The 121,896-nt window shown below is 46.0% G+C and overlaps 1 protein-coding gene across 1 annotated transcript; it reads left to right on the top strand.

Annotated features, from left to right (window-relative positions):
- Positions 1–729: 729 nt before the first annotated feature.
- On the top strand, positions 730–93,383 carry HEBP1 (heme binding protein 1). Its single transcript, XM_073644139.1, has 4 exons — positions 730–1,076; positions 57,817–57,955; positions 88,208–88,388; positions 92,585–93,383. The coding sequence occupies exons 1-4, from the start codon at positions 999–1,001 to the stop codon at positions 92,757–92,759; spliced, it is 573 nt and encodes a 190-aa protein (XP_073500240.1). The 5' UTR covers positions 730–998; the 3' UTR covers positions 92,760–93,383.
- The last annotated feature ends 28,513 nt before the right edge of the window (positions 93,384–121,896 follow it).

Raw genomic sequence — 121,896 nt, 5'->3', positions numbered from 1 at the left:
CGCTACTTCGGTGTCTGCAGCGCGTCTCATCAGCTCCACTGAAGTGATGTCATCTCGCCGCTTCATCAGACACAGAGGGGGCATGATGGGAGAGGGAGTGTCACATGACACTCCCTTCTCCATCATTGCCTTCAACTGTATAGGCTTCTGTCGATATAGTTGAATGCGGGTCGGGGCGGTGCTGGCTGTGCGAGGGGTGATGAGTGCTCAACTTGGGAGGGGGCCCGATGCGCGCACTGACATCGGTCACCCCCCGGCTCACGGGCCCCATAGCAGTCTTGTGGCCTGCCGTCATTGGTGGTACGCCACAGTCTGCAGTCACATAGAGTGACCGCAGACTTTCATGCCAAGCCCCTTTAAGATTATAAATGAAGTATGTCTACTGCCCAGAAAACTGATATGAACACATTTGCAACATTCATTACAACATTGACTTCCTTTTGAAAAAGCTACCGCGAAACGAGCGTTAGGGTTTGTGCCCGGTCCTGAGCAATGCTCAACATGGGTAAGCATCTTAACTAAACTCATTTTCACTACTTTTGGAGTTAGTACATTCTAAACTAATTAGGAGCTACAATTTTGACATATCTCCTAACGAAGAATAATGGAAAAAAGTCCCCTGATTTATGGATTGTTGAGGAATTTCTGGACTGTTGCCACATGTGCTGGATCCTGGGTATGCACAGCTCATTCCTGCCTGCTAGTCTACAGCTATAGCCAGAAGCAAGGGACAACACAAAATACTGCTGAGCTCATGGCCAGAGTGACATTAGGCAATGCCTGGCCTCTGTCTCCTCCCAATAATACACAGGAAGACAAACAACCCTGCTTTCTCCACTTCCCATTCAACTCCATATCAGCAGCCAGGAAGATAGAAAGAAGGGAAAGTAGCATTAGAGAGGGGTGAAGCAACAGGGGACTAATACATAAGGGATATACAGAAGAGCAATTCTGGGAATTGTCAGTCAGAAGCCAGATCTGTACCAACATAGTCAGCAATGTTTGGTATGATAAAGAACTCACTTTTTGGAGGCGTAGAAGTGAATGATGGGACACTGATCCAAAAACAAGATAAGGTAAGAAACGACATGAAATCCACTGGCTATCCTTACTGTGCATTGTCTATTTCTATGCTTTTATTCTATTTACCTAGTCATAGATGCCCTAGACACTGCTGAATGAGAGTGTTACTGTGCACACTTATGCTAAGGGGCTCTTGCAGACGACTGTATCTTCAGACCAAGTACGATCCGACAAAACATCGTATCGCACTCCGACAAATGTTGTTCTATGGGGCCTTGCACATGTCCGATTTTTTTTTCTCGAGCTGAGTCGGTCTGAGGAAAAAAACGTACAGCATTCTCAAGTTTGCATCAATAAATCGGATCACACTCAGCCATGCAAGTCAATAAGTCCTTGGAAAAAAAAATCGGACAGCACTCGGATGGCATCTGAGTGGAGTCTGATTTCTGCGCACTGACAGCATGGAGACATTTTTTTTCTATCTTCTCATCTGAGAATATCGGATCACAGTATGATCACACTCCAATCAGAGTCCGATCAGAGTGTGATTCGCAGAGTTGGACAGATTTTCTTGGATGAGAGAAAATACTGTCGTGTGACCCTAGCCTAAACTTGACCCCTAAATCGAGGACTAGTTTAGGACTGCTACACCCCCCACTGCATCTCCGCCTCATCTGCATAATGCTGGCACATGTAGTCCACTTTTCTTAAAGATGAATTTTTAATAAAAATTTCTTCTATTGGAAACTGTTTTTTTTATAACTATTTCTAAAATTGTATGAAACTGTCCTTATAGTGTGAATATCATTTGTTCAACAAATTATGGTCTTGGCTTTTTGTAAAAAATTTTTTTTTCTTTTTCTAACCCTCTCCTTCTAAGAGCCATACCTTTTAATATTTTCTATTGACATAGCCTTGTATTTTGCATGTGAGTTGTATTTTTAAATGCCACCATTTCTTTTACCATTTAATGTAATGAAAAAAAGAAGCAATTCTTTAGTCAATTGGGAAACAGTTCAGCAATTTTTTCAATAGTTTTTAAGTTTTCCTTTTTTATTTTACTCACACTTCAAAACATAATGGTACATCATGGAGAGTCAGGGGTTAATGGTGCTATATAAGTGTCAGTAACCTTGGTGTGGGCTCAGAAACAGAGTGGCTGTACACAGGGCAGGTGCTAGCTGTAGTATATGACGCGCCCCTGGGCCTTCTGTGTCGTGCGGCATCGCGCGCACGGGGGCTTACCCGGAGCCGGATCAGATGGGGGTAGTAGTCTCGTGGCGGTGACCCGGTCCGTGCCCAGGGAGTCAAACTAAGTGGCAGTCTATGGCAGTAGATGTTAACTTGGATGTCGACTACGCCACCCGTTGAGTGCGGCTTTGCAGCCGCCGCTGCAGAACAGTCCGCTGAGGCCGGTGGTATGGGTGCAGCGATGATGTTATAACCCCCAACGGGAGGGGTATGGCCTCAGGGCAGCAGGTGAAGATGATGGGGGTTGTGATGGTACAGTAAGAAGAGTCAGAGTCAGGAGATGCAGTTTCAGGGTTTTTACTCACGGGTGTTCTCTCAGTCACTCTGGCCTTGAGTGACCACCCGAGCCGTGCTGCGTCCACCAGGTCCTGGACTCGGCTAACCCCCAGGCAGTTCCGGAGCGTGGTCCTGAGCTCCCTTCTCTCTCTCTGTCTCTGGCCGTTCCCACCAGGGATCCACCTTTGGCCGGCTCCCTCGGGTCTCTTGGTGGTCAAACCTCCTCTGGGTTCCCTGACCCTATACTTGGTGTGCCTTTCTGGTGGATTTGGTGAGGGTCGTGGCAAATCTTGACCACGACCTCCGGTTCCTGGCTGAGGATAAGTGGCCTCCACCAGTTCGGGTTCCGGTACCCGTGTCCGCCAACCCTTCACCCTTTTTGGTCTGATTCTGGGTTCTTAGGGTTCCCTCTGGTCTTCCACTCTGGGCCTTTCTTTCTCCTCTCTCCTCTGCAGGCTTGGCTCTGGAGCTGGGCCCAACTGGAGCCACAGCTCCCAGTCAGCCCTCCTGGCTGAGCTCCTCTGCTCTGCTCCTCCTCAGGCTGAACTCGACCCTCTTCTAAGATGGTGCCCACCTTATATACTCCCTCTATGTGTGAGCCCAGGTGACTAGCACCCAATGAGTTCCTAGCTTTACCCAGAGTACTCCCCCTATCTGCCCCTACACTACTGGGATGTTCCACCCCCCTCCCACTCCAGCCAGGGACAGACGCTGTCGTACCTGCACATATACTTGGTGGGAGTACCGTAGTTCTGTCCCCCGGAAATGGGATGTATGTAGTGCATGCAGCCTACTGAGCTCAGTCCCACACTCCATCCTTACCCGGGAGTGGAATACCACACCCCTGGGTCGAGGTGCAATACCCCTGTAGCAGCCGAGTCCTCAGGGTGCTACATATACAGCAGACATCTGCCTCTAACAGCTGTGATGAGCCACAGACCACTGCTTTCCATCTCTTTAATGCCATTGTCAATCACTGACAGCAGCATTTAAGAGATGCGATCTGGCATGGACGTTAGTTCGGGGTCCAATGATTGCAGGGAGCGGATGGGTTTCTGTGAAGGCCCCCAAGCCTGTCATGCAGGGTCAGACTGGGGTGTCTGGGGCCCACAGGGGGATTTTATTTATTTATATAGCACCATTAATTCCACAACACTTTATGGGCCCATTGGGGCTCACAATCTAGATTCCCAATCAGTATGTCTTTTGGAATGTGGGAGGAAACCAGCTTCTTGCAGATGTAGTCCTCACTGGGATTTGAACCCAGGACCCCAGTGCTGCAAGGCTGCAGTGCTAATGTGGCACCCCAGGGGTCTGGTTTCCACAGTAACGGCAATGTTATGTCTGAGAGCAGGTGGGAGGTCTCTTGGTCAGGGATCCTGTGCATGCCACACCTCCTGCCCAGTCCTGGGAGGGGAAGAACTTCCCCTATATAAACCTAGGGCTGAGGCAGGGTTAGTGAGTAGAGAAGAAGTAGAGACAGAGAAGCAGATATAGGAAAAGAACATCAGGAGCTCTGTGGGAGCAGTGCTACAAGGAGTCAGGGGCTGGCAGCTGCAGAGCTCGCCCTGACTGAGAAGTTATCACCGGACCCGGAGTCCGAGGCTGTGGGGACTAACTCCTATCCAGCAGCAGAAACCGACCGGCAGGGGATTGCAGGTCCTCTGGCCCAGAAACCCGAAGGCACGGTCACACGCGTGGGACCAGCACCGCCGTCGTGGAGCGGAAGCTACTAGAAGGCCCCGAGTCACCGGCCATACGGGTGAGCACCACACGGTACACTCAGGGACGTGGGCTACTTATACCCGCCTCTAGCAAGGTAGCCGGAAGAGTATCGTTAGTTTGGGAGGCCTACAACTCCGCCTGGCCAGGGGAGATCCCATCTGCTCAAGGACTGACCAGGCCCCAATCGCTAACCAGTACTCCGGGAGGGTCTATCTTTGTCACAGTAAAGACCCTGAACTACACCGTACCGTCTCCGAGTGGTTCCTGCTACCCCCATCATCCACGTCGGCTGCCCTGAGGCCATACCCCTCCCGTTGGGGGTTATACTATCACGCTGCACAATCCTACCACCGGCCTCAGCGGTCTGCCCTGCAGCAGCAGCTCCTTAGCTGTACTCAACGGGTGGCGTAGTCGTCCAACATCTACCGCTAATACAGCGCCACTTAGTCTGACTCCCTGGGCACGGACCGGATCACCGCCACGAGACTACAACCCTCAAGAGATCCGGCTCCGGGTAAGCTCCCGCGTGCGCAACGCAGCGCGACACAGGCCCAGGGGCGCGTCACTAACCACTGAGCCACCTTGGGGAATTGACTCTAGGGGTCCACCCTACAGCTATATGCAAATACCTGTTCAACATTATCCCTGTTATAGTGGAGCGGCAGGTGGGATGTCTGACTGCAGAAACATTCATTCTCTTTGGGGTTCCAGAAAAAAACAAGAGCAGAACTCGCAGCCACTGAGGGAAAGAATGGATCAGTGGTTAAGTCTAACATGCCGCTACAGTCTAATGGGGATAAAAGCTCCACATTCTGCCGATTGGGTCCCAGAAGTCGGACCCCCTCCAATCCATACGTTATCACTTATCCAGTGGCGAGGTGATTACTTTTTTTTCACCGGAGAACCCCTATAAGTGCATCTCTGCCGCTGTGTTCCAAGTATTTAATATCTAATGGAAGCAAAGAATCTTCTCTAATTAATATCAGAGAGAACAAATGACCGCCATACACAACACAATCCACTATACCAACACCAATAGTACCACATACAAGAGAGAAATACTGCCACACCATGACCAGACCACATATTACCAGCATATAGCGACCAAATAATACCACATACAAGGGACAAATACCGCCACACCATAACCAGATCACATATTACCATCATATAGTGACCGAATAATGCCACATACAAGAAACACCATGACCAGACCACATAGTGACCGAATAATATCACAAAGGACAAATACTGCCACACCATGACCACCCCAAAGTGACTGACTACTACAATACTGATCATGAATACAAACCACAATACCAACACTTATTACCACCAGTGACATTATACACATGAGCTCTGTATATAGTGTCAGTGTACAGGTTATACAGGAATCAAGAGTGACATTATACAAAGGAGCTCTGTATGTAGTGTCAGTGTACAGGTAATACAGGGATCACCAGTGACGTCATACACAGGAGCTCTGTATATAGTGTATAGTGTGCATGCACATGTAATACACTGACTCACCAGTGACATCTCTAGATGAAGTCCTTCATCTTCGCTTTTCTTCTTCATCTGGCACAGACAGCCATCACGTCTTCCAGCTTGGACTCGTCTCTGCAGAAAATAGCACACAGTTATCAGTAACTGATGATTCCCCACTTTTTCCCCATCTTCTACAACACCCCAGATGAATAAAAAAAAGTGACATAGTGCCGCACTGCACAGTAACAGGACCCCCCTTTTTGTTCGCCCCCATGAAAAACAGTTTCCTAAAAAGTAAATTATATTACAGTAGTAATAATGTCCCTAATTGGACTCTAAACAGTAATTAAGTCCCTCCTCCTGGCCCCCTTTATTTATTAATGTGCCCCAGCCTGGCCCCCTATGTCTCTTGTCTAACCTGGCCCCCAGATATCCATCCTGGCCCACATATGTCCATCCTGGCCTCCATATGTCCCTTGTCCAGCCTGGTCCCCATGTCCCTTGTCCTGCCTTGCTCCCAAGTGTCCCTTTTCCTGGCTCCCCCCTATATCCATCCTGGCCCCCATGTGTCCCTTGTCCAGGCTTCCTCATATAGCCATCCTGCCCCCCATATGTCCCTTGTCCAGCCCCCCATATATCCATGCAGGCCCATTTACGCCTTGTCCTGCCCCCATATATCCATGCTGGGCCCCCCATATATCCAAGCTGACCCCATATCCCTTGCCCGTTCCCCCATATCTCCATGCTGGCCATCCCCCGCATATCTCCATGCTGCCGTTCCCCCACATATCTCCATGCCCCCCCCCCCCCGCATATCTCCATGCTGGCCCCCCCCCGCTTATCTCCATGCCGGTTCCTCCATATATCCATGCAGGTTCCTTCATAACTCTTGTCCTGCCCTAATATATCCAATGCAGGCCCCCCATATTTCCATGCAGGTTCCCCCATATCCCTTGTCCTGCCACCATTTCACCATGCAGGCCCACCATATCTCCATGTAGGTTCCCCCATATCCCTTGTCCTGCCCCCATATAGCCATGCAGGCCCCCCATATATCCATGCTCGTTCCCTCATATCCCTTGTCCTGCCCCCATAAATCCATGCAGGCCCCCCATATATCCATGCTCGTACCCTCATATCCCTTGTCCTGCCCCCATATCTCCATGCTGGCCCCCATATAGCCATGCTGGTTCCCCAATATCCCTTGTCCTGCCCCCATGTAGCCATGCAGGCCCCCCATATATCCATGCTGGCCCCCCATATCTCCATGCAGGTTCCCCCATATCCCTTGTCCTTCCCCCATATATCCATGCAGGTTTCCCCATATATCCATGCTCGTTCCCTCATAAGCCTTGTCCTGCCCCCATAAATCCATGCAGGCCCCCCATATATCCATGCAGGTTCCCCCATATCCCTTGTCCTGCCCCCATATATCCATGCAGGTTCCCCCATATATCCATACAAATTCCCCCATATCCTTTGTCCTGCCCCCATATATCCATGCAGGTTCCCCCATATATCCATGCATGTTCATCCATATCCCTTGTCCTGCCCCCATATATCCATACTTGCCCCCCTCATATCTCCATGCTTGCCCCCCCTCATATCTCCATGCTGGCCCCTTGTCCTCGCCCCCACATCATGCCACATCCACAGAAGAGGGGAAAAAAAACATCTTTTCTCTTACCTTCCTGGGCTCCCGGCGCCATGCGGTGTCCTCCACTTCAGATCTGGAGCACTTATGGCCGCCAACCTAGCAGAGGCCGACAGCTAACGTGAGGACGCCTGTCGCAGCCGGCACATGACGGTGACGTCATACACCGGCGACGCCAGATTATCAGTGTTCATCTGGACGTGTGACTCGGCGATTCAGGTATTGAATGCCGCATGCCCGCGTCCCTGCTCATACTCTGCCTGCGCTCTTAAAGGGCCCGTGCCCCTTAAAACAGAAGGCTTTTTTTTCTTAAACTTCTTTTTCTCAACCCTTCTCCTCTGCAGCAAGGGACCATCGGGGCCGCCAGGCCAGTCCGACCCTGCTGTCATGTGATCTCTCGATCCTGTGACATCCGATCGCACGCACAAGTCCTCCAAGGGGACTAACAAATAAAGTAGAAAAAAGTAAAAAAAGAGATAAAAATAAAGATGAGAATCACCACCATTTTCTTTCGTTAACAATAAACAAATGTAAATTTTTTTAAAAATACATATGTGCTATTGCTGCATTCAGAAACGTCTGATCTTTCAAAATATCAATCTGTAAATTCTGTAGTGAGAAAAAAAACAAAACACGAGAATTGCTTTTTTTTTTGTTGTTACCACACTAACGCTAAAAGGTGCAATAAAAAGCGATCAAATCATAGCATGCACCCCAAAATAATAGCAATAAAAACACCGTGCTCGCCACGCAAAAAACAAGCTCCCACACGGCTCCATGGACAGTAATGGGAAAAATGCTGATACAAACCAATTATTTTTACATTTTTTAACAAAATTACAATGTACAGTTGCATTGGTAAATTAGGAGATTGAGTGGGAGACCATAAGTAAGGGCTCATGCAGACGTCCATGTATCTCAGCGCAATGACAGATTGCAATGCACGGACTGGCCGTGGGTCTCCAGACCACAACTTGACTATATTTCTATGAGGCTGTCATGCCACCGACGTCTGCACTGAGGTCTAAAATGTACAATCCGCATGCGTTTTTTTCTGCCAGGGAGATGCAGAAACGCTCAGGAAAATATCCGGAGCATTTCTGCATCATGGGCACATAGCCTAAGCCTGTGTGCCCACGCAGAACTTTTGATGAGTTTGACGCAGCATATTTTCACTGGGTCAAAAACGCAGCATCTTACAGGTCAAGCAAAGTGGATTTTAAAATGTCATCCAGACATTACAGAAATATTTCACAAATTGGCTTCTGCGGATTTCAAAATCTGCAGCATGTCAATTCTTAGGCTGCGTGTCCACTATGCGTTTTTGCTTGGTAATACGTGCCCCGTGGTCCCCAATGATAATCCGCATGTGCTGTGCACATGCTGCGGAAATTTCTGCTGCAGATTATTATTGTGGAAAAATACGCAGCATGTCCATTAATTTTGCGGACACGCAGCGTAATTGCCGCTATTGACTTGCATTGAAACGCTCAATATCCATGTCAGTACATTTGCACATACGGATAATATGCGTTTCTATGTGCGGATGGTACCCAGGCCTGGAGAAGAGGAGACTCTCCTCCAGACCCGGGTACCATAGTACCTGTTAAAAAAAAGAATTTAAAATAAAAAATAAAGATTATACTTACCTTCCGATGGCCGCCGGTCTCCTCAGCGATGCGTCCGGTCTATTGTATGGGTCGCGGTGGTGTGAGGACCTGCTATGATGTCATTGAGTCATGTGACAGGTCACGCGACCGCCGACGTCAGCGGTCGCGTGACCTGTCACATGATTCAGTGACGTCATCGCAGGTCCTTCATACCACCGCGAGACACCGGGGAGACCAGACGGAGCGGAGAAAATACCGGGGGCCATCGGAAGGTAAGTATAATCTTTATTTTTTTATTTTTTACCATTCTTATTCTTTTTTTTTAACTATTAACTTGGTCACACTATATAAATCCATGCTGGTTGCATGGATTTATATAGTGTGACCAAGTTGTCAAGCACTTTCCAAGTGATGCTAAAATCACTTGGAAAAGTGCTTGTCAACCCGCATGCGAAAATGCAAGTGAAGAACGCTTGACAAATGCTTCTACCTGGAGGAAAAACACATGTAAAAACCGCATGCGCTTTTGCTGCCAGGGAGAAGCTGAAAAAATATGCAGCATTTCTGCATCGTGGGCACATAGCCTTAGTGTAAAATTCATTGTGGAATTCACCCTTTGCAATTCACTGGGTGAATTAAATCGGTGATAAAATCTGCATGTGGGTTTTAATGAGGAATCATTGCAGATATGCAGAAAATCCGCATTAAATCTGCAGCATGTGCATTTACCCTAAATTTGTGGGAATTTTTACAGACTACAGAAAGTATGCTTTGCAGAGATCATTAGTCAATCAGTCACAGGTCTGGGTCACACGATCATATGTTCTCTCATGCGAGAGAATCGGGCTAATTTTGTTATTGACACTCGGTAGAAACTGTCAGCGTTTTAGCCGAGTGTCATCTTACTATGATCCGATTCTCTCACATGAGATAATTGCAGCACAGGTGCGGAGAAGATAAAGAAGCTAATTTTTCCATTTTCTCTATTGTCGCTCTGTCCTCAGATGTTGGATTGCACTCGGATGACATTCGAGTGCAGTCCAATGTTTCACACACACCCATAGTCTTTTATGGGTGTGCATGATCTGATCATTGGATGCACCCTCAACATGCTGCGATTGTTTTCTCAAACTGAATCGGCTTGAGGTAAAAAAAAAATCGCAGATCATCACTGCCTTATAACAGAACATTGTGCTGAATGCTATCCGATAAAAGATCGGCTAGCACTCGGCCATGTTATATGCATGTGTGAGCGAGCCCAAAGAGACAGTCTTCTATGCAGAATTAGAAAAGTTTGTTTGGTTATCTTAACTTACAAAATGTTGTGGTAATAGGAAAAGTGCTAGTGGCAAATCACCAACACACATTTCCACCACTTCTGTAAACTTCATCGAAGTTGTTCTACAAATTTCATAGAGATCCAGCTTGGTTACGCCTGGAGGTTGGGCTTGTTATCAGGAGTTGACTGGCAAGCTGTGGCTTGCAGATATTTTTTTCCTAGAGTTTGTCTTTTACTCCTTAAAGGGAACCTGTCATGTCCTATCTACTATCTACACTGCCCCCATATCGTTGTTAGTGATGCAATGTGCATCACTAACAAGCTTTTTTTATTAAAATTGGTGGTGATATAATGAGAATATAGAATTTTAAATACTTATACCCTTCCTGCTTGTTTTAATCATAGGGGTGTTATCCTGGTAATCAGTCAGGGGCGGCCCATGTATTTGAATTTTGCTCCCGGCTAGCGCTGATTTAAATGGGGTGCTTGCACAGTTTTACATCGCCAGCCTTGGCTCCCTGCGCCTGCGCAGTGAGGCTATTTTGTAATTCTCAGCTTCACTGCGCATGCGCTGTGGCGAGCGGCTCCGGCCGCACACAGTGAAGCTGGGAACTACACTGTGCATGCACGGGGAGCCGCTCGTCACAGCGCATGCGCAGTGAAGCTGGGAAGTACACAATAGCATCACTGCGCAGGCGCAGGGAGCCGAGGCTGGCGATGTAAAACTGTGCAAGCACCCCATTTAAATCAGCGCTAGCCGGGAGCAAAATTCAAATACATGGGCGGCGCCAGCCCTGACTGAATGCTGCGCCGCCCCTGACTGATTATCAGGATCACACCCCTATGATTAAAACAAGCAGGTAGGATATAAGTATTTAAAATGCTATATTCTCATTATATCACCACCAATTTTAATGAAAAAAGCTTGTTAGTGATGCACATTGCATCCTTAACAACGTTATGGGGGCAGTGTAGATAGAAGATAGGACATGACAGGTTCCCTTTAAGGACCAAAGCTATTTTGGCTTTAGTGCCACATTTCTTTTTCATAGTCACATTCCAAGAGCCATCATTTTTTTTATTTTCCCCTTGAAATAGCTGTATGAGGGCTTGTTTTTGCTGTATGCGTTGTATTTATTAGTGGTACCATTTGTGAGTACATATAAATTATTAAAGGAAACCTGTCACCAGAAATGACGCCATTAACCTGCAGATACGCGGTTAATCTGCAGGTGAACAGCATTATTATGCTGCCCGTCGCTTGCATGCAGCCAAATGCAGCTGGGAGAAAATTAACTTTATTCTCCCCACCAGCATTCGGTTTCAGTCATGGGAGCGCCGCGAGTTCAATCATGGCTCTGAGAATGTAAGCCCCCCCCGTATGCCACAGTAAAAGGGGTGTCTCATGATAATATGAACCCTTCTTTTAATTGTGGTATTCTATCCCTCATCCCCCTTTTTTTCTTCAGGTTATTTAAGAGTTAACTGTTTTTTGAATTTGTCAGCTGTGGGAGCCACGAGCAGGTTATTCTGGTTTGATCTGGTTTTTGGGGGTCAATTTTCCTCTATTCTGATTGGATATTGGAAAAAGTGCGGGAAAAATATTGGATATAAAAGGCAGCTGTTCGCCAGCTGTGCGGCATTCCAGCTGTGAGAAGATAAGAAGATCCTGCCCTCCCTTCCCTTTTTTATAAAACAATTTGTTATTTCTGTCGTGATTGTTGATTTGTGGGAAAATCGCCCAGTGAATGCTGGGTGGATTGGAATTATTTATTGGTATATTAATTATTTATTTGTTGGCTATTAATATTATATTTATTAATAAAGTTACCCAAAATAAACTTCACGGCCATTTTTTATCCACACCTGTGTTATTGTGTTTTTTATTACAAGAAATGGGTTTTGTATTATCATGAAGAGCGGCCGCTGTAACCGCGTCCCCAGTCACAGCTGGCATCTAGCCCTGGGGTTAGTAATGGAGAGGTGTCTATCAGACACCCTCATTACTAACCCGCTGATAAAAAATAAACCGAACACTACCCCTCATTCACCAATTTATTTACAAAAAAAATCCATTGCCGGTCCGCCACAATCCAACGAATCCGAAGTAGTCAAGAAATGGATACCTAAATAAACACAAGAGACACTCGCTCGTTCACCAATTTCTTACCCAAAATTTTGCCCCGCAGGTCCGATGTAGTCCACGTTCCTTGAATCTGTGTGAATAACAGTAAAGTTCCTGCTATTCACAGGCACCGGGTAGTGACGACAACATCGTCACCAGGTCTCGCTGAACGCAGCGGGACTCGGCGGCTCAGATAAGCGTTGTAGTCACTACTCAGTGCCTGTGAATAGCAGGAACTTTACTGCTATTCACACACGCCGGGGACAGATTCGAGGAACGTGGACTACATCGGACCTGCGTGGCAAAATTTTCCATAATAAATTGGTGAATGAGTGAGTGTCTCTTGTCTATATTTCTGTCCTTTTATGTCAGAAAAATAGGTGAACACACATAAAATAGACTTTAAAAAAGGCACAAATTAAAATTAAGTGAAAATGAAAAACAGGCTAAAAACACCAATAACTAGACAAAAAAATTGAAACAGGACTATTTGTCAGTAAACGTCAATTAATAAATAAATACATTCATAAATAAAATTAAATACAATGCTACAAGCTTAAAAAAAAAACATTAGGTACTTGGTTAACATTTGATAAAAAAGCGTATAAGCCATCCAACCACACCAAGGTGACCTCAGTATGGATGGACTCTAAGACTATGTTCGCATGCAGAATTTTTAGTACAGGGTACATGAGTAAATTGTCTGCAGTGCACGTTTAATAAAGTCAGCTTTATTCACCAAAAATGCAGCAAAAAACTGCAATACGCAGAAAAACCTGATTGCTGCGTTTTTTGCAACAATTTTGCCCTTTCTCATTACATTCTATGGGTGAAAAATACTGCAAAAATGCTGAAAGAATTGACATGCCGCAGATTTCAAAAACACTGTAGTACTCAAATTCAGTCAGGGGAAAAAAACAAGTGTGTGCATGAGATTTCTAAAATCTCATAGCTTTTGCTGGTACTTTATAACGCAGCTTATAACTCTAGTGACGCACCTCTCAATGTGCCTAACCAGCCCTCAAATAAACAGGGGAATAATGAGGACCCAGGCTTAGCGCTAATTAAAACCTGACTTGGAAAGCTGTGTGGATAAGGTTACATGGCCCATAAAGGGGTCACAACCCTCAATGCACAATACTAAAAAAACATAAAACCAATCCAGCACTATTATAATTTTACATTCATGTACAGCTGTGCATATGTGGGAAATATATGAACATGTATACACATGCACTATGTGTCACCACAATGTCATTAATGCACACATGAATTGCACAATTGGTATAAAAGACACAAGGTATTTTTACCTAAAAATTGTGAAAGTCAACCACCGATGACAGAGATACCTCAGTGATCGGAGTTCTGGACTTGTTTTACACTTTATAACCATACTGACCAGTGGAACAAAGTCACTTTTACCATAAAGTGAACGTCTTAAAAACAAAACCCAAAATAGATTTTTTTTTCCCAATTCCACACAACATAGACTTTTTTTCATTGTTTTTCAGTATATATATATATATATATATATATTAATATATATATATATATATATATATATATATATATATATATATGTTACTGTAAAAGTCAGAAGGCCGGTAAAACCTAGGATTTACCGGTCAATCTGGACATTTACCGAGGCCGTCGGTAAAAGCTCAAAATGAAAAGTAAAATTGGACTTTTACCGGTGAAGTCTTGGTAAATCTTAACATTTCTCAACAGCGTTGGTAAAAGTCAGATGTATTCCATATAAATGAACGATTTTGGACTTTTACCTGGGCGAATTGGTAAATCTTTACATTTACCAGCATGTGTTGGTAAAAGTAACTTTGAGTCACAGAATTCTGACTCTTACCAGCAGATGATGGTGGTAAAAGTTAACTAAACGCAATTTCCGACTCTGATGAAGGCCTTAATCGTTAGAAATATTTTTATTCTTCAAAATGCAAATGCAAATGAACAAATACAAATAGGAAAATGCAAATAGAAAACATTTATGTAGGAAAATACTTCTCAAAAATGTCAAATTACCGCAAATACAAGAATAACGCAACTTCAAAACTATGTAATTCTGAATTCAAATAGGAAACATTTATGTAGGAAAATACTTCTCAAAAATGTCAAATTAACGCAAATACAAGAATAACGCAACTTCAAAACTATGTAATTCTGTAATTGTGACTAGGGATAAGCAGATAGATGCGTCCAGACCCGTTATCCGAGCGGATAACGGGCTGTACGGATACGGATAATCCCGATATCTGTCGGATATATCCATGCCTTCCGATAATGCATGTTTCATGCATCATCGGAAGGCATGGATGGTGCGAGTGTGCAGGGCAGACAGGTATAAAGCTAAATTGCTACTTACCGGAGGTTTCCCAGGTCTCGTCGTCCGGCTTCTCCTTACGGGTCACATGACTGCATACGTCACCACGCAAATGACGCATGCGTAAGTCATGTGACACAACTTGTGTCACATGACTTATGCACCTGTCACTTTCGTGGTGACGTATGCAGTCATGTGACCCGGAAGAAGGAGGATGCGGCCGGCCGACGAGACCTGGGAAGCCTCTGGTAGCCTCCGGTAAGTAGTGATCTTTAAGTGGTGGAGAAGGGGGGGTCCGGCCAGAGGGCGGGATGACCCTAGTGGGCGGGGAGTTCCTACTGCATTTAGGATCCCAGCTGTAGTCCCCACTTGGTAGAAGTCATCTTTTTTTATAATAATCGCAATGATCGACTTAGGGTCCATTTTTGAACGGTCAACGTCTGGAATTCTGATTCTGATGTTCTGTCCAATGTTAGGTTCAGGTAATTTTTGACTGGAACATTTCAACATTTTCTTGGCCTGTGTTTCAAGTCCTTCTCTTGCAGCTTTTCGAACTCTTCTGACCGCACCAATTCTTCTATCGATTGTATGCGAAATCAAAACGTCAGGTTGCTGGTCATCATGAAGTTCTCCATCTTTCTTAGAAGGCTTTGACTCGACACTTTTTTCTTTTAGGTCTTCATTATTCTTGGATGGCAAAATTGGTGGAGTTTCATATGCTGTTAAGGTGTGCGGACAGTTGGATAAGTTCAAAGCTTCTCCTTCCGTTGTGAACAGCTGATGACAGTTGGATTCATCCGAAGCTTCTGCTGCTGTCGGTGCTGACGTGTGATGAAAGTTAGATTCATCTGACCCTTCGGCTTCTGTTGGTGATGTCGGATCACTAGGTTCCTCTTGCAAACCAACAAACATTTTTTCAAGATCTTCTTCTGAAGAGAGATTTCTGATCCCATCACTAGGAATTTTGGAGGTAGCTAGACCCATCTGCATTGGTACTCCGAACATAGCTTCATAGGGTGAGCATTTTATTCCCTCATGGTGTGCTCTATTTTTCATTGCTTGTACAAAGCGAAGGCCCTCAGACTACTTGGGTGTCATATTTGGTTCCATCCACGTTGACAACATGTTTTCAATGTCTTGATTTGCTCTTTCCACGGAGCCTTGGGACTGGCTGTGTCTTGGTTTACCATACACTATTTCCATATCAGGCCACATCGCGCACAAACTCTGTATGACCTTGTTACAAAATTCCCTCCCATTATCAGAATGCAGAATACACGGGGCACCAAAAGTGGAAAAAATGTCAAGGAGATGGTACGCAACCTCTTCTGCTCTTTTAGTGCATAAAGCACGTAGAAGAACAAATTTAGTGACGTGGTCTTGATAGACGAATATGAACTTGAAATCATTATCACAATTGGATTACATGTCAATGAGATCGACTTGAGCACGAGAATTCATTTCACTGTGTAGGATGGGTTTCACAACAAGGCCTTTTTTGGTAATCTTCTGTTTTTTTCCGGCATGGCTGGCAGAGTCGCAGATAAATAACTATTGACTCCGTTGTGACATTTTTGAACTTACGGTTCACCTCCTTTAGGATCCTGGTCCGCCCTCCGTGGCCGGTACTGATGTGCGCATTATGAATGACACTAAAGAGTTCTGCACACCGAACTTAATGCAACACGTTGTCTTTTTCACACGAGATTGGTGCAATTAACTTTTTATCACTTCCGACGGTCATGATGTCGTACCTCTTCAAACGCCTGTAGTGAATACTCTGTTTAGGTACCGCCACCTTAGCCTCCTTCACTTCTTTCAATATATTCTCGTATTTATCGTCCGTGAAATAAAAATTATTATCTCGCTTTTTCTCCACCACTTCATTCAAGAGCTCCGAAAAACGATCTTTCATTTCCTCACTCATGATCTGACAATCAGCTAGTGCCTGTGCAGCTTTGACAGGCAGTCGGCTATGCAGCTTTGAGCAGTATGTGCAGCTTGCAAAACACTCAGGCAGTCGTCCAGCATGAGGACACAAACAGGAAGTACGCCCATTTATCCACACTGCTTGGCAAGAATCCCATGTTCTTTTGTAATAGGGTTACTCAGCATTGTGTGAAAGACTGTACAACAGCACCATCTACTGGTCTAACACTGCCATTGATGAGTTAGTGATTTTCTTCAGGCAGTGATTGGGCAGCAATCTAAGAAGAGAACCCTAGGAAACTAGGACTTGAGGCAGGAGCTATTTTAGGGAGAGTGAGAGGACTGGTGCTGTGCTGACTAGACTGAGCCCAGACAGGGCTGTTGCGCTGTTTCCTTCCAGCCTTTTCTCGGAATGCGCTGTCTTCTGATTCCCCTGATCAGAGACTACGGTGCTCGGGTGGAACAGACTGTTCATGGCACCCAGCAACTCCGGCTCAGAGCTTATCTGCATATCTTCTGGTTCTACCACATTGGCGCAGCAACGGTAAATCGTGTGAGCGGTGTTAGCGTCCACCTTGCAAAGGGCCCTTGGAAAGACTTTGGACTCTGCGCTCTACAGGAAGCTAAGTACAGGACAATTTATACACTACTACACTGGCAGCGTGTGTACTTCTTGTAACTTTTGTGAGAGGGTGCTGTGGAACACTGATACCCTAAGATTCATAGGACGTTCTCTTTTGCATATTTTAGTGTGGGGTTAGTGGTTGTATGTTAGCGGAAAGTGGACACTTTTTGTATGATCGGAACAATAATCATAGGATAGTCAGGATTGACATCTGTATATATAGAACGTACATACGTTAAGGATAGTCAGGATTGACATCTGTATATATAGAACGTACATACGTTACAGGGTAGCAGATACCTTACAGGGTAGCAGATACCTTACAGGGTAGCAGATTTTGTTCATTGTTATTACCATATTTTCCCCATTTACTCTTATTACATTTATAAAAACTTTGAACACTGTGTCCTCCATTTCCTCGCCGTATCTGCCTAATCAGACACCTTTCCCACTGTGTCCTCTATTTCCTCGCCGTATCTGCCTAATCAGACACCTTTCCCACTATGTCCTCCATTTCCTCGCCGTATCTACCTAATCAGACACCTTTCCCGCTTTGGCTTACACTGTTTATTACACCCTTCTCAGCTACATTTACCAAGATGCCGTGGTAAATGTGCACATTTACCAACTGCGCTTACACCCTTCGCAGCTACATTTTAATGTGCACATTTACCAACTGCGCTTACACCCTTCTCAGCTACATTTACCGAAAATCCGTGGTAAATGTGCACATTTACCAACTGCGCTTGGTTAAAGTCAGATGTTCCATCTTCACACCTGATATTTCTGACTTTTACCACGCTCGACGGTAAATGTTAACATTTACCAAGACTTCACAGGTAAAAGGCCAATTTTACTTTTCATTTTGAGCTTTTACCGACGGCCTCGGTAAATGTCCAGATTGACCGGTAAATCCTAGGTTTTACCGGCCTTCTGACTTTTACAGTAACATAAATATATATATATATATACAGCACAGGCCAAAAGTTTGGACACACCTTCTCATTTAAAGATTTTTCTGTATTTTCATGACTATGAAAATTGTACATTCACACTGAAGGCATCAAAACTATGAATTAACACATGTGAAATTATATACTTAACAAAAAAGTGTGAAACAACTGAAAATATGTCTTATATTCTAGGTTCTTCAAAGTAGCCACCTTTTGCTTTGATGACTGCTTTGCACACTCTTGGCACTCTCTTGATGAGCTTCAAGAGGTAGTCACCGGAAATGGTTTTCACTTCACAGGTGTGCCCTGTCAGGTTTAATAAGTGGGATTTATTGCCTTATAAATGGGGTTGGGACCATCAGTTGTGTTGTGCAGAAGTCTGGTGGATACACAGCTGATAGTCCTACTGAATAGACTGTTAGAATTTGTATTATGGCAAGAAAAAAGCAGCTAAGTAAAGAAAAACGAGTGGCCATCATTACTTTAAGAAATGAAGGTCAGTCAGTCCGAAAAATTGGGAAAACTTTGAAAGTGTCCCCAAGTGCAGTTGCAAAAACCATCAAGCGCTTCAAAGAAACTGGCTCACATGAGGACCGCCCCAGGAAAGGAAGACCAAGAGTCACCTCTGCTTCTGAGGATAAGTTTATCCGAGTCACCAGCCTCAGAAATCGCAGGTTAACAGCAGCTCAGATTAGAGACCAGGTCAATGCCACACAGAGTTCTAGCAGCAGACACATCTCTTCAACATCTGTTAAGGGGAGACTTTGTGCAGCAGGCCTTTATGGTAAAATAGCTGCTAGGAAACCACTGCTAAGGACAGGCAACAAGCAGAAGAGACTTGTTTGGGCTAAAGAACACAAGGAATGGACATTAGACCAGTGGAAATCTGTGCTTTGGTCTGATGAGTCCAAATTTGAGATCTTTGGTTCCAACCACCGTGTCTTTGTGCGACACAGAAAAGGTGAACGGATGGACTCTACATGCCTGGTTCCCACCGTGAAGCATGGAGGAGGAGGTGTGATGGTGTGGGTGCTTTGCTGGTGACACTGTTGGGGATTTCTTCAAAATTGAAGGCATACTGAACCAGCATGGCTACCACAGCATCTTGCAGCGGCATGCTATTCCATCCGGTTTGCGTTTAGTTGGACCATCATTTATTTTTCAATAGGACAATGACCCCAAACACACCTCCAGGCTGTGTAAGGGCTATTTGCCCAAGAAGGAGAGTGATGGGGTGCTACGCCAGATGACCTGGCCTCCACAGTCACCAGACCTGAACCCAATCGAGATGGTTTGGGGTGAGCTGGACCGCAGAGTGAAGGCAAAAGGGCCAACAAGTGCTAAGCATCTCTGGGAACTCCTTCAAGATTGTTGGAAGACCATTTCCGATGACTACCTCTTGAAGCTCATCAAGAGAATGCCAAGAGTGTGCAAAGCAGTTCTCAGTCCAGAGCCTCTCGCCTAGCCAAATCAGTTCTCATACTTTGCACTGACGAGGGCCAACTGCCCGAAACACCGTGTCTGCAAATTGAGATTCTGATTTGGCTTTTATCCTAGGTCATATTGCACGACTCATTAAAGGGTTGATTGTGACTTGTAGGATTGCTGCTTTCAATAGGTGGCGCTATAGAGTACAAGTCCTCTTTTTCTCTGAAGAGGCAATTTGCATATTAAATTTCCCAGAGAAGCATTGCATGGCGAATAAGCCTCCTTACCTTGACGTGCCAGAGCTGGTGTGTCACTCTCCATAAGGAGAAATGTTACCCCTTAGACCTCAGTCCAGAGCCTCTCACCTAGCCAAATCAGTTCTCATACTTTGCACTGATGAGGGCCAACAGCCCGAAACACCGTGTCTGCAAATTGAGATTCTGATTTGGCTTTTATCCTAAATCATATTGCATGACTCGTTAAAGGGTTGTGACTTGTAGGATTGCTGCTTCCAATAGGTGGCGCTATGGAGTACAAGTCCTCTTTTTCTCTGAAGAGGCAATTTGCAAAGCAGTCATCAAAGCAAAAGGTGGCTACTTTGAAGAACCTAGAATATAAGACATATTTTCAGTTGTTTCACACTTTTTTGTTAAGTATATAATTCCACATGTGTTAATTCATAGTTTTGATGCCTTCAGTGTAAATGTACAATTTTCATAGTCATGAAAATACAGAAAAATCTTTAAATGAGAAGGTGTGTCCAAACTTTTGGTCTGTACTGTATATATATATATATATATATATATATATATATATATATATATATATATATATATGTGGTGTGGAGGAAAAATCTAAAACTGGAAAATGAATATTGGCTGCATCTTCAAAGAGTTAATAAATCTAGTTAGTAGACAGCTCTCTAGCATGTGATATTTTGTGTTAGCCATTATTTGCACAGTCGTTTGTTTTCAATTACACAACTCTCTGCCACATTCCAAATAGATGATCTAATCAGTAAAACGATGGCATTTTTGGTGACTGTATAACACTTTCAGTTCCCAGTACACCTCTTAAACAATGAAGTGAACCCATACCGCTCTCGCAATCTACAGAAACACCAATAGAAATCAAATTGAAATGATAAATTCTGTGCAATTGGAGTTTTTTCGCTCAAAGGCCATGTACTAGTTGGATCTATAATATCTGCTACATTTACTCAAAGGCCACATCCCCATTATCAGTATTTGGTCAGTATTTGTTCTCAGGAGTGGGAGCCAAAACCAGGAGTGGGTGATAAATGCAGAATTGGTGACTTGTTTCTATTATACCTTTTATCTGATTGTTACTCACCTGGTTTTGGCTCCCACTTCTGAGAAAAAATACTGACCAAATACTGATAGTGGGGCCTTGGCCAAAGGGAAACTATCATCAGTGACTTCATAGTAGTTGTCCAGTACTTAGATATTTCTAAGAATAGGCCATCATTATCAGATTGGTGGGGCTAAAACCACTGGCATCCCATTGATCATTAATTTGCCGCTCCAGTGGCAGGTACACAGTATACGGAGCAGGAACAGCACACCTGTGGATACTGTAGGTTTTGGTACTCACTCAGCCGTGTTAGAGGTAGGCACTGGAAATGGTTTCTTTAAAAACATCCAAGGCAGGTTTATTATACCTTCATAAACCGCACTTTGAGAAGTAAACAAAAGACAGCCTTCTCCGGCACAGAGTAACAAAAACAGAAAATAAACAGTCCATAGAATATGGCGGGTTCACCCGCTCACGGTCAGTGTCCTTTAGCACAAACACTCTAGAGGTCTCCACACCTCCAGCCACAGACACTGAATGAGACACTCGGTCTCCATTTTATTTACAAGACACACGCCCTGGGGTGGGGATATGTGAGTAGCTAATCCCTCCCATCTCTTATGACTGCTCATAAAAACCGGCCCTGATATGCTCTATTAACCCTCTCAGCACTACGTGTGCTGGAGCATGCTTTTCCCGGGCTTTACATCACCAAAGCTACCAACCTCTGTGATACATATCTCCCCTCAAGGGCCTGTCCGGCGGCCATCTTACATACCACCCACTCTGCCCAAAGCCGGGGGGCTTGGCACCTTCCGCTAACAAACAGTGGACCCTCAACAATGCGTTAGCTTTGCCATGCCGTTTCCCAGGCCTATGCTCTACATGGAAGCTAAAATCCTGAAGAGCTAGGATCCACTTGGTCACTTGGGCATTGTTCCCTTTCTTCTTGCTCATCCACTTTAATGGGGCGTGATCTGATAGCAGCCTGAACTTCCTGCCTAAGAGGTAGAATATCCAACTCCCACTTGATGGCCAAACATTCCTTCTCCACTATGCAATAATTTTTCTCACAAGATGTCAACTTCCAGCTTAAATACATTATGGGGTGCTTTTCCCTGTTCATCTCTTGTGATAGAACAGAACCCAACACGGTATCTGATGCATCCGTTTGGACCACAAACTCTTTAGAGAAATCTGGTGCCACCAACACTGGCTGTTTACACAGGGCGTGCTTTAGTTCCTGGATGGCCGTCTCAGCTTCTGGAGACCACTTAGCCATAGCCGATTTTGTTCCTTCAAGGAGGTCTGTCAAAGGGGCGGCTATCATGGTGAAGTTAGGGATGACCGGCGGTAGTAGCCTATGATGCCCAGGAATGCTCTTACCTGTTTTTTTGAGAGATGTTGTGGCCAACCCTGGATTGCTTCAACTTTATTTGTTTGGGGCATTATCTTGCCTCTGCCTAAATATTTAGTTTCCTCCATGCCCATGGCACATTTCTTCAGGTTGATGGAAAACCCCGACTTCCGTAGAGCATCGAATATCGCCTGTACTTTACTCAGATGGCTTCCCCAATCCTGGCTGTAGATCACGACATCATCCAAGTAGGCTGCAACGTACTTCCTGAGGGGGGCTACGATCCGGTCCATGGCCCTCTGGAAGGTAGGAGGGGCTCCTTGTAACCCAAACAGCATCTTTGTGTATTGGAAACATCCGTCTGGCGTTGAGAAGGCCGTCTTCTCCTTGGCATTTTGGGACCTAGGTATTGGCCAATATCATTTTCTAAGGTCAAGTGTGGTAATGTACCTAGCCGGCCCTAGTCTTTCAATTAGTTCATCTACCTTCGGCATTGGGTTAGAATCAAACTTAGAGACCTCATTCAGTTTCCTATAGTCATTGCAAAACTGCTATTCTCCATCTGGTTTTGGCACTAAGACTATGGGACTAGACCAGCCACTCTTGGAGTCTTCAATGACTCCTATACTCAACATGCGTTTCACCTCTTTCGAGATTACCTCTCGGCGGGCTTCAGCAATCCGGTATGGCTTCATGTTTACTCAGACATGAGGCTCCATAAGCACCTCATGCTCTATGATCTGAGTAGACCCTGGTAGATCAGAGAACAGGTCCCTGTTCCGCTGTATCTACTCATGGCACTGTTGCTTTTAGGCACGTGACAGCAACTCTGCCACCTTGACCTCTCCCATGTCGGCTTCTGTCTTTGGCACCAAACACGGACCTTCCACGGGCTCCCTATCTCGCTATGGCTTTATCAGGTTGACGTGGTACACCTGGTAGGGCTTCTTTCTTCCTGGTTGGTGGACTTTATAGTTGACATCGCCAACCTTTTCCACTACTTCATAGGGGCCCTGCCACTTAGCCAGGAATTTTCTCTCCAACGTAGGTACCAGCACCAGTACCCAATCTCCTGGGTTGAAGTGTCTCACGCTCGCCGACCTATTGTACACCCTCGACTGTGCTTCTTGTGCTTTCAGAAAATGTTCTTTCATGATGGGCATTATCTCTGCAATCCTCTCTTGCATCTGGGCCACATGTTCTATTACACTCCTGTAGGGTGTAGACTCCACCTCCCAGGTCTCCTTTGCTACGTCCAGGAGTCCAGGGGGGTGTCTGCCATATAACAGCACAAAAGAGGAGAATCCAGTAGAGGCCTGTGGAACTTCTCTATTGGAAAACAGAAGGTACGGCAGTAGACAGTCCCAGTCCTGGCTGTCTTTCTCTATGACCTTCCTTAACATGGCCTTCAAGGTTTTATTAAACCTCTCCACTATGCCATCTGTCTAGGGGTGGTAGACTGAGGTCCTGACTTGTGTGATTTGCAGGGTTTTACACAACTTTTTTACACAACTCCCTCATCACCCTTGACATAAACAGAGTCCCTTGGTCCGTTAGGATCTGCTTAGGCAACCCTGTTCTAGAGAAGATGTGGACCAACTATACAGCTATACATTTTCCAGAGGAGTTACATATTGGTACGGCCTCCGGATACCATGTAGCATAGTCCAGTACCACCAGAATATAATGCTGATGTCCTCTGGAGGACTTGACCAGGGGGCCCACTAGATCCATGGCTATGCAATCAACTGGCACCTCAATGATCGGCAATAGCATTAAGGGGCTACGGAAGTGAGCCACCGGGAAGGTCAGCTGGCAGGTGGGACATGACCTACAATAATTTACAATTTCTTGTTGACAATCAGGCCAATAGAACCTCTGGAGGGTCCTTTCCTGGGTTTTCTCTACCCCCACATGACCACCCAACACATGTGTATGGGCCATATCTAACACCCTGCGTCTGTACGGCCCTGGCACTAGTAACTGCTCGATAACCTCTCCTCTGAGCTTAATGATCCGATATATAGTAACTCCACATTTATGACAAAGTACGGATATTGGGTGTCAACCCCTGACTCTTGAGCAAACACCATTAAGAACAGTTACATTATCAAACGCCCCTTTTAGAGTTAAGTCCCTGAGCCTAGGCGGTTCCAAAGTTTCCCCCGGACACCTCCAGTTCAGGGATGTTGGCCTCCGGGAATGGTGCCTCATCCTCATCCCCAACCAGCACACAAAAGTGAAACTCGTCGGCTGCGGCCTGCAATGAAGTTTCTTTAGGAGCGACCTGGTTGTTGTCCAGACAACCCGGCTTCCTCCCATTCTCCCACAAGTCCCAAAACAAGACAAATTCCCACCATAGTATAACAGGGTGCAACAGGTCCTTGACTACGCCCACCTCATGGGACTCGGCGCCACAGTTTGTGTCTATGACCACTCGGGCCACAGGGTAGTCCTTAGCGTCCCCATGGATACAGCGGACGCCCACCTTTTTCCCTGGGATCAACCGTTGAGGAATTGTGGCCCTCACTAGGGTTACCAAATTCCTTGAGTCCAACAGACCAGTCATTTGCACTCCATTCACTGATGCGGGGCATGCTTGCGGTCCCTCGCCTGGTTGAGGAACAGCACTGCAGGCGGGATATGCAAAATACGAGCAGCGCTATCCTGCGCTGCAGTCCATTGGCTCGTTGGTCATGGGGCAACGGGCGGCTATGTGCCTGGGGCATGACACCTCCAACAAATTACGTTATCAGATTGGGCCTTTGGCAGCAACTCAGTCCCCTCCTGGACTCTAGGACGTGCCCTCCCGATGTGGCTCTAGTTCCCCTCTTTTGGGTGTCTGTCGCCCTTTGGGAACCCCAGTATGGAGATGCTATGACCCCTTGTTTCCCCAAGGAACTCTCTACCGCCTGTTACCTTTCCACCAGGTCATCGGCATTATGGGGATCTCCCTGGGCAACCCAGGATTGCATCAACCTCGGAAGGGAGTGTATGAACCTGTCCATGACAACTTTCTTCACCATCTGTGCTGGGGAGGAAGATTTGGGTTGCAACCACTTTTGGACCAGGTATAGGAGGTCAAACATCTGGGACTGGGGAGGTTTGTCACTGCAATAGGCCCAGTGGTGCACCAGTAGCACCCCGACAGCCAGTCACTCCCAAGTCCGCTAAGATCTCAATTTTTAATTTGTCGTACTCCTTTACATCCTGCAAGGCCAAGTCATAAAAGGCCTTCTGAGGCTCGCCTGTTAAATATGGTGCCAGAGGCAAATTCTCCCGTTCCGACACCCTTTCAAATACAGTCAGGAACGCCTCTACATCATCCCCGGGGTCATTTTTTGTAATGCTGTTCTTACCGTCTTACTGACGTGTGAGTAATCACCTGGACTTGAGGGTGGGAGCTCCATCTACTGCTTGTGCTGCTGCTGTTGCCACTACTGCTGCTGCTGTTGATCTTGCTTAGTATTTGGTGAGTTTTTTTTATCTCAGTATTTATAATCAAAACCATGAGTGGAACAGTCAGAGGAAAAGTGTGGCTAGCCTATCAGAGCACAGGACGCATCCAGACACAAGGGCTTCTGCAATTGGCTGCTGAAATGACATGTCTTCTCTATACAAAAAAGCGGCCATGTTCCCTCAGCGTCATTTCATGCATGTCACTGCTGCAGACCGACGCTGCTGAATGTGCGTCTGTGTACTGAGAGATATTAGCTAGATAGATGGGCACTTGTGTGGAAGTCAGATAGTGTAGATAAGTCCTGTGCTGTGTACCTGTTCAATCAACCTTGCAGCACATTTTTTTTTCTTGTGCAATTACTGAGATTCTGATGGAAAGAGCAGGGCCCATGGCAAGCGCTGCTTCAGGTGGCCTCTCCTCTTCTTCCTCCACCTCAACATCACACACAGTACAGTCCACAGAGGTGGCACCCCAATTACCCTTGCTTCCCCCTGCATCACAACTGTCCAACTGCCCAACTGACTGTAGCGAACCACAGATGGGTGAGTCTGTAGAACTGTTCACCCATTCTGTACCATGGGCATCAGAAGTGTACTCCAAACATTCACATAGTCAAGAAGAGGAGGAAAGCATCTGCACCGATGCCCAAAATCTTTTAGGTTGCATTCAGGGCAGGATGGAGTAGGGTCCGAACAGGTTCCTGACCCTCGTCACCAGACGTTAACCACTGAGGAGAGCGGTGATCTTGATGAGACTCAGATACCTGAGGCTCATGCAGTCTGTACTGTGCTGTCAGGGCAACAAGAGGAGAAGGGTGACTCTAAGGGCGAGGAATGGGATAACACATTGAATGATCATGAGGTTGTACATCCAACTTGGTGTGAACCCAGAGGCATGCAGCCAAGTAGTTCATCTGAGGAGGTGGAGGAAGAGGAAGACTAGGAGGTTACATTGTGTCCCATGGCGCAAACACAGAGTGATGCAAGCACGAGGGGCACTGCATCCGTAGCCACAACTGTGGCAGTGACCAGCAGCGGTTGCGGGTCTGCAGCTCGCAGGGGCGGCAAGGGTTGCCTAGCCTGGGCCTTTTTTGTCACCGCAAAGGATGAGCCAGCTCACGTTATCTGCAAACTTTGAGATAAACTCAGTAGAGGGAAAAAGTGCAATAATTTAACTACTACATGCATGAACCTTCACATGCGCAATCAACATGCGTTACTCTGGCAATCTCACTGCGATAAAATGCGGACCTCAGCAACCATCAGCCGCCCCATCAACCGCATCTGCTGCTTCTTCCTACTCCTCTGTTACCATGCCGAGTTTTGTCACGCAGGTCTCCCACCGCAGAACCTCTGCTTCTCTACCCTCTCCAGTCAGGCTGAGTGAAAGCCCGTCAGCTGTAACAGAAGCGGACATGCCTGCTGTGTTTGTTTCACCGAGCACACCACATCTTTCTCAATCCACCGTAACATCTCCCCCTGCGCCTCACTCACGGTCCAGCAGTTTGTCCGTTTCACCGTACTTCCCCCTCTCTCAGCACTGTAGCCAGCTCTCGGTCCCACAGTTGTGGTCATGTAAAAGATTGTTTCCTCCCACACATGACAAAGCTAAGAGGTGGAACTCCACCATCTCCAATCTGTTGGCCACGGAAATGGTGGTGTAAGGCCCTAATTTTTTAAACTGTAAACACTCCTGTATGGCTGCTTTGTTACTTAGGAGGTAACCGGAGAACCTGGGGGAAACCCCCCGCAAATACGGGGAGAACATACAAACTACTTGCAGATGTTGTCCTCTATCATCATAAAGAAGTTAGCTCGTTGTCTAGGAGACCGACCACCGCTGCTTTCTACCTTGTGAACATTGTGTTGAAGATTGCAAGGTGTCACGGGTTTACCGTGACAGAGAGGAGCCAGAAGATCGCAGCGTCTGATTGCTCCAACTCCTGCAGTCATTACAAACCTTTCGCCTTCATATTAATCGGTTCAGGGGTTAATCTGATCAGTTGTGAGTTCCTGGAAGCTTACTGTGATTTAGGCTCTCAGCAGATTTGTCCCGTGCATCTCACCTACTGTGATAACGCTCCCCAACACATCAGACTGTCGCCTACCGTGGAAACCTTGAAAAGGAAGCTGAAGACCCAGTTCTTATGACAAGCGTACAATCTGCAGTAAGCCTCGCTCCAGCATACCGCTGCATGACTGGCTATACCCTTACCTACTGTATGCTCACCCATCCCTTGCAGATTGTTTGTGCTCCCTGGTAGGCAGGGTCCTCTCTCCTCTTGCACCAGTCGGTGACCCCTTTTCACATGTAACGCACCACGGAATAAATGTCGCTGTAATAGTAATAATAATTATAGTACTTGTACTCTGGGTCAATTGATGGCACTTTCTTGGTGTCTATCCTTAATTTGATGTGTTTTGGCAGCTTTTGGGCCCATTTGAAGGTGTTGTATATGCATTTTTTTGTCCCCCAATTGAATCCTATGGCTTTCGGTAATGTTCGACAAATAAATTTGGCGAATGTCTAAATATTCGGCGAACATTTCTGAACCGAACATTGAAATGTTCGCTCATCTCTACTTACAAAGGTAAAAAATTCACCAAATTCTCAACGTGTGCAAAAGACATAGAGAGTAATCCATAAAATATTGGACAATAATACAGGCAATGTGTGTTGTACAACTGTAACGGTGAAGAAAATGAGTGTAATAGTCTGTAAATAATACAGAAATTCAGTTTATAGTTCGAGAAAGTGAAGTAGAGCCGTCAGCAGCTGATTGTGATTTTGTATAGTTGGCAGCTGTCCTATTGCATTTCAATTACAGATTTTTTTTTATTCTTTATGCACAAGCATGCAGCAAGCCATCACAACATTTCTTAAAGAAAAGAAATCTAAACTCATTGACTGTCAGAGAAACCGTGCTTGTCAAAAGTGACTGTACTGAGTTTTTGCATTTCTTGTTTAATCCTTTTTGGGAGGAAGGAAATAATTGTGTTCAAAAATACAAAAGAAAATTAGCAAAAAGCCAAACATTTAACTGAGACAGTCTGCCTCACAAAGTGTGCATGTCAAACTACTCTTTTTTTGCACACCTGTTTTAGTAGTCAGATTTGAAGTCCATACACGCATGCGCATGACTTACTTCCCCCTTGGGCATGCGCAGTGCGCAAATGAAGAAGGGAAGTGTATACCCAGCTTCATTGCAAAATACGAGGAAGGCAGAATACCGTGTACATGTGTGCAAGTTGCAAAGAGCAGACAATGAATTTGCTCTTGCAAATTGCAGACAAAGTGGCGTGCTTAAAAAATATCAGAATCTAAATTTTTGTAAAATTTGAGAAGAATTAAATTCTACTTGATCAAATTTGCTCATCTCTCATAAGGATGTGCATGTTGTTTCCCTGGACTTTTGAAAGGCATTCTATACAGTGTCACATAAAAGGTTAGTAAATAAAATGAGTACAATGGGTTTTGGTGAAAATGTATATAATTGGGTTAAGAACTGGCTTAGTGATAGAAAACAGAGGGTGGTTATTAATGCAACACACTCCGATTGAGTCACATTTAATAGTAGAGTACCACATGGGTTAATATTGGGCACTCTTCTTAATAATATATTTATTAATGATCTGGTTGAAGACATACAGAGTAGAATTTTAATATTTGCAGATCATAATAAGCTATGAAAAGTAATCAACACAGAGGAGGATGACTTATTATAACAGATGGATTTGGAGAAGTTGAATTATTGGGCTGAAAATTGGCAATTGAGGATTAATGTAGATAAAAATCTATGGTGAGGCATTAGGGTCCAGGACATAAATTGGATAAATCCAAGGTCAGATATTTGGTCCAAGGAAACAAAATGTTCCTATGCAGTGAATGTTAAAACATTGGGTCTCACTGTTAAAAGCCTTTTATTGGTGGTCAGCAAACTAAACTTTAGTGACCAGTGCCAGGAAGTTGCTGGCAAGTCAAATCACATCATTGGATGCTCATGACAAGAACATGCTTGGGGTTATTCAATTTGGAAAAAAGAAGGCTTAGATCTTATTACTATATACAAATATATGAAGGACGTTACGGAGATCGTTCTAATGATCTTTTTACACGTAGGATTCCACTGATGACAAGGGGGCATCCTCTACATCTAGAGGAACACACAGAGGGCCAAAATGTAAAACTTGGACAAAGTCACGGGCCAACCAGTATACAGTATAATGGGCCCCACTTAGTCCTCCATTCACAATAATGGGCCCCACATAGTCCTCCATTCACAATAATGGGTCCCACATAGTCCTCCATTCACAATAATGGGTCCCACATAGTCCTCCATTCACAATACTGGGTCCCACATAGTCCTCCATACAGAATAATAGGCCCCAAATAGGGGTGACGGTCCTGGTGTCGTGGGCCAAATATAATCACCCTGCGGACCAGAGTTTGACATGTATGATCTATAGGAAAGAAGGTTTAATCATAATCACAGATGCAGATTCTTTACTGTAGGATCAGTGAGAATATGATTATATGGACCTTACTACCAAAACATGTTGTAATGGTTGATTTATTAAAAAAGTTCAAGTAGGGCCTGGATGCCTTTATTAAAAAATACATTACAGGTCATCAATACTGAATTTTGGAGATGAGCAGTTGATCCGTCTATATGTAGCCTGATTGCTATATATAGAAATAGAAGGGAATTTTCCCCCTAATACTGTTTTTTTTTTGTTTTCCTCAGAATCAACATGTTAGGTTTTAGGTTAAACTCGATAAAATTGTAACTTTTTTTGACCATAAAGTTATGAAACTGCTAGGCCCCATTGGCCACATCAGGGAGATAATTACCTTTGTTGAGCAGCTGGACCATACTATTCCTGGCTGGGTGGCACCATAAGCCATAGACACACCAGTATTCTTAGCTGGACAGTGCCTGTTGTAACGGGTCTGGGAGGCGGAACCTCTGAGCTACTATACAAGGGGGCTGTCCTTGTAAGGGAGCGGGTGGCGACCAGGGAAGACGGGCAGGGAGTCACAGCAGGTGACCGGGACAGTCTCTGAGTGAACGGGCTGGAGGTCACGGCAAGTGACCGGGGCAGTCTCTGGATGAACGGGCAGATGGTCACGGCAAGTGACCGGGGCAGTCTCTGAATGAACGGGCAGATGGTCACGGCAAGTGACCGGGGCAGTCTCTGAATGAACGGGCAGATGGTCACGGCAAGTGACCGGGGCAGTCTCTGGATGAACGGGCAGATGGTCACGGCAAGTGACCGGGGCAGTCTCTGGGTAAAGGGTTGGTACGACCTGTGGCGGCTGATGATAGACGTGAGCTCCCAGGTGAGCAGGCGAGAGTCTCTGGATGAACGGGTGGTCACAGCATGTGACGGCGGAGCCTCCAGGAAGACCAACAGACAGGCGGCAGATGAGCGCTCCCAGGTGAGCGGGCAGAAGTCTCTGGACAGGCGGGTGGTCTCAGCACGTGACGGCAGAGCCTCCAGGTAGGCTAGCAGACAGGCAGCAGATGAGCGCTCCCAGGTGAGCGGGCAGGAGTCACTGGACAGGCAGGTGGTCACAGCACGTGACGGTGGAGCCTCCAGGTAGGCTAGCAGGCAGGTAGCAGATGCGTGCTCCCAGGTGAGCAGGCAAGCTGGTCCATAGACAGACTGACAGGAGTTGGAAGGCAGACCGTCGGACCTCAGGCAAGCAGGCAGGTGGCTGAAGTGCGCTCCCAGGTGAGCGGACAGGCTGGTCCTTAGACAGACTGACAGGAGTAGTAAGGCAGACCGTCGGACCTCAGACTAGCAGGCAGGTAGCAGATAATCAGGCAGGAATAAGACAGCAAGCTGGCAGGAATCTGGCAGGTATCTGGCAGGTAACTGGCAACGGGACCTGAGGGCTGAAGCAGAGTAGTGAACAGTGCAACAACATTGCTCGGGCACCTCCATTTTGGAGGAGGTGCCTTATATATGGTGAAGTCCTCCGGCCATTGGCCGGGGACTCCTTAGGATGGCGCGCGCGGCCCCTTTAAGAGGAAGGGAGAGCGCGCGCGCGCGCCCTAAGCACAGTGGCCGGGAAGGAGCGCGCGCTGCCAGCAGAGCGGGAGGAGGACGCCGGGCACGGAGCAGAGCGGTGAGGGGAACAGCGTCCCTGCCTAGCAGAGGGCAGGGACGCCGGCGCTACAGTACCCCCCCTTTAAGCCCCCCCTTTTTTAGGCCAGACAGAAATTTAGCTAGGATAAGAGGGGCATGGATGTTCTCCCGGGGCTCCCACGTTCTCTCCTCAGGACCAAACCCCTTCCAATCTACTAGAAAAAAGGTCTTTCCTCTTACCCTTTTGGTGGCAAGAATGTTCTCTACCTCAAACTCGTCCTCAGCAGAAACCGGAGCAGGAGGCGTACCTGTAGACTTGGAAAAAGAGTTAAGTACCACAGGTTTGAGGAGAGATACATGGAAGGAGTTAGGGATCCGTAAGTTGGCCGGGAGTTTCAATTTATAGGCCACCGGGTTGATCTGACTGATGACCTCCAGAGGACCGATGAACCGAGGCCCTAACTTGTAAGAAGGTATCTTGAGTCGGACATATTTAGATGAGAGCCAGACTTTATCTCCAGGACGAAATTGTGGAGGATCCAGGCGTTTTTTGTCAGCGTGTCTTTTCATCCGTTCGGACGACTGAAGGAGTGCGGATCGGGTACTCTCCCAAATGGAGGAAAATTTGCTAACGAGAGATTCCGCAGCCGGGTTGTCCACAGAGGTGGAGACAGGAAAAGGAATCCGAGGATGCTGACCGAAGACTACAAAAAACGGGGATTTGGAGGAGGATTCGCTCTCGTGATTGTTATAAGAGAACTCGGCCCATGGTAGGAGATCCACCCAGTCAGAATGATGGGCATTAACGAAGTGCCGGAGGTAACTGGTCAGGTTCTGATTGATCCGCTCCACTTGACCATTGGACTGTGGGTGGTAAGCGGAAGAGAAGTCCAGGGTGACGTCTAGCAGTTTACAAGTGGCTCTCCAGAAACGTGAGGTGAACTGTACCCCACGATCCGACACGATGTGGAGGGGCAGGCCATGAAGACGGAAGATGTGGCGGATAAAGTCTTTAGCCAGCTCGGGTGCAGACGGGAGGGCTGGCAGGGGAATAAAGTGAGCCATCTTGGAAAAGCGATCCGCGACCACCCAAATGACCGTACAACCGGCGGAGACGGGGAGATCAGTTATGAAGTCCATAGCAATATGCTGCCAGGGGGCAGCAGGCACAGGAAGCGGAAGGAGGCGACCGGCTGGCAGGTGTCTCGGGACTTTGTTGCGGGCGCAGGACACACAGGCAGAAACAAAGTCTATTACGTCCTTGTGCAGGGTAGGCCACCAGTAGTGCCGGGCAATAAGCTGGAGGGTCTTTTTCTGACCGGCGTGGCCAGCTAGTTTAGACGAATGGCCCCAGTGTAGGATCTTCTTCCGATCAGGTACTGAAACAAACGTCTTACCGGGAGGGAGACGATTTAGACTCACGGGAGCCACCTGCATTACTCTGGCGGGATCGATGATATGTTTAGGTTCTTCCTCGAGATCGGACACCAGAAAGGATCGGGACAAGGCGTCTGCTTTGACGTTTTTGTCAGCCAGGCGAAAATGAAGAACAAAATCAAAGCGAGCAAAAAACAAGGACCACCGGGCTTGGCACGGGTTAAGTCTCTGGGCATGCTGGAGGTAAGCCAAGTTCTTGTGGTCAGTGTAAATTATTACCGGGTGAAGAGCCCCCTCGAGTAGGTAACGCCACTCCTCCAACGCCAGCTTGATGGCCAATAACTCTCGGTCTCCTATGGAATAGTTGCGCTCAGAAGAGGAGAAGAGTTTGGAGAAGAAGCCACAAGTTACCATTCTCCCGGAAGATGATTTTTGAGTAAGTACCGCTCCGGCTCCAGAGGAGGAGGCGTCAACTTCCAGGAAGAACTGCTTGTTGCCGTCCGGGCGGTGCAGCACCGGGGCGGAAGAGAAGGCCTGTTTTAGGGAAAGAAAGGCCTCCTCTGCTTCGGGCGGCCACTCTTTGGGATTAGTGCCCTTACGGGTGAGCGCGGAAATTGGGGCAGTCCGGGAAGAGAAGTGTGGTATGAAGAGGCGGTAGTAGTTAGCGAAGCCCAGGAATCGCTGAATGGCCTTCAACCCCTCCGGTCAAGGCCATTTCTCGATGGCAGACAGTTTCTCTGGATCCATTCGTAGACCGGTCTGAGAAATAATGTAGCCCAAAAACGGAAGCGAGGTCTGCTCAAAGAGGCACTTCTCGTATTTAGCGAAGAGGTGATTCTGCCTGAGCCTGAGCAGGACCTGACGAACGTCCCTCCGGTGAGTCTGGAGATCCGGAGAGAAGACCAAGATGTCGTCCAGGTACACCACTACGCAGGAGTAGAGAAGGTCCCGGAAGATGTCATTGACCAACTCTTGAAAGACGGCAGGAGCGTTACAGAGACCAAAGGGCATTACCAGATATTCATAGTGGCCGTCCCGGGTGTTGAATGCCGTCTTCCATTCATCCCCCTGACGGATACGAACCAGGTTGTACGCCCCATGGAGGTCCAGTTTGGTGAAGATTCTAGCCCCCCTCAGACGATCAAATAACTACGGAATGAGCGGAAGGGGGTACTTATTCTTCACCGTGATCTGGTTAAGGCCTCTATAGTCTATACAGGGACGGAGAGAGCCGTCCTTCTTTTTGACGAAAAAGAAGCCTGCTCCCGCCGGGGAGGTAGATTTCCGGATGAATCCCCTGGCCAGATTCTCCTCAATATATTAGGACATCGACCGGGTCTCAGCAGCGGATAATGGATAAATACGCCCACGGGGAGGAGTAGTACCAGGTAACAGGTCGATAGGGCAGTCGTATGGTCTATGAGGGGGTAGTGTCTCTGCTTCCTTTTTATTAAAGACATCAGCATAAGACCAATAAGGAATCGGAAGTCCAGGTAGATTAGCTGGGGTAGGAGAAGGACGGGCGGGATGAACAGGAACCAAACAAGTCTTATGACAGTCCTGTCCCCAGCGAAGGACTTCTCCGGTCTGCCAGTCAAGCACGGGTGCATGTCTCTGGAGCCAAGGTAGACCTAGTAAGAGGGCGTGAGAGAGTCCAGGCAGAACATGAAAAGAGATACTCTCAGAATGCAGCATTCCCACCTGCAGAGTTACGGATTCGGTGATGAGTTGGATGGGACGTGGTAAGAGGCCCCCATCCACAGCAGCGACAGATAATGGTATAGCCAGAGGTTTGGTGGGAATGCGGTATTTTTCTACCAGGGCCTGTGAAATAAGATTCCCGGCCGCTCCAGAGTCAAGTTGGGCTAGTTCGAAATAACGATTCTCCCCGCAGATAATTGAGACTGACAGCAGCAGAGATGGAGAGGATTTATTCTTGTCTAGGTCGACCTCTCTGAGCGAACCTAGACACAGGCGTTTCCCGACCTCTCCGGACAGGTACGGATCCGGTGCTCCTTACTGCCACAGTAGAAGCAGCTCCCCTCGGCACGGCGTAAGTCCTGACGGGTTTTGACCATCTTGGTCTGGTCGACCTGCGTAGGCTCAGGAGAGTGTACCTGGGGAGAGACGGAGGGAGTGACGGGTTTCTGAAGAGTAGGAGCTAGACGTGGAAACCTCCTCTCACGGGTGACCTCTTTGGAACGCTCCTGGAACCGTAGGTCAATCCGGGTGGCAAGAGTTATTAGGTCATCGAGAGTGGTAGGAATGTCCCGACCGGCAAGTTCATCTTTAATACAGCCGGACAGACCCTCCCAGAAGACGGATACCAGAGCGTCGTTATCCCAGGCCAGCTCCGAGGCAAGGGTACGGAACCGTATGGCATATTGGCCCACGGTGAGATTTCCCTGACGGAGGCGCAGCAGAGATGATGCGGATGAGGTCTTCCGTCCGGGTTCGTCGAAGACTTTCCGGAAAGCCGAGAGAAAGGCAGGCAAGTCGGACACCAGGGGGTCTCCTCTCTCCCATAGAGGATTTAGCCAGGCCAGGGCCTCCCCGGTGAGATGGGACATGATGAAGGCAATTTTGGCCCGGTCGGAGTTAAACTGGTGGGACAATAGTTCAAAGTGCAGGGTGCACTGGTTTATGAAGCCCCTAGCTTGAGCGGGGTCGCCTCCGAAGCGTGGAGGTGTAGAAAGCCGGGGTCCGGGGCAGGATGCCATGGTATTGGTGGGCAGCGGCGCTGCCGGGCTGCGAGTCATGACACTAGCGGTGGTTGCTGGTGGAGCAGTCAGAGTGTCCAGGAAAGAGTTGACATTCCGCAGATGACTCAGGATGGACTCCTGTTGGGACCTCTGACGGGACAGTTCATGACGTAGGTCCGAAAGCGAGAGAGCTTGGGTGCCACCGGGTTCCAAAATGGAGGGGCCCGAGCAAACTGTAACGGGTCTGGGAGGCGGAACCTCTGAGCTACTATACAAGGGGGCTGTCCTTGTAAGGGAGCGGGTGGCGACCAGGGAAGACGGGCAGGGAGTCACAGCAGGTGACCGGGACAGTCTCTGAGTGAACGGGCTGGAGGTCACGGCAAGTGACCGGGGCAGTCTCTGGATGAACGGGCAGATGGTCACGGCAAGTGACCGGGGCAGTCTCTGAATGAACGGGCAGATGGTCACGGCAAGTGACCGGGGCAGTCTCTGAATGAACGGGCAGATGGTCACGGCAAGTGACCGGGGCAGTCTCTGGATGAACGGGCAGATGGTCACGGCAAGTGACCGGGGCAGTCTCTGGGTAAAGGGTTGGTACGACCTGTGGCGGCTGATGATAGACGTGAGCTCCCAGGTGAGCAGGCGAGAGTCTCTGGATGAACGGGTGGTCACAGCATGTGACGGCGGAGCCTCCAGGAAGACCAACAGACAGGCGGCAGATGAGCGCTCCCAGGTGAGCGGGCAGAAGTCTCTGGACAGGCGGGTGGTCTCAGCACGTGACGGCAGAGCCTCCAGGTAGGCTAGCAGACAGGCAGCAGATGAGCGCTCCCAGGTGAGCGGGCAGGAGTCACTGGACAGGCAGGTGGTCACAGCACGTGACGGCGGAGCCTCCAGGTAAGCTAGCAGGCAGGTAGCAGATGCGTGCTCCCAGGTGAGCAGGCAAGCTGGTCCATAGACAGACTGACAGGAGTTGGAAGGCAGACCGTCGGACCTCAGGCAAGCAGGCAGGTGGCTGAAGTGCGCTCCCAGGTGAGCGGACAGGCTGGTCCTTAGACAGACTGACAGGAGTAGTAAGGCAGACCGTCGGACCTCAGACTAGCAGGCAGGTAGCAGATAATCAGGCAGGAATAAGACAGCAAGCTGGCAGGAATCTGGCAGGTAACTGGCAACGGGACCTGAGGGCTGAAGCAGAGTAGTGAACAGTGCAACAACATTGCTCGGGCACCTCCATTTTGGAGGAGGTGCCTTATATATGGTGAAGTCCTCCGGCCATTGGCCGGGGACTCCTTAGGACGGCGCGCGTGGCCCCTTTAAGAGGAAGGGAGAGCGCGCGCGCCCTAAGCACAGTGGCCGGGAAGGAGCGCGCGCTGCCAGCAGAGCGGGAGGAGGACGCCGGGCACGGAGCAGAGCGGTGAGGGGAACAGCGTCCCTGCCTAGCAGAGGGCAGGGACGCCGGCGCTACACCTGTGCTGTGATGCTGTTAATTCTGTCTCCTCCATTACCAGTGCTGATCAAAGCGTAAGTGTCAAGGCACCTGGTGAGAGAGGCAGACATCACTGAAGTATGTTCAGGAGACTATAAAAAACTGGGATTTTTTTTTACACCTATTACCATTTTTTTATAACATTTGCTAGCCCTACAAGGGGACTTGAGCATGCAATGCTTTGAACTTTTAGACCAGAGCTGGGCAAACTGTGGCAGGCGGACCACATCTGGCCCTCTGATTTTTCCAGTCCAGCCCACAGACCGAAACAGCTGAAGGGCTGATACAGTGGCCCACAGGCCCCGCCGTCCATCTGTCCGCTGCCACCTGCTGTTAACTCTATCCTCATTTTCAGAGTGCAGATAGAGGTGAATAGATTGGTGGAGGTGAGGCCGCCGACTCCTTCTTACACCAATGAGCTTTTGAGATAGCAGACGTGATGATGTCACTTCATTGCGTCTGCTGTGTGCAGAGTTAGTGCACCGTCTGGAGGAGAGTGCCGGGGAAACGTGTTCTTTTTTTTTTTTTTCATTTGTGTATGGTATGTTTGCATGTGAGGGCTCATACTGTATATAGAAGGGTTATAGGAGGTTATATGGGGGCTCATACTATATTTAGGGAGCTCTGTGGGGTCTCCTATTGTAAATAGAAAGGCTACGTGGGGGCCCATACCATACATAGAAGGCTATGAAGGGGCTCACACTGTATATAGAGAGGCTATGTGTGGGCACAGTGTATATATACAGAATATGTGGGGGCTCATACTGTATATAGGAGGCTATGTTGGACTCATACTGAATATAAGGGGCTACATGGGGGTCATACTGTATATAGGAAGCTATTTGAGGCTCATACTGTATATAGGGAGCCAGGTGGGGGCTCACACTGTATACATGAGGCTATGTGGAGGCCCATAATATATATAGGGGGCTCATACTGTATATAGGGGGCTTTGTGGGGGCTCATCCTGTATACAGAGAGCTATGTGAGGGCTCATATTGTGTATATATATATATATATATATATATATATATATATATATATAGAGGCTATGTGGGGTCTCATACTGTATATAGGAGTCTATGTGGGGGCTCATACTGTATACAGAGGGCTATGTGAGGGCTCATATTGTATATATTCTATTATATAGAGAGGCTATATGGGGGCTCATGCTGGATATAGGAAGCTATGTGGGGCTCATACTGTATATAAGAGAGCTATGTGGGGGCTCACACTATATATGAAGCTATGTGAGGGCTTATTCTGTGTATAGGAGGCTATGTGAGGACTCATACTGTATATATGAGGCAGTGAGGGCTCATATTGTATACAAAGTGGCTAAGTGGTTGTTCACACTGTATATAGGGGGCTATGTGAGGGCTCATACTGTATATAGAGGGGCTATTTGGGGGCTCATATTGTATATAGGGACTGTGTGTGGGCTTTTATGGTATATAGGGGGCTGTGTGCAGACTCATTCGGCATATAGGGGGATGTCAGCATACTTAATTCTGCTCAATATTAAGTGATTCAATTAATATTAATCTAAAATAATTAGAATTAATATGTTAATATTAATATTGAGCATAATTAATTTCAGCCTATTGATTCGGCCCTTTACAACAGTCACGGTCTGTCATGTGGCCCCTCAGGAAAATTAATTGCCCACCTCTGGCTTAGACCATTGAAATAGGTATTCAAGCTTAACTGCTGGTCAAGTCATGTGAAATAGCTGAGCTTGGTTAGACTGATGGTTATTATGTGCGTCCAGCCTATTACTTTCTATGAGAAAAGCACAGCCCCTATATGTCAAATAAAAGTGACAGAAAAGATGGATATAAAACCTTATTTGTTTGCACAGTCTACAGCACTGCTTGCAAACTAGTAGCCAAAATTGTGTGGCCTGATGGTACCAGAGTTAACAAATATCACTGATTATATTCATAAACTGTTTTACTTTTTACCTTTTACAGCTTTAACTGAAAGAGATGTTTCAGGGCTGGTTTTGCAACCACCTCCTTTCCTTAAAGATATAAAAGAAAAAAGTAATATACTTAGTGTGGCGCCCCTGCGGGTCCAGTTGCCACAGAGGTACTGCATCTCAGCCAGAGGTGTGGTACCCCACTCTCAGGTAAGGAGGGAGCACTACCCGGGACCCAACCACTCACATCCAACTCTACATCACTATATTAGGGAAGGTCCAGATAGCTCCTAAGGGAGAGCACAGACCTGGTCGCTGTCAGGGGGATGGAACTAAGTAGAGGAGGTGGGTGGAGGAAGTAGTTTAGGGGAGCACTGAAGATAGAGTATAAAAGGAAGGGTAGAAACATCTAGAAGGGTCCATTCCTGGTTACAGTCTTTGGAGCAGGAGTTCAGTAAGTGAGGACCGTGGAGGAGTAGGGCCCAGTCAGAAAGGCTCCAGAGAGAGAAAGGATCCTAGGGGCATGGGAAGTGAGGAGTCCACCCGTGCGCCCGAGTTCACGCCGACCGTGAAGGGATCAGGCCGCAGTAGGGGACTAGTGGAGGACTGCAAGACTCAGCTAGCAAACCGGAGGTTGCGGTATCTTCATGTGCCGTAGCCAAAATCCACACACATTCGCTGAAAAGGTGGCCATATAGGACAAAATAGGACAGCAAGGACGTCGCCCAACAAGGCCCGCGGCCACTGGCTCGGGACACTGTGTGTGAGGCGCAGGGCGGGAGGGCGAGAGCCAGCACAGAGAGAGACGACCTGGAAAGGTACACAGAAAGGGGTCCCGTTCAAGTGCACCCAAGTTATCTGAGTGTTGGCTGGATCACTTCCCCGGAGGACACCGGACTCGGTGGGCTGTTATAATCTGGCCATTGTAACCTGGAACTCCATAACAACTGTGAGTAAATACTTGAAGACTGCACCCCACTGTGTCCTTTATTTAAATGCTGCGTCACCTGCCCTGCACTACACTGTCCCTGCCAACAACATCTACCTCATCAAGCCTTATATACTGCCCTAGGGCTTAGCTCTGCCCATGGAGAGCTGCACTATCTCTGCTGCGTCACCATCAGCCCCAGTGGATTTGCACCGCAGCGGCGGCCACCTAAATGGGGCGGCCACCCTAAATGGGGAATAAAGATTTGTGACGCCACTGACTTTTCTTTATTGACCACCCTTGGCCATGGACCGGGTCACTGCCACCGTGACTACCCCAGAACCGTCCGGCCCGGCTCCGGAGTACCCCACGGCCCCAGGGGGCGCGTTACTTAGTATCAATGGCACTCTGATGTATTCTGATGTTATTTATTTATCAACTAGTTTAATTTTTTACTATTTTTTTATCATGCCCAGTTTTAACTTAAAATGAACGTGTCATAGTTTTTTTGTGTTAAATTTATTTCACAAAAAAACGTTGGCAATGTTTTTTTCTATATCACTTCTTTATTTAAAAAAAATAGAAATCTTGCAACTTTCACAATGTCTCTTGGGGCTTTTCTAGACTCTAACTTTGTGTTGTTTTAGGAAAACCACATGTACATTAGTAGCACTGAGCAGTCTCTGAAACTATCTTTTGTAACGAATCATCAAAGGCTGTGTGCCCACGAATCCACGATGCGTTTTTGGTGCGGATTTGCAGCGCAGAAACGCTCCAGAAACGCATTGCATACCTTATCCCATGACTTCCTATGACATTCTGCAAGTTCTGTGCACATGGTCAGGACTTTTTCTGCGCGCATTTTACTCGCAGAAAAAATCCGGACATGACCAATTTTTGTGTGTTTCTGCTTGCAGATTTGCCTATACAATGCATTGGAAAAACGCATGGCAAATAAGCATGCAAAAACGCGTCAAAACCGCATGCATTTTTTTGCCAAGCCGATGCAGAAATGCTCAGGAAAATTTCTGCTTCATTTCTGCATCGTGGGCACTAAGCCTAAAGATCGTGTGCAAAGGTCATTAGGAGGGGAGAGAGAGAGTGTCAAGATCTGTAAAACCATTTATTGCGATTCTTGGATCTTGTGTTATCAGCTGGATATCGAGGTGTTACCTGTCCTTGAAATCCTGCCTTTGATAAGTAGCCTTGCTGAAAACTCTTCCTGAAAGGACAGAAAGTCCAAAGTAGCTCTAGTGGCAAGTGTGAAAATTGCAAATTACTATATACACTGCTCTAAAAAATAAAGGGAAAACTCAAATAACCCATCCTAGATCTGAATGAATGAAATATTCTCATTGAATAATTTGTTCTGTACAAAGTTGAATGTGCTGACAACAAAATCACACAAAAACCATCAATGGAAATCAAATTTATTAACCAATGGAGGCCTGGATTTGGAGTCACCCCCAAAATTAAAGTGGAAATACACACTACAGGCTGATCCAACTTTGATGTAATGTCCTTAAAACAAGTCAAAATGAGGCTCAGTATTGTGTGTGGCCTCCACGTGCCTGTATGACCTCCCTACAACGCCTGGGCATGCTCCTGGTGAGGTTGCGGATGGTCTCCTGTGGGATCTCCTCCCAGACCTGGACTAAAGCATCCGCCAACTCCTGGACAGTCTGTGGTGCAACGTGACGTTGGTGGATGGAGCGAGACATGATGTCCCAGATGTGCTCAATCGGATTCAGGTCTGGGGAACGGGCGGGCCAGTCCATAGCTTCAATGCCTTCATCTTGCAGGAACTGCTGACACACTCCAGCCACATGAGGTCTGGCATTGTCCTGCATTAGGAGGACACCAGGGCCAACGGCACCAGCATATGGTCTCGCAAGGCGTCTGAGGATCTCATCTTGATACCTAATGGCAGTCAGGCTACCTCTGGCGAGCACATGGAGGGCTGTGCGGCCCTCCAAAGAAATGCCACCCCACACCATTACTGACCCACTGCCAAACCGGTCATGCTGAAGGATGTTGCAGGCAGCAGATCACTCTCCACGGCGTCTCCAGACTCTGTAACATCTGTCACATGTGCTCAGTGTGAACCTGCTTTCATCTGTGAAGAGCACAGGGCGCCAGTGGCGACTTTGCCAAACCTGGTGTTCTGTGGCAAATGCCAAGTGTCCTGCACGGTGTTGGGCTGTGAGCACAACCCCAATCTGTGGACGTCGGGCCCTCATACCACCCTCATGGAGTCTGTTTCTAACCGTTTGTGCAGACACATGCACATTTGTGGCCTGCTGGAGGTCATTTTGCAGGGCTCTGGCAGTGCTCCTCCTGTTCCTCCTTGCACAAAGGCTGAGGTAGCGGTCCTGCTGCTGGGTTGTTGCCCTTCTACGGCCCCCTACACGTCTCTGGGTGTACTGGCCTGTCTCCTGGTAGCGCCTCCAGCCTCTGGACACTACGCTGACAGACACAGCAAACATCTTGCCACAGCTCGCATTGATGTGCCATCCTGTATGAGCTGCACTACCTGAGCAACTTCTGTGGGTTGTAGAGTCCGTCTCAGGCTACCACAAGTGTGAAAGCACAACCAACATTCAAAAGGGACCGAAACATCAGCTAGAAAGCATTGGTACTGAGATGTGTTCTGTGGTTCCCACCTGCAGAACCACTCCTTTATTGAGGGTGTCTTGATAATTGCCAATAATTTCCATCTATTGTCTATTCCATTTGCACAACAGCATGTGAAATTGATTGTCAATCAGTGTTGCTTCCTAAGTGAACAGTTTGATTTCACACAAGTTTGATTTACTTGGAGTTATATCCTGTTGTTTAAGTGTTCCCTTTATTTTTTTGAGCAGTGCATATATCCGGTGGTCAGTCCGGTCTTCCGATCTGAACATGGTCTATTTAACCATCTAACTTGGCCTGTAGGAAATGAACAATTAGTGCTGTCAAGTAACTCGGTTTTGTTAATGTTTTGCATAGCATAAATTAAAAGTTGCTTGATAACTGCTCATAGCCTGATATTGTATGTTGTGCTCGCTATTGATAACTTAGTGTAAAGCTTCCAATAGAGATTGCCCATTTCAGCTGGTTATCTAGCATTATTTGTTTCTGTTAAACAGCGTGATCAGCTGATTAACAAGGTATAGCCAGCTTATTATTTTGATCTACTGTGTAAAAATCACACAGAACACAAATAATGTTTTGTCTGGGATATTTTAACCCTGCACTGTAAAAGTAATTTGTAGTTTGTAATCTGGTCCTACATATTGCTGTACTATTTTAGTGTTATACAGCCAACTTCCCTCTTTCATCCTAGCTGTTTAACCCCTTAGGTAGGACACCCCTCATCCCCAATCCTGTTATGCATGGCACCCTTCACCCCCAATCTTGGAATGCATGACACCCCTTACCCCCAATCCTGGTATATGCATGGCACCCCTCACCCCCAATCCTGGTATGCATGACACCCCTCACCCCCAATCCTGGTATGCATGGCACCCCATCCCTCATCCCTATCCTGGTATGTATGGTACCCCTCATCCTGGTATGGATGGTACCCCTCATCCCTATCCTGGTATGCATGGCACCCCATCCCTCATCCTGGTATGCATGGTACCCCTCATCCCTATCCTGGTATGTGTAACATCCCTGGTGGCGTGCTGGCATGGCTTACCATCTCCCACCATGCAAGACCGCCATCTTACCTATCAGTCCAGGCTGCACACTTTGCTCAAGTACCTGCTGTGTGCATGTCTCTTGTCTGATTGCATAGGGCGGCGGCGTGGTTACTGCCTGATTCTTATAGTTACTGTGTGCGCACTCCTAATGCGTCTCCAGCCTATTGCTGTGAGTCACTGGATACTTAAACCCCCTCCACCCAGTAGGAGGGGCCTGAGGAACACTTTCTTTCAGTGTGTTCTGTGCAACTGAGTTGCCAGGTCCTGTCCTGTATCTTGTCTGTTCCGCCACCCTGGCGGCTGTATACCCAGGCCCTTTATCTGTATCTGTAACTTCTAGTCTGTTCCGCCACCCTGGGGGCTGTATACCCAGGCCCGTTATCTGTATCTGTGACTTCTAGTCTGTTTTCGCCACCCTGGGGGCTGAGTTCCTGGGCTCATTCCTGTATCTTGTTCCGGGTTCAGTTCCTGCCTGATTTGTGTCCTAGCCCGTTACCTGTTTGTCTCTATGTCCGTACCTGCCCTTTTCCTGCAGTGTCTGAACCTGCACCTAACTCCAACTCATTGTCTCTGCACTTCTGTTTGTGAGTTTTGTGTCCACTCGCTACTTCATTGTAAGTACCTTGTGTGTATCTGGTTCTGCTTGTCCCGGTTCCCTGCCTCCATATCTACCTCCTGTGTTCTAACTATCTTCCTTTATTTTCCAGTCTGTTCCATGTGAACAAAGCCCTGTCCTGTCTGCCTGCACCTTCTGCACGGTTCTGCTCTGCTTGTCCACCGCACCTGCAGTTTCGCTCTGCTCTGCTTGTCCACCGCACCTGCGGTTTCGCTCTGCTCTGCTTGTTCACCGCACCTGCGGTTTCACTCTGCTCTGCTAGTCCACCGCACCTGCGGTTTCGCTCTGCTCTGCTTGTCCACCGCACCTGCGGTTTCGCTCTGCTCTGCTTGTCCACCGCACCTGCGGTTTTGCTCTGCTCTGCTTTTTCACCGCACCTGCGGTTTCGCTCTGCTCTGCTCCACTTGTCCTCCGCGCCTGCAGTTCTGTTCTGCTAGTCCACCGCACCCGCGGCTTTGTTCCTGTATCCCAGTCTGTACTGGTCCCTATCCAGCCTGCGTACCTACCTGCCAGTATCTGCCAGTCTGCATACCAGCCGTGCCTGCCAGCACCCGCCTGTCTGCATACCAGCCGTGCCTGCCAGTATCTGCCTGTCTGCATACCAGCCGTGCCTGCCAGTACCCGCCTGTCTGCATACCAGCCGTGCCTGCCAGTTCCTGCATTCCCCGGTGTGGGCAACAGCTGTGACCAGGGTCTGACCTGGAGTAGCACCTGGTCCCTCTGCTCGGTTCCTCCCTGGTTCACGGAGTCGACTGAACCGCCGTTCGACATTGGTCGGACTGAGTTGATACTTAGTCACGCCCCTCCAGACACTCTTCGGTTCATGGTCCAGTGGGATCACTAACCACGCTCACGCCAGTCGGTCCGGGCGTGAGTGTGACAGTATGCTTGGCCCCTCATCTGAATCCTGGTATGCATGGCCACCCCACATCCCTATCCTGATATGCATGGTACCCCTCAATCCTATCCTGGTATGCATGGCCCCCTCATCCCCAATCCTGGTATGCATGGCACCCCTCATCCCCAATCCTGGTATGCATGGCACCCCTCATCCCCAATCCTGGTATGCATGGCACCCCTCATCCCCCAATCCTGGTATGCATGGCACCACTAATCCCTCAATCCTGGTATGCATGGTACCCCTCATCCCTATTCTGGCATGCATGGCACCCAATCTCTCATCCTGGTATGCATGGCACCCCTCATCCCACAATCCTGGTATGTATGGTACCCAATCCCTCATCCTGGTATGCATGGCACCACTAATCCCCCAATCTTGGTATGCATGGTACCCCTCATCCCTATTCTGGTATGCATGGCACCCAATCCCTCATCCTGGTATGCATGGCACGCCTCATCCCCAATCCTGGTATGTATGGCTCCCTCATCCCTATCCTGTGTAGGGATTTGTACTCACTGAGCCACGTTGGAGGTAGGCACGGGTTCACACAGTGATGCAGTCTACGGGTATGCACGGCACCCCATCCCTTACCCTGGTATGCATGGTACCCCTCATCCCTATACTGGTATACATGGTACCCCTCATCCCTATTCTGGTATGCATGGTACCCCTCATCCTGGTATGCATGGCACCCCATCCCTCATCCTGGTATGCATGGTACCCTGCATTCCTATCCTGGTATGTATGGTACCCCTCATACCTATTCTGGTATGCATGGCGCCACTCACTCCCCAATCCTGGTATGCATGGTCCCCTCACCCCCTTATCCTGGTATGCATGGTCCCCTCACCCCCCAATCCTGGTATGCGTGGTACCCCTCATCCTGGTATGCATGGCACCCCATTCCTCATCCTGGTATGTATGGTACCCCTCATCCCCCAATCCTGGTATGTATGGTACCCCTCATCCCCCAAGCCTGATATGTAAGGTACCCCTCATCCCCCAATCCTGGTATGTATGGTACCTCTCATCCCCCAATCCTGGTATGCTTGCTGCCCCTCATCCCCAAATCCAGGTATGTAAGGTACCCCTCATCCCTCAATCCCCTGGTGTGTATGGTACCCCTCATCCCCCCAATCCTGGTATGTATGGTACCTCTCATCCCCCAATCCTGGTATGCTTGCTGCCCCTCATCCCCCAATCCTAGTATGTGTGGCCCCCTCACAGCCCAATCCTGGTATGTATGGTACCTCTCATCCCCCAATCCTGGTATGTTTGCTGCCCCTCATCCCCCAATCCTGGTATGTGTGGCCCCCTCACACTCCAATCCTGGTATGTATGGTACCCCTCATCCCCCAATCCTGGTATGTATGGTACCCCTCATCCCCCAATCCTGGTATGTATGGTACCCCTCATCCCCAATGCTGGTACGCATGGCGCTCCTCACCCCCCAATCCTAGTATGCATGGTAGCCCTCATCCCTATCCTGGTATGTATGGCACCCCTCATCCCTTTTACTCTGCACACGTACAAAAAAAGACAACACTTATACTCACCTTTCTTCCCTGTGCTCCAGCGCTTCTGTGTCCTGTTCTGCCGGAGGCGGGGGGAGGAGTGCGGCGCCGGAGTACGCGCGTGCCCATACCGCGCTGTCCGGTGCCATTTTGCTGAAGACACACTGCAAATGTATCTTCAGTAAAATGGCCCTGGATAGCGCTATGCGCATGCTCAGATTCCAATGCCTCACTCCTGCCCCGGTCTCCGGCGAAGAGAAGCGCCGAGGCAATTCTCCTCCCGGTCAGGTAAGTATGTAAGTATGGCGCCGGAGATCGCTGTATGTGTTCAGTGTCTACGCATACCGCGATCTCCGGCGCCATACACTCCTCTTACCTGTAACGGCTCTATGCGTGCTTCTGTCTGGAGCCAGACTGCGCATCGCTCTTGCTCAGTCTATAGAGGCTTCAGACAGAGACACGCATCTCCCATTATTTTATAGATGTAATAGTGCACAGTGTAGTGTCCACACGGTACAAGGAATTCAAGAAAGTAGATTTCAACTGTATTTTATTCTTCTCCTTCTTCCTCCAGCACACCGCATAACATGTTTCTCAGCAGACTAGAAACCAAAACTAAAAACTAAACCTCCCCAGCTCACTTCCTGTCTCCAACTCCCCTGTCACAAGACTTCCTTTTCTTAAAGAGACAGATCTAAACATTATACATTACATTATCCCTCTTTTTTTTTTTTTATACTAACAACCTAAGAAGAAAATTTATAATGCAACAGTGCAAAATAATGTCCAAGAAAGAAAAAAAATTAATTATATCTCTTCAATGAGTCTCGATGGAGCCCTTCTTTCTCGTGCAGGGTAATGTCTGTGTTCATTGTGCATCGCCGACGGATCTGCTACCTCCTGTTGGCCCTCTCCACCGTCAGGTACCAAATCTTCCATCAGTGGGAGCCCATTACCATTGTTCTGTGGTATGATTTTAAAATGTGAGGAATTTCTGGTTATGGAGTGTCCCTCCCGCTCAGCCGTGACCATGTTGCCTTTTCGCTCAGTAACATTATATTTTGCAGGACTATATACAGCTGAGGTTTTGTTGGTTGATCTTTGACGCGCAACAACGATATCACCTCTTTTGATGGCTTTTGGCTGTGCCCTTCGCCATCTGTCTGCATAATGTTTCATGGCTTGCTTGTTAAAGAAATCCGTTGATCGCACTGAAGAGTCACTTGGTAAGGGATGACTGGTCACATCAGGGATCCGTATACGAGGCGTTCTGCTGAACATTAGATGATTAGTGGTGGAATGTGGCGTATTGCGGTAATTGCGCATGAATTTGTATCAAAACTGTTTCAGTGGGGTGTGCTCCAGACTAGCTGCCTTGATTCGCTTCCCCATAGTGCGCGTGAAATGCTCTACGATTCCATTGGCTTGCGGCCAGCAAGGTGTGATTTTCCTGTGGCTGAACCCCAAGTATTCAGAAAATTGTGTGAACACATGTCCATTGAATGGAGGTCCATTGTCTGTTTTGACCACTCTTGGAATGCCATATGCAGAGAATATGTCGTCCAGTTCTGGTATGACACTATTAGCAGACGTTGTAGAGGTGAATGAAATGACAGGGTATCTAGAATATTCATCAATTGTTACTAGAATGTATTGGTCATTTGGTAATGGTCCATATATGTCGACTGCCACTTCCTCCCAGACAGCAGTGGGTAACAGAGACATTTGTAATGGCTCTAAGTTTGATGATGGACTAATTAGTTGACAAGTGGAGCAGTGTCTAATCTTCTCTTCCACCAATTTATCCATATTTGGGAACCACACTTTTTCTCTGAGTAACTTTTTTGTGCCAACAATTCCTAGATGACCTTCGTGTGCTATTTGTATGACTAAGTTGCGCAAGGCCTTAGGTACAACCAGTTTGGTACCTCGAATGATGAGGTGTTCTTCAGTGACTGACAATTCCTCACGTACATTTGAGAATAATTTTAATTCTTTCAGATCTATCCCAGAACTGGGAAATTTTTCCTTTTGAATTTCATGCCACCTTTGATTTTTAATGATTTGTATTAAGGAACAGAGTGTCTTGTCACTTGTTCTATTCACAAACTGATCAACATAAAGTGCTTTTGGCACTGCGTGAGCTGCAACAAAATGTATGTATTCTTCAATGGAGGACTGTACAGGTAGATCATCATTCATATGATGTCTTGAGAGATAATCAGCCGGATTACTGTATTTTCCAGGTTTGTGAACAATTTTATAATTGTAGTCCTGTAGACGTAGACCCCATCGTTCGATCCGTGCAGACATTTTAGCTCTGAGATTTCCAAAAATTGTGAGGAGGGCTTGATGATCTCTGACAATGGTGAAGAGAGCTCCATAGAGAAATAAGTGAAAGTGTTCACATCCCCAGACAACTGCCAAGCTTTCTTTTTCAGGTTGTGAATATTTTCTTTCAGTGTTTGTTAAGCTTTTACTGCATAAGAAATGATGTGGGGATTTTGATTGTCATCCTTATATTGGCACGGGACTGGCGTCCACAATCAGTTCGGTTCGAAGAGCTGGATCGAAATAGGCCATGGTTGTTGTTGAGCAGAGTTCATTCTTAATTGTGTCAAAAGAGGCCTGACAGTCTTGGGACCATTGAAAAACACAACTTTGTTTTGTAAGTTCCCTTAATGGAGTGCTGATTGTTGAAAAATTTGGAATGTATGTAGCACAGTAGCTTGCCATTCCAAGAAAAGAGCGCACTTCACTGGCATTCTGTGGAATTGCGGCTGCTCTGATAGATTACACTTTCTTGGGATCCAGTTGTACTCCTTCCGCCGAGAAAATGTGACCATAGAACTCCAATGAACTTTTATCAAATTCGCATTTCTCTTTGTTTAAAGTGAGTCCAGCAGAGAGCAGGCATTCGAAAATGGCATATAGAGCACGATTGTGTTCAGCTTGAGTTTTCCCAAAAACTAATATGTCATCACTGTAATTAAAAGCATTTGGAATGTGTTGGATGACTTTTCTTATCATATCTTGAAAAATTTCCACTGCTGAGCAGACCCCAAAAGTCAATCTCTTGTATCTTCTGAGACCCACATGTGTGGAAAATGTTGTCAAATATCTGGATTCTGGACTCAGTTCTAATTGATGATAGCCCTTATTGAGGTCAAGCTTTGAAAAGACTGTTGCTCCATTTAATAAGTGAATGATGTCATCAATTGTGGGTGAGATATGTCTTTCTCTCTGAATAGCGGTGTTGGGCAGGCGCATATCAACACACAGTCTCACCTGCTCTGGATTCTTTGGTTTTGGAACTACCACAAGTGGAGAGACCCACGGAGTGGGACCAGTAACAGTTTCAATAACGTCCTCATCCATGAGCAATTGTAGTTCCTTTTCTACCTTCTTTCTCAGGTGAAATGGAATACGCCTGTGAGCCTGGGCTACTGGACGGACACTGTCATCCACATGAAGATGCACTTGAGAGTCCTTTAGTTTTCCAAATCCACTAAATAGGGAGGGAAAGCTGTTCACCATGGCTTGTACATCCAGATCTGCAGGATCGGTTATGGTATGAATAATCTGGATGAGTCCTAGTTTCAAGGCAGTGTGATAACTGAGAAGACAGCTTCCCAATCCTTGCAATGTATGAAAAATGGTTTTCTGCCTGTTTTCTTTATAGCTAAGTTCAGCGTCAAATTGTCCCATTGTAACTAGAGGTGTTTTAGATCCGTATGGAAAGATCTTAGTATGCACTTGCTGTAGGACTGGCTTTGTTTTCAATTGTTCATATACATTGCTGTCTATGATATCCACTGAAGCTCCCGTACCTATTGTAAAGGTGATATCAGTGTTGCAGAGGGCGAGCGTGCTACAGGGATACTGTACTGAGCCAGTGACAGAGGTAGTGAACACATAATTCTCAGCCACAGACATTTCTTCTATATCCTGATTCACCATTTTTACATTTGCAGGCTTTGTCATATGTAGAGGAGACTTGTTGTGTTCTGACTTGCAAATATTTAGTACCAGTCCGGTCCTGTCTGTGTGTCCCGTTATCTTCAGTGTGTCATCTGTGTGTCCCGTTATCTTCAGTGTGTCATTTGTGTGTTCCGTTTTTACCATCAGTGTGTCATTTGTGTGTCCCGTTTTTACCATCAGTGTGTCATCTGTGTGTCCCGTTTTTACCATCAGTGTGTCATGTGTGTCCCGTTTTTACCATCAGTGTCATCTGTGTGTCCCGTTTTTACCATCAGTGTTTCATCTGTGTGTCCCGTTTTTACCATGAGTGTGTCATCTGTGTGTACCCGTTTTTACCATCAGTGTGTCATCTGTGTGTCCCGTTTTTACCATCAGTGTGTCATCTGTGTGTACCCGTTTTTACCATCAGTGTCATCTGTGTGTCCCGTTTTTACCATCAGTGTCATCTGTGTGTCCCATTTTTATCATCAGTGTCATCTGTGTGTCCCCTTTTTACCATCAGTGTGTCATCTATGTGTCCCCTTTTTACCATCAGTGTGTCCCCTTTTTATTATCAGTGTCATCTGTGTCCCGTTTTTACTATCAGTGTGTCATCTGTGTCCCGTTTTTACCATCATTGTGTCATGTGTGTGCCGTTTTTACCATCAGTGTGTCCCCTTTTTATTATCAGTGTCATCTGTGTGTCCCGTTTTTACCATCAGTGTGTCATCTGCGTGTCCCTTTTTTACTATCAGTGTGTCATCTGTGTGTCCTTTTTTTACTATCAGTGTGTCATCTGTGCGTCCCCTTTTTACCATCAGTGTGTCCCCTTTTTATCATCAGTGTCATCTGTGTGTCCCATTTTTACCATCAGTGTGTCATCTGTGTGTCCCGTTTTTACCATCAGTGTCATCTGTGTGTCCCGTTTTTACCATCTGTGTGTCATTAGTGTTTTTCTGATTTGGATCAGTAAGTAAATAAATTACAAAGCTGCTCTTATACTTTGCAATGTTAAACACTCACAGCACACGGATGGCACGAGGATGCCGTCCATGTGCTGTACGTATTTTTCACAGACCCATAGGCTTGTATTGGCTCTAGTCATCCGTGCTGCTGGAAAAAACGGACATGTCTCCGTGTTTGTTGCATGGAAACACAGTTCGTGTAAAAACACAGACAATGTGAATAGCACCCTAGGTTATAATGGGTACATGTGTTATCTGTGAAAAAAAAAACGTTGCCACATGTACTGGAAATACGGACATGTGAATGAAGCCTTAGGCTGTGTGCTGTTGTTTCAATACAATGAGTGTTTCATCAGCAGAAGATTAACACTTCAGAGCTACATCTCATGGGCATCATGGTCCAACTCCACCCCCAGCACTGATAAGCAACTCACTGTCAATAGACAATGTACACAGAAAGCTGTGGCGTGGGCTGGGTTAGCTTTCTGAGCTCTGCTACATGCCACATCTGAAAACTGTATCACAGCTGCTGCACCCAGTAAAATAAGTGATAATGTCTGGGAATCAGGGTTTTTTCCTACATTACACTGCTCTCAGCTAAGTTAGCAGAAATCTGTTGACAGATTCCTTTTACCCATCAACACCACTTCAATGTGATATTTGGGTGTTGACTAGTTGACATGTTTGCTTGGCACCTGACAAAGACCATCTGGTCTGCGATTCATATACAGTACAGACCAAAAGTTTGGACACACTTTCTCATTTAAAGATTTTTCTGTATTTTCATGACTTTGAAAATTGTACATTCACACTGAAGGCATCAAAACTATGAATTAACACATGTGGAATTATATACTTAACAAAAAAGTGTGAAACAACTGAAAATATGTCTTATATTCTAGGTTCTTCAAAGTAGCCACCTTTTGCTTTGATGACTGCTTTGCACACTCTTGGCATTCTCTTGATGAGCTTAGAGGTAGTCACCGGAAATGGTTTTCACTTCACAGGTGTGCCCTGTCAGGTTTAATAAGTGGGATTTCTTGCCTTATAAATGGGGTTGGGACCATCATTTGTGTTGTGCAGAAGTCATGTGGATACACAGCTGATAGTCCCACTGAATAGACTGTTAGAATTTGTATTATGGCAAGAAAAAAGCAGCTAAGTAAAGAAAAACGAGTGGCCATCATTACTTTAAGAAATGAAGGTCAGTCCGAAAAATTGGGAAAACTTTGAAAGTTTTCAGCATACTTTGAAAGTTTCAGCATACTGAACCAGTCCCTAAGTGCAGTTGCAAAAACCATCAAGCGCTGCAAAGAAACTGGCTCACATGAGGACCGCCCCAGGAAAGGAAGACCAAGAGTCACCTCTGCTTCTGAGGATAAGTTTATCCAAGTCACCAGCCTCAGAAATCGCAGGTTAACAGCAGCTCAGATTAGAGACCAGGTCAATGCCACACAGAGTTCTAGCAGCAGACACATCTCTTCAACAACTGTTAACCCTAGAACGCATACCTGGGGCCTCGCAGGCCCACCCTGTTAATTGTTTTCTATTTTCTGCAAGATTACTTTAGTTAGAATTTTGAAACTCTACGTATTCCTCAGGTATATAGTTGTTTGTCTTTTTCAGTTGGTCATTTATTTTTATGTTACAGGCATTTTCGGTATAACAACTCTTTTTTGAAAATACCCATTTTTATGGTCATGCATTCTAGGATTAAGAGGAGACTTTGTGCAGCAGGCCTTCATGGTAAAATAGCTGCTAGGAAACCACTGCTAAGGACAGGCAACAAGCAGAAGAGACTTGTTTGGGCTAAAGAACACAAGGAATGGACATTAGACCAGTGGAAATCTGTGCTTTGGTCTGATGAGTCCAAATTTGAGATCTTTGGTTCCAACCACCGTGTCTTTGTGCGACGCAGAAAAGGTGAACGGATGGACTCTACATGCCTGGTACCCACCGTGAAGCATGGAGGAGGAGGTGTGATGGTGTGAGGGTGCTTTGCTGGTGACACTGTTGGGGATTTATTCAAAATTGAAGGCATACTGAACCAGCATGGCTACCACAGCATCTTGCAGCGGCATGCTATTCCATCCGGTTTGCGTTTAGCTGGACCATCATTTATTTTTCAACAGGACAATGACCCCAAACTCACCTCCAGGCTGTGTAAGGGCTATTTGACCAAGGAGGAGAGTTATGGGGTGCTACGCCAGATGACCTGGTCTCCACAGTCACCAGACCTGAACCCAATCAAGATGGTTTGGGGTGAGCTGGACCGCAGAGTGAAGGCAAAAGGGCCAACAAGTGCTAAGCATCTCTGGGAACTCCTTCAAGATTGTTGGAAGACAATTTCCGGTGACTACCTCTTGAAGCTTATCAAGAGAATGCCAAGAGTGTGCAAAGCAGTCATCAAAGCAAAAGGTGGCTACTTTGAAGAACCTAGAATATAAGACATATTTTCAGTTGTTTCACACTTTTTTGTTAAGTATATAATTCCACATGTGCTAATTCATAGTTTTGATGCCTTCAGTGTGAATGTACAATTTTTATTGTCTAGAAAATACAGAAAAATCTTTAAATGAGAAGGTGTGTCCAAACTTTTGGTCTGTACTGTACATGTCTTTACAAGTATTGTGCAAATTAGAAGGAGAAACACCGGCACACTGTTCTTTAGAAAAAATTGTGTACTTGAGGAAGGGACTCGTTGTCCAGACTTATTGAGGTAGGAACTTCAGCACCACAAAAGGAAACAAGACTCTTATATTTTTTTTTATTTTGATCCGTCAAGGAGTCAAAAACAGATATAGTTCAACGTTGCGACCAGAAGCAGTCTTTGTCAAAGACATATGTTAGGCAGAAATCTAGTAGAGCAATAACGTAAATCTTAAGATCACTTTCATGTAAAGGAGGACCTGTGAGGAGCAGGAGCCGGGAATCAGGAAATGTCACACATGAAACAGCGCTGAAGGGCGCCATGGACCACCATTTGTCTGACCTGCAAAATGAAACAACATAATTTAGTGCAACCAACATTATAGATGGCATAACTAATACATTTATCCCCTCCACAAAAATTGTAGTTTACTGAAAGCAACAACAGGCAACCTGTTACAAATAGGACTTGTAGGTATCGCATTGGCTGAGATCATTGTATCTGCAGGTGCTCTTCTTCCCAATAACACTGCATTCACAGGACTTCACAGAAATTACAGTACTTTTCTCTCTACATCAACTCACAGCACAATGGAGCAATGGAATAATACAATATAACATTATATAAAAGAAAGAGGGGTATTGAGCTCACCACGCTGGAAGGCGTGACTGCTGAGGTTGGAAGCACGGTGGTGGGTGCCAATCCCGCTGGTGAAGCACAACTGACATGCAAAAAAAAGAGGATTGTTTACACCACATTAAAAAAAAAGAGGATTGTATTCGGCACATCCATCCAGCGATAAAATTCAAGAATTTTTATTAAGTATTCATTGAAAACGATTTAATTAAAAACAAAACCTGACGCGTTTCTGGCGCACATAGGCGCCCTTTTTCATGGGATATAGAAATAAAAGCAAAAGCTGAATGTATCAAGTAAGGTGAATGGAAGCATGAACCAATCTAAAAATACAAAAGAAAAAAGCGATATCAGACATAATCAATAAATATAAAAAAATAATTTTTCTAATTAATTCCATTTGGATATTTGGTGTTAATGTGCAAGATTTAAAAAGCTTCACACAAAGCAAGGTGCTTCTGCCAATTACTTACTGTCACCTTTTCAATATCATAAAATTAAAAGTGTAACATACATGCACCTACAGTAATGTTTGAATAAAAAAATGCGAGTCAAACATGAAAAAATTGTGACATAATAAATAATCCAGAGCCAAAAGAATTGTTGAATTGTTTTAAACCCGACGAATAAGAACTGTAACAGTCCAAATGATGTTGTATGGATACTCTGGCTAATGAATGGTGATTGATAGAATAAAGGTTAATGACATCAGCTTTAATAAAAGAAAAATCCTGTTGCCACCGAAATTCATCAAAAACCTCAAGGATAGATGATGTTGCCCGGAGATAACCAGGAGTCCTAACAACTAGGAGTTTTACCCCTTTACCCCAGGCCATTTTCAAAATAGATTGGGCATTTCTGAATGTGTCGATACCAAATATGTATATTTTTGATTTTTTTATTGTTTTATTTTGAATGGGGCAAAAGGGGGGTGATTTGAACTTTTTATATATATTTTTTATTTTTTTAAAAGCATTTTTTTTTTACTTTTTACATGCTTCAATTGTCTCCTTAGGAGACTTGAAGGTGCAATCATCTGATCGCTTGTTCAGCCCTGCTATGTGTAGCAGAATCGATCATCTGCTATGAGCGCTGGCCCTGGGATGGCGCTCATAGCAGATCAGCAATAACAACCACAGGGGTCTCCTGCAGATCCCGGGTTGTCGTGCCAACGCATCGGCGCCCCGCGATAATGTGGCAGGGACGCCGAAGGGCTGAACTAGTGACATGCATCCGGTTTGTGTGAGTTAAATGCTGCTGTCAGAGATTGACAGCGGTATTTAACTAGTTAACAGCCGTGGGTGGATTGCGATTCCACCCATGGCTATTAAGGGCACATGTCAGCTGATCAAATCAGCCAAAGCCTGCATCAAAGGAGGAGACACGACATATAACGTAACTATACGTCATATTTCATGAACGGCTTAAGATTCTCATTGAGCCACGCACTCAAACTCTCATTTAGGGATCCAATGTCTGAAATAATAGGTTGTAATGGAAATGGAAAATCCCTTCATGTGTTTTTGGCAATCCATGGAAGATAGGTTATCTGATAATAACCACTTTTGAATTTTAGTGTTAATGGCTCCCAAAAAAACACCTTCCTCCAAACATTTGCATAGTGTACACTTGAAAGAAATGATAGGGTCAGATAAAAGCGGTCTGTAAGTGTATTGTCACGTAAAATTGACCATACTTGTTTAAAATAAAGGGATGTATCTAAGACGACCACACAGCCCGCCGTATCTGATTGACGTATGGTGAGATTGTGATTATGTTGATTACGTTTCATTACAGTGCAGAATGCAACATTGACTTCTTCATCAGCAGTGACTCACATCACAGAGTCCATTGCATAGAATGCCGTATATGCAATAAACACTATATCAGTTGCACGACTAGAAAATTAAAAAAAGAGAATTGCTATTGCTTATTAATAATAAGAACAGCACCTATTCGGGTGCAGCCAAACATTTCACCACAGTACACAAAGGTGATATGTCACACTCTTTATGGTATTGAAAAGGTGACACGCCCGGTGCAAGGAGGTAATTGGCAGAAGCACCTTGCTTTGCTTGAAGCTTTTTGGATCTTGTACATTAATACCAAATATCCAAATGGAATTAATTAGAAAAATGATTTGTTTTATATTTATTGATTATGTCTGATGTGGCTTTTTTCATTGCATTATTAGATGCTTCCATTCACCTTACTTGATACATGCCGCTTTTGCTTCTGTAATGCTATTTTGTTTTCCTTGCAGTGATTGGTTTCTTGTGAATTTAAATATTCATTTCTATATCCTATGATTTAGGGCGCCTGCGTGCGTTAGAAACGCGTCAGGTTTTGTTTTTAATGGATACTTAATTCTTCAATATAACATTATAACAGTCTACAGGACATACCTTCTTTTTTGTCATTTTTTACAGGCTATAGTTCATCCATTTTGCATGGTTATAATATTGTTTGTGCATACTAGTCCACATTCACATATACATATTTCACCTGTCATACAGTAAAATCCTAAAACTAACATTTATTTACTTTTAGGATGGAATGACCTTTGAAGAGAGAACATATGATGGTGGAAGGTTTGCCTCAGTGGAGGTGTCTGAAAAGCCATTTGATGAGGCAACAAAAGAATCTGTTCTTAAGCTCCTAAAATATGTTGGAGGCTCCAATGATAAGGGTAAATTAAAATATAAGTGTTCTATTTTGAAATAATCAAATCTTTTGAAATTCGAATTTGCCAGGGTGTAAGAATTTTTTTTTTAAATCACATTCTTAGCTGTGTTATTGATGTTTTCTTACACTACTCAGTCCATTGCCATTGACATTCTTTAACCATGTATTTTGTATGCTATATTTAACTTTTTTTTTTCTGATGTCATTTTATTTATTTTTCATCAAATAATTTTTATTGAGATTTAAAAATAGTATTAATATTAGGAGGGATGCGAGGTAAGAGGGAAGATTAATGGAAGAGGGTGAGGGGGTAAACGGGGGAAAAATAGGAGAAAATAAGTGGGGAATAAACCAAACAATATAAATACAAGCAATACATATAAGTCACTAAGAATTAATACTTGCATAATAAAGTAAGCAATGTTTTAGAGTACTATAATTGTTATATGAATATTGTTAAAGTATTCCTATAGAAAACAAAAACATACATTGCTTAATCTAAGAACTCTAAAGTTTCCGGCCTTATTGTTTACCATAAAATGACGGCAATGACTTTGAAGGAAACTTTTTGTTCCAGAGATCACATCTATTGCAGTATTGTTGGAGAGTATTGTTTTTTACCACATACTATATATTTAACTTTTGACCATCTTTTCAACCCAAATTCAAATCTTGACAATAAAGACGTAACAAGAAATGTTAGTCAGGTACATGTACAGAAAGCAAATTGTGGCAGCAGGTCAAAGTATAGTTGTGTGTGTGGTTGTCAAATTGGACAAGTAAATCAAGTGTGCATAAACATAAATGCAGAGTTAAATGCCTGTTTAAAAAAATGTTTTTCTATTTTTTTAAACAAAATTCAACCCCTTTGTCAAAATAATGTAGTAAAAAATGCTAGGAAGTTACGCATTGTGCTCGATCGGCTCACTTAGTTGCACATAAAGGTACATAGGAACACTGTCTCTTTAAATCTTCTGCTGGGCTTATTAAGAGTGCTGTATAAACCACAGCAATTTTAGCAAAAACAACCACGGCCTTCCCGACCTAACAGGAAAAACTAAACATAACATATGACACAGACCTTGTTGCTACGGGTAACTGCCCGCTTCAGGAACAAACAACCCAGGGTTTGTCTTTACTTTACATGACAAAACAGCTCAGAGCTTTCACCTCCAGGCCCACCCCACACACAAATGCTCTAAAAAGCTGGATTTTGTCCTCTGACCTCCTCCCTCTCTATAGGTGTTTAATCAGCCTAGCACTAAAGATGGCTGATTAACTCTTTGTGTGCTGGAACCTTTTTCCTATGTTAAATTACTGGAGCTAACAATCTAAGTGTTACACATCTTCCCTCCAGTACTTTGCCAGTGACTTTGTCACATATCCCACCCACCTGCCCAAAGCCTTAGGTTTCGGTACCTTCAGTCACCAAACAGGGAAGTCTAAACTGGGCATCTGTGTTGACGTGCAGCTTGCCAGGCCTGTCTTCCACATGAAAGATGAAGACCTGTAGCCCGTGACATCTCCAGCAAATTACATCCTCCGATGAGGGCCTTGGCATGACCTCTGCTGCCCCCTTGGTTTCTGAACGCCCCACCCTGTTTTTAACTTCCGCCTCCCAGTATGGAATGGGTTGCCTCCCCACGGACCCGTCAAACGCCTGATACCTTTCAACCAGTCTGACCAAGTCATCAGAGTTCCAGGGATCTCCCTGAGCAATCCAAGTCTGCATCGAGCTCAGGAGAGAGTGCACCAACCGGTCCATTACAACTCGCTCCACCATCTGCGCTGGTGTAGAGGACTCCTGCTGTAACCACTTTTGAATGAAGTGCAGCAGATCAGACACTTGGGAGCGAGGGGGTTTGTCACGGTGATATGCCCAGTGGTGGACCCATTGTGCCCTAACAGACATTGTCACCCCCAAGTGCGCCAAAATTTCTGTTTTCAATTTTTCATATTCTTTGGCGTTCTGTAAGGCCAAATCATAGTAGGCTCTTTGTGTCTCCCCCGTTTATTATGGCGCCAGAACTTCCGCCCACTGCTCTGGCGCGAGTTTCTCTCTATCGGCGACCCTTTCAAAAACGATTAAAAAGGCCTTTATGTCATCACCTGGTGTCTTTTTCTGCAAGGCTCTACTCACCGCCTTCCGGACAGAGAAATCATCAGCTGACATTGGATTCGGAGCTGCCACTGTGCCACGAACCGCCTCTGTGAGCACATCAATCTGCTGCTGCTGTTGTCGGCTCTGCTGATGGTACTGTTGTTGCTGCTGTTGGAGCTGCTGCAGCTGTTGCATAAGCAGCTTACTTGTCTCCTGTTGTACCATCTGTTGCTGCTCCCTCTGCTGCTGCAGCTGTTCTCTGTGCTGCTGCAGCTGTTGCAAGTGTTGCTGGTGCTGGCTTTGGACCAGGTGCTTGATCAGCTTCTCCATTTTGTCTGACCGATGTTCCATTCTCCCAGCCACTTTCACCCAGGACATGCAGTCTGACCACAGCTGTCACTCTTGCTTCCTGGGGATCTTGCCCGCACTTCTAACAACAACTATGCTAGATCGGCTCACTTAGTTGCACATAGAGGTACACAGGAACACTGTCTCTTTAAATCTTCTGCTGGGTTTATTAAGAGTGCTGCATAAACCACAGCAATTTTAGCAAAAACAACCATGGCCTTCCTGGCCTAACATAAAAAACAAAACTTGTTGCTATGAGTAACCGCTCTCTTCAGGAACAAACAACCCAAGGTTTGTCTTTTCTTCACATGACAAAACAACTCAGAGCTTTCGCCTCCAGGCCCAACCCACACACAAATGCTCTAAAGGCTGTGAATTTTATCCTCTGACCTCCTCCCTTTCTACAGGTGTTTAATCACCTTAGCACTAAATGTGACTGATTAACCCCTTCATGTGCTGGAACTTTTTTCTTACGTTAAATTACTGGAGCTAACAATCTCAGTGCTACACATCTCCCCTCCAGTACTTTGCCAGTGACTTTATCACACCATCCTAAAATCCAGCACCTGCAACAAGGCACTGTATTGGTGTGACATGCACATATGTAAAATTTGACTAGTAAAACAAATGTGAAAACATTTTTGGGGCAACACACATATTTTGGGAGTAAAACAGTTGCAGTTAAATAATTTAATTGTTTGCAAATTTTCTTTTGTATTAAAAAAAAAACAATTATTCTTCCTTGACCAAAGGGATTGCACATAAAATGCAAAAGCTATAATTTTTTTTCGGTAAAAAGTATGGCTTGCTGCTTTCTGGTTAATTAAGAATGATAAAAATGTGTAATTGTAATTCAAATGCAGCAGAACAAATGTCGACTATATTATATTGCTGATGAATTAATTACACTGAGATCAGTACTGCTTCTGGAATTGAATCTGTGTATTTTTTGCAGACTACTGCCTAGAGTATTTGTCCAATGTTTTAGATATTATTCTTTCTATCTGTATAGCTGAGCTGTGAGCTCTGACATCCTCTCACAATCCTAAATCACCATAAAAATGGCTGGTTCATTCCCTGTGTAAGGGGGAGGACAAGAGAGAAGACAAGTACAGTTAATGCCTGAGTAACTGCAAGTTAACACCGCCATTTGCTGCTCAATGACGAAAGTGAAAGTAAAGAACGAATTATAGTAGTAGGAACCCCAAGAGTGGAAGTGCATGCTCCCAGGAAAAAGATTGAAGATGATGTCAGGCCAAGTGATACGTGTATCACAGTTACTAACTATAAAAGGCCTGGCCGGGCCAAGAAGGGGAGAGTTGGCACCAGAACCTGTACCAGTAAGGTTGTGTTGCTGCGAGGTGGGCTTACAGCCACAATCGCCACAAAAGGGTCTGAGAGTGGTCAGATGCCAGAGAAGGCCTGAGCTGTGAGGAAGATCCATGAACAGCGCCAGTCAAAGTCCGTGACCAATGCCAGTAGAAGACCGTAAATAGCGCCAGTAGAAAACCGTGACCAGATATGAACCAGGCTCGGGAGATGATCCGGCTGTAGCAGAGGACCATTCATGTGGGCCGTTACTTCCCGCAGAGCGTTCACATATTGGGTAACCGTCTCTTCCTCTCTCTGGACCCGATGAAAGAAGCAAATGCGCAAATTACCTAAATCGGTCGTGTCACCGTGCATGTCCTCTACAATCCTGATCACCTTATCTAACATATTACGGTCTTGTGGTTGTCTGAACATGACCGTCTGTCAGGCTTCTCCATCCAAAGTCAACAAGGCTAACTCTGCTTGTAAGTAAGGTGTCAGAGGGTGCATATGTAAAATATTTTTTAGGTGTTCAATCCAGTCATTAAATTGTCACCAGTAAACTTTGGTATGTTTCTAAGCATAGTTCCGAGGGGACGGCTGCCCCCCTGTGGACTCATTTACCGACTTATCTGCCATTTCTGCACTTGAGTGTTGCATCTTGCCGACTACGCAATATGTGAGCAGGTTACTTGGATGCAACAGCGCAGACAATGAGAAGACAGTGATACTTAATGAACACTATATATTTGACTAATACAGAAAGGAAGTCTATCAGTGTGTGTGTATATATACATACATACATACATACATACATATATACATGCATACATACAAGTACTATGTTATTGGTAACAGTATCAAGGTCAATACAGTTATGACACTATCAGAACACAGCAATGACTGGTAATTCCCGCTAAACCGCAAGTCCTAGATATGCAAGTCACTGGGTATACAGTGTGCTCTTCACACTGGCCGTCTTCTTTCCCTGAAGCGCGGCCTCAACCCATACCCTGTACCATACGTCTGTGCTGGTAGTAACGGCCCACAGGAACAGTCCTCTGCTGCAGCCGGATCGTCTCCCGAGCCTGGTTTGGATCTGGTCATGGTCATCTACTGGAGCTGCTTACGGTCTTCTAATGGCGCTGCTTACAGTCTTCTACTGGTGCTGGTCACGGACCTCTACTGGCGCTGGTCATGGATCTTCCTCACATCTCAGGTCTTTTCCGGCATCTGACCGCCCTCAAACCCCCTTTTGTGGCGATGGTGGCTGTAAGCCCACCTTGCAGCCACACGACCTGCCTGGCACAAGTTGTCGTGTCAACTCTCCCCTTCTCGGTCCGGACAGGCCATTTATAATTAGTAAGTGCGACACAGATGTCACTTGACCCGGCGTCATCTTCAATCTCTTCCCCGAGAACATGCACTTTCACTCTTGGGGTTCCTACTACTATAATTCAGTCTTTACTTTCACTTTTGCCTTTGACCAACAGATGGCAGTGTTCACTTGCAGTTACTCGGTTATGCATCAACTGTACTCGTCTACTCTCTTGTGCACCTCTCAGCTTTTATACAGGCTATCATAGAGTCTCCTGATTGGCTGCACTATACCATGTGATGTGATAGCTGAAAGTTTTTTTTGGCTGCCGCAACATTGCAATAACAGGTGATCAAAACATCATATCTTACCCCAAAATGATATCAGTAAAAATGTCAGCTCAGGGCGCAAAAAATAAGCCCTCACACAGCCCAGATCCTGAAAAATGAAAATGGATAATAATGTAATAATGCATATAAAGTAATAATGCTCCCTGTACAAAATGAACGATCACAGTACTCTGAGTGCCCCTATACCAATAATGCTTCTTAAGTGGCCACCTAACATCTCAATATGTCCCCTGAGTCCCCCAATGTACAGCTCTTCTATATACGAATGATGGGCCCACAGCTCCCCTATACATAGTATGATAGTAACATAGTAACATAGTTTTTAAGGTTGAAGGAAGACTAAGTCCATCTAGTTCAACCCATAGCCTAACATGTTGATCCAGAGGAAGGCAAAAAAAAAAACATGTGGCAAACACTAAGCTCCACATTGGGGAGAAAAATTCCTTCCCGACTCCTTACGACAATCAGACTAGTTCCCTGGATCAACGTCCTATCAAGGAATCTAGTATATATAACCTGTAATATTATACTTTTCAAGAAAGGCATCCATGCCCTTCTTAAATTTTAGTAGTGAATCACTCATTACAACATCATGAGGCAGAGAGTTCCATAGTCTCACTGCTCTTTCAGTAAAGAATCCCCATCTGTGATTATGATTAAACCTTTCCTCCTGATGTAGAAGATGCCCCTTGTCCCCGTCTCTGGCCTCAGAGTAAAATGATCAGTAGACAAGTCTTTGTACTGTCCCCTCATATACTTGTACATAGTAATAAGTTCACCCCTAAGCTTCGTTTTTCCACAGTAAATAACCCCAAGTGTAATAACCTGTCTTGGTATTGCAGACCCCCCAGTCCTCTAATAAGCTTGGTCGCTCTTCTCTGCACCCTCTCTAGTTCAGCTATGTCTTTCTTATACACTGGAGACCAGAACTGTACACAGTATTCTAAGTGTGGTCGCACTAGTGACTTGTATAGAGGTAAAATTATGTTCTCCTCATGAGCATCTATGCCTCTTTTAATGCATCCCATTATTTTATTTGCCTTTGCAGCAGCTGCCTGACGCTGGCCACTGAACGTGAGCTTGTCGTCCACCAATACACTCAGGTCTTTTTCAGTTACAGTTTTGCCCAGTGTTTTACAATTAAGCATATAATTATACATTTTATTTCATCTGCCCAAGTGCATTACCTTACATTTATCCCCATTAAAGCTCATTTGCCATTTATCAGCCCAAGCTTTTAGTTTACATAGATCCTCCTGTAATATAAAATTGTCCTCCTCTGTATTGATTACCCTGCAGAGTTTAGTGTCATCTGCAAATATTGAAATATTACTCTGTATGCCCCCTACAAGGTCATTAATAAATATCTTAAAAAGAAGGGGGCCCAATACTGACCCCTGTGGTACCCCACTGTTAACTGAGACCCAGTCTGAGTGTTTTCCATTAATAACCACCCTTTGTTTCCTATCACTGAGCCAATTCTTAACCCACATACATATATTTTCCCCTATCCCCATTGTTCTCATTTTATGTATCAACCTTTTGTGTGGAGCCGTATCAAAAGCTTTTGAAAAGTCCATATACACAACATCCACTGCATTTCCTTGGTCCAGTCTGGAACTTGCCTCCTCATAAAAACTGATCAGATTAGTTTGACAGGAACGGTCCCTTGTAAACCCATGTTGATATTGGGTCATGAGGTTATTCTTCTTCAGATGCTCTAGTATAGCATCTCTTAGGAAACCCTCCAGGATTTTACCGACAGTAGAGGTTAAGCTTACTGGCCTATAATTTCCAAGTTCAGTTTTTGTCCCCTTTTTGAATATTGGCACCACATTTGCTATACACCAGTCCTGTGGTACAGACCCTGTTATTATGGAATCTTTAAAGATTAAAAGTAATGGTCTATCTGTGACGTTACTTAATTCCTGCAGTACTCGCGTGTGTAACCCATCCGGGCCCGGGGATTTGTCAACTTTAGTGATTTTTAGACGCCGCCGTACTTCCTGCTGGGTTAAGCCAGTGACATTTAATGGAGAATTTTTGTTATCACTAATCATGTTTTCTGTCATGCTATTTTCTTGTGTAAATACGGTTGAAAAAAAATCATTTAGCATATTGGCTTTTACCTCATCCTCATCCACCATTTCACCCAGACTATTTTTAAGGGGGCCAACACTATTATTTTTTAGTTTTTTACTATTTATGTAGTTAAAGAATATTTTGGGGTTATTTTTACTTTCTTTGGCAATGATTCTCTCTGCCTCAATCTTTGCTGCCTTGATTTGGTTTTTACAGAATTTATTTAATTTTCTATATTTATTTAATGCCTCATCACTACCTACTTGCTTTAGTTCTCTAAATGCTTTCTTTTTCTCACTTATTGCGCCCCTTCCAGCTCTATTTAGCCATAGTGGTTTCCTCCTATCTCTAGCATGTTTATTCCCATAGGGTATATATTGTGCACAGGTCCTATTCAGGATGCTAATAAATGTCTCCCATTTGCTTTGTGTAGCTTTATGTCTCAGGATATCGTCCCAGTTTATTGCACTAAGATCATCTCTCAACCGTTGGAAATTTGCCTTCCTGAAGTTTAGTGTCCTTGTAACCCCTCTACTACACATCTTATTAAAGGTTACATGAAAACGTATTATTTTGTGATCACTATTACCCAAGTGACCCCCAACTCGTATATTTGATATGCGGTCTGGCCTATTGGTTAATATTAGGTCTAGCAGTGCCCCCCTTCTTGTTGGGTCCTGAACCAGTTGTGAAAGGTAATTGTCTGTCATAATTGTCAAAGACCTATTACCTTTGCTTGAACTACAGGTTTCTGTCCCCCAATGTATTTCAGGGTAGTTGAAGTCCCCCATAATAATGACATCTCCTTGGGTCGCTGCTTCATCTATTTGCTTTACGAGGATATTCTCCGCTGCTTCCATTATTTTTGGAGACTTATAACAAACCCCTATCAGTAATTTTTTTTTTTCCCCTCCCCTTATCTCCTCCCACAGTTCCTCTATACACAATATGTTGTTCCCACAACTTCCCTATTCACAGTAGAATGGACCCACAGCTCCCCTATAAACAGTAAAATGGGCCCACAGCTCTGATATACCCATTATGATGGGCCCACAGCCCCCCTACACATAGTATGATGTCCCCACTGCTCCCTAAAACACAGTATAATGACCACCACAATAGCTTCAAACTGTATAATGGCCCCCACATTAGCCCCAAAACTGTATAATGGCCCCCACATTAGCTCCCAAACTGTATAATGTCCCCCACATTACTCCCCATACTGTATAATGGCCCCTGAATTAGTCCCCAAGCTGTATAATTGCACTGAAATTAGCTCACATTGTATAATAGACCCCACATTAGTCCCCAAGCTGTATAATCTCCCCCACATTAGTCCCCAAGCTGTATAATGGCCCCCACATTAGTCCCCAAGCTGTATAATCTCCCCCACATTAGTCCCCAAGCTGTATAATGGCCCCCACATTAGTTCCCAAGCTGTACAATGGCCCCACATTAGTCCTCAAGCTTTATAATGGGCCCTGCATTATGCATTAGTCCCCAAGGTGCATAATGTCCCCCATATTAGTCCTCAAGCTGTATAATGGCCTCTGCATTATTCCCCAAGCTGTATAATTGGCCCGTGCATTAATCATAAATCTGAATAATGGTCCCTGCATTAGTCCTCAAGCTGTATAATAGCTCATGTATTAGTCCCCAAGCTGTATAATGGCCCCCACATTAGCTCACACACTGTATAATGGCCCCTGCATTAGTCCCCACACTGTATAATGGCCCCTGCATTAGTTCCCAAGCTGTACAATGGCCCCACATTAATCCTCAAGCTTTATAATGAGCCCTGCATTATGCATTAGTCCCCAAGGTGCATAATGTCCACCACATTAGTCCTCAAGCTGTATAATGGCCTCTGCATTATTCCCCAAACTGTATAATGGTTCCTGCATTAATCATAAATCTGAATAATGGTCCCTGCATTATTCCTCAAGCTGTATAATAGTCCCTGCATTAGTCCCCACGCTGTATAATGGCCCCAACATTAGTCCTCAAACTGTATAATAGCTCCTGTATTAGTCCCCAAGCTGTGTAATGGCTCCCACATTAGTCCTCAAGCTGTATAATGGCTCCTGCATTAGTCCCCAAGCTGTATAATGGCCCCTGCATTAGTTCCCAAGCTATATAATGGCCCCTGCATTAGACCCTATTTTGTTACATTCCAACCTGTGTTTATATATTTTTTTTAATCTGATTTGTGTGTGATGCATCAGCACTACATAATCTAAGTTGGTGAAGTGAAGTGAAAAAAATCTAGGCATACATACATTAAATTTATGGAATTAAAAAACTAAAAATTGGCATGTGCATATGTATGCACACCTTTTGCGATGAAGCCCTTACAAATTTCTGGTGCAAGCAATTACTTTCATGAGTCACATTAAAGGGGTTGTCCAGGTTTTCTGTATAATTTCTGTGTGTATATAAGCTGCAGAATGCTGACAGTTTGTAATATACTCCCTGTCAGCATTCTGCATGGTGACCTAGATAGCACACCTAGTCATGTGAGCAGCTATCTCCTGATTCTGGAGGAGCTGCTCACTCCCCAACTAGAGTTTTCTTGTCTGGTAGAGACAAAACAATGATGGGGGTGGTGGAGAGGACAATGATGAAGGTGGAGAGGACAATGATGGAGGTGGGGGAGAACAATGATGGGGTAGGGGAGAGGAGAATGATGGAGGTAGGGGAGAGCAATGATGGGGGTGGTGGAGAGGACAGTGATGGAAGTGGGGGAGAACAATGATGGGGTGGTGGAGAGGACAATGATGAAAGTCCGGGAGAACAATGATAAGGGTGGTGGAGAGAACAATGATGGAGGTGGGGAGAACAATGATGGGGTGGTGGAGAGGACAGTGATGGAGGTGGGAGATAACAATGATGGAGGTGGGGGAGAGGACAGTGAGGGGGTGAGGGAGATGACAATGATGGGGGTGGGTGAAAGGACAATGATGGGGGTGGGTGAAAGGACAATGATGGATGTGGGGGAGAGTGGGAGAGAACAATGATAGGGTTGGGGAGAGGACAATGATGGGGTGGGGGAGAGGACAATGATGGGGGTGGGGGATCGGACAATGATGGATGTGTGGGGTAGGGGAGAGGACAATGATGGGGGTGGGGGAGAGGACAATGAGGGGGGGAGAGGAAGATGTTAGATATGGATGTAAAATGAATTGGGTGGTGGAGAAGGGTGCTAAGTCACTGATAGCGCCCTCCCCCATTATTACACTATCAGGGATTTAAACATTTTTGGGGAGTGGGAGAGGAGGTTGTAAGTTGCATAGTGTTAGAACTCTCCTGTTAGGTTTTTTCTATTATGCTGGTCACATGACCGTTTTTGCCTATTTAATCCTGCTCCGCCCTTCTGGCCTTGCTGGACTTCATTGTAATTTCTACTCTTAAGCTAGCCAGGTGCTTTGTTACCTTTCTCAGTCAGTTTAGCTAGGTCTTTTGACCTCTATGTTGTTTGTTTGTCTTTTTACTGCTACAATTTCTGCTAGGAGGTGTCCATCTTTCGCCCAGTCCCTAGTTCTTGTAGGGATCCCTCCCTCACATCTATAGGTCTTCGTTCAGACTAGCTGAGGACTTTAGCGGGTCTGATCGCAGGATCAGGTTCCCCGTTACATCGTAGGGATCTAGCTTAGTTCTATTGTAGGGACAGATCTCCTGTCTTTCCTTAGTGCTTGTAGCAGATCATAACAGTAAGTCCAGCCCAAAAAAATTCTCTAAAGAAAGACCTCCAGTTTCCATCATGGTGTCGGTTCAGGATTTGGCTCAACGTCTGCTGGGACTCTCTCTGGAGGTGGACGAGCTCCAACAACACGTGAGTAGCTGTTCTGGAGCACATTTTGTGGAGCCAAAGGTACGATTGCCTGATTTATTTTTTGGCTAACAACAAGATTTTTTTTCCTTTAAAAATGCTTGTTTATTGTATTTTCTTTGAGACCCAGATCCTCTGGCGATGAATCACAGCGCACAGGGTTCATAATGTCACTTTTGCGCAAAGAACCTCAGGGATGGGCCTTTTCTCTCCAACCTAGTGATCCGTGCTTTAGATCAGTGGATAGTTTTTTTTCTGCTTTGGGGTTGTTGTATGATGATCCTGATCGTGTCTCATCAGCTGAGACGGAATTGAGACATTTGAGGCAGGGATCAGGTAATGTGGAAAATTATTGTACTCACTTCCGTCGGTGGTCTGCTCAGGTGGGGTGGAACGATTCAGCTCTGAAAAGTTAGTTTCTTGCTGGGCTAGGTGAAAGGGTTAAGGATCTGCTGATTGCTTATCCTACACCTGGAAACTTGCAGGAGGCAATGCAATTAGCGATACGAGTGGACAGGAGACTGCGTGCAAGGGTTAATGAGAGTAAATCCTCTGCTATGTCAGCTCCGAGTCTTGTGAGGGTCTGTACTGACACTGGAGAGCCGATGGAGATTGGGCGATGTTACCCCGCTCTCAGGAAAAAAGACCGCAGGTTTTCTGAAGGTTTGTGCTTTTAATGCGGCAAGTCTGACCATTTCATTAAGAACTGTGTGCTTCGTATGAATAAAGATAAAAAAAAGGTCAGTTACGCCCGTATAGCTTGTTTAAACACTAAGGGTGTATTTCTTTCTGCTACTACCGCAGCTCAGGAAGAATTAATTGAATTTCGGGTATTTGTGGATTGTGGTTCAACTCTGAATGTGATTGATGGGGGATTCTTGGAAAAACTTAATTTAAAACCCAAACCTTTGTCATCCCCTATTGCCGTGGTTTCTGTCGATGGCTCTCCCTTGAAATGTGTTACTCACAAGGTTTATGAATTTCCCCTCACTATTAGTGGTATTCACCAAGAAAATTTGGATTTGGTGGTATTAAATAATTTTCCTTCTCCAGTAGTTTTGGGGTTGCCCTGGTTAAAATTGCTCAATCCTGTACTGGATTGGTCTACCAATGAAATTAAGTCCTGGAGCCCTAAGTGTTATGACAAGTGTTGTAACGGGCGCATTGCTGCTGTGGATAAAGGGGAATTACCTGTACCTATTCAGGATTTTTGGAAAGTTTTGTACCATTGAATTTGTCCCTGGAGCGACTCTTCCTAAAAGTCGTTTATTTAATCTGAATATTCCTGAGAGAAAGGCTTTGGAGGAATACATACAGACGAGCTTGGCCGTCATATCAGACCCTCTAAGTCACCTGTGGCTGTTGGATTTTTTTTTGTTAAAAAAAAGGATGGCTATTTACGTCCTTGTTTGGACTTTCGCGAGATTAATAAAATTACTGTACGCAATCCCTACCCACTGCCATTGATTCCTGATTTGTTTAACCAGTTAGTGGGGGCCAAGTGGTTCTCTGAAATTGATCTCTGGGGGGCATACAATTTGTTGCGCATGAAGGAGGGTGATGAATGGAAGACTGCTTTTAACACTCCTGTGGGTCATTTTGAGAATTTGGTTATGCCTTTTGGTCTTACCAATGCACCAGCATTTTTTCAGAATCTTATTAATGACATCCTTAGACCTTTGATCGGCAAAAATGTGGTTGTGTATTTGGATGACCTTTTGATTTATTCGCCTGACCTGGAGTCTCATTGGCAGAGCGTACTTGAGGTATTGCAGTTATTGATTGACAATTCGCTTTTTGCTAAGCTGGAGAAATGTGAGTTCGCTGTACAGAGAATTAGTTTTTTGGGCTACATTATCTCCAGCGAGGGCTTTGAGATGGACCCGGTGAAAGTTCAAGCTGTGCAGGAATGGCCTAGGCCTATTGGTTTGAAATCAATACAGAGGTTTTTGGGTTTCGCCAATTATTACAGAAAATTCATTAAAAAATTTTCTATTATTGTTAAACCACTGACCGATCTCACCAGGAAAGGTTCTAATACGGTTCAGTGGACTACTGAGGCCATTGAAGCTTTTGTGTTTCTAAAGGAGAGGTTCAGCTCTGCCCCCATCCTTATGCAGCCTGATGTGACTAAGTCTTTTTTGGTTGAGGTTGATGCTTCTTCTGTGGGGTCGGTGCGGTGTTATCTCAGGAAAACAAGGATGGAGTACATCCCTGTGCCTTTTTTTCTAAAAAATTTTCTGAGACTGAACTTAATTACGATATTGGTAATCGGGAATTGCTGGCTATTAAACTCGCATTTGAACACTGGCGTCATCTCTTGGAAGGTGCTGATTTTCCCATTCAGGTTTTCACTGATCATAAAAATCTGATCTATCTTGATGCTGCCAAGCGCTTGAATGCCCATCAGGCTAGGTGGGCACTTTTTTTTTCGCGGTTTAATTTTTCCGTTACTTACATCCCGGGTACCAAGAATGTTAAAGCTGATGCTTTGTCTCGCAGCTTTTCTCCCATGGTCGGTGCTGAGGAGGAGGAGAGCATTTTACAAGAAGGTGTTGTGATTGCTGCATTGGACTCCGTTTTGGAAGATGAGATTCTTAAAGCACAGGAGAATGCACCATCTAACACTCCCCATGGGAGGTTGTTTGTGCCTAGGACCTTTAGGAGAGATTTGTTTGTCGAGTGTCATGAGTCTCGGTTGGCAGGTCATCCTGGAATTTCTGACACCAAGAGACTTGTGGGTCGCAGTTTTTGGTGGCCTGGATGGCAGAAGGAGGTCATTAAGTGGGTGCGTCAATGTACTGTGTGTGCTAGATCTAAGTCTTCACATACTCCTGCTGCGGGGTTGCTTTGCCCTCTGGAGGTTCCTATTGCACCTTGGACACATCTGGCTATGGACTTTATTACTGACCTTCCCCCCTCTGAGGGTTTCACGGTCATCTGGGTGGTCGTGGACCGTTTTAGCAAGATGTGTCACTTGGTTCCTTTCCTCAAACTGCCCTGCGCTAAGACACTCGCTAAGGCCTTTGTCAAGGAGATTGTCAGACTCCATGGTGTTCCTACTGACATTGTTTCTGATAGGGGACCTCAGTTCGTGGCTCGTTTTTGGCATGCCTTTTGTGACAGGTTGGGAGTTCATTTGTCATTTTCATCTGGATATCATCCTGAGTCTAATGGCCAGACAGAAAGGAAGAACCAGGATGTTGAGCAGTTCTTGCGTTGTTTTGTGGCAGACAATCAAGAGGGGTGGTCTGAGTTTCTGCCGCTTGCTGAATTTGCTCTTAACAGCCATACATCCTCTTCTGTTGGGTGTTCGCCTTTTTTTTGGTGTTCTGGGAGACATCCGTCTTTTGGGTTATTCTCCAAATTGGTATCGGCTGTGCCTGAGGAGGAGAGTTTTTCCGGTGATTTGGAAAGAGTTTGGACGGATGTGCGTGGTAATCTTCAGGAGGCTAACAAAAAATCTAAGAGGTACTTTGATAGGAAACGTCAAGAGGTTTTGTTTATGGTTGGTGACATGGTTTGGTTGTCCTCTAAGAATCTGCGGTTGAGGATTCCTTCTAAAAAATTGGGTCCCAAGTTTGTAGGGCCCTTTAAGGTGCTTCAGGTAGTTAACCAATCTGCTGTTAGGTTGGAGGTTCCTACCTCCTGGAAGATTAATCCGGTGTTTCATGTTTCTCTATTGAAAAAAGCTTATGTATCAGATAGAGACGCCACTGCCACTGTTCCTCCGGTGGTGGAGGACGGGGAATATGAAATTTCCCGCATCCTTAATTTGAGACGGTATAGAGGGAGTTTACAGTATCTCGTCGCTTGGAAGGGTTTCGGTCCCGAGGATAACTCATGGGTGAGGGCAGATGATGTTTCTGCTTTGAGACTTGTCAGAGCGTTTCACAAGAGGTTTCCTGATAAGCCTGGGCCTAGGGGATCCGGAGGATCCTCATAGAAGAGGGGGTACTGTTAGAACTCTCCTGTTAGGTTTTTTCTATTATGCTGGTCACATGACCGTTTTTGCCTATTTAATCCTGCTCCGCCCTTCTGGCCTTGCTGGACTTCATTGTAATTTCTACTCTTAAGCTAGCCAGGTGCTTTGTTACCTTTCTCAGTCAGTTCAGCTAGGTCTTTTGACCTCTATGTTCTATGGAGGTGTCCATCTTTCTAACAGTCCCTAGTTCTTGTAGGGATCCCTCCCTCACATCTATTGGTCTTCGTTCAGACTAGCTGAGGACTTTAGCGGGTCTGATCGCAGGATCAGGTTCCCCGTTACATCGTAGGGATCTAGCTTAGTTCTATTGTAGGGACAGATCTCCTGTCTTTCCTTCGTGCTTGTAGCAGATCATAACACATAGGACACTTTATAATAAATTGAAAGGTGGGAGAAGACGCTATCAGGGACTTGTAATGAATTGGAAGGTGGCGGAGGATGTTAAGTACCTGATAATGTCTACTCCAACCCTCAAATTCATTATGATGCTGTCAATGACTTATAATGAATGGAGGGGACAGGACAGGGAATAAGGCTTTGTGCACATGACTCGCCCCCTGGGCCGTGGGGTACCCGGAACCGGGCTTCTGTACGATGCTGGGGGTAGTAGCGGCAACCCGATCCCGTGCCTCAGGGTGGTCAGACCAAATTGTGGCAGTCTATTTATCAGTGTTTTGAATGTCCGACTACGCCACCCGTGGATTGCGGTCAGGGATAACCGCCGCTGCAAGGCAGACTGCTGAGGCTGGTGTTGGTGTGCAGCACAGGGGTAGGATAACTCCTAACAGGAAGAGTGTAGCCTCAAGGCAGTGTAGGTGGATGCTGAGGGTGATAGTGCAGGCCGCAATAGTAAGAGTTCAGAGTCCGCTTCAAACAGTCCAGGGTCTTTATTGTAGGTATTATTAATGACCCAACAGTGGTACCGGTTAGGAATGGGCCTGGGTGTCTGAGAGCATTCGGGCGAGCCCCACTGGTCAGGGTGAGTGTGTAGGCCTACCGTTCTCTCTATGCTCTTTCTGACTATCCCCCTCTTCGTGGTGTAATAGCCCACGTCCCTGAGCTGGCCTTGTACTTCTCGCCCGTATGGCTTGCAACTTGGGTTCCTTTTACCTTTGGCCTCTCTTGGCCTTGCTGGTCCCTTCTGTTGTGGCGGAGCCTCCGGGCTTCTTAGTCCAAAGGACATGAAATACCTCGCGGGTTGTTTCTCTGCTGTGGGACTTAGAGTCTTTACAACCTCGGACCACAATGTCCAGTTAGATTAATTCTTTGCCAGGACCGGCTCTCGTCGCCTCTGTCCCTGGCCTGCAGTTCCTCCTCTGCCTCACGGACTCCTCAGCTGCTGCTGACCTGTCCCTTCCTCTAAGGAACCCTTCTGGTCACTTCAGAAGTGGGTTCTGGTCTCCCTAACCCTGCCTCAGTTCCAGCTTTTATAGGGCAGCCTGCTCCCCCTACTGGCCTGGGACAGGAGGTGCTGCATGCTAATTGTCCCTAACCAGGGAACCTCCCTTCTGCTCTCAGACACAGCCTTTAATATTTGTGGCATCCAGGCCTGGGGTGACACACACACGTTCAGGATTCGCACGAGAAAATGTCCTAATGTGTTGGCAGGAAGAACGCTGCATAAAATAATTTTTTTCCATGTTTTTGACATGTTTTTGTTTCGTATTTTCCCCCACTCATTAGTACGGGTGAAATACGCTGCAAGAGTTGACATTATGCAGATTTTAATCTGCTGCAAATCTGCAAGGAAAAAATAAGCAATGTGTGCATGAGACTTCAGGAATCTCATTGACTTTGCTTGTACGGTAAAACCTTGCATATTCTCCGTGTGCACATAGCCTTACAGTTAATTGGGGAGAGTCACATAGACTGAATCATTTATATTTATTTGGCAGCGAAGATTATAGTTAGTGTTGTTGGCACAGTGCTGTTTATCACTTTATATTTTGATATACCGTATGTATTGATAGTATATTAATGGTGGGGTAAATATCTGTATTCAGGGGCGCAATGCGGGGGAGACAGATGTATGTATACAATGTATGAGATCTTGCTATTTTCAGGGCTGTGGTGATCATTGTGACAAGATGGCTGGAAGATGTCGACATGAAGGTCTGACCAGGTAGAGAAGAAACAGTAGAAAACGACTAATCAGATGAGACGTCAGCAGTAAGTACCTGGATGTACTGTAAATATTATTCCGTATCTGGACTGTATGACTTGGTGTGATAATGTTGTTTGTAAAATCCCTTAGGCCACGTTCTCACATTCATGTCATATGTCCGTGTGCTGCCTGATTTTTCTTTTCGGAAGGCACACGGACTCGAAGAGTTTTATAGGACCATTCACACATCCGTGAAAATCACGGATCTGAGAATGAGATTCGTGAGGGTCAGAGAATGTTTTGTTCTGATCCAATTTTGAGAATCAGAATAGGACATGCTCAATGCATCTGTAAAAGTGGGCAGCTCACAGACACTGCACATGGATACAGGAATGTAATATATATTGTACTCACTTATTATGTATAGCTCCGTCCTTAGTTACATGCAATGCTATGCGTTATACCAGCAATCAGAGTAATAAAAGTTAAAGTCCCATAGATGGACTAAGTAAAAAGGTTTTTAAAAAATGTAAAAATATTTTTTTTAAAAATCACAAAATTAAAATATATATATTTAACCACTAAATATCTATATGTATGGAAAAAATGACCCGACCTACAAAACTACACTAGTTAACCCCTTTAGGGAATACTGTAAAAGAATTAAATAAAAAAAAGTGGCAAAAAGCTATGCTTTTTCTTCACAACGCCAAACAAAAATTGCAATAAAACGCGATCAAAAACATTGAATGTAAATAAAAATTAATAAAAGGAAATTGCAATGTGTGCTGTGGTCTCACATCTAAAACATAATATAAAACTGAGTATACAAGTCAATAAAATCCCTACTTGCTAACTGATGAACTTGAGTTCCAGTTGTCTGAAATGTGAATTAATACTGTATGTCCGTACTGAACAGTGTTTCAATGTGCTCCCAGGCTTTCCTGCTGCTGATTAATAGTTTCAGTTCAGATGATCCAGAAAGAAAGAGGCAAAGGGAGTATTATGTGACCAAATGCTCTCTATTGAGAGACTCTTAAGTGTGGCTTGGAAGACTCTCAGTATAGCTTAGAAAAGTCAATCCTGTATCTCCTAGTGTTTGAGTGGCGCTCCGACCGGCAGTAAAGCAGCAAGATGAGAGCAAACTGCTCCGTGATTTGTGACGTCACCAAACTACAGAAAGGTCCACAGAGCACAAGGAAGCTGATTGTCCTACACTTTTCAAAGGCATCATCCTGCTTCCTCAGGGATTGAGCTTCCTCTGTGTCCGGTAAGTAGAGAGCAGTTCCCTCAGACTTATTGTTAACCCCTAATACACTATTTTAGATCCACTGCATAAAAACAATAATTCTATTTCACTGTTAAGTCTTCCAAGCCATACCCAGAGTTTCACAAATTTGTAAATAAAAATGGTATCACTGAAAATGCCATCTTGTCCCGCAAAAAAACAAGCCATCATACTCCTCCGTCAGCGGGAAATAAAAAAGTTATAGCTCTCAGAATAAAGCGATGCAAAAATAATTATTTTTTCTATATTGTGTAAAAGCGGAAAAACATAAAAAAATAATATAAATGTGTTATTGCTGTAATCGTACTGACCCGAACAAGCCTTCACATGACTCTGTCAGCAGAAATATCGAAAAATTATAGCTCTCAAAATATGGCGATGCAAAAACTTTTTTTTGCAATAAAAAGCATCTTTTAATGTGTGACAGCAGGTAAACATAGAAAAACTAAACTGGTATTGCTGTAATTGCACTGACCCGAAGAACAAAGTCGCCTAATCACTTATACGAGGAGCGGCCTAAAAAAATAAATCCAATTCTTGACCTGCTGTTTTGTTCATTCTGCCTCCCAAAGATTGCAGTAAAGCTCGTCTCACATTTATCCTGCGCTCTGTGCTGAGTACTTACACCAGGGTTTCCATGTAAATCTCTGAAATACAAGATTTAGACAGAACCCCAATAATGAGGCAGATGGGGACACTTTGGACTCTGTCTGTCCTATGATTCAGCGGTTCATGTGCATAAAAATGCGATTAGCCACAGTTTTGTGCACCTCTGAAAAGATGGACACCGCTGAGCAGAGACCAGACGCATTCCAGAGTAACGCTGCTGCCTCATTATAGTGAATGGATCCTTTAGGGGTTTCATCTGAATCACGTCATTCAGAGATTTAGATGGAAACCCCAATGTAAGTGCTCAGCGTACGGCGCAGGAAAAGCGTGATCCAATATGTTATGTAAAATGTTCCCAACAAAAACTTCAACTCAATCCACAAAAAAAACAAGTTCCCCCTCAGGTCCGTCATCTGTTACCGGAAATATTGGAGGCTTCCACGTTATTGGTAGCACAAATTCTTTGGAAAAGCACTATGGCTCCTCGCCATAATAAATCCAGTGAATTCTGCACTCCCAGAGCCTAATGCCCCTCTCCCTTCTGAGCCCCACAGTGTGCCTAAACCACATTGTCACGCAAGGTGAGGGAAAGAGTAAGTGCACAACGACGGGAAGAGGGGGAGGAAGCCCAAACACTAGGGAAAGGGGGAGTCGAGACCCCTATGCAGATCTGACAATACCCTGACTCCCCTAATGTCCCTAAATAGGTCCCACACCTATAACCGAGCAGGAAACCTAGTCCCTGACTGCCCCTAGTGATAGGCCCTTAGTAGGGAGGGGACGTTGTCAAGGGTGTGTCAGAGGTGACAGACAGTCGCCCTGCAGTGTGTTGCAGGAGATCTCTACGTTTGGAAATGCAGACAGTTTCTTAGATAAGAGGCTGTCTTTAGGACTAAGCAGCTACCTCTCTCTTGCTAATTAGCTCTCTGGCCTGGGTGTATATATACCTGGTGTGTCTGAGAGGGAGTCGCCGGCTATATCCATTTCTACTTGTGAACTTAGCAGGAGCAATACTTCGTCCTCTCTGGAGCTTGAGGCTGTGTGCTTATTTGGAGTTCATCTAAAGCTAAGCCATTTCCCCTGTTTTGTCCACCCTTGTTGTCTATAGAGTTTAGTGGCAGTTGACTAGTGTTCATCTCCTTCCATCCCTAGCCGTATCCATATGCCAGGGAGAGTAGGGCGAGGCACACGTGCGGCGATTGCTGAGGAGGCAATATATTGACAATAGCTGAGACAGGGTGACGCTAGACCAGACTAGGAGGTCTCCACTTCCCCCCTTTCCCTAGTGTCTGGGCTCCCTTTCCCTTTTCCCTCTGTGTTGCACTAAGTCTTCCCCACACCTGGCGTGACAGACGTGGTGAGCACTAGTCAGTCCCCACTGCAACTAAAGACAAACAGATAAACAAACACGGGAATACACATAGCTTGAGAAGACACCAGAGAGATCACGCCAACTCTCCTCCAAGGGAACTCCAAGAAGACACTAGCCAACTACTAGTACTTCAGGCCTGGACAGAGGAAAATAGAGCTATCACCGGCGACTCTCTGGAGAGACTGAAGGTATTTAAACACCCAGCAAGGGTGCTAGGTCCTAGAGGGAGAAGAGGATATCACTACACTACAGAGATGAAAAGATCAAGAAAGTGCCTGAGGAGCCAAGCGCAATGACCTTGTACAGCTGGATCCAGAACAACTGTCTGTCACACCTGACACACCCGTGACACACATTTAGCGTCCACATGTTTGCCATTTCTGTAGCGATGAGAGCCCACTTAATTTACTGGGTCCATTCTCTCCAGAAGCATGAGCTGGGCACAATGTGTGGGCACTACAATGGCAGATTTGTAAATTTCACTCAGCAAAATCCACTACTGTTTGTGGAAAACACACAAGGAGTGAAGATCGTCACTACATCTGTAGATAAATTCCTAGAGGAGTGTTATTTCCAAAATGGGGTCACTTGAGGGGGATTCTGCTGTTCTGGCACTTTAGGGACTCTGTAATGTATGGAATCCGCAAACTATTCTACAATAATTTGTTCTCCAAAAGTCAAATAGCGCTCCTTCACTCTTGAGTTTTGCCAAGTGGCTAAGCAGTACTATAAAGCCACATATGGGGTTTTGCCATTTTCAGCAGAAATTGTGTGACAAACTGTGTTGCCAGTTTTAGCCATTTCCCCTTGTGCAAATGTAAAATCTGGGGCTAAAACAAAATGTTTGTGGTAAAAATGTAATTTTTTCTTGATTGCCCAATGGTATAACATTCTGTGACACACCCGGGGTGTAAATAAGATCACTGCACACTTAGATTAATTAATTGAGAGGTATAGTTTGTGAAATGGGGTCACGTATGGGGGGATTCTGCTGTTATGGCACCTCAAGGTCTCTACCAGTGGGTCATAGCAACCCCAAACCATACCAGCCAAATCTGCATTACAATATGTCTCTCTTTCCCTTTTGAGCTTTCCACTGTGCCTGAAAAGTATTTTCCCATTACATGTATGGTATTGACAGGAGAAATTGCACAACTAATTATGAGGTCCATTTTTTCCTATTACCCTTTATAAAAATTAAAAAACCTGGGGCGAAAACAACATTTTAATGTTAAAAATGTAATTATTCTTTCTTCACCGCCCAATGGTATAAAATTCTGTGAGGCACATGCGGCGTCAATATGCTCACTGCACCCCAAGATGAATTCATTAAGAAGTGCAGTTTGTAAAATTAAGTCACTTATGGAGGGTTCTGCTGTTCTGGCACCTCGGGGACTCTGCCAACCTGACATAGCACCCTCAAACCATTCCAGCAAAATCTAAACTCCAATATGGCGCTTCTTCTGTTCTGAGCTTTGCACTGTGTCTCAAACGTAGTTTTCAACCACATATGGGGTATTGGTGAACTCAGGAGAAATTGTGTAACAAATTGTAAGGTCCATTTTCTCCTATTATTCCTTTTGAAAATTAAAAACTTGGGGCTAAGTAACACTTTAGTGGAAAAAATAGTAATTTTCTATTGACTCAGCCCAATGTTATGCAATTCTGTGAATCTCCTGAGGGTTATAAATGGTCACTACACCCCTAGATGAATTCTTCAAGAGGTGTAATTTCCAAAATGGGGTCACTTGTGAGGGTTTTTGCTGTTTTGGCATGTCAGGGATTCTTCAAATGTGACATGGCATCCGCAATCTATTCCAGCCAAAATTGTGCTCCACAATTCAATTGGCGCTTCTTCCCTTCCAAGCCCTGCCACGTGTTTAAACAGTAGTTTCCACAACATATAGGGTATCAGTGTACTCAGGAGAAATCGCACATCATATTTTGTGGTCCATTTTCCCCTGTTATCCTTGTGAAAAGGAAAAATCTGGGGCTAAAACAACATTTTTGTGGGAAAAATTTATTTTTTAATTTTTACCGCACAACATTATAAAATTCTGTGAAGCACCTGTGGGTTCAAGGTACTCACCACACCTCTAAATAAGTTCCTTGAGGGGGTAGTTTACCAAATGGGGTCACTTGTTCAGGGTTTCCACTGTTTAGGCACATCAGGAGCTTTGCAAATGCGACATCACATCCGCTATCTACAGTATTCCAACCAATTGTGCACCTAAAGAGTAGTTTTCCACCACATATGGGATATCGGTCTACTCAGAAGAAATTGCACAAAAAATTGTATGGTCCATTTTATCCTGTTATCCTTGTGGAAATGAAGAATTTGGGGTTGAAGCAACATTTTTTTTGGAAAAATTTATTTTTTTCATTTTCACAGTTCTATGTTATAAAATGCTGTGAAACACCTGTTGGTTCAAGGTGCTCACCATGTCTCTAGATAAGTTACTTGAGGGGATGTAGCTTCTAAAATGGAGACACTTGTGGGGGATTTTCACTGTTTAGGCACATTAGAGACTCTGCAAATATGACATGGCGTGCACTATCGATTCCAGACAATTTTGCGCTCCAAAAGTCAAATAGTGCTTTTTCTGTTCCGAGCCTGGCGTGCACCCAAACAGTAATTTTCCACCACATATGGCGTATCTGTGTACTCAGGAGAAATTGCACAACAAATTGTATGGTCCATTTTCTCCTGTTACCCTAGTGAGAATTAATAATTTGAGGCTAAAGCAACATTTTTTGTGGGAATAATGTGATTCTTTATTTTCACTGGTCAATGTTATAAAGTTCTGTGAAACACCTGTGGGTTCAAGGTGCTCACCACACCACTAGATAAGTTCCCTGAATGGTGTAGTTTCCAAAATGAAGTTATTTTTTGGGGATTTCCACTGATTAGACACGTCAGGGGCTCTTCCTTTCGAGCCCTGCCATGTACCTAAACAGTAGTTTTCCACCACATATATGTGTACTCAGAAGAAAGTGCACAACAAATTGTATGGTCTATATTCTCCTGTTACCCTTTTGAATATGCAAAATTTGGGACTAAATAAATGCTTTGGTGGGAAAAAGTAAACTTTTCATTTTTTCCTTCCACATTGCTTTAATTCTGATGAAGCCCCTAAAGGGTTAATAGATTTCTTGAATGCAGTTTTTAGCTCTTTGAAGGGTGTAGTTTTTAAAATAGTGTAATGTTTGGGTATTTTCTGTCATAGGCACATCAAAGTAATTTCAAATGTGATTTGGTCCCTGAAAACAATCGGTTTTGTAAATTTTGTTGCAAAAATGAGAAATTGCTGAAGAATTTTAACGTTTCTAACTTCCTAACAAAAAAATTATGTTTAAAAAATTATGCTGATGTGAAGTAGACATGTGGTAAAGGTTATTTATTATCTATTTTGTGTGGTATATCTATCTGGTTTAGAGGGAACCTGTCACCTGGTTTGGCCCATATGAGATACGGCCAGCACCTTTTAACCCTCATGAACAGCATTCTATAATGCTGTGTATATGTGCCAAATCAGACCTGCAAGAGAAAAAAATGTACTTTTATTATACTCACCTGGGGGCGATCCGGTCTGATGGGTGTTGCTCGTCCTGGTCCGGTGCCTCCCTTCTTTCGATGTCGTCCTCCTTCTTGCTTTGTGTGGATGACGCCTCCCTACGTCATCCACACAGTCTTCCTGGCAATGCGCTCCTGCGCAGGCGTACTTCTCTGCCCTGATGAGGCGCCGGGAAAGGTCAAAGAGCCTCGGCGCATGCATGCAGAATTGAAAAAATTGGCCTGATCAGGAAGGTGAAAACAGGCTGGGGTGTGAAGGGGTTAAAGGGAATCTGTTAGTAGGATCAACCCGTCTAACCAGTCTATATGGACCTGCAGGTCATAGGAAGCTGAATAAAATGATACCTTAATATCTATGATCCGATGTCTTATACCAGAGATATCCATGTTTTTCTTACATGTAAATGAGCTGTTCAGGACTATGGGCCAGATGCTTATCTGCATCAGAATCTGCCTCCAGAGATTATTGTAAATAAAAGGGGGCATTACCAGTGTAAGATATTAACTAACACAGAACAGTATAACTGAAATTTGTCTCATAACAAACACTTTAGCAGCTGCAGCTCTCACAGCTCAACTGTATTGCAACACTGTCTGCCTGTGAAATGGAAGCTGAAGCGTAGAGGAACCTGTGTCAGATATAATCACACACAGCTCTGCAGTGAGATCAGGGGAGCAGATATCGCACTGATAATGCCCCCTTTTATTTAAAATTAATCCCTGAAGGCAGATTCTCATGCCTAAGAAATAGGCATTCCTCACATGCATTAAAGCTGTCAAACAGTCGCAAATCATGAGCATGGAGTGACTAAAACATAACACCTGAGCATGCTGAAGATACTCGGAAAACACCCGAGCATGCTCGTAAATCTCGAGTAACGAGCATGCACGCTCATCACTAGTCACAACCAGTGTGAGTTTGTCCTTTTGGCTTACATGCCATACCCCTATAGTTTTTACATTTATGTGAAGTACTTCACATAAAGTCGGGCAACAACTTTAGGGCATTCTCATCTACCATGACCCGGTATCCAAGGATAAAATTTCATTTTTTTCTAGGCCTTCATCCAAAGGGTCCTGACTTCTCCATTTCCAGTTTCTTGACCCAGTCCTATTTGTCCCAACTCTGAACTCAAGGGCCTTGTCACCTTCTACCCATGATCTTTCTTCAAGGCCCTACATCCTAAATCATAACCATAACCTGACCCAGCTATAGGCTTTCCTCGATTTGAGCTCAGCACCACTCACTCTGCCCTGGTTCTCTCGAGGCTGACAATATGTCTTTCTGTCATGGCAGACCCCCTTCAGGAAGTAACATAACCCAGACTAATAGTTCACTTAGCAAATACCACTTATTTGGTGGCCTGCAGAAAACTCTTGCAAACCACCTCCCTTTACTCCATTTATTAAAAGCTGCCACTAGTGATGAGTGAGCATGTTCTGTTAACCCTTTCAGAGAGCATGCTCGGGTGCTCGCCGAGTATCTTCAGCGTGCTCGGGTGTTATGTTTTAGTCACTCCATGCTTATGATTTGCGACTCTTTAACAGTGTGACGCCCTGCTGCGCATTGGTGCCACAGAACCCAGAAGGGTGCATGGATGGACTTCTCCACAAGAGGCCCTCACACATTCACACACCTCCACCCTACCACCTCAGACCAGCAGAGGGAGCCCTGATAGGGATATATAAAGGGAGGGTGGAGCTAGGCAGCCCAGTCTAGTTCCTGCTTTGAGACAGAGAGGAACAGAGCTCAGAGGGAACTGAGAGCGTGCTGACGCTCTTGAGAGCAGTGAAGAGGACAGCAAGCTGGCTGCTGTGCTTAGGCGAGCCAAGGCCTACAGCACGTGTGGAAGCCTAGGGAGGGCCTGAGTGTGGCCGAAGGCGAGAGGAGTAGGACGAAGTAGCGAGGGGGCAGAGGAGCATACCAGGTTCACCCCGATATATATACCGGACACCGGGTCCGCGCCTACAGGGACATTTATACCCAGTAGGAACCACCGGAACCCCTGGAGAACTACAGGTCCCAGGTTCACCAAATGCTGATTGTAGTACCAGGGCTAGGAGTCACGGAGGCCCCAGCTTCCAGGGAGAGTGATATCCAAAGAGAAGGCCCTACCACCAAGTCAGCAAGTGCAAGGAGAGACAGTAACCAAGCTAGGCCTAGTTCCAGGCAGGCCAGAAGCTTAGAGAGTAAAGCCTCGGATCAGGAGGCCCTCTACCCGCTCACTGGGGAGAGTCCAAAAGTGTGCCCTTCACCTGGAGTACACTGGACCGTGCCTGCAGCATCACTAGTAAAGGTACTGAAGCTTACCCCTGTGTGAGTGTCCATCTTTCCGCCGGGACCGTCCTGCCGTCTCTCCCCTGCACCACCATCCGTTAAACCCCCTGGAGCTAGCTCTACCTGTGGAGAGCCACACCATCCCTGCTGCCATAACACCAGCTCCAGGGGACTGCTCCGCAGCGGCGGCACCCCTTAGCCGCATTCCACAGGTGGCGTCACAAACTTTCCCAAATCCCCTATATATTATCCCCCTTTTTACTGACCGCCCTGGGTCACGGACCGGGCCAGCTACCGTGATATCCCCCAGCAACCAGAGGCCCGGCTGCCGAGTACCCCACGGCCCAGGGGGCGCGTCAACAGCTTTAATACATGTGAGGAATGCCTAAGAAACAAGCATTCCTCACATGTATTAAAGCTGTCAAACAGTCGCAAATCATGAGCACGGAGTGACTAAAACATAACACCCGAGCACGCTGAATATACTCAGAAAACACCCGAGCATGCTCGTAAATGTTCGCTCATAACTAGCTGCCACATATTTAGCTCTTCATCCTCTCCCTGGCAATTAGGCCTTGCTCTGAAAAGCAGCCAAACAACTACACTTTCAAAGAGTCACCCAAATATGCTTGTTGAATTTCCTCATAGGCTTTCTAAGGCTGTGTGCCCACGTAGCATTTTTCAAGCGTATATGCTGCGGAATTTCCGCAGCGTAAACGCTTGAAAAACGCATGTATATCCGCACCCCATGGTCCCCAATGGGATTCCGCAAGTTCTATGCACATGCTGCGGATTTTTCCGCAGCGTTTATGCCGCGTTCAAAAATCCGCAGCATGTCATTTAATTTTGCGTTTCCACAAGCGGAATTGCCTTTGTCCAATGCATAAAAAACGCAAGGCAATTCCGCATGTGGAAAACGCGTGATAAACGCGCGAAAAATGCGCGATAAACGCGTGCGGAATTCCGCATGCGTTTTTCCGGGAGAGGACTTGCATTTATGCAGCAGAAATTTTCTGCTTCATAAATGCAACGTGGGCACATAGCCTGAGACTCATATCATGTCTCCCCATGGCTCTAGTACATCAGCATAAGCCTCTAGTACACTGCAGCTTCTCACAGGTGGAACAAATCTCAATCCTATTCCCAGCATAAGACATCAATTGCTTCAAAAGTCATACCTCCCCATATAGTTACTTCCTAACAGCATGGTAGTGTAGCAGGAGGATGTTACCAAGCTCATTGCAACTCAAATCATCCTTACATTGCCATATGCAACACTCACTGCAGCTGATAGCTAGCAGCCACATGCTTACTTGGTGGCAAAGTATCATGACTCGCCGTTTAAGCAACCTGCATGTAACACTAATGCTGGCTCCCCTGCATGGTCTCTCTCCCCCCCCCCATGCAGAGACGCCGGCATACTCCCCAACCCGGATGCGCGGTGACCTCCCTGCCCTGTCTCCTATCATGTGTGCTGCTTCCTGTGCACTCCGCACAGACTTTCCCGTGGCGCACCTAATGCGTGAGTGCACTCCCCTGTTCTTAAAGGGGCAGCGCGCCCACCTTGTAAATGCCCCCAGCCAATAGCTGGGAGGCATCTAGTATAAAAGGCACCCTCCCCAGTTGGGAGGTGCCTCAGCAACCCCTGCAGTTTCCCTACAACTCTTGAGTGTGCAACTGTATGTTGCCAGGTCCCCTGTCCTAATCCATTGAAGTTAGTACGTTATCCTGATTCTGTCCCCTTATTCCTGAACCCTGAAGTCACTCCGGCGGTACCTGAATTCTGTAGCCGCATCGGCGGACCCTGAACCTAAATCCACTCCTGCGGTATCTGAACCCTGAAGCCGCAAGTGTCTGAACAGGTTCCGAATCCAGCTTTGTCTGTGACTCTGAGTCCAGTCCGTGCCAGCAAACCCGACCCTTGGGGTCAGCAGCTGCGGTACCAGGGACTGCCTAGGAGTGGTACCTGGTGGCTACCTGAAGCTCAAGCCTGACTCCACCATCAGGAACTCTAGTGAAAACCAGGTGGCCACTTAGCTGCGCTCCTCCTAGGCAAGCCCAGCCCTGTGGCACAGTGGGTCCATGATCTACATGCACCACCTGCGTGCGTGACACTGCAAAATAACCCATAGTATGTACATAGTACAACATAAACAAAACAGAATATATACAAGAAGGAAGAAGTGAACTATCGATTAGTCTCTCAATTTCCTTAAATCGTTTCCACCCTTTACACCTCAGATCTGAAGAAATGCATGGTTTTGCAACCTTCATTCTCCAGGGAAGAAGTAGCAGAGGTACAAAACCTGTTTACACTTCCTTCCATCCATCTTGACGTCATTGCTGCTAGAAACAGATTGCACTCGACAACAGGCAGTGGACTGCAAAAACTGCAGAGAAGCATCTAGTGGCGTGCACCTTGCAGTTATTTTCAAAGGTACAACAACATAATAATTAAACAAAGTGATTTGCAGATTGGGAATCAAGTTGTCTGTACGTACAGTCACTATTTAATCCACTTAAAGGAAAAGACAAACATATGACAGATATATTTATAGTTGGCATGCAATAACTGGAGGATATACAGTTCACCATCTAATAGGGAACAATAGTGGCGGATGAAGGCCCACCAGGTCCAACGCTATGTTCAACCTTGGGATGCATCCTCAGATGCACCTCCATTTTAATTCTATTGCGGAGCAGAGAGCCTCCAGTTCCCCACCTCTCAATTACTTGACAGCCACAGGCCTATCACAGGCACACAGCTGCAGAGCACGCAAGCATAATGAAGTCAGGCTGCAAGGTGTGCAATGTTTGATGTCATTACTCCGTTGTGCTCTGCAGCTGTGGGCCTCTGATTTCCTAGGAGAAGGATGAAGGCTTACCGCTGGTCCTTAGCGTTTAAATAATCAGTCCAGTAGAAAATCCAAAACAGAGCTGCCGGTAAGTATTGAGATTTTTATTAATAATCATTATGGTTATTTGGTCACTGTGTGATTGTAATATATGGTCTGGTCAAATATCATTGATATATTAGACTTATAGCAGGTTTTGTTAAGTAACAGGATGGTGGTTATGTTCAGACACTATGTATTTTTAATATATGGTCATGGTGTGATGACATTATTTTGCCCTTGTATGTGGTATTATTGGTAATATTGGTCTTGTTATAATGGACTTTTGCTCACTACCAGTATAGTGATATTTGTTTTTCTTTCAGATTTTTATATTGTATTTGTATAATTTTTTTTAAAGGAGGTGGGAAAAACAAACTCTATCAATGACACTCCGCACAAACATCTGAGCAGCATGCTGGTGGGGGAGGCAGGTTAAAATTTTGCCCTGGTGCCATAGGACTCTAGTTATGCCACTGAATGCAGCTTAGCCTTATTCAGCCACTCGTATTGAAAAAAGTACATGACGTTCAGGGATTACAGTAAAATTGGCTATGTTACCAAATTTACACAGATAGCTAATAAGATTCATAATGTTGACGTTCAACCGCTATGTAAAATTTAGGATTTATACATTTAGAACCATAAGTACATTTAAAAGATGATTATAGTTGTTTTACAGTCTGTCTTTTTATTTTGTCAATATGTTTTATTAACATTTCAGATCACAACCATGATCTATGACTGGTTCTCTTATGAATGGATAGAAAGTTATAAATACTCATCGGCAAATGTCTTTTTTCTCTTTTGAAGGTGCAGGAATGGGAATGACATCCCCTGTCTCAATTATTAGTTATCCTACAGAGGACGAATCCCTCCAACCAAAAGTCAAGGTCATACTTCGAATTCCAAGCCAATTCCAGGCAGATCCTCCACTTCCTACAGATGAAAGCATTCATATTGAAAGCAGAGAAGGACTGTCGGTGTATTCCATGTAAGAAAATAGCAATAATAACAATAATATGTTGGACTTTACTTTAAAGGGAACCTGTTGTGTAAAAAACGCTATTAACCTGCAGATATAGGGTTAATCTGCCGGTTAATAGTGTTCTGAAGCGGCCTGGCGTCCGCACTAAGAGCCCATCTGCCAGGAAGAAATTAATTTTATTCCTCTCAGCAGCCTAGGGCTTTCAGTCATAGGGGTGCGGCCGGCGCACCGCTTAGTGTAAAGTGCGCGGCGGCTGTAACACTGGCTCTGACAGCCGGCTCAGCATTAGAGCTGAATTGGTAAAGCTGAAAATGAAATGGAAAAATTGAAACTTTGCATTTTATTTGTTATTAAAAATCCTCTCCGTTCTCAAGTATGGGGGGACCTTTTGTTGTATAGTTTACTGTTCATTGCCTAGGTTACCGGCCACTTAAGCAGTTATTAGAGGTGGCCAGTCTCATAGGGAATGAGTGCAGTTCTTCTAAGCTCTTTGTTGTATAATTTGTTAGTGCTTTTTGGATGCTGACTAGATTGCTAGGTCCGAACAGCTTTAGTGTCCTTGCACCCCTATGATTCTGCAATCTCTGCCAGCTGTATGGGGGAGCACACAGCTCGGACCAGAGGCTCAACCATGCTGCCGGTCCAAACTATCAATTCAGGAGCGAACTGCTCCTCCGACAAGCAGGAAGCCGGGAGTTTGGGGAGTTCTGAACATAGACGTTGAAAACAACCCCTTTATCCTTCTTTCTGTCTTGGCATTAAGTTCCTGTGTCATCATACTAAGTTCCTGCATCGTGAAGATATTTCGTAGCCACAGTGGGTGTGAGCAGTTTTCCCCTTGAGCACTGTAATAAATTTCTTGGTGTGTAATGAAAAGAAGTGATAAAACAAACCTCTTGTGGTTAGAAGTAGGACTCGCAGGATCTCGCGAATAGCTCAGCAGTTACAACAGATGCCTTGAAATGGGTGGAATATTTTTCTTTAGGGGAAACTGATGGTCTTATCTTTTTTGGTGCTCTTGTCTGGGGCTGTAAAAAGAGGGATGGTCTCAGATATGAAATAAACAGAGTGTAGGGGGTATTAGGGTTCTGAGGTCTCTAAACTATTGGGGTGTGCTAAAGGGAGTTATGTGCACTATTTTTTATTCAAGTGCCATAGGTTAGAAGTATGTCCTATGTAAATGAGTAAGAGATAAGGAAAAAAAATTTGGGGGCTTCTAACACAGGACACTTTTTCTACAAATCTTCAGAAACCCCCTGCAATTCCTTCTCCAGGGGCATAACTAAAATAATTGCAGTGGTTGCAATTGCACCCGGGCCCTGGAGTCTAAGGGGCCCAAAATGTCTCTTTGGTCTATATGAAAAGACCAATAGTATTAACTTGCAATAATTGGGGGCCTCGTTGGAGCTTTTGCATTGGGGCCTATGATGTTCAAGTAACACCACTGTCCTTCTCAATAGTTGGCAAGTATTACACAAAAGATACCCTATGCCAGCACACCAAATAGTGGAAGGAAAAATTCACTAATGTATAAAAATGAGAAAAGATTTCTGAAAAGTACAAATAAATTACATGAGTCATTAGACTAGAAAGAATAAACTGCATATAGTAGATTAAGCCATACAGTTCTCAATCACATCATAAATTAGACAAGTATGGCCATTTTAGCATCAAAGCAGCCAATCATGAAAACTGAAGACTTTTCATACATATAATAATAATAATAATTGTTATTTATATAGCGCCAACATATTCCGCAGCACTTTACAATTAAGCAGGGACATGTACAGACAATAGATTCAATACAAGGTGAGACAGTTTAAACAGTTACATCAGGAGTGAGGTCCCTGCTCGCAAGCTTACAATCTACAAGGAAATGGGGGGACACAATAGGTGGAAAGTGCTTGTTATTTCAGGTCTGGCAATTATAATAAATAGGGATTTTCATACAAGGCTGCATGATCCGGTCATCAGCCAGTATATGTGCAATAATCAAGTATTAAGTGCAGTTATCGTGTGCATGGAGGATGTGGAGACAGATGAATACAAGGGAGCAGATTCTGAATAATATTTAGAAGGAGGGAACAGGGGAAAGTTAGTTTACTGAGTTGTTGAGGTGGTACGCTTGTTTAAAGAGATAGCCACCATGTCTTTAAGTGCGCTTTAAAAACCTATCTCCATATTCCCATTCAGCGCAGCTTAAAGAGGACCTTACACAAAATTTTTCATGTTGAACTGGATGCACAATGTAATAGTGGCTGCAGAGCAGAATAAAACTTTGTTCTTATTTCATAATTTCAGCTCTTCTTTGCAGAGATATTAGAAATCAAAGTTAACCTAATGGGTTAACTTTAGTTAATGGAGTTGTCCAGCCTTAGGGTACAAGTCTGCAGTCACTGTGAATCCTCAGTGTGCTGGCTGTCAGGATTCGCCGGGAATTGGTCGTGTCGGGCACGTGACTGCAAATATGTGATTTGCATACATGTGGTCACATGCTGATTAGACTTGCATGGCCTCGCTCAGTACAAGTGACATAGAGTGACAGCAGACTTGTACCCCAAGACTGGACAGCCCCTTTAGTCTAAGTGGGGGTTATCAGATACTTTTCACTGGGGGGTTATACTTCTTTTTCCTGCTGAAAACTTGGCACCTGAGTTTTTGGTGTGTTTTTTCAGCGTTTTTTTCTCCAGCCATTACTTCCAATGGGTGAAAAAATGCTGAAAGAAGTGACATGCTCCATCTTTCAACAAACCATGCAAAGCAGAAAATCCTGAACAAGAAAAACTATGATGTGTGCATGAGATTTCTGAAATCTCATAGACTTTGCTAGAACTGCAAAACAATTTGCATAAAAAACACATCAAAAAACTCTGAAAAAACCATGATGTGTGAATATAGCCTTACATCCTGTGTCCAATTCAACATGAAAAATTTGGTGAACGCTCATCTGTAAAGATATATATCATGGCTCCATGCCCACAGAATTTTCCAGTATTACTCACACCCATCGTCAATTTGAGGTTCACTCCATGTCCATTCGAGGCAGATGAAGAGGAATAGATAATTCAAGTGGCATATTCGGAATTCAAGCCTCATCTGAATGTGGCTTACTGTTTATCACTGAGCCACATTAAATGTGAATATGGAGACATGTATTGAGTGGGAAAGCTATAATTTTCATGCGCTGCTTGCCTCACTGTTAAAAATTCCACACTTGTCTTTTTTATAATGCAATTGAGAACTGGCAAAGAAGTCTTTATTTCACAGCGGGATGAAATTATTTACTTATATGTTTCATAATCTACTAATATTTCCAATCTGTTTTTTCTAACCTACTGATTGATTTGTGAAAGAATGGGTCTTTTTAAAGTGCTCACTGAATGTGAGTGTGGTCCAGTAATAGGAAGCCACCATTGCAACAAGTCAGTATGTGAAATTTCTTCCCTCCAAAATATTAAACGATCAATTGTGAGTGATATTATTAAAAATTGAAAGTGTTTAGGAAACACATTAAAGGGAACTTGTCATGTAAAAAAACCTGTATTAACCTGCAGATATGGGGTTAATCTACAGGTTAATGAGAGTCTGAAGCAGCCTGGAGAGCGCACTGAGAGCCGGAGGAAATTAACTTTATTCCTCCCGGCAACCTTGGTCTTTCAGTCATAGATGTGGGCCAGCGTGGCTTCAGTCACCGTTCAGTACATAGTGAGTGGTGGATGTAACTGCACCCCCAGCACTGACTGACAGCCAGCTCTGCAGTGCATCAGTACAGCGCTGTCAGTCAGTGCCGGTCATGGTTACAGCAGCCACTGTGTGAGACTGAGGAGCTGTAGGTGCATCATCATGCCCCAATGCACTTCCAGACACAACTTCATAATACGATTTTTCGTTGCTGTAGCAGCACTTTAGAATCATAAACTGATCGTCTGGCTTATCTTTTAAAGTGATACTCAGTCATAAAAATTATTTGGGGGATTTAAGTTTCTGACAAAAAAAGCCCATTCCATTGCTAAACCATATGTGTGAGGAACCATACCAAAAACCTGTAAATCATTTACTCAAAAGTGCCTCTCAGCTGTGAGCCATACCAACACCAGGGGTGCATCACAGTTTGAGACGATTACCACTGATGAATATTTAATGCTTGGAATTTCTATACGGTTTGAAAGCAGCTCACAAGCATTTTCTGCTCTAACCTACAGGCAGTTTGGTGGATATGCTAAAGAGACAGACTATGTATCATGTGCTGAAAAGCTCCGTTCTTGTCTTGGACCAGAGGCATCTTACCATAAAGACTACTATATCTGTTGTGGTTACGACCCACCGATGAAACCTTATGGAAGACGTAATGAAGTCTGGTTTGTTAAGAACACCTAAAAGAGCATTTTTCTTGAAAGAGTTCTATAGTAACAAAATTATCTTCTGCAACCAATAAATTGAAAAATAGCTACACAGATATAAGGTTTCATCAATTTTTTCAGTCATAATTAATTTGGTATTTACTTTTTGTATAATAATCTAAAAGTGAACTATCAGCCCCTTCTTGATTGTTGTTGTGCTTAAATGTTTTCCTTCCCTTCTTCCAAGTGCTATAACGTTTGTTTGTTTTTTTCTATTAACATATGAGGGCTTTTTTGTCGGACAAGTTGTAGTTTTGAATGGTACTGGAAATCGTACTGGATGATCCTATATGCCTGCGAACCTGATGGCCATTTGCTAGTTTATTTAGGCTTCATAAACTATCTGCGTGCAACAAATGCAAGCCTCATTTACATATGTCAAGAATTGCTGGAAGGATACTCGACTTCATCCCTTCACTCTGCAACCAATTTTCTTTTTTTTCCTCCCCTTCTTCCAAGAGCCATAAGTTTTTTAATTTTACATCTATGTAGCAAGATGATGGCTTGCTTTTTGTGGGACAAGATGTAGTTTTTACCATTCAATGTACTGGAAAATGTGAAAACTTTCAGTGAAATTGTGAATAAAAACTTAATTCTGCAATTGTTTTTTGAGGTTTTTTTATGGTAGTCATTGTATTTTAAAAATTACTTGTGAACATAATTCTCCAGGTCAGTACAATTACAGTGATACCAAAATTGTATTTTTTTTAAATTTAAGTGTTGAAAAGAGGTACCTGGGTGTAAATGTTTTTGTGATATTGCCTACTTATAATCTGTATGGGTGGTTCCTGTGTGGTCTGTAATCTCATGATGACTGGGAGTTGTAGGTTCATGTGATACTAATGTATATTGTGTAGGCTGACCTGACATTGCAGTTGTTCACTGTACTAAGCTTGGTGCTGTATTCATGCACTGATGGTGGTTCTGGTGATGTATTCATATAGTGATGGTTATTCCAGTGCTGTATCAATGTACTGATGGTGGTTATAGTGCTTTACTCCTTTACTGATGGTTGTTCTAAAGGATGCATTCATGTATTGATCGTTGTTCTTGTAATGTTTTCCTGTACTCATGATTCTGTTGCTGTATAACTGTACTGATGGTGGTTCCAGTGCTGTATTCCTGCATTGATGATGATTCTGGTGCTGTAGTCCTTCATAGCAGATAGGAGATTTGTTCTATATACTGCAATGCTGTGATATTACAGTATATAGAATAAGCAATCAGACAATCACAGGTTCAAGTCCCCCAAACGAAACTAAATAATAATGAATGAATATCGTAAAAGTTAAACCTTAAAAACAATGACTGAATTGCATTTATTCACTGCAGGTTTAAATTGCACTATCAGAAGGGATGCCATTTAAATTTTCACCTCAGGCAGCAGAAAAGCTAGAATCAGCCCTGACGGTATACAATTTTGGACTCCAGTGTATAAAAAAACATAGTTGTACTAGAGAAGATGCAGAGAAGAGCAGCCAAGATTATTAAGGGAATGGGAAAACTGCAATACCAAGACAGGTTATCAAACTTGAGGTTATTCAGTTTGGAAAAACGAAGGCTTAGGGGCAATTGTATTACAATGTACAAATATATGAAGGGACAGATCTTTATACACCTAGGTCTGCAACAGTGACAAAAAGTCATCCTCTTTGTCAAAAAGAAAGCAGGTTTAATCAGCATCACAAATGGTGATTCTTTACTGTAAGCGCAGTGAGATTATGGAACTTCCTGCCACATGATGTAATAATTACCATATTTTTTCAGACTATGAGACACACCAATTCATAAGATGCACTTAGGCTTTAGAGGAGGGAAATAATAAAAAAATGTGAAGCACAAAATGTGGTTATGAGGGACAGTTATGCTGGGGGGGTCTGCTGCTGACACTGTTATAGGTGTGATGTTCCCCAATTCTGTACTAATATCCCCCATCCTGGTGTATATATATATATATGTCCCCATCCTGGTATATATGGCCCCCATCCTGATACATATGATCCCCATCCAGGTAATCATGGCCCCCCCCATCGTGGTATACATGGCCCCCCCTTCCTGGTATACATGACCCCCCCATCCCCATCCTGGTATACATATTCCCCCATTCTGATATATATGGTCCTCCATCCCCATTCTGGTATATATGGTCCCCCATCCCCATTCTGTTGTATATGATCCTCCATCCCCATTCTGGTATACATGGCCCCTCCATCCCCATCCTTGTATATATAGCCCCCATCATGCTGCGCACATAAAAAAATAAACAATCCTACTTACCTTCCTCTGCTCCCTCGCAGCTCGGCATCCTGTTCTGATGCCAGCAGCTGATTTCAGCTTTGTAAGCAGCGCATGACATCACTGCCATGCGCCCCCCATATGCCGAGGTCAGCTGCCGGAATATTCACTGCTCCCCTCGCCGGGGAGTATGGGAATGGAGAGCAGTGAATATTCATTCTTTTTAATAGCGGGCACACTGTTAACCGCAGCCGCCAGCTGGACGATCACATGTGCCTACTATTAATTAGAATGAATATTCACTGCTCCACACGCCCATAGTCCCTCACACCTCTTAGTGCCGGCTTCAGTGCATAGAAGTGGGAGGGACTATGGCATGGGGAGCAGAGAATATTCATTTTCTTTAACAGCAGGCACAGTGTTAGCTGCAGCAGCCAGCTCATGCCTCCTCTATCACTGCCCCCCATCCACAGCTGGACTATTAGGTATATCCAGACTATAAAACTCCCCCCCCACTTTCCTCCAAAATTTTAGAGGAAAAAAGTGCATCTTAGGCTGTGTGCCCACTATGCGTTTTTTAAGCGTTTCTGCAGCGGCAATTCCGCTGCAGAAACTCTTAAAAAACTCTTGGTAGAAGGTCTGCCATGTTCCCCAATGATATGAAATTTCCGCTGCGGATTATCATTGCGGAAAAATCCGCAGCACTACCAATTATTTTACGGAATCGCGGCGTTTTCACCGCTATTGACTTGCATTGGACCGCATGATATCCGCATCACTGCATCTGCAGATGCGGATTCCATGCGTTTCAATGTGCGGCTGGTACCCGGGTTTGGAGAAGAGGAGACTCTCGTCCGGACCCGGGTACCATAGTACCTGTAAAAAAAAGAATAAAATAAAGAAGATACATTTTACTCACCTTCTGATGGCCCCCAGTGTCCTTAGCGATGCGTCCTGGCTTGCTGGCAGCTCGCGATGGTCTAAAAAGGACCTGCCATGACGTCATTTAGTCATGTGGCGGGTCCAAAAACGCAAATTAATTTTTATCCTAAATGCCTATTGAATCTATTTAATGCCATAATCTAATCTACTTTCTACTATACTTTCATTAAAAATTTCCTATCCTTCCCTAACTACACTATCTAAATGTTTTACTTCTTTTTTTCTAATTCCTTTTTGATGATGCTTCGTTTGAGGATCCCAGTGCATGCTGGGATGCTCAAACGAAGCATCATCAGGGGGCAGAGGCAGCGGTCATTTGGCTTCTCTGTGAAATGAAGTTTCATCAGTGACATTTGTTTCAGGGGCTGGGCTAGTCCCTGCGCAATGTTCACTATGTGCACAATGACAGTGCGCTCTGTCACCGGCTCATTACTTCTGATCTGAGCCGGCCAGAGAGCGCACTGTCATTGTGCACATCGTACAGTGACAGAGCAGGGACTGAAAGAAAGGTCTGGACCACCCCTTTAAAATTGGCCAAACCAGCTGAAATCGATGGGATCAATTGACAGTAATGTGTATGAATACCTTAGACTATTGAATGTCAGGGGAGATAAGGATCTTGCATGTCCAATTTTGTACTGTTGATCCTTTTGTTCTCTAACAAATAAGCCGCCACCAAAGATGTCTGGCAGAAGTTTTCTCATAGAGAACATAGGACTGCTCAACACCTGTATATGGGAGAATCAGGCGAGATCGGACCGCTGTCTAAAATGTATAAGGCTTTGGTCAAACACTTGATTGACTGATATATATTGCTTCATTCAAATGATCGTATTTTCAGTCCAACACACTGACCCTATAATGATCAAGTATCAAGTCTAATAAATTAAAGATTACTACATCTACATGGCTAAATCACCAGAACCACCTTCAGTAAATGATTATATCACCAGAACCACCATCAGTGCATGACTACATCACCAGAACCACCAAAAGTTCATTGCTACATTATAAGAACCACCGTCAGTACATGACTACATCACCAGAACCACCATCAGCAAAAGAATACAGCACTAGAACCACCATCAGTGCATGATAACAACATCAGAACCACCATCTGTACACAAATACCTCACCTGAAACACCATAAATGCATTAATTCATCACCAGAACCACCATCAGTGCACAAATATAGTACCAAGCTTAGTACAGCAATCAACTACAATGTCAGGACCGTCTCCATAATATACAATTGTATCGCATGAACCTGCAACTCCCAGTATCTGCTTAACAATGGTAAGAAGATACTGGGAGAGGTTACCAGCTATCATCAGGCTGCGGACCATACATGAACCACAGTACTGATTAGACTTGGGCAGCAGTGCTATTAAGCATTTAAACAGAAACTTACATTTTTGGAGATATCTTATATGTTTTAGGCTCATTAATTGGGCGGGGAGTTGGGTCCCTCCACTGATTGCTCAACTGACCTCTTAGTAGTGCGTAGGTCTGGAGACAGGACTATGACTTTCTACTATATCAACTCTGTTGTGTATGATCTTCTGTCTCCTGAAATGTGCATTTCAAATTGGTCTGTAGAGCAACTGGTGGGGTCTCAGGACTGCATTCCCCACTAATCTACTCAGAATAAATGGGCCTAAAACATAAAAAAAATTACACTACGTCTTATAATCGGAAACGGAATAGCGGCCTTTTTAAAGAGGCTGCCAAATGCTCGATGCACAAGCAAAATGTCTGTTTGCGGAGTGAAATGATTTTTACGCTTGCCTGCTACATGAGGTGTCAGTCAGTGACTGGCCCAGATTTTTTTGCGTTGGCCTGACTGGAAAAGCAAGAGAAGCTTTTAATAACTTGTCTTCTTGGGATCAGAAATGTTATTGGGTAGTTGGCAGAATCTGAAAGATCATATGAGAGAAGCTGGAGATGTCTATTATACTGATGTACACCAGGTTGGAATGGGGACTGTGGAGTTTATTCGTAAGGGCGACATGGAATATGCTTTGAGGAAACTGGAAGATACAAAGTTTCATTCTCACAACGGTGAAACCTCTAACATTCGTGTCCGTGCTGAAAAAGTGGGGGAAGACTGTGAGGAACTGGCCACTTATTGAAGACTTTTCCAGCACCAGCACCCATTTTCATCAATATTATTATTGTATTTTATTAGAGATTTGATGGCTGTGTTTTATTAATGTTCTGCTTGCTTGTCAGTTTATGTACATTAATTTTACTTGTTAAGTGTCCAGCATTCCACTAATCTCATGAGTATTTCAGGAGCCTCTAACCATTGTTTCAACAGCGAATAAGCTCATTGTGTGAGTGTTGATTGTAGACACAGTGGAACCTTCACCGCAGGGGGTCTTTCAGAGTCTCAGGTGAAGGCTTCTGGAATATTCTTCATTGTTTCAGCGAAAAGTAAATGCTTAAGGGGGAGGGTGTCTTGACTTCTGACCTTGAGGGGGCTGAGCCCAGGGAGGGAAAAAGAGACATGTTTAGGGGGGAGTTGGTGGAAGGACGCCGAAGGGATAGGATCTATGGCTGTAGATGTGGAGCTGATGGATGGCTTACGAAGTGTTGGAGATCAGTTATCAACTGAACTGGATAAACGTTCTCCAGTTGTAGATATATCGTTTGGATTTAAACTATATTGAAGGACTGCTGCTACTGGATATCTGTGATTCGATTGTTTTATCTGTTGTCTAGAGGATTGTGGACTGTGGCTACAGACTATACTGGCTGGAGATGCGAAATCTGTGGGCCAACCAAAAGCTGGGAGACAGTAATATGGCCTAATACAAAGCCAGTGGAACCACTGATCCCAGGTTGAGAACTTAAGGACTGAGAGAACTGTATTTTGTCTATTTACTTGGAATTGCTGCATTACCATGGATGTGATTAATAAAATATTGTTGTATCGTTAACCTGCCTAGGTGATTACTTACAATCCACAAACTCAGATCTTCACACATTAAATGGACATTGGAAGATCATTAATAAAGTCCTTCATGATGTGCTGTCAGGGAGCTGACGGTATGGGCAGGGGTAATAACCGACTGGACAGAAGCTGTTTCAGAGTCTTATTCTGGGCACAGGACAGGCAGGACGTGACAAAATCTGCCATATCTTTGAAAAGAGATGTCCGCCAATAATGCTGTGAAATGAGAAGAACCGTTTTCTTCTGCCTGGCATGATCCTGTTTCCTGTCTGATTTCGCAATCTTTCCAGGTGGAACCTGAGACAAGTCCACCAGAGCGTAAGCATCTTGGAGGGCTCAAGTATGCGTTGAGGCTCTTTCTCCTGGTCAGAAGATAGAAAGGATATAGAAAGTTCATGATGTTCTTGTCCACCAGCTGGAAATGGAGAACAAAATCAAAGCGGGCGAAGAACAATAACCACCTGGCTTGATGCAGATTTAGGCTGCGTATTTTGGTGCGTATTTTGGTGCGTATTTGCAGCGCGTAAGCGCTCCAGAAACGCATTGCATACCTTATCCCATGACTTCCTATGACATTCTGCAAGTTCTATGCACATGGTCCGTAGTTTTTCTGCGCAGATTTTACTCGCAGAAAAATTACGGACATGACCAATTCTTGTGCGTTTCTGCATGCGTATTTGCCTATACAATGCATTGGAAAAACGCATGGCAAATACGCATGCAAATACGCGTCAAAAACGCATGTAAAAACCGCATGCGTTTTTCTGCCAAAGAGATGCAGAAATGCTCAGGAAAAATTCTGCTTCATTTCTGCATCGTGGGCACTAAGCCTTAGCCTCTGTGCAGACTGCAGGTAGGCTAACTTCTTGTGATCAATGTAAATACTGTAATTACTGGATGAACTGCTCCTTCAAGTAGAAAGTACCAGTCCTCCAAAGCTAATTTAATCGTCAACAGTAGTGATGAGCTAGCGTGCTTTAGGCTGTCTGCACATGATGCATTTTTAATGCGTTTCCGCGGCGTTTTTGCAGCTGCGGAAATGCATTAAAAACGCATGGTAGAAGGGCAGCAATGTTCCCCAATGGAAATCCGCATGTGCTGTGCCCATGCTGCGGATTTTTCCGCAGCGTTTATGCTGCGCTCAAAAATCCGCAGCATGTCCATTAATTTTGAGGAAATGCGGCGTTTTTGCCGCCATTGACTTGCATTAGAACGCGCCAATACCGCAAGACTGCATTTGTACTTGCGTTATTGGCGCGTTCTAATGTGCGGATGGTACCCGAGTGTGGAGAAGATGAGACTCTCCTCCACACCCAGGTACCATAAAAAAGCTGTAAAAACAAGAATAAAATAAAAAATAAATGTATACTTACCTTCTGTCGGCCCGCGCACTGCTCCTGCTTGGTTCCCGGCACTTTGCAGTGAGTTGAAGGACCTGCGCTGACGTCAGAGTCATGTGACGGGTCACGTGCTGCTGACGTCGGCAGGTCTTTCAATTCACTGTTGCCGGCAAGGGAGAACGGAGTGAGCGGGACACCGGGGGCCATCGGAGGGTAAGTATACATTTATTTTTTTATTTTTACCACTCTCTCGGGTCACACTATATAAATCCATGCTGTTTGCATGGATTTATATAGTGTGACCTAGTTATCACAAGCACTTTCCAAGTGATGCTAATCGCCTGGAAAGCCCTTGTCAATCCGCTTGCGGAAATGTCAGTGGGACCGCTTCATTTCCGCATGTCCCTGGCAGGAAAACGCATGTACAATCCGCATGCGTTTTTTTCTGCCAGGGAGATGCAGAAACGCTCAGGAAAAAATCCTGAGCATGTCTGCATCGTGTGCACATAGCCTCACACTGCTCGGTACTCGCCAGAGCATCTCACTGCTCGAGATGCTCTGCGAGTATTTTTGGGATGCCTGGGCGGGAACTTGGGTCCCCTCACCGCATGTTTGGAACTCTTTAGAGAGCCAATTAACATGCAGTGATTGCCTGCCACTCACTGTAATGCCGTAGCCATGTTGGTTGTAACATTACAGTGATTGGCTGGCCGCATAGCGTCATCGGGTCTATAACAGACCTGGTGATCCTATGCTCGTCACAGTGTACCCCGGAAACAGGCATAGTAGGGAGAGCTGCTGCTGAATGAGGGAGAGATTTGCTTGTTTATTAGTTAGTATGGGTATTCCACAACATATATATATATCCATCTGAACTAACCGTCCTTCTGAGGACTAATCCAGCTGCATATATTACTGGTGAGGGTGATAGCAGGAGTTAGGCAGGGTTTGTGGACAGTGTATACAGCACAATAGGGTCCATTGCACGTTCTGTCTGCTGCTGCCTGTTACAGATATCCATTGGACTAGATATCAGGTCTAATTTGTTTTTTTTTGCTCTTAATCGTGATTATTTCTTTGAAAAGCAATACAGTCCAACATTTTACTGCTCCATGTGCACTGCAGAATACAGCCAGCTCTTTTCCATCATCAGACTTGATCCCATATTACTGTGATGCAAATCTAGCAATTTATAGGGGATGTGCAAGATATTACACTCCATTTACAGATTGGCAGCAGTGTGGTAGTGAACCTATTCAGACGTGCTGGCTGAGCAATACTAAACTAGAAGGGCAGTGCTTAAAACCGTGGGCTTCCGTCAGATATTACTGTGATACAAATGCTGCAATTTGTAAGGGACGTGTAAAATATTTTACTCCATTTAAAATGGGCAAGGTGCGTGGCAAGGGATGGGGAAGTGGATGTAACGGTGATGGTGCATTCAGAGGCCGAGGCCTTGGGCAAGCTGAAATTGAGCCACAACAAGCACCCATATCATGTCGCCCTGCCTTCCTCTCCCAATTACTAGGGGACTGCAGCACACCACTATTGAACCCAGAGCAGTGTCAAAAGGTAGTTAGTTGGATAGCAGATAATGCTTCCAGTCACTTTACCACCACCCTGTCTTCCACACGGTCAAGTCTTAGTAGCCGTGAGACTGAACCATATATTCCTCACCCTGCTCCTCCTTCCTCTCGCCATGCCTAGTGCCCAGAGAAAACTGATCCCACACTTCGACACTCTGAAGAGCTGTTCACTTTTCCATTTATAGATTCGGGCCGATCGCATGGCCAGCTTCAAGTGAGGCAAGAGGAGGTCGCATGTAGCAATGCCCAAATATTTGAGCAGCCACGGTCACACGAAGGTGACGGTGGGAAAGTGTAATTACTGTCACAAGAGGTGGATGATGATGATGAGACACAATTGCCAGAAAGTCAGGAGGAGGACTGTAGCACCCTGAGGATTCGGCTGCTACAGGGGTATTGCACCTCAACCCAGAGGTGTGATATTCCACTCCCGGGTAAGGATGGAGTGTGGAACTGAGCTCAGTTAGCTGCATGCACTACACACATCCCATTTCCGAGGAACAGACCGATGGTACTCCCACTAGAGAAATGTGCAGGTACGACAGAGTCTGTTCCTGGCTGGAGTGGGAGGGGGGTGGGACATCCCAGTAGTGTAGGGGCAGATAGGGGGAGCAGTCTGGGTAGTGCTAGGAGCTCATTGGGTGCTGGTCACCTGAGCTCACACATAGAGGGAGTATATAAGGTGGGAACCATCTTAGATCAGGGTCAGTCAGTCTTTTGTAGAGGAAGAGAGCAGAGGAGAAGAGCAGCTCCAAGGCCCAGAGAGAGAGAGGAGAAAGAAAGATCCAGAGGGGGAGACAGAAGGAACTCCAAGAGCCCAAATTAGACCAGAGGGTGAAGAGTTGGCAACAGGGTACCGGATCCCAAGCTGGCAGAGGCTACAGCACACCTTAGCCAGGAACCGGAGGTCGTGGGCAGGACTGATCTGCCACGATCACCCACTAAATCCACCCGGAAGGCAGACCAGGAATAGGGTCAGGGAACCCAGAGACAAGGGTTTACCACCAAGAGGCCCGAGGGAGCCGGACATAGGTGGATCCCTGGTGGGGAAGGCCAGAGAAGAGGACAGGACAGAAAGGGAGCTCAGGACCACGCTCCAGAATCACCTGGGGGTTGGCCGAGTCCAGGACCTGGTGGACGCAGCACGGCTCGGGTGGTCACTTAAGGCCAGAGTGACCAGAACAACTGCAGTAAGTAAACAAACCCTGAACTGCACAACCCGACTCTGAGTCTCATTTCCATCCCCGCTGCACCACCACAACCCCCATCCTCTGCAACTGACCCCCTGAGGCTATACCCCTCCCGTTGGGGGTTATACTACCTAAGCTGCACACACATCACCAGCCTCAGTGGACCCTGCTGCAGCGGCGGCCTTTTGACCGCAAATCAACGGGTGGCGTAGTCGACACAAAAGAATATCTAGTAACATCATAAGGACTGCCACACACTGAGCTTGACACCCTGGGCACGGACCGGGTCACAGCCACTCGGAGACTACAACCCCCATCTGATCCGGCTCCGGGTATCCCCAACAACACTGGCCCAGGGGGCGCGTCAACTTTGGCGTAGTCGGCAGGATAACGTGCCCGCAACAACCGGGTACTGCGTGCCTGAAGAAAAGTACACCGTTACCTTAAAAAGAGGTCTCCTGCCGGTTCCGGAGGGTCCCCGCCATCGGGCCCCATCACAGGTCGTTTCCCGCCGGTTGTCCGCCATTTGCAGCTTTTTCCCGCCATCCATGGAGTTTCCCGCCACTGGGAGACGATTCCTGCCATTTCCGAAGATTTCCCGCCTTGGAAGAGCGGACGCCATTATGGGCGTGCCAGAGGGTGGCAAGAGGCCACCTCCCATCGTGGGCCAGGTCGAAGAATGGCGCCAAAAGCGGAAACCGCGCCCACCAACAGAGACTGTGATGCTGGAAGTGTCCATCAGCGTGAGAGAACTGCCCCTGGAACTGACAATCACTAAGTTGCCCCGGGACCACCCTCAATGTGGGCGGAGACAGAAGAAGAGAACAAAGATGGGTGTCGCCTGGAGCAGTCTGGAGAGAGCGCACCCGGAGACAAGACGTCTGGAGGGAGAGCCAGGCAGCACCGACCCAGCGGTCAGGAGCCTGATGCGGGCCGCCACTCCAGGCAGCACCGACCCAGTGGTCAGGAGCCTGTTGCAGGTCGCCACTCCAGAAGGCCTGCTGGAGATCCTAACACAGCTCCCCCGAGACCGGGAGTGTGCACAGACCGCGCTGGAGGGCCTCGCACAGAGGTTGGCCCGGGTGCAACGAGAGACGTTGGCGGAGTGGAGCCGAGAGATGGCCCAGCAGACCGAGACTCGTCAGCGGAGCACGCCACCCGAGACGAGGAGACAGACCGCCTCTGAGGATGGCGCAGGAGGAATGAAGGCAGGAGACGGCGCCGAGAAGGGAGCTGAACGGACGGAGGCAGGTAAAGGGGACGTCTCTACCCCGAGCCGGGAAACCGCGTGCCTGCCCCAGCTCCCCGTCGCAGAGCCCGAAATTCCCCCTGCCGTGCCCGTCGCTGCATCGTCACCGCCGCCGACTAGGCCTCAACCGGAAACCGCGGCCGCGACCCCTGTGACGTCACACGCCTCGACCTCGAGCGTGGCCAAACAGGAAATACCACCGGCCTGGTCGCAAGGCCTAGTACCCCCGGGCGCCGCAATACCAACAGCGCCCCCTACCTCCGCGGAGCCACCGGCCTGGCCGCAGGGCCGAGTAACCACGGGCGCCGCCGTTCTTACGGTGCCCTTTGCCTTTAGGGTGCCCCAAGCCTGGTCGCAAGGCCTGGTCGACCCGGGCGCCACTACCATCAACGCGCCCTCAACATCTAGAGTGCCGCACCTGGGTGAAAATCTATTTGCCCAGCATACGTGCCCGGATGGGCAGCCCTTCGTATGGCCCCAGGAATACATCCAGCTGGAGCTGCAAAAAGCAAGGGCCATGTGCGAACCCCTGATCCCGGCTCCAAAGCCCATGAAGAGGATCTCGCCCCCGCTAGAAGAGACCCAGTTTGAGTGGGATCCCACCGGAGAAGACCTCATGGGGTTCACTCAGGAGACTCGGGCAGCCGCAGCGGAGCGTGCAGAGTGCTGCCGCCAGCAGCTCGAGGTCTTCGAGAGGGAGCGGAGAGAGAGGCGGGTCCGGGAACAGCAAATGCAGATAAGGAGTGCGGAGCAGAAGAGCCGGACCAGGAGGAATCCCCGTGCAGCTCATGGTCCCCCTTCCACCGGGACTGTGATAAAATTCAACATGCAGCACGGATGGGGCTTTATCAGAGACCATCAGACCCCCGGCGACGTCTTTGTAACCCGCAGAGACGTAGAAAGCCATCTGCCGGAGGGACACAGAGGTCGTGACCTGTATGTAGGGGACGAGGTCACCTTCACCCGGCACAAGTGTGCCAAAGGACCCTACGCCCTCCATGTGCATCGCCTGACAGAGGAGGAGCTGCGGTGTGAGGAGGAGCAAGAGGACCCGGACGGGTCTGAAACTGAAACCAACCAACAAGAAAGAGCAGGAGGACGCCGTCGTTGAAGTACGGTAGAGAGAGACTGTATAAAGTTGCCCGTCAGGGTACCAAAAACTGTTCTAGTTAAAATATAGTCCCCGTTGGGACCAGTCAATTGAACTGATGCCCGTGTGTCCCTAGTTCCTAATACCTGGCCGAGGACTGAGAGCGGCCATATCCCCTTGTATATAGTTGCGCTTCCTAAAGCGCCCCCTACCGGTTTTATAGGAAACTGTTTTATTCCAAGAGAGACTGTCGCACTTTACCCGGTCACAAGTTGCACCGTGACCGGAGGAACCAGAAACAAGAATGTTATATATGAAAAGTTTATGCTGATAATATATGATGTTTTATATGTTTATGTTTTATGAAAAAAAAATGTATGTTTTGGATGTTTATATCTTACAGCCCGAGGACGTGCTGTGATTTACCAGGGGGGAATGTAGCACCCTGAGGATTCGGCTGCTACAGGGGTATTGCACCTCAACCCAGAGGTGTGATATTCCACTCCCGGGTAAGGATGGAGTGTGGAACTGAGCTCAGTTAGCTGCATGCACTACACACATCCCATTTCCGAGGAACAGACCGATGGTACTCCCACTAGAGAAATGTGCAGGTACGACAGAGTCTGTTCCTGGCTGGAGTGGGAGGGGGGTGGAACATCCCAGTAGTGTAGGGGCAGATAGGGGGAGCAGTCTGGGTAGTGCTAGGAGCTCATTGGGTGCTGGTCACCTGAGCTCACACATAGAGGGAGTATATAAGGTGGGAACCATCTTAGATCAGGGTCAGTCAGTCTTTTGTAGAGGAAGAGAGCAGAGGAGAAGAGCAGCTCCAAGGCCCAGAGAGAGAGAGGAGAAAGAAAGATCCAGAGGGGGAGACAGAAGGAACTCCAAGAGCCCAAATTAGACCAGAGGGTGAAGAGTTGGCAACAGGGTACCGGATCCCAAGCTGGCAGAGGCTACAGCACACCTTAGCCAGGAACCGGAGGTCGTGGGCAGGACTGATCTGCCACGATCACCCACTAAATCCACCCGGAAGGCAGACCAGGAATAGGGTCAGGGAACCCAGAGACAAGGGTTTACCACCAAGAGGCCCGAGGGAGCCGGACATAGGTGGATCCCTGGTGGGGAAGGCCAGAGAAGAGGACAGGACAGAAAGGGAGCTCAGGACCACGCTCCAGAATCACCTGGGGGTTGGCCAAGTCCAGGACCTGGTGGACGCAGCACGGCTCGGGTGGTCACTTAAGGCCGGAGTGACCAGAACAACTGCAGTAAGTAAACAAACCCTGAACTGCACAACCTGACTCTGAGTCTCATTTCCATCCCCGCTGCACCACCACAACCCCCATCCTCTGCAACTGACCCCCTGAGGCTATACCCCTCCCGTTGGGGGTTATACTACCTAAGCTGCACACACATCACCAGCCTCAGTGGACCCTGCTGCAGCGGCGGCCTTTTGACCGCAAATCAACGGGTGGCGTAGTCGACACAAAAGAACATCTAGTAACATCATAAGGACTGCCACACACTGAGCTTGACACCCTGGGCACGGACCGGGTCACAGCCACTCGGAGACTACAACCCCCATCTGATCCGGCTCCGGGTATCCCCAACAACACTGGCCCAGGGGGCACGTCAGGACCAGGGTGCGGAAGTGGAAGACGAGGTGGTGGACAATGAAGTCACTGACCCAACCTGGCAAGGTGACTTGCATAGAGAGGACAGCAGCACAGAGGGGGAGGAAGGCGTAGCACCACAACAAGCAAGAACAAGCAGTGGGGGGGGGGGGCACAGACACAAGGTGGGCAACTGCTCCCCAGAACACCAACAGGAGGGAAGTTGCCTGTCCAACTATTAGGTATTCCGAGTCTGGCTCTCTTTTAAAGACTGTCCAGATAACCCCAAAAAGGCCATTTGCAACATCTGCCAGGCCAGCATCAGCAAGGGCAGCAAAACTACCAGCCTGACCACCACCAGCTCAGGCACATGACAGTAAAGCACCCGACTTTGTGGGCCGAACACCAAGGTCCAGAAACCGTGTCTGCGGGTGCCACCACTACCTGTTCTGCTGTTGTGCGTGCATGCCAATCCCCTGTCCATGACGCAGGCGAAGTTGCCACCCACCCTGCACTTGTCATTGCACACTTGCAACCACCATCATCATCATCAACCACGTCCTTGTCCCAGTGCAGCAATCAGTTTTCCGTACCCCAGTCCTTTGAACGCAAGCGCAAATACCCAGCCAAGCACCCACCGGCCACACTACTAAACTCCCACATTTCAAGAATGCTTGCACTTGAAATGTTGCCTTTTAGACTTGTGGATACGGAATCTTTCCACAACCTGATGGCGACAGCCATCCCTCGGTACTCTGAATTTACACCGCCACAGTTTGTGGCTTTTAGCAAAGTGTATCACCTTAGTGACACCAAAAAATCTTTTGTGGACTCTGCCTAGCAACAGAAAAAAAACAATTTTTTTTACTCTGAAAACAGCTGAAGTTCACCGCCACTAACGTAGTTGCTGATGTATAGCAGAGTGTATGACGTTTGCCACACAAAAAAAATCTTTGGTGGACTGTGGCTAGCAACAGAAAAAAAATAAATTTTTTACTCTGAAAAGAGCTGAGGTTCACCGCCACTAAGATAGTAGGTGGCTTTTAGCAGAGTGTATCACATTTGTGACACAAAAAAAATCTTTTGTGGACTCTGCCTGCCAACAGAAAAAATATATTTGTTTTACTGTGCATACAGTTGAAGTTCACCCACCAAAAAAATGACAAACTGGGCTAACACAGCTTGCACTATCACATTGGCAAATGAAAAAAATAGTTCAGCTATCTGCAGAGCTTGTCAGTGCAGAGCTTCTGAGTGCGGGGCACAAAACCCTTTTTTCCATTTGCTAATGTGATAGCGCAGGCTGTGTTAGCCCAGTTTGTCATTTTTTTGGGTGAAATTCATCTGCTTTCAGAGTAAAAAAAAAGATTTTTTTCTGTTGCTATCCACAGTCCACCAAAGATTATTTTGTGTCGCAGACGTGTTACACACTGCTATAAGCCACCCAGTGCTTTTAGTGGCAGTGAAATTCAGCTGTTTTCAGAATAAAAAAATAGTATTTTTCTGTTGCTAGCCACAGTCCACCAAAGATTTTTTTGCGTGGCAAACGTCATACACTCTGCTATACGTCAGCTACCGCGTTAGTGGCGGTGAACTTCAGCTGTTTTCAGAGTAAAAAATGTATTTTTTTCTGTTGCTAGGCAGAGTCCACAAAATATTTTTTGGTGTCACAAACGTGATACACTTTGCTAAAAGCCACATACTATTTTAGTGGCGATGAAATTCAGCTGTATGCAGAGCTTATGCAGAGTAAAAAAATCTATTTTTTGTTACGTGTCCGGGTGGTGGAACCTCTGTGCTTCGGTGCAAGGAGGGACGAGAGGGACGTGACTAAGTGCCTACTCGGCCTGACCAAAGTCGCACGGCAGCTCAGTCGACTCCGTGAACCAGGGAGGGACTGAGCAGGGGGACCAGGTGCCACTCTGTGACTGACCTTGTGTGAGAGCAGGTGACTCCCACAGGTCAGATGGCAGGAACTGACCGGTACAGCGGATGAGCACGGCAGGAAGGCTGATGGGTGGTCTGGATAGATAAGCAGGCTTGTTCGGTGGATAGACAGACGGGTGCTCCGGGTAGGCAAGTTGGCGGGTACGACAGGTAACAGGTAGGTGCTCCAAGTAGGCTGGCTGGCATGTACTACAGGTAACAGGCAGGTGCTTCCAGGTAAACAGGCTGGTGGGCACGGCAGATAACTGGCAGGTGCTTCCAGGTAGGCAGGCTGGTGAGCACGGCAGGTAACTGGCAGGCTGACTGGCGGACAGGACTGACAGGCAGACTTGCGGGCCGGACTGACAGGCAGCGGGACCTGAGGGTTGAAGCAAGTGTTAGCACACAGAACAACAACCTTGCACAGGCACCTCCATATTGGAGGAGGTGCTTTAAATAGGGGAAGTCCTCCGGCCATTGGCCGGGGACTTTTTAGGACGGCGCGCACGGCCTCTTTAAGAGGGAGGGAGCGCGCTTGCCCTAAACATAGTGCCTGGGAAGCTGCGCGCAATGCGCGCCACAGTAGCTGCAGGACGGGAGCCGGAAGACGCCGGACCAGGGTCGTGGCAGTGAGGGGAACTGCGTCTCCGTCCTGCAGGAGGCAGAGACGCCGATGCTACATTTTTTACTGTGACTAACTAATACAGCAGGCTAGATCTGAGTTTGAAATATCTTGGAGCATATATTGTATGTTATACAGGCCTCATCCACAGACAAAAAATACTTTCTTCGATTCCTAAAGTTATACAGCAAGGGATATCTCAGTTTGAATTAGTTTGGAGAATATTTTGTATGTTATACAGGCCTCATCCATAATAAAAAATACTTTCTTCTGTTACTAATGTTATACAGTAGGGGATATCTCAGTTTGAAATTGTTCGTAGCATATCTCCTGTGTTATACAGGCCTCATCCACACTAAAAAAATACTTTCTTCTGTTACTACCATCATACACTAGGGGACTTCTCAGGGTGCCATCGAGGTGGGTTGGCGATACCAGAAAAACTGTTAGTGAAGGTGTTAGTGAAGGCGAGGAACAAATGGAAGAGGAAGAGGTGATGGGCGAGCAACAGTCAGAACATGAAGAGGATAATCATCCCCTTTCTGTTCGTGTTTGGCGGGAGGGGACAGAGGAAACAAGCATCAGAATTAGCCACCAACACAGCATGGGCTTGAACCTCAGGAAAGAGGCCGACATATGAGTGCTTTCTTGCTGCAACATGATCCCCGTATAGTTATGATTCAAAATAGTGCTAACGACTGGGTTGCCACTCTGTTAGAGCCACGTTATAAGAGTTAATTTTGTCAGATCCTTCCCGCTATGGAAAGAGACCTGAGAATGTTGGAGTATCAAAACATGCTTTTATACAACCTTAACATAGGTTTTCCCCAAGCCAGCAATGAGGCACACAGAGTTCATCGCAGCTCTACATTTCCAACCTCCGCCACGTCAATTCGTCAATGCCAAAATATTAGTAGCAGCAGCAGTAGTGTAAGTGGCAGAAGCAATTTCTGTGAGTCCTTTCACACATTTTTTAGACTAGCTCGTGCACCTGCACAACAGAGTACAAGTCTGACACGTGGTGAACGACTGGAGAGGATGGTGCACTCCTGATTGAGTATCTATCTGCTGGGTTGGCTGTAGTGGAAGAGGTTTTGGTTCCTAATTCTACAATTTCTACTATAAACCAAGCAATGTGAATTTCTACTATAGTTAAATGAATGCCACTTTGCAGGTGTCTGCCACTAATTTTTGGAAAGGTGGAGAATCCTGATTGGGTGTAATGCACACGCCCGAACTGACTGGCGTGTGCATGTTTATGTAGTGATTCCACTGTGCCATGAACCGGAGAGTGCCTGGAGGGGCATAACTAAGTATCTGCCCGATCCGGCATACGACGCCAGTGCACCAGGGAGGAACCGAGCAGAGGAACCAGGGTCTACTCCAGGTCAGACTCCGGACACGCTGTTGACCCACACCGGAGAATACAGGAACAGGCAGACTAGAGCGCAGGCTGGGTAGGGTCCAGTACAGACTGGGAGACAAATTCGAAACCGCAGACGCGGTGGACAGGGCCGAGCAAAGCGAAAACCGCAGACGCGGCGGACAGAGCCGAGCAAAGCGAAAACCGCAGACGCGGCGGACAGAGCTGAGCAAAGCGAAAAACCGCAGACGCGGCGGACAGAGCTGAGCAAAGCGAAAAACCGCAGACGCGGCGGACAGAGCTGAGCAAAGCGAAAACCGCAGACGCGACGGACAGAGCTGAGAAAAGCGAAAACCGCAGACGCGGCGGACAGAGCTGAGCAAAGCGAAAACCGCAGACGCGGCGGACAGAGCTGAGCAAAGCGAAAACCGCAGACGCGGTGGACAGAGCTGAGCAAAGCGAAAACCGCAGACGCAGAGGGAACAGGACTCTGTTCACACAGAACAGACTAGAAGGGAAAGGCAGAACCAGATACCCACAGGGTACTTGCAGAGAAGCAGCGAGTGGACCACAAACTCACAAACGGAAGTACAGTGACAACGAGCAGGAGTTAGGTACGAGTTCAGACTCTGCAGAAAAAGGAAAGGAACGGACATAGAGAAAAAACAGGTAAAAGATAGGAGAGAGTTCAGACTGGAACTAAGTGTACGGAGGAGACCGACACTGCAGCGGGATACAGGAGCGGGTCTGGGAATACGGCCCCCAGAGAGGCGGGACGAACAGGCAAGGAGCGTGTTCAGACTGGCCTGGAAATACAGCCTCCAGGAAGGCGGAACAAACAGGCAAGGAACGAGTACAGACTGCAGGTTAAGATACACAGATAGGACACAGTACAGACATGAGAACAGATACTGCAAGACAGGTAACATAGACAGGACCTGGCATGTCAGAGACAAAAGCCAACTGACAGGGCAAGATGCTCAGGCATGGGTTAATTGGAGCAGCTGTTTTAAATACCAGGTGACAGACAGCAATAGGCTGAGGATGCACAAGGGGTGTGCCTGCAGCAGGTACAAAAAGCAGGAAGTGATCGGGCGCCGCCCTTAAGCAGCTGACACAGAGGCAAACAGACAGCATGGAGGGAAGCCAGAGAGACATTCTGGACTGGAGATCAAGTGCGCGCTCTTGCACAGTGGGAGATGGACCACTATGCAAGGACGCCGCCAGGTATGTTACAGTACCCCCCCCCCTTTACGCCCCCTCTTCTTCAGGCCTGCCAGAATGTTCCGCAGGGAATTCGAGGGCCAATCCTTCACTTCAAGGAGATCACTTCCACTGTCCACTGGAGAAACTGGTCTCATCTGGTTAGCTAGGATGCTACCTCCTATCCAGCCATCCTCAGCAACAGACGAAAAGGGTGGAGTACCAGGAACAGCACACAGGGAAGTCTCTCTCCACTTATTATCAGGTAGCACCCCAGAGGGTTCAGGAGACAACTGGAAGTCCTCCGCCGGGTTGGAGGGGTGCAGAGACTCGGGGGTAACCTCTGCTTCGGGGTACATCTTGTCAAGCTCACAGGATGAAATGGGCGAGGTATCAGGTACAAGGTGTAGAAAAGTCCCTGTTACCTTGTTATCTGGTGGTACCCAGGAGGATTCAGGAAACAACTGGGGATCCTCCGCCGGGTCAGAATAGTGCAGAGACTCGGGGGTAACCTCTGCTTCGGCGTACACTAGGTCGGACTCGCTAGATGAAGCGGGCGAGGCATCAGGTACCGAGTATAGAAAAGTACCTGTCCATTCGTTATCAGGTAGCACCCCGAAGGGTTCAGGAGACAACTGGAGCTCCTCCGCCTGGTTGGAGGGGTGTAGAGACTCAGGGATAATCTCTGCTTCGGAGTACACTAGGTCGGACTCACTGGAAGAAGCGGCCGAGGTAACAGGTACCGAGTATAGGAAAGTCTCTGTCCATTCGCTATCAGGTAGCACCCCGAAGGGTTCAGGAGACAACTGGAGGTCCTCTGCCTGGTCGGAGGGGTGTAGAGACTCGGGGATAACCTCTGCTTCGAGGTACATCTTGTCAAATTCACAGGAAGAAATAGACGGGTTATCAGGTACAGGGTGAGAAAAAGTCACTGTCTCTTTGTTATCTGGTGGTACCCCGGAGGAGTCAGGAAACAACTGGAGGTCCTCTGCCGGGTCAGAAGAGTGCAGAGGCTCGGGGAAAACATCTGCTTCAGAGTACACTAGGTCGGACTCACTGGACGAAGCAGACGAGGTATCGGGTACCGAGTATTGGAAAGTCTCTGTCCATTCACCACCAGGTGGCACCCCGAAGGGTTCTGGAGACAACTGGAGGTCCTCCGCCTGGTCAGAGGGGTGTAGAGACTCATGGGTAACCTCTGCTTCAGAGTACACTAGGTCGAACTCACTGGACGAAGCAAGCGAGGTATCAGATCCAGGATATAGGAAAGTCTCTGTCCATTCACCACCAGGTGGCATCCCGAAGGGTTTTGGAGACAACTGGAGGTCCTCCGCCTGGTCGGAGGGGTGTAGAGACTCGGGAGTAACCTCTGCTTCGGAGTACACTAGGTGGGACTCACTGGACGAAGCGAGCAAGGTATCAGGTACAGAGTATAGGAGCGTCTCTGTCCTTTCGCTACCAGGTAGCACCCCGAAGGGCTCAGGAGACAACTGGAGGTCCTCCGCCAGGTCGGAGGGGTGAAGAGACTCATGGGTAACCTCTGCTTCAGAGTACACTAGGTCGGACTCACTGGATGAAGCAGCCGAGGTATCAGGTACCGAGTATAGGAAAGTCTCTGTCCATTCGCTGCCAGGTAGCACCCCAAAGGGTTCAGGAGACAACTGGAGATCCTCCGCCTGATCGGAGGGGTGTAGAGACTCAGGGGTAACCTCTGCTTCGGAGAACACTAGGTCGGACTCACTGGACGAAGCGGGCGAGGTATCAGGTGCAGGGTATAGGGAAGTCTCTCTCCAATTGTCCTCAAGTGGTATCACGGGGGATTCAGGAGGCAACAGGGGGTCCTCCGGTGTGAATTCTGGGTGGGCAGCAGTCTCTTCGGACAGGAGAACTGGTGCACTACCCACGCATATTACCCGTTGGGGCTTCTCCAGGATACAGGGAGATGAAGCTTCAGTAGGGACTTCAAGGTTGGGGTCAGGAGGTCTCAGGGAGGACAGACCCTGGCGTGACGGCTTGCCTCTACGTCTAGCACGTCTGGACTGCCTCTTGAGGTTGGGAGAAGTATTCCGGAGAGTGTAGTCACCCTGTGAGGATTCTGGATGGGCAGTAGTCTCATTGGGCTGGAGGACTATTGCGCTACCCACACACATTACCCATCGGGGCTGCTCCGGGATACTGGGAAGTGAAGCTTCAGCAGGAGCCTCCGGGTTAGGATCATCGAAGACCATTAGAAAGGCCACCAGGAAGGCCATTATGTCTAGGACGATAGGATCCTGTGCGTCCCACAGGGGAATGATCCAATTCAAGGCATCACCCGCTAGGTAAGACATCATGAATCCCACCTTAACCCGATCTGTGGGAAAACATAGAGGGTAGAACTTGAAGTGTAGCATGCATTGCTCCACAAATGCACGACTCTGTCTTGGATCCCCATAGTAACGTGGCGGATCCGCAGGAACGAGAGCTGATAGATCCATCTGGACGGGTGCGTAATTCGCCTGGAACTCAGCTAAGGAAAAAAAATGTATTTATTTATTTTTAATGCACGTATTTGCTGGAAAACATCTCAGAGTGCGAAGGCCGTGGGGCTCAACGGCAACCATGGCCTGAGCATGCTGTAATGCACACGCCCGAACTGACTGGCGTGTGCATGTTTATGTGGTGATTCCACTGTGCCATGAACCGGAGAGTGCCTGGAGGGGCATAACTAAGTATCTGCCCGATCCGACCAAGGTCGCACGACGGCATACGACGCCAGTGCACCAGGGAGGAACCGAGCAGAGGAACCAGGGTCTACTCCAGGTCAGACTCCGGACACGGCTGTTGACCCACACCGGAGAATACAGGAACAGGCAGACTAGAGCGCAGGCTGGGTAGGGTCCAGTACAGACTGGGAGACAAATTCGAAACCGCAGACGCGGCGGACAGGGCCGAGCAAAGCGAAACCGCAGATGCGGCGGACAGAGCTGAGCAAAGCGAAAACCGCAGACGCGGCGGACAGAGCTGAGCAAAGCGAAAACCGCAGACGCGGCGGACAGAGCTGAGCAAAGCGAAAACCGCAGTCGCGGCGGACAGAGCTGAGCAAAGTGAAAACCGCAGACGCGGCGGACAGAGCTGAGCAAAGCGAAAAACCGCAGACGCGGCGGACAGAGCTGAGCAAAGCGAAAACCGCAGACGCGGTGGACAGAGCTGAGCAAAGCGAAAAACCGCAGACGCAGAGGGAACAGGACTCTGTTCACACGGAACAGACTAGAAGGGAAAGGCAGAACCAGATACCCACAGGGTACTTGCAGAGAAGTAGCGAGTGGACCACAAACTCACAAACGGAAGTACAGTGACAACGAGCAGGAGTTAGGTACGAGTTCAGACTCTGCAGAAAAAGGAAAGGAACGGACATAGAGAAAAAACAGGTAAAAGATAGGAGAGAGTTCAGACTGGAACTGAGTGTACGGAGGAGACCGACACTGCAGCGGGATACAGGAGCGGGTCTGGGAATACGGCCCCCAGAGAGGCGGGATGAACAGGCAAGGAGCGTGTTCAGACTGGCCTGGAAATACAGCCTCCAGGAAGGCGGAACAAACAGGCAAGGAACGAGTATAGACTGCAGGTTAAGATACACAGATAGGACACAGTACAGACATGGGAACAGATACTGCAAGACAGGTAACATAGACAGGACCTGGCATGTCAGAGACAAAAGCCAACTGACAGGGCAAGATGCTCAGGCATGGGTTAATTGGAGCAGCTGTTTTAAATACCAGGTGACAGACAGCAATAGGCTGAGGACGCACAAGGGGTGTGCCTGCAGCAGGTACAAAAAGCAGGAAGTGATCGGGCGCCGCCCTTAAGCAGCTGACACAGAGGCAAACAGACAGCATGGAGGGAAGCCAGAGAGACATTCTGGACTGGAGATCAAGTGCGCGCTCTTGCACAGTGGGAGATGGACCACTATGCAAGGACGCCGCCAGGTATGTTACATTGGGTCTCCATCTATAGGGTTTGGCTGTAGTGGAAGAGGTTTCTGTCTCCATTAAACTACTTCTACTCTGGTGAAATTGATGCCACTTTGGTGGTGTTGGGCCCTAATTTAGGGAAATCTAAACACTTCTGATTGAGTCTCCATCTACTGGGTTGGCTTTAGGGGAAGATGTGTCATTCCTATTTCTACAATTTCTACTGTAGTGAAATTGATGCGACTTTGGTGGTGTCTGCCACTAATTTTTGGAAATGTGGGGAATCCTGATTGGGTCTTTGTCTATTGGGTTTGGCTGGCTGTACTGGAAGGTTTCTGTCTCCATTAAACTACTTCTACTCTGGTGAAATTGATGCCACTTTGCTGGGAACTGCCACTAATTTTTGGAAATGTGGAGAATCCTGATTGGATATGCATCTACTGGGTTGGCTGTAGTGGAAGCGGTGTCAGCCCCCATTATACTACTTAAGCTCTAGTGAAATTGATGCCACTTTGGTGGTTTTAGGCCCTCATTTTTTTAAATGTGAACACTAGTGATGAGCGAACGTGCTTGCCACTGTTCGGTACTCGCCCGAGCATCACGGTGCTCGACAAGCTCGGCGAGTATTTCCGTGTTGCTCGGGCGGGAACTCCGGTCCCCGCCCTGCATATTTGGCACTCTTTAGAGAGCCAATGAACATGCAGGGATTGCTTGCCACGCACTGTAATGCCATAGCCATGTTGGTTGTGGTCAGACCGCGCAGCGTCACAGTCTACCCCCGAACCAGGCAGAGTAGGGAGAGCTGCTTCTGAGTCAGGGAGAGATTTGCTTGTTTATAGTTAATAAAAATATTCCACAGCATATCTGTATATCCACCTGAACTAACAGTCCTTCTGAGCACTAATCCAGCTGCATATATTCAGTGATGATAGCAGGAGTTAGGCAGGCAGGCAGTGTATGTGGCAGACTGCAGTGCATATAGTGCAGGAGGGTCCATATCACATTCCTGCAGCTGCTGTTCTTACATATATTTGTAGACATAGCCCCATATATCAGGGGCCAGGGCAAATATTTTTTTATCTTAATCCTTGTTATTTGCTTAAAAAGCAATCCAGAGTACACCATTTTTCTGCTCCATTTGCTTGTTAGCACTGCAGAATACAGCCAGATCTGTTCCATATTTCAGCGCTAAAAATCCGGAAATTTGAACTGAATGTGGAAAATATTGTCCTCCTTTTCCATTCTGTTGCAGTGTGTCGTCGGTCAAGCTATTCACACTAGGTCTATATGAAGAATAGTATTAGTAAATTACAGGCCTGCTATTTAAAACCGTGGTTCTCTGACAGACATATCACATATAACAGCGTTCCAAAATCAGCCATTTCTGCCTTCCATTTCATTGCAGTGTGTCTTTCAAGCTATTCACACTAGGTCGCTGTGAAGAATAGTATTAGTAAATTACAGGCCCACTATTTAAAACCATGGTTCTCTGTCAGACGTATCACATATAACTGCGGTTCAAATCCAACCATTTGTAGTGAACGTGGAAAATATTGTCCTCTATTTATAGATTGTAGCAGTGTGTCAGTGTACACCATTTTACAGCTCCATTTGCTTGTTTGCAGAATACAGCCAGATTTTTTTAGTTTTATTCATATTACTGCATTGTGGAAGCAGAGGAACTTTTTTCAATGATTAGACACACGTGATCCAAATGACTGCTGTAATAATATAGAAATTTTGTGGGGCGTGGCAAATATTCCACTCCATTTGAAGTCAGCCACCTGTGTTTTGTTGAACCAATTGACACTTGGTCGCTGACAAATACCATACTATTAGGCGACTGCCTGAAACCATGGCCATCAGACGTTATCCCATATGACTGCCCAAATAATCCAGTAATTATTGTGAGCGTGTCAAATATTACACTCCATTTGAATTATTGCAGTTGAGGGTTCAAACCTATTCTCAGTTGGCCGCTGACAAATAGCATATCTGTGTGAACAATGTTGTCAGAGTATTACGCCACTTTTGCAGACTGACAAAAAAAACATACAAAAAACAAGCTAAAATGGAAAAAATGTTAAAAAACATTCATTCCAGGGTAATTACTTGTATATAATGCCAAAGAAATAAAAAAAATAAAGTTCTGGACTGTGGAAGACACGCAACCAGAATGAACACTCATCTGTAGCTGGTGATGATACCATCTAGCAGTACCTGTCCATATTGTAAAGTCATCTAACAGCATTATTGATAGGGAATAGAATAGATTTTTAATTTTTTTGGGCACCAGCATCACGCAATAATACCTGGCTGGATCGATGTAATACGCTATCCATACTGTGATACCTAACCCATAAAAGAATTTCAGATAAGACAGTTAATATTCTAGAATACAGAATCTATTTGAATTGTCCTTCCCATTATTAAGGAGTGTGTCTCCTATACTGCTATTGCATATGCAGCAATTTCAAGGGCTGCCAAAAATTAGGACGAACTCCAATACACAATTGAAGAGACATAAAAAATTAAAAATAAAAATAAAAACACAGCAGATCTTTTTAGTATAAAAACCAGACTCGCCAATGTTACCTCAATGTAATCTCCTGCACCTCCTCCTCCTCCAGTTCAGCCTCCATCTCCAAAATGAACATATCAGTCACAAGCTGGAAGCACTGCATCACTGCGTTGGCCAAGCGGCAACAGGCTGTGCTGAAGATAATATGCTTAATGCTTAGGTGACAAACGCCCACCTCTGCAGAGTTGTTGAAAGTTGTAACACAGCAGCCTGATCAGTGGCTCTCAGTATGGGTGCTGACTGCCTCTCGATCCTCCTGCTTCTGTGGGTCACATGCTTCCATTCCTCTGTTTCGTCAGGTGCAGTTCGAATTTCTTCTCTTTCTGAATCATGAAGAGATAATTCTGCTCTGTCTAAGAACTCTTCACCTTCCTTAATGATTTTCAAGGTAGTTAACCTCTCTTCTAGATTTCGCAACTTTTCCTCCAACAGGGACACAAGCTTGCATTTCTGGCATGTGAAGTTTGGCTTTTCCACTGGCAAGTCTGTGAACATGTAGCAGGATATGCAGCTCACCAAATGGCTCCTGGACTCTTCCATGTTCTTACTGTTAATGTTCTGAAAACAGTGAAAAATGCTTCAGGACTCCTCCCCTGGTTTACCGATGTCCTCTTTTCAGCTCCAACAGCCAAAATCCAGTGTTCTTTGAGCTCGCGGAGACTCTTCACTTACCCCAAAATGCAGTGGAAATATGCAAATTATCTCCTCAGGACTCCTCCCCTGGTTTGCCTTCACGGGCAGGGTCCTCTCTGCTCTTATACCAGTCAGTGACCTCTTTTCACATGTAAAGCGCAATGGAATAAATGGCGCTATAATAATAAATAATAACAATACTACTTGTACTCTGGGTCAATTGATGGCACTTTCCTGGTGACTGCCCCTAAATTGATGTGTTTTGGCAGCTTTTGGTCCTGTTTGAAAGTGTTGTGTATACGTTTGGTTTTGGCACCCATTGAATCCAATGACGTTTGGCAATGTTCGGCGAATAATCGATAATTACATTGGCGAATATTGCAAAAACGGCGATTGTAATCCGAAACGAATATTGAAATATTCCCTCGTCTCTAATCAGAAACACCATTAAAAAAATTATTTGGGTGTGCATAACGGTTTTCCTGGTGATATGGTGGTGGAGGATGAGGCGAAGGAGGAGGGTGACATAAAATAGAACAATTCCTGAAGGGTATACCCATGTCTGGGTATGAAGGGGTGCATTGAAATACACCCCCCCAAAAAATAACCACTGGATTTGAGTTTATGTTTGATGCTATCATCTGGTAGTGTTGAAAAGTGTGGGCCAATTCAGCTTTTGTTCATTTTTATAAGAGTCAGCCTGTCAGCATTTTCAGTTGACAGGCCGATGCACCTATCAGTTTTATCAGTTATAATGCCCTCAGCAACACTAAAAACCATCTCTGACAAAACGCTAGAGGCCAGGACCTCCAAGGCGTAGAAAGACAGTTCATGCCACGTGTCCAGCTTGCATGTTCCAAAACTTTTCCCTCCTTGTGAGAGTACCCCATGTATCAGGGCCTGGGTGCTGGGAGGGTCTGAGAAAACTGTCTCAGACCTGTGACAGCGTTCTCCTGCCTCTGCCACATCTGGTTTGTGACTCCCTTGCTTGTACTCCTTGGTTATCCAATGAACTGTCTGTCTGTGACCTCTGCTGCCAGCGTTGTCAGATGGGAATTTTTTTTTGTTATAATTCTTCAACAAGAGTCTGAACTTAATATCTCCAAAAATGAACTCCTTCTGTTTCCTCGCTCTACTAACCTACCTATACCTGACTTTGCAATTTCCTTTTGGTGCTGCCACCATAACTCCCAATCGGCACGCCTGTTATCTTGGAGTCATATTTAACACACAACTTTTCTTTATTCAACGTGGAAAATCACTCACTTGCTCATGTCACCTGCACCTTAAAAACTGCTCCAGAAGTCGACCTTTTCTCACCTTTGATACTGCAAAAACTCTTACTGTTGCTCTTATTCACTAGTGCAACTCTCTTCTAATCGGTCTCCCTCTAAACAAACTGTCTCCTCTCCAATTCCTTCTGAATGCAGCAGCTAGGGTCGTATTTCTATCAAGCCGCTTCACCGATGCCTCTACCCTGTGCCAGTCATTGCACGGGTTAGGTTAAACAATCACTACAGAATACAATACAAACTCATCTCTCTCACCCACCAAACAGTCCACAGTTCTGCAGTGGCCTATATCTCTTCCCTCATTTCTGTGTATTACCCCTCCTGTGCCTCCGTTCTGCAACTGATCTAAGACTGACATCCTCCTTAATCAGAACCTCACACCTCCGTCTCCATGAATTCTCTTGTGCCGTGCCAGTTTTCTATAATGCCCAAAATGTGTACAACGCGATGGTAAAGGAAGGGGAACATAAAGTCGGCTTTGTGTGCCAGACTGCCAACAGCCAAGACTTCTCTGTTCTCACCAAGAGTACGACTGTCTATGTTCTCTCCCTCCTCCGCCTCCTCATTATCACCCAATCCGCGTTGAGATGAGATGAGGTAGGGCTGGGTAGCATCACCCTGTATAGTTCCTTGCTCCGCCTGCAAAGCCTCTTCTTTAATTGTGAGCAGCGAGCGTTTCAGTAGACAGAGAAGCGGGATGATGGCACTAATTATGGCGTCATCGCCACTCACCATCTTGGTGGAGTCCCTTATGTACGGAGGCTGACCTGAATGCTGACGGACGTGTTGAAGCTGGAACTCAGCAACTGCTCTCTGCTGCTCAAAATCATTCCAAACATCTGCAACATTGATTTCCAAAGCATAGTCATATCGCACACCAGTCGGGGTGCAGTCGCCCGCTTTGTGTCTGTGGCCACCACACTGCTTGTTCCTGCCTGTTGTGGTGCTACACCTCCCTCCCCCTGTGTGCTGCTGTCCTTGCTCTACATGTCCCCTTGCCAGGTTGGGTTAGTGACTTCATCGTCCACAGCTTCATTTTCCACTTCCGCACCCTGGTCCTCCTCCTGACTTTCTGTCTATTGGGTCTCATCATTATCCACCTCTTGCAACAGGAATTGCACTTTCCCACTGTCACCTTCGGGTGACCATAGCTGCTCAAATCACTACATACGATCTTCTGTTGCCCTGTTCGAAGCTGGCTGGTCGAGAGGCCCGAAGTTATTGATGGAAAAGTGAACAGCTCTTGGGGTAACCCTGGACTCTAATCTCTCCTTCAAACCACATATCCAAGCTCTTTCCACTTCCGAGCGGACCGAGCGAGAGTCCAGAATCTATAAATGGAG

This window comes from Phyllobates terribilis, unplaced genomic scaffold (genome assembly GCF_046119375.1).
Source record: "Phyllobates terribilis strain yellow unplaced genomic scaffold, ASM4611937v1 Scaffold_8__6_contigs__length_399053987, whole genome shotgun sequence".
NCBI lineage: Eukaryota > Metazoa > Chordata > Amphibia > Anura > Dendrobatidae > Phyllobates > Phyllobates terribilis.
This window is presented reverse-complemented; position numbering and strand designations above follow the sequence as displayed.

Bases quoted from the DNA above. Each gene is read 5' to 3' on its own strand.
- HEBP1 (XM_073644139.1), top strand. From the start codon at position 999: ATGTTTGGTATGATAAAGAACTCACTTTTTGGAGGCGTAGAAGTGAAT. The intron at 1,077-57,816 runs GTAAGAAACGAC...ATTTACTTTTAG, and splicing joins TGATCCAAAAACAAGATAAG to GATGGAATGACCTTTGAAGA. The intron at 57,956-88,207 runs GTAAATTAAAAT...TCTCTTTTGAAG, and splicing joins TGGAGGCTCCAATGATAAGG to GTGCAGGAATGGGAATGACA.